Source organism: Macaca nemestrina, chromosome X (genome assembly GCF_043159975.1).
Source record: "Macaca nemestrina isolate mMacNem1 chromosome X, mMacNem.hap1, whole genome shotgun sequence".
Lineage (NCBI taxonomy): Eukaryota > Metazoa > Chordata > Mammalia > Primates > Cercopithecidae > Macaca > Macaca nemestrina.
Genome location: NC_092145.1, coordinates 55,159,677 through 55,303,855, shown reverse-complemented (window position 1 = coordinate 55,303,855; position 144,179 = coordinate 55,159,677). Strand labels below are relative to the sequence as shown.

The 144,179-nt window shown below is 36.9% G+C and overlaps 1 non-coding gene across 1 annotated transcript; it reads right to left on the bottom strand.

Moving 5' to 3' along the window:
* Positions 1–108,014: 108,014 nt before the first annotated feature.
* Positions 108,015–108,142, bottom strand: LOC112423173 (small nucleolar RNA SNORA40). The gene has a single exon (XR_003013645.1). It is a non-coding gene; the product is annotated as a small nucleolar RNA SNORA40 (small nucleolar RNA).
* Positions 108,143–144,179: the final 36,037 nt, after the last annotated feature.

Sequence of the window (144,179 nt, the reverse complement as noted above, 5' to 3'; positions counted from 1 at the left end):
TCTATAAATATCTGTTAAGTCCATTTGTTCTAGGGTATAGTTTAAGCCCATTGTTTCTTTGTTGACTTTCTGTCTTGATGACCTGTCTAGTGCTGTCGGTGGACTACTGGAGTACCCCACCATTATTATGTTGCCGTCTATCTCATTTCGTAGGTCTAGTAGTAATAGTTTAATGAATTTGGGAGCTCCCGAGTTAGGTGCATATATATTTAGGATGGTGATATTTTCCTGTTGGGCTAATCCTTTTATCATTATACAATGTCTTTCTTTGTCCTTTTTTACTGTTGTTGCTTTAAAGTCTTTTTTTTTTTTTTTTTTTTTTTTTTTTTTTTTTTTTTTGATATAAGAATAGCTACTCCTGCATGTTTTGGTTTTCATTTGGGTGGAATATCTTTTTCCACTCCATTACCTTAAGTTTATGTGAGTCCTCATGTGTTAGCACATGAGGTGAAGCTAGCAGATACTTGCTGGGTGGACTTTTATCCATTCTGCCAGTCTGTGTCTTTAAAATGGTGTGTTTCATATGTTTATTGTGGCACTATTCACAATAGCAAAAACTTGGAATCAACCCAAATGTCCATCAGTGACAGACTGGATTAAGAAAATGTGGCACATATACACCATGGAATACTATGCAGCCATAAAAAAGAATGAGTTCGTGTCCTTTGTGGGGACATGGATGCAGCTGGAAACCATCATTCTCAGCAAACTATGGCGAGAACAGAAAACCAAACACCGCATGTTCTCACTCATAGGTGGGAATTGAACAATGAGATCACTTGGACACAGGAAGGGGATCATCACACACCAGGTCCTATTGCGGGGAGGGGTGGGGGGAGGGATAGCATTAGGAGATATACCTAATGTAAATGACGAGTTGATGGGTGCAGCACACCAACATGGCACATGTATACATATGTAACAAACCTGCACATTGTGCACATGTACCCTACAATTTAAAGTATACTAAAAAAAAAAAAAAAAAAACATAAAATGGTGTGTTTAGATCATGTACATTCAATGTTAGTATTGAGATGTGAGGCACTGTTCTATTCATCATGTTAGATGTTGCCTAAACACCTTGTTTTTTTTTCATTGTGTTATTGTTTTATAGGCCCTGTGAGATTTATGCTTTAAGGAGGTTCTATTTTGGTGTATTTTGAGGTTTTGCTTCAAGATTTAGAAGTCTTTTTAGCATTTTCTTGTAGTGCCAGTTTGGTAGTCCATTTGTAGCTACTCGGATGGAGTTGGAGACAATTATTCTAAGTGAAGTAACTCAGGAATGGAAAGTCAAATATCTTATGTTCTCACTTATAAGTGAGAAGTAAACTATGAGAATGCAAAGACATAAGAATGATACAATGGACTTTGGGGACTCAGGCACAAGGATGGGAGTGGGGTGAGGGACAAAAGCCTATACCTTGGGCACAGTGTACACTGCTTGGTTGATGGCATCACCAAAATCTCAGAAATCAATGCTACAGAACTTCTCCATGTAACCAAAACCACCTGTTCCCTAAAAGCTATTGAATTAATTTTTTTAAAAAAGGAAGGGTGTAAAACAAAGACGCAAGTGACCAGAATAAATTTTTAAAGTCTGCTGTTAGCCATTGCTTCAAAACATGCAGAACATAGTATATTTGATTGTATATTGCAAACTATACATATATTTCTACAAATATACAGTTTCATAAAATTTGTCATACTATTTATATTTGAGCATAATACTTTTCATTCACGTACATCTTCATATATAATATATTCAATTAGATTTGCAGTTGATGTTTTACAAGTTTAATTGTCTGTGTCTATACTTGATGGTGCATCTTTGTGTTCTGTCATAATTTCAAATGATTGGGGACCGATCAAAGAGTAAGATATGACCACAGGTACAATAAAATAAACATTGGGTGACATTTACACAGGGTTGCAAGAGGGAGGAAGTCCCTCATAGCAGGAATCTGTCTACAGACTGTGGTGAAGGGGGCTCTCTCATCAGAAGGGGAGAAGAAGAAGGGAACTCCCAGGGGAGAAAGGGATCAGGGAGTGGGCTTATGTGTTTAGGTTATATTACTCAGAAACATGGTGGGGAGTTACTGGGTCAGAGACTCCTAAGGACCCACCGTAGCTTGAAGTTTTATAACCAGAAGGCTCTATCTTATCACTGGTGAGCACATGTAGGGTAGGGTTTCATAGGGTATGCAAATCAGGCGGGCTCCAAATTGCTAAAAATCTGCTTTTGGAGATTATTTTTAAAATAGTTGGATATATAAAAATTTGAATTTGGTGTTGGTGGGCTTATGAGCTAATAAGTTTTATCCTTCAGTGAAGAAATACCATAGGGGCCAATATACAGAGGCCATCTTTGGCTCATTCTGTTTTTAAAATAATGGCAAAATCTTTGTGTATATTCGTAGTTGCTACTTACAAGTTTTCATGGTTTCAATATCCCTACATGTACACATATGTGAATATTTAGAGAATACAGTCAGATAGTCACATTCTCAAAGTCTTCATACCTAAATACAAAATAAGTAAGTCATTCAAACTAAAGGACATCTTTAATATAGCAAAAATTTCTGGTGATTTGAAAAACATAATTGTATTATTTAGGATATAAGCAGTCATGTAAGTTCAGTTTCAAAGACAATGGTTTTGACATGAACCATATATACACACATATATTTAAAGTACAGTTGACTTTTGAACAACATGAGCTTGAACTTCAGGGGTCCACTCATATATTGATTTTCTGCATCTGTCACCCCTGAGACAGTAAGACAAAGTTCTTCTCTTCCTCTTCCTCCTCAGCCTACTCAAGATGAGCAGGATGAAGATCTTTATGATAATCTACTTCCACTTAATTAATAGTAAATATATTTTCTTTTCTTTATGATTTCCTTGATAACATTTTCTTTCCCCTAGCTTCCTTTATTGCAATAAAACAGTATATAATACATACAACACACAAAATATGTGTCAATCAACTGTCCATGTTATCAGTAAGGTCATTGGTCAAAAATAGGCTATTAGTAGTTAAGATTTTGGGGAGTTGAAAGTCATATCTGGATTTCTGACTGTGCAGGAAAGGTCAGCGCCTCTAACCCCCACATGGTTCAAGGGTCAACTATACATTTATATTTAAATATATAAATGTGAGGTGTGTGTGTGTGTGTGTTTGTGGTTTGTGGGTGTGTGTGTATGTGTGTATCACCATCTGGAAATATTGAAGAAAAATCCCAAATAGAAGAATCAGGAAACAACAGGTGCTGGAGAAGATGTGGAGAAATAGGAACACTTTTACACTGTTGGTAGGATTGTAAACCAGTTCAACCATTATGGAAAATAGTATGGCAATTCCTCAAGGATCTAGAACTAGAAGTACCATATGACCCAGCCATCCCATTACTGGGGATATACCCAAAGGATTATAAATCATGCTGCTATAAAGACACATGTACACGTATGTTCATTGTGGCACTATTCACAATAGCAAACACTTGGAATCAACCCAGATGTCCATCAGTGACAGACTGGGTTAAGAAAATGTGGCACATGTACACCATGGAATACTATGCAGCCATAAAAAAGGATGAGTCTGTGTCCTTTGTAGGGACATGGATGCAGCTGGAAACCATCATTCTCAGCAAACTATTGCAAGAACAGAAAACCAAACGCCGCATGTTCTCACTCACAGGTGGGAACTGAACAATGAGATCACTTGGACTCGGGAAGGGGGACATCACACACCGGGGCCTATTATGGGGGAGGGGAGGGATTGCATTGGGAGTTATACCTGATGTAAATGACGAGTTGATGGGTGCTGACGAGTTGATGGGTGCAGCACACCAACATGGCACAAGTATACATATGTAACAAACCTGCATGTTATTCACATGTACCCTAGAACTTAAAGTATAACAATAAAAAAAAAAAGAATCAGAATTCTGAGATGCTACTTGCAAACCATAAATATTTTCTCCATCAATTAGGCAGATAATATAAATTTCGATGGTCAAAATTTTCTAAGTAGGGCACAAATTTTTCCCTTAAAAAAGATATGTTTTGCTATGGATTGAATATTTGTCCACTCCAAAACTCATGTTGAAGTTGGAGTTGTAACATAATAAGTAATGTACATTGTAACAGTACTAAGAGGTGCGATTTTTAAGAGGTGATTAGACCAGCAGGTCTCTGCCCTCATGGGTGGAATTTATGCCATTATTAAAGGGTGAATGTGACCCTCTCTTGCTTTCTTTTGCCCTCATGAAAGCTTTCATGAGATGTGAGCCTCCAATCATGGACTTCCCAGCCTTCAGAACTGTGAGCCAATAAATTTCTGTTCATTGTCAATTACCTGGTCTGTGGTATTTTGCTATAGCAGCACAAAGAACCCTAAGACATATTTTAACAGATCAATTTTTAGGGAAATGGAGGAATCAGAGAATAAGGGTGAAATATATAGCTAGACTGGTTGAAATTTGTTTCATCAGTAAAATCATTTTAGTTACATACACATGGTCAAGAGTCTCAGTTTATAGTACTGGCCCCTTGTGCAGTGTGGAATGATGATAACTTGTTTCAAGAAGCCCTACCACCTCGTATTACATACCTTTTACTTTAGGTACTAATCCTCACTTCCCAAAACACCAATACTCTTATTTTCTACCACAAAGCATTCTACTTAGGATACCCAGAATTTTAGTGTTGACTCTTGCTTCTCATCTCTATCAAAACATGCTTTTCACAAATATCATGCCTTTGGGAACCTAAGTGAATAGTTTGTCTAATGAACTCATCCAAGTTTAAGCACTAATGGCTTAAAGTTTATCCCTCTTTAATAACACTGTGTTTTATTTAAGTACTTACATCAAAAAGATAGGCACATGAGGTCCAGAGTTTGAGACCAGCCTGGCCAACATGGAGAAACTCCATCTCTACTAAAAATATAAAAATTAGCCAGGTGCAGTGGCAGGCATCTGTATCCCAGCTACTCAGGAGGCTGAGGCAGGAGAATCACTTGAACCCAGGAGGCAGAGGTTGCAGTGAGCCAAGATCGTGCCACTGCACTCCAGCCTTTGCAACAGAGCCAGACTCTGTGTCAAAAAAAAAAAAAAGATAGGCAATTAAAAGACATTGAAGACAGAGAAACTGTTTGAGGTCAGGGGAAAGGTCTCTCAAAATATACCATTTGACTTATTGTCTGTTTCATCTATGCCTAAAGAAATGCCACCTAATCAAATAGCTAGAGGAGTAAATTCAAGGAATCTCTAAAATAATTTCCTCTCAATTGTATTAAAATATATATTTAAAAATCATATAATCTAATGTATATATAGTGTTGATTTATGGTGCTATAGCGGAAATAAAATAAATGTCCAAATATAGGGTATTGGGAAAATTAATTACCAATCAGTCACACAGTGAGAAACAATGTAGACATTAGAAGTGGTATAAAAGCATATTTATTGATATGAAAGTATGGTCATACGAAATTATAAAAAAGTGACAATTCAGCTTATAAACCAATGCATATATCATATTTTTAGAAACACACACACAGCTAAAAAATAATGATAATATCTCCAGATAGTGGGTTTATAGGCAATTTTTTAATTCTTTTTGCTTGTCTGCATTTTCTAACTTTTTGGATCAAAAGAACATGTATTTCTTTTCATAATAAAAAGTTTTTTTAAAAAATTAGTAATTGATACATCCCTTTAAGTAGATAACCATGAGTGATTTAAGAACAAGGTACTCATTAACATATCTTCAACAACTCGCCTGACACCTAGAACACAGTAGATAATTAAAGTTTTTAATCAAAGGTAAGCCATACAAGCGATTGGGTTTCAGATTAATCAATTCTATAGGACTAGGATTTTAGCAGTGCAGTCAATGTATCCTACTCTCTTATCCATTCCTTTTGAAAAGTTTTAGGTTGGGCTTCAAAATTCCATTCAGAAACCATCATATGGTTATGAAGTAGATTTGATATAAAATATACAACTAATTCGGTGAAGAAAGTCCATGGTAGCTTGATAGGGACAGCATTGAACCTATACAATTGGAGAAGACAGTGTGGCAATTCCTCAAGGATCTAGAACTAGAAATACTATTTGACCCAGCAATCTCATTACTGGGTATATACCCAAAGGATTATAAATCATTCTACTATAAAGACACATGCACACAAATGTTTATTGCAGCACTATTCACAACAGCAAAGACTTGGAACCAACTCAAATGTCCATCAATGATAGACTGGATAAAGAAATTGTGGCGCATATACACCATAGAATACTATGCAGCCATATAAAAGGATGAATTCATGTCCTTTGCTGGGACATGGATGAAGCTGGAAACCATCATTTTCAGCAAACTAACACAGGAACAGAAAACCAAACACCACATGTTCTCACTTAGTTCTCACTAAGTGGGAGTTCAACAATGAGAACACATGGACACAGGGAGAGGAACATCACACACTGGGGCCTGTCCAGGGGTGGGGGACTAGGGGAGGGATACCATTAGGAGAAATACCTAATGTAGATGACAGGTTGATGGGTGCAGCAAACCACCATGGCAAGTGTATACCTTTGTAACAAACCTGCACCTTCTGCACATGTATCCCAGAAATTAAAGTATAATAAATATATATATATATAATTATAAATTTTAGAGGCTACTTCATAACGCCCTAATAACTTAATTTCTTGAAAGGTTTCTTATAGCAAGACTATTTCCTTGGAATTATATTATAAAAATGTTCTCAGCTTAAATAACTTCCATCTCCACTCCACCTTTTTTTTTTTTTTTTTTTTTTTTTGAGACGGAGTCTCGCTCTGTCGCCCAGGCTGGAGTGCAGTGGCGCGATCTCGGCTCACTGCAAGCTCCGCCTCCCAGGTTCACGCCATTCTCCTGCCTCAGTCTCCCGAGTAGCTGGGACTACAGGCGCCCGCCACCACGCCCAGCTAATTTTTTGTATTTTTAGTAGAGACGGGGTTTCACCGAGTTAGCCAGGATGGTCTGGATCTCCTGACCTTGTGATCCATCCGCCTCGGGCTCCCAAAGTACTGGGATTACAGGCGTGAGCCACTGCGCCCGGCCCTCATCTTATACTTAATCATTGCATGGAATTTCCTGGTTGCTCTAACTGTGTTCCTCCTAGTTTTCTTATTGTTTCCTATTATCACGTTTTAATAACTTCTTCAATACCTTATTGGCCTCACTATGCATCAAGGATCCTATTTTCAAATGCTTCAACGAAATTCTTACCAATTCCCTGAACCTCTCAACTCCCTTATCCTTGCATTATACCTACCATGCGGAACCGCAACCCTGAATTAACCCAACCAACCATTTTCTTGAATTTCCTATCCAGTTTATGCAAGTTGCTTCAAGACACATCACCATTCTGATTAGGTACATTAAATATTCATGATATAAAATTTCAACTGAGACCCCACTTTTAATAATTTCTTTTCATTTCTAAATAATTAACTGAATCCACTGCAGCAACTACTATAAAACTCTTCTGTTCTCCTCAGTCTCTGCAAACTGAGTAGTCTACACTTACTGCATACTTTTTGTTTTTCTTCAGCTCCAGTCATTCTGGGTTCAACATCTAGCATACTATGAAAACTTAAACTCACTACAAAGTACCAATTCCAATGATATCTTCCAGTTTATTGTTATAATCTACTTATTTGTATAATTTGTTACTGTTGACAACCCATCATTCCTAAATTTTCTCTTCCAGTGATTTCTGTGATGGTCTCATTATCTTCTCTTCTTTTCTCTTTGAATTCCTCTGTCCTTCTCATGAATTCCTCTTCTAAGCATTTCTTATTTAAGGTATTTCCCAATGTTCTGTTCCTGATCCTCTTCTGCCATTTATTCACTATTAGCAACTGCATCCTTTCCTATAACTTCGACAATAAACTTCCCAACCCCTGATTCTCTTCTGAAGTGCATTACCAAATTTATATCTGCCTGATTAGCATTTATAAATGTTCCAGAAGCATCTCAAACTTAACATGTATAAACCATATCACCTCATCAGACTTCCAACTTTTCTATTCCTTCTGTATTTTTCAGGTACTTAAAGCCAAATCCTCAGCATCCATTTTTACTCCTCCATATTCCTAATTATTCTCTATATTTAAGCATGAATTATATCCTGTTACTTCTATCACTACAATATTTTACCCTCTTTCCAAGAAAATGTGCTTACTATCTTAGCTCAAGCCTCAGTATCTCAGACTTTGACTATTATAACAACTAGTGTTTCTGACTTTAGTCTATTGTTCTGCTCTCCTAAATCATAGGTAGACGGTATTGCATCTTTTCACTATTCAAAGATGTTTATGAGCTCCCACTGCAAACAGAAATAAAGTCGAGTTCATAATTCTGACATGTGTAGTACTCTATATTTCTTCCCCTATCTACTTTACCAGACTCATCTGTCACTCAGTTGACCCCACAAATGCTGAGACACTTTGGCTATGGCCTTTACCTTGATCACACCTCTACCCCGACATCCCAACCCCAATCTCTCAGTACTAGGCTTACTAAACCTTCATTCCTTAATTCAATAACCACTTATATACAAAACACTATAATGGGTAAGTAGGTAAAAGAAAAAAAAAAAGAGTTTCTGTCATCAAATATTTTATAGTCTAATGAAGAGAGAGATGAATGAATCATTATGCTATGATATAGTACCTGTTATAAGAGAGGTGTGTGGGAATAGGAACATTGTAGAAGAAAACCTGCTTGAGCAATCTGGACACAGCTTCACACAGAGCTAACATTTGAGCAGGGTGATCGAGTTGACCTATCTCTCATCTCTCTGTATACTTCAAAATTAATTTATTTCTACCGCTATGGTAACACTCATTACAGTCTTCTTTGTACCATTTCTTCATGGATTCACTAATTCAACAATCTTTATCATCTACTGTGTGCCAGACATTATCTAAACACTAAGCAAGAACAAAACAGACAAAACCTCCAATTTTCTTGGAGATTTGATTCTGGTGTGAAGAGATTTAAAAAGTAAATTATATTGAATATAAGAATGTCATAAATGCTACCAAAAATTAAAGCCAGGTAGCGGGCTAAGGAATACTGGTGTTGGGACACAATCTTAATAGGAATTTTGTATTATTTATGACTCTTATACTAGATTTGGGGTTTCTCAAGAGCTATTTCACAGTGTGGCTATTTCAGTTTTGCATTGTGGTGTCTGATAATTGTTTGCCAAGTTGAATTGGTTGTAACAAATTTTCTTCAAATTTCTATAGACTTTTTTTTATACAAATCTCTAACAAAGGCTACATTGTTTGCATGGCAGGAAGGAAGATGATTCCTAAAATGTTCTATACAAACTCTTTTAATTTGTGTTCTGTCAAAGGATCAATTAGATATCATCATTTAGTTAAATTTCCCACCTTAAATTTAAAATATCAACAACAAATTGTGGGTGTTCATGAAATTTTTTATAATAGAAATTTGTTTGTATGGTGACCCAAAAGCATAATAAAAAATGTAAATAATTTGTGTTTCACAACTAAGTCAATCAATCATATTTAGGTGGCAGAATAACAATAACAGTTTCAAAATTAAAACAGAGTTTTAGCCTTTGAAAGATGTTGAACTTTAATTACGAACTGCAAGTCTGTAAAAAAAAAAAAAATTAATGTTCTCAAGAGTTTCCCTGGATTGTCATTTTTGACATCTACATTCACTATGGAGAATCACTGATACGATTTTTGTAAAATGAGATTTTTATTAGCTTGTACATACCATAACTCAGTAAAGATGTTGTTGAATCTGGGCAGATCTTTAACTATAATCTGTTTTCACAGTGTGTTTGATTAGCTGCCTTTTTTGTTTGAAGATCAGTGAATTTATTTTTTAATGTCTTCAGACTGAATTCAGCTATCTTACTTTGTGATATGAAAAGTGGAGCCAACCTTGAATAATAAGACCCTGTGATTAATTGTTTTCACAGCAATAATCTGCACTGCAATTTTCCCCAGCATTGTTGAAGCCTTAAACCATTCAATACAGGGGGGAAAGACACTATGGAGAAACTGAAGATGAGTTATATAAGCTTTACCACTAATAACAAGATCTTGAAGAAGAGCAATATGTGTCACTTCTAGTAACATAAAGATAAATGTCATAGCATTTCCAACCACAATGATATACAAACAAAAGACCTCGCAATTTTAGAAATATAGAGTATATTCAATACTCTCTAATTCCTTCTCACTATAAATTTGGTTATAATTTGGTAGGTAGAAATTCATAAAGCTCAGATTCATCTTTCAGATAACTTCCCATTTGTCAAATTTTGTATACTAAACTAACTGAAAAATTACTGAGAGCTTCCAGTGCACCAGTTTTTGTTTTCCCTCAATATTAATCATTTTGATTCTCTCTATGTTTTTATAGGACACAATACCCTATTAAGAACTACAGAAGAGATCAAATGCTCCCTCTGCAGTCCCTCCAGGAGAGGGAGATATATTTGTTCCCTTGTTTGTTCTTTCATCCAAGTTAGCCACAGGTTCCCATAAACCCACCCAGAAATTTCCCTCTGACTGTTAATGACAAATTAGCCTTTCATCTAAAATCAGATAATACGGTTGAATATAAATGTTGTCTGGTAATTAGCTTATATTACTAAACATTGGTAATGCCTTACAGAAACAGTTTTGGAAGTCATCTGAATGACCCAGAATAAGAACAGCCAAAGCACTCAGTCAGGCAGGCTGAGCTAAGCCTTCAGGAGCTATGCATATTTAAGCAGATTTGATGAGATCAAAGGGTAAGTTATGTGTAGGTAGTTTTCCTTGCTGAGTCCCTCTGTAGAGAACATGGCTTTTTCTCTTTTTCCTTTCAGATATGGGATTGAATGTTTCCATTCAGTTCATATGTGCACTAGACAACAACAAATATAGTTAATCCAACTGCAAGTTCTTAAGCACACATACAATTCTCTTATTCTCAGAGGTCCAAGAAACATCCCTTCCACTTAATATTATCCATCCCAAAAATTTGTGAAAAGTGTTTGCTATGCACAAAAAAAAAGAAAAAGAAAACAAACAAACAAACAAATAAAAACAAGCTTAGTACAGTCAATGTCTTTCTCCCATTTAGTAGATGTGTGCCAGCAAGGACATTTATTTTTAGAACGTGTTTACTGGAAAAATGCAGTTGTATTTGAATGATTGTTTAGGGAAAAATAAAGTCTTTGGGTGAGTCATAAGTGAAGGGAAAAAAGGTCATTTGAGAAGATTTCAGCCGAAGGAGAAATTGATAAAGAATATGGAAACGAATTCTAATTAGACTGAAAGGTTCCAAGACTGCACCCTGTGGTGAAATTAGTGTCTTCAATAGACAATACGCCTCGTTAACAATAGGAATCTAACTTTTATTACACTTTTCTTGAATTTTTTGCTTCAAGTTGTAACACTTAAAATATGCGTTAATGACCAAATGAATTAATTTATTTGCTGTGGCTATTCTGAGTCTCTTGAATGAGCAAGACATCTAGCCTGAACCTTTGAAAAGAGAACTAGAATAAATTATATGGTGCATAATCTGGTAACAGATAATGATCTGATGAAAGAGTCACCTTTACAGGAAGCGCAAAGAATATTAACAAATGAAAGCTACTACTACTATGCATGTTAAATCATTTAGCATTTTCCAAATGAAGTCAGGGTGTTGTAGAAATTTATTCTGTGTATCTGACTGTGATGTAGTTCAGTCTTGATCAAGAATCCCATGTCAAAATCTAACATGGAAAATCCAAGAGTGGTACTAAAATTATTTACAGGAGGTAAGTAAGTAATTTTAAAGTCTTTGTTTAATAGACAAACCTTCATCACTCTGGGAAAGCTGGGTTTAAATAATTCATTTACCTAATTAAAAGGAAGACAAAGTTAGGTCATGTTTAAAACTTAAATATAATGTGGTACCCATCCTCTTAATTGCATAACAGAGTCCTGCTTTTTGCACTTAATTGTATAATTTTTTAAGACTGGCAAGTTTCAAAAACAATAAGATAATCAACTAGTATTTACAGTCTGTCATTTTGCTATTAGAAATATTTTATTCTAACATCCTGGAAGAAAGGAGAAAAAAGAAATATTAAGTATTGCTTAAAGTTGGCTTAACTGGTTGGGGAGTTGAGGGTGGAGAAAAAACATAAATTTTGATTTGTCGTTTATTTCACTTCATAGGTCATAGCAAATGAAAAAGGAGAATTACAAAGGGGAAACACCCAGGTACAACATGAATTATCTCTTGGACTGCTGAAATGTTTGATTACAGTGTTTCTGATTTCCCAATTGACAAATTTTTAATGTAATAAGGTCCTCAAATCCGGAAAGATTATTCTGATACGAGAAGTAAAGATAATCCTTGAAGAAAGGAAATAAACCAAAGAAATAATTTGCTTTAACTCCTGGTTGTTGTTAACAAATGTACATGCTCAACATAAGACAACTCATTGGGGTATAATGATTTTAAAATTACATCCTTGGAAAATATGAATTGGCCCTCACAGATAATGAGGTAGAAGTGGGAGAGCCTTCTTATACTAAATACAATATTTTGACCTTTAGGGTTGTGACTGAGGGATGAAGCAAAGACAATTACCCCCAAAAGTAAAAGAACACAGTATCCTGCACATAGAGAAATTAAACAGCTATTTGCTTCTAACATATTTTTCTGACAATCAATGAATAAAAGAGATGATGTTATTAGACTACATTACTCTTCATCAGAAAATGAATGGAATAATTGTTTTCTTTTTTAATTATACTTTATAAGTTCTGGAATACATGTGCAGAACACGCAGGGGGTGTTTTTTGTTTGTTTTGCTGTTTGTTTTCATTTGTTCCTTTTTTTTTTTTTTTGAGACGGAGTCTCGCTCTGTCACCAGGCTGGAGTGCTGTGGCGTGATCTCGGCTCACTGCAACCTCCAACTACCTGGTTCAAGTGATTCTCCTGCCTCAGCCTCCCGAGTGGCTGGGATTACAGGCACACACCACCACGCCCAGCTAACTTTTGTATTTTCAGTAGAGATGGGGGTTTCACCATGTATACATGTGCCATGGTGGTTTGCTGCACCTATCAATCTGTCATCTACATCAGGTATTTCTCCTAATGCTGTCCCTCCCCTAGCCGTTCACCCCTCGACAGGCCCTAGTGTGTGACGTTCCTCTCCCTGTGTCCATGTGTTCTCATTGTTCAACTCCCACTTATGAGTGAGAACATGCGGTGTTTGGTTTTCTGTTCCTGGCTTAGTTTGTTGAGAAAGATGGTTTCCAGTTTCATCCATGTCCCTGCAAAGGACATGAACTCATGTTTTTTTTATGGCCGCATAGTATTCCATGGTGTATATATGCCACATTTTCTTTATCTAGTCTATCATTGACGGGCATTTGGGTTGGTTCCAAGTCTTTGCTACTGTGAACAGTGCTGCAGTAAACATACGTGTGCATGTGTCTGTATAGTAGAATGATTTATAATTCTTTGGGAATTTTTTGTTCTTATAAATGTCAGGTTTGGTAGAAAGGAGAAGCTGCATGAAAGGAAAATATCACCTGTACTTCTTGCTGGGTTTTTCATTGTTAAAACCTGATTCCTTATTAATTCATTATGATGTCTTGTACTCCCTGAACATTTTCCATCCAAGCTATTGGAGTCCTAATCTAGAGAGTGAGTTTTGTGTAACATAACTTATAGTACAAGATTGAAAGCATTAAGCAAACTTTTTGCCAGTGATAAAAATGGTACATTGGTGACTTACTTCTTTTATTTCAATTTTGAAGAATGACTTCAGAACTCAAAGAATAATAAAATATAATCTTCCAACATTACTCTAACTTTTTCTCCAATTATATGTGATAGACAGCTAGAAGAAATAATCAAAGCAGAAGTAAGAGTTGAGAAGCAAATCTCAGAATCACAAAAATTATTCTTAAAGGAACATAGGTTGTAGTCTGTAGCCGGCCCAGATGCAGTGCTGGGATACTTTCAACAGTGGAGTGCTTTCTTATTAAGGGGAAAAGGAGATATTTTAGGCTTTTGGAGAAAGGTCAGTCTAAATGTTATAGCTTCTGAACATCTCTATTTCATTTAACACTTTTAACTTGATGACCCCAAATCAATATTTCCATCCCCAAATATTTCCTTCAGTGGCAGATACAAAGATCCAACTAAATAGCAGAACTTTACACTTAAATGTCGCTAATGGCACAAAATTACCAAGTATTTTTCTCCTGTGCTACCTGCCCCAAGTCAATAGCATTCCTTGCTTAAGCCAGAAGCCTGACATCATTGCTTGTAATTCATCAATTTCCCAATTGAGGCAATACAGGAGCCTCCTCCAAACTAAACAAATCAGAAAAACTTCTGCTTCTAAGCCTGTATTTTCTTTTCCAGGAAACACATTCACATCTGCCAGGTGACATCAGCCAGAAACTTGGCAGTGATTACAGATTTCTTCCTCTTCCTACCTCTGATCTCCATTCAGCTCTCTCCTTTCTCTCTCTTTCTCTCTCAGTAAAACCAGAGAATTCTGTTTTCCATAACTCCCAAATCTGTCTACATCATATCCCCATAGCCACGACTCTAGACCAGACCTTTAACATCCCTCCCCCGATGTTAGTTTCCAAACTACACCATTGATATCAGAAATACGTTTTGAAGGCAAAATGTGTTATATTATTCACTCTATCATTAAATGAAAAGAAGGATTAAGAGGACAATCATATTAAGGAGGAAGAAACTGTGGAGCACTCTCTAATTATATTATACTTCTTGAAATGTGAATGTCATCTTTGACTCCTTCCCCTCCTCATGTTCCTCCCACATTTAGCTGCCACATCCTGTTCATTCTAACTCTAGAGTGTCTCTAACGTTCATTTCCATTCCTACTGTCACTAACATAATTCAGGTCCTCATCATTTTTCATACGATTTCCTCTTGTTAAAACAAAACTACTTAGTTTCTTGTTCTGCTTATACAAGTAATGCAAACTCATTGCGCTAAGAATTTTCAGAAAATGCAGAAATATAGTGAAAAATGTAAAAATCGTCTGCTATCTCACTTTTCATAAATAACCATTGTCAACATTTTGGTATAAATCCTTCCTGACGTTTTCTATATAAATTTTCCTCCATCTCTACCTCCCTCTTCTTTACTCCCTCTCTCTTTCCTTCCTTTCTTCCTTTTTTCTTCCTTCTTTTCCTCCTCCCTCCCTCCCTTTCCTTTCTTCCTTCTTTCTTTCCTTCCTTCCTTCCATTCTACCTCTCAAATTTTTATTAAACTCCTATTATGCACCAGACACTGTGCTAACTGCTAATTATACACCTGTAAACAAGAAAATGTATTCTCACCAAACTCACCTTCTAGTGGAAAAATTGGGCAGCAACAAATAATTACAGGTTGCAATGGGTGCCATAAGAGGTATAAATAGCATGCTGTAATGAGGAATGACAGGTTACCTAATATAGACGGGGTTGTCAGGAAAGGTCTCTCTGAGGGAGGTGACATTTAAGCTAAAACCTGAAGGATCAAAAAATATAGGTCAATGTTTGTAAAGTATCTGTCATGGGAAAAACCATTCGAAGCCTTTCTGATTTCTGCTTTTCTTTTTTTAAAACATGCTTAGAAAGGCTTCACCCATGAAAAGTATTTTATAAACATTGACCTCATTATCCTATAGTACGATTTCATTGTTTGCATTTAAATATTTTGTCCATCTGTGATATTTGGATAAGATGTTATATAGAGATCTGAGGCAGAGATAATAGTGATCAATCATCAAACATTTCAACTACTCTCCTTCATTTCCCAAACAGCTTATTGTTAGGAAAGATTATAAAACTAGTTATGGTAGGATGTGGGAAAGGATAAAAAAAATAACTTATGATACCACAGCTATCTTTTCCTTTCTTGTAATGTCTAAAGAGGCCACATGCTCCAGAGAGTGCAAATATAAGATATTGCTACTTCTGTCATCATGGATCCCTGAGTGATTATGTGAAGCAGAGATCCCACTGCCAATCATCAATGGACATGTAGTTTAACTGTGAGATAAGTTTTGGTTTTGATAAGCCACTGAAATTTCATGGGTGATTTGTTACTGCAGCATAATATAGCCTAGTGGTTCTCAAACTTTAGCATGCAGCAGAATCACTTGGAAAGTTTATTAAAACACAAATTGCAGGGTCTCACCACCCAAAGTATCTGATTCAGTGGGTTCTGGAGTGGTGCCTGAAAATTTTCATTGCTAAAATTTCCCACATGATATGGACACTCTTGTCCAGAGGATACATCTAGAAAACCACCACTCAACCTCACCTACAGAAGAGCTAATTTGATTTTAGTTTTTCCAAATAGCAATTTGCTCTGAAAATATTCCTTCATTTTGATATTTTTTTTAAAGTATCCCCTTATTATAAACTAACATGCATTTGGGCCAATTACTAGCACTCCAGTGACTTCCTCACAATGACCTGGTTGCCTAATCAAGCACTAGAATCACACTTTTAATTTTTATAACTACATAATTTAATATTTGTTAGAATAAGTCTCCTCTTGTTGCTCTTACTCCAAAATGCCCATCTATCCTTGCAAGTTTTTTTTTTTTAACTTTTTGGCCTTTCTGAAAAATTTTAGAATCATTTTACTAAGAAATAAATAAAAAGAAAATCCCATTGAAATTTTTACTGGGTTTATGTTAAATTTAAATATTAATTTTGAAAGAATTTTATTTAAGTTGTTCATATCAAGAATATGAAAATTCTCTCTATTCAAATCTGCTTATATGTACCTTAGTAAATTTTATTATCTCTTGCCTGGACTGTTGCAATAATCTTCTATAATTTTCCTACTAATTACAACATGACATAACAACACTCCCAGATCAATTTGCCAAAAGCAGCGTCCCCAACATGAAATTCTACTATTTGAAATTTTTAATGCTATTGCATTGCTAAGAAAATAAGGTAAAACTCCTTAGCCCATGCTTTAGTCTTTAGCTAAAATCTCATGATTAAGGAAAATCTAATGTAATTGGCAGTCAATATATCTAACAGCAAAAGAGAGATTTTAAAACTTTTGAAGTTCAAAGCTGGGTGGGAGGGAATACATTCTGAATTTAATACACAATTTATCACACATGATAAATAAGTTTGTTCAAGTAAAAAGGACTACTCTTCCAAATTAGTCAGAACATACTGAGACTTCAGATTCTTGGGGTATTCTCTACTCTGTGTCATTTTCATCTTGCAAGCCTGTGTAAAGGAGATCAACTGTTGAATTAAGCCAGCTTAAAATTACTTTAAAATAAGTAAAGATATTGAAGGGTTAAGTGGAAAATCAGTATTTTCTTCTTTTATTTTAGATTCACTTATTATTAAGTAACACAGAGGGAAAACTAATGCATTTCCTAATTATATTGAATAATGGAGCATACGAATCACTAAGCAATGAAATCCCAGACAACAGTGAGATGGCTTGTTTGTGAGGACTCCTGTAAAATTTAGTGCCTATATTATTTAGGATAATATTAATAGCTATAACCAAGAAACTCTGAAAGTTCCAATGGCTTAACAAAATAGAAGTTAATTTCTCATTAATGTTAATAGTCAAATGCAGTTTTTTCCTGGTCAGCATGTAGCTTTCTCCCACATGGTGATTCAGGAACCTAGTTTCCTTTTTAAGGCCTTGAAATCCTTTGCATCCAGCTGGCAGACAGAGGAATTAAGTAGCGAAAGCACACCAGATTTATCAAGATAAATTATTGCCAAGGTGACATGCATCATTTCTGCCCACATTTTATTAGTGAAAACTAGTCACATGGTCACAACAGAATGCAAAGGTTACTATAGGGAGATGTCACCATTGGCTGGACAGCTATCTTTAGGTGACAACTCCACACTATGGAAATGGAGGAGTATAAGTATTTCCTAAATGGTAAGCCATCTCTGTCAGTGCCATTAACCATACTTCCAAAGTGATTAAATGTCTGGATGGAGTGGGATATTATAATTAACATTTTATTTTTTCCTTTACCACCTTCCAGCCATGACATACTATAATATTCATCATCTGAAATTCAACTTTAACATTTGACCATCCTGTTTGGTACATGAATTGTTTCATGTGCAGATTTTTTGTCTCCCCAAACAGATTATACATTCATCAGGGACACATAATACGTAGCACAGAATAGGTGCTAAATATTACTAAATTCAATTGGATGATATTGCACTTCTACAAACTCTGTAAGAGCTTCTTATAATCCTCCACATCAGAATTAAGCTCCTTAGCCTTTGCTGTTATTCTTCCAACTACCCAGTCATCTACATCACTTCTCATACTGTCTAAATCAACCTAATTTTCCAAAAATCATTAAAAATATAAAGGCTTTTCAATAGCAGAGAATTAAGCAAGCAAACCTCTCCCTATTCTTTAATTCAAGGTAGAGATTATAAATTATACTAAATTTATGTGCAATAGGTGCATACAGATATAGATAATTCATGGCTGAAAATAAGACTAGATGTCTTGAGAATAATTGAAGAAGGAGTAAGAATATAGAGAATGGTCTTTATTGATTCCTAAGTATTCATCTTAAAAATAGATATGATGGCATTGCTTGTGTATGCCTTAGTCCTTCACATTGTAAGCCACCAAAAATCTGGATAATAACTATAACGTTTGTTGATTCCAAGCCCCAATCCTGAAAATTTTTTTTCATCCACTCCAGAACTATGACATGTCCTGATTTTCCCAGGAAGTCTTAGTTTATGTCTGTAGTAGTAGAATAATTATTAACATGCTCCTTTTCACTCTTAAAAAGTACCCATCTTCAAAGACTTCATGTCTAAAACACCTAAAGCAACGGCAGCAAAAGCCAAAATTGACAAATGGGATCTCATTAAACTAAAGAGCTTCTGCACAGCAAAAGAAACTACCATCAGAGTGAACAGGCAACCTACAGAATGGGAGAAAATTTTTGCAATCTACTCATCTGACAAAGGGCTAATATCCAGAACCTACAAAGAACTCAAACAAATTTACAAGAAAAAAACAAACAACCCCATCAAAAAGTGGGCAAAGGATATGAACAGACATTTCTCAAAAGAAGACATTCATACAGCCAACAGACACATGAAAAAATGCTCATCATCACTGGCCATCAGAGAAATGCAAATCAAAACCACAATGAGATACCATCTCACACCAGTTAGAATGGCGATCATTAAAAAGTCAGGAAACAACAGGTGCTGGAGAGGATGTGGAGAAATAGGAACACTTTTACACTGTTGGTGGGATTGTAAACTAGTTCAACCATTATGGAAAACAGTATGGCGATTCCTCAAGGATCTAGAACTAGATGTACCATATGACCCAGCCATCCCATTACTGGGTATATACCCAAAGGATTATAAATCATGCTGCTATAAAGACACATGCACACGTATGTTTATTGCAGCACTATTCACAATAGCAAACACTTGGAATCAACCCAAATGTCCATCAGTGACAGACTGGATTAAGAAAATGTGGCACATGTACACCATGGAATACTATGCAGCCATAAAAAAGGATGAGTTTGTGTCCTTTGTAGGGACATGGATGCAGCTGGAAACCATCATTCTTAGCAAACTATCACAAGAACAGAAAACCAAACACCGCATGTTCTCACTCATAGGTGGGAACTGAACAATCAGATCACTTGGACTCGGGAAGGGGAACATCACACACCAGGGCCTATCATGGGGAGGGGGGAGGGGGGAGGGGGGAGGGATTGCATTGGGAGTTATACCTGATGTAAATGACGAGTTGATGGGTACTGACGAGTTGATGGGTGTAGCACACCAACATGGCACAAGTATACATATGTAACAAACCTGCACGTTATGCACATGTACCCTAGAACTCAAAGTATAATAATAAAAAAAAAAGGGAAAAAAAAAAGTGCCCATCTTTAGACAATAAATAATATGATCATCCTATCCAAATGCCTCAAGTCTTCTTCCTATTCTGAGTGATGGGTAGATGATAGTGCCTTCGTGATTCCTGAATTTTTTTGCTGTTATTGCTGTTATTCCACACTGCTGCTCTGACAGGTGATTTATTCTGAGGCTATGTTGTCTGCAACTGCCAAAATGACTAACAAAATGTGAGCAGTCCTATTGCTGATTGCACCCTCGTCATATCAAGGCTACTGCTCCAGTCACTGGCTACTCTGTCTCCACTTTCAGTGTCACTCACTCCATTCTCCATTACAATGAAACTTGAAGTTGGGAAAGGGTAACTTTCCAACTAATAAATACAATTAGGCACCTTAAAGTAACTTACCCTTCTGAGTTCTGTACTCTTGAATAGAGTTCGTGTCAAAGATTATTTGGATGGATCACTTGTTGACACATGCAAAAAAGGCCTCTCCCTCCCATCTATAGGCCCATCACAATTGATTATATGTTTTTGATCAGTACTCCTAGAAATTGAGGGTGGCGTTTTCTCCTCCTTTTGTCAGATCTGTAAATTCTAATGTTCTGAAGGACGCAACTTCTAGTCCTCAAAAGTTGCTCCAACATTTCCCTCAAGAGGCAGGAGATACACCTTCAAATAGTATCCCTTGATTGTCTCTTTAGATATCCCACTGTCTATAGAATTGGTATACAGATTAGATCCCCATCCTGAAAAGAGTTTTTTTTAATGATGCCATAATATCACATTAAAAGTTTCTATTTTTAATTAGATTATTGTTAATACTACAATAGCTCTGTACTTCTCAATATGCTCTTTCCCTTGTTCTGCTGCTATTTTCATTGTTGTTTTTGTTTTTGCTGTTTTGTTTTATTTTGTTTTGGCATTTTTTGCAATATGATGTCAAAATAAAAATGTTTGTTTGAGTTTTGGCTGAAGCCCTAAAATGTCAGATGACACATCCCAACAGGTGGAAATCCATCATGCAGAATTGACAAACGTGGTTGAATACTCCTATGAAGATATTAGGATATCTCATTTTCAGCCTATTACAAAGGTTGGAGAGTTTGATTTTTTAAAAAAATGGTGTTTAGGAGGGGATTTTAGGAAAGAGCTGTTGGTATGCCATGAGTAACACTTTCTCAAAGGGTGAATAGTGTGGGATGCTTGCCCCTTATCATAAGTTGAAGAGTCTTCAACAGAATCATATGAAGAGTTTAAAATATGTCTCTGGTAGCTTGATAGATCGTGGATTGATGCATGGCTCACAGCATCTGGATAATTTAAAGGCAATGCTTGTTGGCAAGTTGTTTTGAAAGCAGAGCAAAGGGAAGTTGCTGTATTTGAGGAATGTCCGCAATCCTAAAGTCTGTTGGGACAAAGGATACACGAGTATACCCTGTAGATCATATGACGTCCACAAAAGAAAAAGCCAGCGTGGAGTTCCTTAGAACTTTGCCCAGATAGGCCAAGAGAGAGACTTCCAATAAAGGAATAAATAGCCAGATTCCTACAGGATGAAAAAGAAACTGCAAATAAAAAGCCACAAGAGATGTACTGATAAGCATCAGGAGAATTGCAAGTGATGTCTTTTCAGTGATCACGTGGTTTCTGAAAGCAAATATTGCATTTCATGAAACAAAGAATCAAGCTAAAATCCCTACCAACCCCAGGGAGTATTTTTGCCTTCTCCTGACAGTATAATAAAGTACTTCCTTTCCTGCCCTCCTTTTTCTCCTCTCCTTCTGCCTTTCTAGTACCATGAGGAAGTCACACACACACACACACGCTTAACATAATAGAAGAGGAGGAAGAAAATGTAAGGTAGAGAAAACATGTCCTCTTTCCTGTACAAACTAGTGAGCCTGCAATAGGCCTGAGCTAGGAAAAGAGAGAAGTTTTGAATAAAACCTATAGTTTTGATCATTACACTATTTTAGATATATTGATTACTAAAATGAGACTCTTATTACTTAAAAAGAACCATAAAAGCTATTGAACTTTCCTTGAGTTTACCCAGGGGCAAGGGAAGAAGTCATCTCACAGAATAAGTTTAAAGGACTCATAGAAAATGAAAACGTAGCTGCTTTCTGATTATATCCCACAAGTCATGTTTGATATATGCACCCGTTACATGGTAATCATCTCCAAATTGACTATTTTTCCTCTTATTCTTGAATAAAAAGAAATCTACCAAGATCTAAAATTCTGTAACAGATAGCATATGTAGATTTCTCTTGACTTTGTTCTTTATCCATTTGTCAGTTGGACAAATATTTTTCTCAACTCTTTTAAAATAAGTGTTAGAAATTAATAGTTCAAGAATGACATTAAAATAAGGAACACTAGGATTCATATCCTGGCTTTACCACTTTGTGTGTGACTTTGGGAAGCTATTTGCATTTTCTCATCTGTAAAACTAGGTTGGTATTACTTAGCTTACAAAAGTGTGAGAAGGATGTGAATTGGTGCATATAGCAAGATGCATGGCACACAGATAGTATTATATACTAAACATAAGGTCTTGTGTATAGTTACTAGCCCAATAGCCCAATTCTAAGTATCTAATGGGTTTTCACTTTTTATTTGCTGTATTAAATTAACTGAAAGAAGATCTTTTATTGTCCTCACAAACCCATACTCTAAGATTCTTATTATATGGAGATGGTTTCTAAAATCACGACACAAGCATACATTGCTTAAAGACACCCTACTCTGTCCATCCATGCTACATTAGTTACAACAATATTAGCTTCTGTAACAAATCTAAAGTCTCAATGGCTCATGACAGTATTTCTTGCTGAAACAACTCTTCAGTGAGTATTCAGTGGGTTAACTTCCAGTCTGCTCTGCCATACCCTAGGGCCTTGGAGTCCTTCTTCACCTTCAGCTGGAAAATGGAAAAGGCACCATAGTAAAGAATGCCTGCTTCCTAACCACTTCTACCTGCAAGCAACACAACACTTTTGTTCACCTTCTTTTGGCAGGGAACATCGCCATATATAGATGCAAGAAGGACAAAGAACATAGTTTCTGGAGGGACAGCTGTTACCCTCAAACAATTCTATTCTATGGAAAGAGTATGAGTATTCAGAACATAGCTAGTTGTCTCTGCCATGGTGGTCCACAGTACTTTAAGAAACTATGAACCCCCAAATTAGTGTATTATTGTTAGTTCCTCCCTACATCATGACTGAGACATCGTGGGAGTGGTAGCTTCTAACTATATATAGAAAGTGAAGTACTGATAGAAGTGAAAGAATATGGTGGGAAGGCTAAAAAAGCAGGGCCTATGCAGTGGAAATATTTGCACCCAGTTTTATAGTATGAATTTGCAACTCAGAACCAAAGAATAGATGGAAAAGGTACACCTATTTTTTTCATATTAGCAGGTTTCTTCTACTCATAGGAGTTTAGCAGCATATGTCAGTTACCAGCTGTGTTTCTAGAGTGAGTTCCAATGACCTATCAGTACACACTTTTCTCCATATTTTTGGAAACTGATTGATTAATGTTCCCAGTTTTATTAATGTTGTGAGTTTTTATTTTTATGTGTCTTCAAAAGTGTTTAGTGGGAAGTTGGGAGAGATTGCATCTGGTACAATTAGCCAGATACCAGTCAATCTCAATAAATTGCCTGTATTTTAAGGTATTTCATAATCTGGCCCCAACAGATCTATTCAACTTTATTTCCTGGTATCTACTATGCTCGCTAGTCAGATATTTATTCTCACCATCCTACATATGAGCCAAACTCATTGCCATAGATGTGCTTTCACTTCTATTGTCTTCCCATGACTTAAAATTTCATACTGTATCTTCCCTAGATATCCAAATATTATTCATCCTTCAAACCCAAATCAACAATCATTTCTTCCATAAAATTATTTCTTATAACTCGATTCTCAATAAAAAAAGTTTTCTTTGAAATATTATAGTAGCTATGGTCTATAGAGTTTAGCATCGTAATATGTGATATCTGGCATATAGTGTCTTAAGCTTTCTTTGTTTCTTCTCTATGTTATTGTTCTGTACCTAACACGTTTATATATTATTTGAAGGCAAGAAGTATGCTTTATCTTTCTGTATACTTCCATGGCATCAAAAATACAGTTGACCTTTGAACAACACAGGTTTGAAATGGGTAGGTCCACTTATATGCAGATTTTTTTTCAACCAAAGGCAGATTGAAAATACAGTATTTAAGGCATGTGAAACCTGCCTATATGGAGGACTAAATTTTTGTATATGCAAGTTCCTCAGGGCCAACTTCAGGATTTAAATAGGAACAGATTTTGGTATATGGGGGAGAATGGGGATTGGAGAGGTGAGGGGTGGGGAGGTTTGGGAGGTGAGGGGCCCTGGAACCACTGAAACATACCACTGCAGTACTTGATAAAGAAAAAAAATGGACTTTGCCTTCCAAAAATAAGTTTAAACATACAGATTTTTAAATCTATATAAAATGTATAATGCAGATGTGCCATGGAATTTTTTTGCTTACTTAGAGAGGCTTAGGGAAATGTGTTTTTTAATTTTTTTATTGTGGTAAAATATACATAACAAAAAATGTACCATTTTACTATTTTCAGTGCACAGTTTAGTAGCATTAATTACATTCACATTGTTTTGCAACAGTCACCACCATCTATCCCAGAACTATTTCATCATCCCACATTGAAACTCTGTACCCATTAAACAATAAATCCCTCCTTCCTCACTTTTCCCTAGCCCCTGGCAACCACCATCGAGTTTCTGTATCTATGACTTTGATTAAGCTGGATACTTTATATAAGTGAAATCATACAATATTTACCCTTTGTGTCTGGCTTATTTCCCTTAGCATGATGTCTTCAAGGTTTGTTCACATTGTAGCATGTGTCAAAATTTTATTCATTGTTTAAGGCTGAATAATATTCCATTCTATATATATATCATTTATTTACTCATTCATTCATCCAGGGACATTTGGGTTTTTTCCAACTTTGGGCTGCTGTGAAGAATGTTGCCATAAATACTCAAGTACAAGTATCTGTCCAAGTCTCTGATTTCAATTCTTTTGAGTATATATCCACATAAAGAAATGCTTGATTATATTGTAATTCTGTTTAATTTTTGAGGAATCATCATGCTGCTTTTTACAGAAGCTGTGCAATTTGACATTCTAATGGGAAACATGTTTTTAAGTCCTGTTTACAAGTTAAAAATTCTGCAGTTTGCTAGAGGCTAGTAGGGTTTCCCAGGTATGCAGAAGAAGTGGAAATGGATCAAAGACGAAGCAAGCTATACTGGAAATTACATTTTCTTACATTTTCTCACCAAACTCGGTACACACATCATATTTTTTATCCGGATGACCACTTGATTTTCTATAAAGTCTATTAGTTAGGTAGATGTCATTCTACTTCCCGGAAAAGTGGAACCAACAAGTGATATGTGATTATAGATGAATGCCACAGTCCCTACAAACAGGGAAAACACTTGAAAAAAGTGTAACTTTATTTAGGGGCTTCATTCTACCTTAGGGTACAACTCACTTTTATACATACACACACACACACACACACACACACACAAGGAAAAAAAAAAAAAAACCATGGTATTCAATACCATGGCTCGATCTCGGCTCACTGCAACCTCCGCCTCCTGGACTCAAGCAATTCTCCTGCCTCAGCCTTCCGAGTAGCTGGGATTACAGGCGCCAGTCACCACACCTGGCTAGTTTTTGTATTTTTTAGTAGAGACAGGGTTTTACCATATTGGCCAGGCTGATCTCGAACTCCTGACCGCAAGTCATCTGCCCACCTCAGCCTCCCAAAGTGCTGGGATTACAGGCCCTGAAGTTATCTTAACTCCCCAATTATGTTCCTTGAAAACTGAGACTGTCTTTTGTTTCTAAATCTGTCTTTCTCTTCTGCAACAAGCAATGTACATTTTCACATAGCAGGTGTTCCAACATTACATTAATTAGTAAAACAAGAAGAAAGTTGATGTCTTGTAGTAGCTTACCTTACCCATATAATGTATGCATTTGAAAAACTTCAACTCTTAAGCTAAAGAAATTGAAAAAAAAAAAAAAAACATCTGATACCTTGACTAAGGAAGCTGTTTGAAGCAGAGGAACTTTCAATGTTCCTTAAATCACATCTAGAAAGCTGTTGACTTTACACTGGGTGGGTGAGTACTGTCCACAGTAAGTAGTGATGAAAGTGGAGTCAAGACACTGAAGCACCATATTTCTGCCTAATTGAGAATCAGGTTAAGTTAGACAGGAAGGCTGAAGAATGGATGGAGGAGGCCTTCAAAATACAAAATGAATCACTCTGGATTTTTTTCTTATGTTTTGCAAAATGTCTGCAAGATACAAGGAAGAAAATTTAGACTGGTAATTAAAGAAAGCAAAGTAGGTACGAAAATAAATACTTAGGTACTCACCGTCTCAGCAACTCCTGCTCTACTTAAATCACCCCCAGTCACTTTCTGTTGCTTGTATCTTAGAATTCTGACCGACAACCCTGCCTACCTCTTTTTGGAAGAAGGTAACCCAGCTCAATGTCAATTACAATTTCTTATGTAATCACTCACTAGATAAATTTTCATTTTGGCAAGCATGAGGCTGTGTTTAACAGCCAGTAATGTACCTAAAATGAATCATTTAAGTAAGAACAACATAGCCACTGACACTTGTCTGCCCCTCTAAGTAGATTACTAAGAGGCAATTAATTTAAAAGACTGAAATTTTATTTATTCACAATTGAATGAAAACACCATGGGTCTAGTGCCAAGGAATATTCTTGGATTTGACATTTCAGTTCTCTATATTTAACCAACGAGAATTTTCCCCATTGTTATTCATTTTAACCTTTTAAAAGAAGTATTTCCCTGAGAAATATGCATTTCTTCATAAAAATGCAATATAGTTTGGTAATTCTCAAGATGAACATGATCTTTTTGATACAATGTACCTCTTAAACACCAGGTTTACATGAAACACTTTACATTAAGCATCACAGAATGGAAACATACATGAAAACTGAGAAGATGAAAGACATAATTTTTAATTCAAGTGAATCAAATGCCATATGATACAATTCCTAGAAGTGATACTGCAGTCCTGTCTCCTTTCCCCCAATGTCACAATCAAGAGGCCACAAAAACAGAATAGGCCCAGAACAAAAAAAATATATTTATAAAAAATGACATTTTGACCTTTGATAACAAATGAAAGTTCGGTTTTCAAGGGCCAAAGCAGCATGTTTACTGAAAGAAAATAACCCAGACTTATGAAGAACATGTGTCTTGAATTCTCCAGGACTTTTCTTATTTGATGTAATCTAAGGAAGAAATTTTATCTAATAAAAATGGCCAGATTTTGCAGCCAGATGTATCTGGGTTTAAACTCTGATTCTACTACAAATTAGCCACATAAACTTGGATAAGTTACAAGACGTATACAAGCCTCAATTTCTTTATCTGTAAAATGAGTATAATAATACTTTTCATACAGTGTGTTGTGAGGATTAAATTATGTAACGTTAGGAAAGTACTTGTCATAGAGTAGGCATCCAATAAATAATTAATAATTTAATTTTTGCTCTGTTCCTCTTTTTCTTGAGTCAGAAGCATGACACTAATACAGGAAATATCTCTAATTTATTCTCAGTTTATAAAAGTATTTTGTATAACCCAAAGAGTAAACTATAGATGGGAGAACAGCTCTTTGAATTTATATTTATAACACAACAGTGAACTGCTATGGATAGTATCAGTAGGTTATTTATAACGGTTGTTACTGATGATGTTAAAGACACTGGCAAGACTCCAAAATCACAGATATTGGTTTAATAAAACTAAGATATATCATTTAAAAAACTAAGAGAAAGTTTGATATGGATGAGAAACAATGTGAAGTGCTGGGAAAAATATGTTTCAGAGTTTTGCAGATGTTCTTAGGTCAAATATGATTTCTCTGGAAATATGTAGGATTATTTTGAATTGTTTTAGAAAGCATAAAACCCAGAGTAAAAGTGCCGTGGGTTTTTTTCCTGTTTTGTTTTTAGGAATAAACAATAAAATCTCATCTCACCTAATGTGTGTATATGATAATTTTCATAAGTTTTTAATTCTGCAGATAGAATGGGAATTATTTTGATATTGGTGCTGTTAAAATTCCTGATTGCCTTTTTCAAACTCCAAAACCTGTCAATAATTGTTACGTCTGCTATGGAGAACTGCTACACAATCACCTTCACTGGAAAAACAAATTGATTGTCCATTTAGACTACTGCTCATTTTGAACATGTTTAGATTCCTTTCTTTGCTTTGAAGGAATCTAGCTATGTACACTGAAATAATGGTTTAAAAAACTAGGCACAATATTACATGTGGAATCAATAAAACTATAAGAAGCCCCAAGCATTCATTTTTTGTTAAATAAACTGAAGTATACATACTAAGGATATTAGTGTTCCTCAACAAAGTTCCTTTATTGTATCCCATCCGTAAATGAAAAAGTGGTTGCTGAATATATAATCAGCGAGACATTTGCTTTAAAAAGGCAAAATAAAGAGGCGTGCCAAAGATGGTCGAACAAGAACAGCTCCGGCCTCCAGCTTCAAGAGTGAGCGACACAGAAGACAGGTGATTTTTGCATTTTCAACTGAGGTACCGGGTTCATCTCACTGGGGAGTGTTGGACAGTTGGCCCTGGTCCGCGGGTGCAGCCTGACCAGCGAGAGCTGAAGCAGGGCGAGGCATCGCCTCACCTGGGAAGCGCAAGGGGGAAGGGAATTCCTTTTCCTAGTCAAAGGAAATTGAGACACACAACACCTGGAAAATTGGTAACTCCCACCCTAATACTGCGCTTTATCAAGGGTCTTAGCAAATGGCACACCATGAGATTATATCCCACACCTGGCCCAGAGGATTCCACTCCCACGGAGCCTCCCTCATTGCTAGCATAGCAGTCTGAAATCTAACTGCAAGGTGGCAGCAAGGCTGGGGGAGGGGCACCCACCATTGCTGAGGGTTAAGTAGGTAAACAAAGCCTCCAGGAAGCTCGAATTGGGTGGAGCCAAAACAGCTCAAGGAGGCAGGCCTGCCTCTGTAAACTCCTCCTCTGGGGACAGGGCATAGCTAAACAAAAAGCAGCAGAAACCTTGGCAGAGGTCAATGCCCCTGTCTGACAGCTTTGAAGAGAGCAGTGGATCTCCCAGCATGGAGGCTGAGATCTGAGAACGGACAGACTGCCTGCTCAAGTGGGTCCCTGACCCCTGAGTAGCCTAACTGGGAGACATCCCCCACTAGGTGCAGACCAACACCTCACACCTCACACCGCGGGGTACACCCCTGAGATGAAGCTTCCAGAGCAAGAATCAGACAGCAACACTCACTGTTCAGCAATATTCTATCTTCTGCAGCCTCTGCTGCTGATACCCAGGCAAACAGGGTCTGGAGTGGACCTCAAGCAAACTCCAACAGACCTACAGCTGAGGGTCCTGAATGTTAGAAGGAAAACTAACAAACAGAAAGGACACCCACACCAAAACCCCACCAGTACATCACCAGCATCAAAGACCAAAGGCAGATAAAACCATAAAGATGGGGAAAAAGCAGTGCAGAAAAGATGGAAATTCAAAAAATCAGAGCAATCTCCCCCTCGAAAGGAAAGCAGCTCATCGCCAGCAACAGAACAAAGTTGGACGAAGAATGACTTTGACGAGTTGAGAGAAGGCTCCAGTCGATCAAACTTCTCAGAGCTAAAGGAGGAACTACGTAACCAACGCAAAGAAGCTAAAAACCTTGAAAAAAGAATGAATGAATGGATAACTAGAATAATCAATGAAGAGAAGACCTTAAAAGAACTGAGAGATGAAAACCATAACACGAGAATTACGTGACAAATGCACAAGCTTCAGTAGCCAACTCGATCAACTTGAAGAAAGAGTATCAGCGATTGAAGACCAAATGAATGAAATGAAGTGAGAAGAGAAGTGTTGAGAAAAAAGAATAAAAAGAAATGAACAAAGCCTCCAAGAAATATGGGATTATGTGAAAAGACCAAATCTACATCTGATTGGTGTGCCTGAAAGTGAGGGGGGAAATGGAACCAAGTTGGAAAACACTCTGCAGGATATCATCCAGGGGAACTTCCCCAACCTAGTAAGGCAGGCCAACATTCAAATTCAGGAAATACAGAGAAAGCCACAAAGATACTCCTCGAGAAGAGCAACTCCAAGACACATAATTGTCAGATTCACCAAAGTTGAAATGAAGGAAAAAAAGTTAAGGGCAGCCAGAGAGAAAGGTCAGGTTACACACAAAGGGAAGCCCATCAGACTAACAGCAGATCTCTCAGCAGAAACTCTACAAGCCAGAAGAGAGTGGAAGCCAATATTCAACATTCTTAAAGAATTTTCAACCCAGAATTTCATATCCAGCCAAACTAAGTTTCATAAGTGAAGGAGAAATAAAATCCTTTACAGACAAGCAAATGCTTAGAGATTTTGTCACCACCAGGCCTGCCCTACAAGAGATCCTGAAGGAAGCACTAAACATGGAAAGGAACAACAGGTACCAGCCATTGCAAAATCATGTCAAAATGTAAAGTCCATCGATGCTAGTAAGAAACTGTATCAACTAGCGAGAAAAATAACCAGCTAATATCACAATGACAGGATCAAGTTTACACATAACAATATTAACCTTAAATGTAAATGGACTAATTAAAATGGTCCAATTAAAAGATACAGACTGGCAAATTGGATAAAGAGTCAAGACCCATCAGTTTGCTGTATTTATTCAGGAGACCCATCTCACGTGCAGAGACACACATAGAATCAAAATAAAGGGATGGAGGAAGATCTACCAAGTAAATGGAAAACAAAAAAAAAAGCAGGGGTTGCAATCCTAGTCTCTGACAAAACAGACTTTAAACCATCAAAGATCAAAAGAGACAAAGAAGGCCATTACATAATGGTAAAGGGATCAATTCATCAGGAAGAGCTAACTATCCTAAATATATATGCACCCAATACAGGAGCACCCAGATTCATAAAACAAGTCCTTAGAGACTTACAAAGAGACTTAGACGCCCATACAATAATAATGGGAGACTTTAACACCCCACTGTCAACATTAGACAGATCAACGAGACAGAAAGTTAACGAGGATATCCAGGAATTGAACTCAACTCTGCACCAAGCGGACCTAATAGACATCTATAGAACTCTCCACCCCAAATCAACAGAATATACATTCTTCTCAGCACCACATCGCACTTATTCCAAAATTGACCACATAGTTTGAAGTAAAGGACTCCTCAGCAAATGTACAAGAACAGAAATGATAACAAACTGTCTCTCAGACCACAGTGCAATCAAACTAGAACTCAGGACTAAGAAATTCAATCAAAATCATTCAACTACATGGAAACTGAACAACCTGCTCCTGAATGACTACTGGGTACATAATGAAATGAAGGCAGAAATAAAGATGTTCTTTGAAACCAATGAGAACAAAGATATAACATACCAGAATCTCTGGGACACATTTAAAGCAGTGTGTAGAGGGAAATTTATGGCACTAAATGCCCACAAGACAAAGCTGGAAAAATCTAAAATTGACACTCTAACATCACAATTAAAAGAACTAGAGAAGCAAGAGCAAACACATTCAAAAGCTAGCAGAAGGCAAGAAATAACTAAGATCAGAGCAGAACTGAAGGAGATACAGACACAAAAAATCCTTCAAAAAAATCAATGAATCCAGGAATTGGTTTTTTGAAAAGATCAACAAAATTGATAGACTGCTAGCAAGACTAATAAAGAAGAAAAGAGAGAAGAATCAAATAGATGCAATAAAAAATGATAAAGAGGATATCACCACGAACCCCACAGAAATACAAACTACCATCAGAGAATATTATAAACACCTCTATGCAAATAAACTAGAAAACCTAGAAGAAATGGATAATTTCCTGGACACTTACACTCTTCCAAGACTAAACCAGGAAGAAGTTGAATCCCTGAATAGACCAATACAGGTTCTGAAATTGAGGCAATAATTAATAGCTTACCAACCAAAAAAAGTGCAGGACCAGATGGATTCACAGCCGAATTCTATCAGAGGTACAAGGAGGAGTTGGTACCATTACTTCTGAAACTATTCCAATCAATAGAAAAAGAGGGAATCCTCCCTAACTCATTTTACGAGGCCAACGTCATCCTGATACCAAAGCCTGACAGAGATACAACAAAAAAAGAGAATTTTAGACCAATATCCCTGATGAACATCGATGCAAAAATCCTCAATAAAATACTGGCAAACCGAATCCAGCAGCACATCAAAAAGCTTATCCACCATGATCAAGTGGGCTTCATCCCTGGGATGCAAGGCTGGTTTAACATATGCAAATCAATAAACGTAATCCAGCATATAAACAGAACCAAAGACAAAAACCACATGATTATCTCAACAGATGCAGAAAAGGTCTTTGACAAAATTCAACAGCCCTTCATGCTAAAAACGCTCAATATATTCGGTATTGATGGAACGTACCTCAAAATAATAAGAGCTATTTATGACAAACCCACAGCCAATATCATACTGTATGGGCAAAAACTGGAAGCATTCCCTTTGAAAACTGGCACAAGACAAGGATGCCCTCTCTCACCACTCCTATTCAACATAGTGTTGGAAGTTCTGGCTAGGGCAATCAGGCAAGAAAAATAAATCAAGGGTATTCAGTTAGGAAAAGAAGAAGTCAAATTGTCCCTGTTTGCAGATGACATGATTGTATATTTAGAAAACCCCATTATCTCAGCCCAAAATCTCCTTAAGCTGATAAGAAACTTCAGCAAAGTCTCAGGATACAAAATCAATGTGCAAAAATCACAAGCATTCATATACAACAGTAACAGACAAACAGAGAGCCAAAACATGAATGAACTTCCATTCACAATTGCTTCAAAGACAATAAAATACCTAGGAATCCAACTTACAAGGGATGTCAAGGACCTCTTCAAGGAAAACTACAAACCACTGCTCAGTGAAATAAAAGAGGACACAAACAAATGGAAGAACATACCATGCTGATGGATAGGAAGAATCAATATTGTGAAAATGGCCATACTGCCCAAGGTAATTTATAGATTCAATGCCATCCCCATTAAGCTACCAACGACTTTCTTCACAGAATTGGAAAAATCTGCTTTAAAGTTCATATGGAACCAAAAAACATCCTGCACTGCCAAGACAATCCTAAGCCAAAAGAATAAAGCTGGAGGCATCATGCTATCTGACTTCAAACTATACTACAAGGCTACAGTAACCAAAGCAGCATGGTACTGGTACCAAAACAGAGATATAGACCAATGGAACAGAACAAAGTCCTCAGAAATAATACCACACATCTACAGCCATCTGATCTTTGACAAATCTGACAAAAACAAGAAATGGGGAAAGGATTCCCTATTTAATAAATAGTGCTGGGAATATTGGCTAGCCACAAGTAGAAAGCTGAAAGTGGATCCTTTCCTTACTCCTTATACATAAATTAATTCAAGATGGATTAGAGATTTAAATGTTAGACCTAAAATTATAAAAACCCTAGAAGAAAACCTAGGTAATACCATTCAGGACATAGGCATGGGCAAGGACTTCATGTCTAAATCACCAAAAGCAACGGCAACAGAAGCCAAAATTGACAAATGGGATCTCATTAAACTAAAGAGCTTCTGCACAGCAAAAGAAACTACCATCAGAGTGAACAGGCAACCTACAGAATGGGAGAAAATTTTTGCAATCTACTCATCTGACAAAGGGCTAATATCCAGAACCTACAAAGAACTCAAACAAATTTACAAGAAAAAAAACAAACAACCCCATCAAAAAGTGGGCAAAGGATATGAACAGTCATTTCTCAAAAGAAGACATGCATACAGCCAACAGACACATGAAAAAATGCTTATCATCACTGGTCATCAGGGAAATGCAAATCAAAACCACAATGAGATATCATCTCACACCAGTAAAAATGGCAATCATTAAAAACCAGGAAACAACAGGTGCTGGAGAGGATGTGGAGAAATAGGAACACTTTTACACTGTTGGTGGGACTGTAAACTAGTTCAACCATTGTGGAAAACAGTGTGGCGATTCCTCAAGCATCTAGAACTAGAAATACCATTTGACCCAGCCATCCCATTACTGGGGATATACCCAAAGGATTATAAATCATGCTGCTATAAAGACATATGCTTATTGTGGTACTATTCATGTATGTTTATTGTGGCACTATTCACAATAGCAAAAGATTTTGAATCAACCCAAATGTCCATCAGTGACAGAGTGGATTAAGAAAATGTGGCATATATACACCATGGAATACTATGCAGCCATAAAAAAAATGAGTTTGTGTCCTTTGTAGGGACATGGATGCAGCTGGAAGCCATCACTCTCAGCAAACTATCGCAAGAACAGAAAACCAAATACCGCATGTTCTCACTCATAGGTGGGAATTGAACAATGAGGTCACTTGGACAGAGGAAGGGGAACATCACACACCGGGTCCTATTGTGGGGAGGGGGAGATGGGAGGGATAGCATTAGGAGATATACCTAATGTAAATGACGAGTTAATGGCTGCAGCACACCAACATGGCACATGTATACATATATAACAAACCTGCACGTTGTGCACATGTACCCTAGAACTTAAAGTATAATAATAATTTTTTAAAAACCTATTTGTATATTTTATAAGTAATTACATAAAGTGAAAAAATACAAAAATGCATCTGAACAGTATCTGAGGAACAGAGCCCATTGATAAGATCTGAGTATAATCCACTCTGAATTGCCTTGATGTACCACACGTGATTTCTTTGAGCAGTGTAGTTTTCCTATCCTCACTTTTCTTTTTAGTTTTCTGTAAGATAATGTTAACAACTAAGAAATACCAATGTCTTGAGGGTGAAGAAACGTGTTTATATTTTTTATGGGTATATAATAGCTGTATATATTTATGGGGTGAATATTGGCCTGTAGTTTTATCTTTTTGTTATGTGTCATTGCCTGGTTTTGGTATCTGAATAATACTAGCCTTGTAGAATGAGTTTGGAAGTAGCTCCTCCTCCATTTTTTGGAACAGTTTGAGTACAGTTGGTACGAATTTTTCTTAAAATATTTGGAAGAATTCAGCAGTGAAGCCTTTGAGTCATGGGCGATTCTTTACTTGGAGACTTTATTATGGCTTCAATGTCATTATTTATTTGTTCAGGTTTTGGATTTCTTCATGTTTAAATATTAGTAGGTTCTATGTGTCTAGGAATTTAATTATTTCTTCCCTGTTTCCCAATTTACTGGCATGTAATTGTTCATAGTAGCCTCTAATAATCCTATGAATTTCTGCAGTAGTGTTTATAATATCTCCATTTTAATCTCTAATTTTATTCATTTGGGTCTTCTCTCTTTTGTCGTTAGTTATTCTGGCTAAAGGTTTGTCAATACTGTTTATATTTTCACAAAACCAACTTTTCGTTTCATTGATCTTTTATGTTTTTTTCTGTGTTTCCATTTCATTTATTTCTCCTCTGTACTATTTCTTCTACTAATTTTGTGTTTGGTTTGTTCTTGATTTTCTAGTTCTATAAAATGCATTATTAAGTTGTTTATTTGAGATTTTCCTACTTTTTTGATGTAGGCACTATAAACTTTCCTCTTAGTACTGCATTTGCTGTATCCAGTAAGTTTTAGTACATTATGTTTCTATTATCATTTGTTTCAAAAAATTTAAAACATTCCTTCTTAATTTCTTCATTGACCCACTGGTCATTCAAAAGGCTGTTGTTTAATTAACATGTGTTTGTACAGTTTCCAAAATTCCTCGTTATTGATTTCTAATTTGATTCCATTGTAGTCAGAGAAGATAATTGAGATAATTTCAATTATTTTGAATTTCTTAAGGCTTCTTTCGTGACCTATCATATGGTCTATCCTTGAGAATGACCTATGTGCTTAGCAAAACAATGTGTATTCTGCAGCCATTGGAAGAAATATTCTTTAAATATTTTTTAGATCCATTTGGTCTATAGTACAGATTAAGACTGATGTTTCTTTGTTGATTTTCTGACTGGAAGACCTGTCTAATGCTGAACCTGAGGTGTTGAAGTCTCCAGCTATCATTGTATTGGAATCTGTCTCTCTCTTTAGCTCTAATAATATTTGCTTTATATATCTGAGTGTTCCAGTGTTGGGTACATATATATTTAAAATTGTTATATTCTCTTGCTGCATTGAACTCTTTATCATTATACAGTGAACTGCTTTTTCTTGTCTTATTGTTTTTGTCTCAAAATCTATTTTGCCTGATATATGTATAGCTACTCCTGCTCTTTTTTGTGTGTTTCCTTTGGCATAAAATATCTTTTTTCATCCCTTTGTTTTTAGTCTATGTGTGCTTTTATAGGTGAAGTATGTTTTTTGTAGGAAGCAAATTAATGGGTCTTATTTATTCCTCTATTCAGCCACTCTTTGTCTTTTGATTGGAGAGTTTAGTTCACTTACATTCAATGTTTTTATTGATAAGTAAGGATTTACCCCTGCCATTTTGTCATTTGTTATCTGGTTATTTTGTGGTCTTCTCATCCTTCTTTCTTTCCTTCCTATCTTCCTTTAGTAAAGGTTATTTCCTCTGGTCATATGATTTAGTTTCTTAATTTTTATTTTCTGTGTATACATTGTATGATTTTTTGTTTGAGGTTACCATGAGACTTGCAAATACTATCTTATAACCCATTATTATTAAATAACATAACACCGTTTGCATAAACAAACAAACAAGCAAAGAAGACTACCTCTAGGTATTTAATAATTAAACTTTAACATCTCTTGTAGGGCAGGTCTGGTGTTGATGAAAAAGAAAAATGATAAAAACTCTATGCCTAAACTTTATTCCTCCACTTTTTACATTTTGTTGTTCCTTTGTATATCTCATTGTACTGTCTATTTCTTGAAAAACTGATGTAGGTGTTATTTTTGCTTGGCTCATCATTCTCTTCTTATAATAAGAGTAGTTTGCACACCACAGTTACAGTGTTATAATCTGTGTTTTTCTGTGTACTTACTATTTACCAGTGAGTTTTGTCCATTCAGATGATTACTTATTGCTCATTAATGTCCTTTTCTTTATGATTAAAGTATTTCCTTTATCATTTCTTGTAACAGGTCTGGTGTTGATAAAATCCCTCAACTTTTGTTTTCTGGGAAAGCTTTTATTTCTCCTTCATGTTTGAAGGATATTTTCACCAAGTATACTATTCTAGGGTGAAATGATTTTTTTTTTTACCTTCAGCACTTTAAATATGTCATGCCTCTCTCTCTCCTGGCCTTTAAGGTTTCCACTGAGAAGTCTGCTGCCAGACATATTGGAGCTACGTTGTACGTTATTTGTTTATTTTCTCCTGCTGCTTCTCGGATACTTTCTTCATTCTGGACATTTGGAAGTTTGATTATTAAATGTTTTGAGATAGTGTTAGTTGGGTTAAATCTACTTGGTGTTCTATAATTTTCTTGTATTTGGATATTGATATCTTTCTCTCAGTTCAGGAAATTCTGTTATTATCTATTGAATAAGCTTTCCATCCCTCTCTCTCTCTCTCTCTACTTCCTCTTTAAGTTTAATAACTCTTAAATGTGCCCATTTGAGGTTACTTTCCAGATCTTCTAAGTGTTCTTCATTCTTTTTCTTTGTTCTTTTGTATCCTCTGACTGTATTTTTAAATAGCTTGTCTTCATGCTTACTAATTATTTCTTCTGCTTGATCAATTTGGCTGTTAAGAGACTCTGATGCATTCCTCAGTATGTCAATTGCATTTTTCAACTCCAGAATTTCTGCTTGATTCTTTTTAATTATTTCAATCTTTTGGTTAAATTTATATGATAAGATTCTTAATTCCTTCTCTGTGTTATCTTAAATTTTTTAGTTTCCTCAAAACAGCTAATTTGAATACTCTCTCTGAAAGGTTATAAATCATTTTTTCTCCAGCATTATTTAGTCTATGTTGCCTTATTTAGTTCATTTGGTGAGGTTATGCTATACTGTATGGTCTTGATGCTTGTGGATGTTCATTCGTGTCTGGGTATTGAAGAGTTGGGTATTTATTGTGGTCTTTGTATTCTGGACTTGCTTGTGTCCATCCATTTTGGGAAAAGCTTCCAGGTAGTTGAATGGACTTGGGGGTTGTGATCTAAGATTTTGGTCACTGCAGTTGTATCTGCATTAAATGAGGGCACCCCAAACTCAAGAATGCTGTGGCTCTTGGTGGTCTTGAATAAGAACCAGAAGAACTCTCTGGATTACAAGGCAGACACTCTTGTTCTCTTCCCTAAACTTCTCCTAAACAAACATCAGTCTCTCTCCCTCTCCCTCCCTCCCTTCCTCCTTTCCTCCCTCTGTCTGTCTTGAGCTGCCTGGAACTGTGGGAGGGGTGACACAAGTGTCCCTGTGGCCACCAATCTTGGGACTGTGCTGGGTCAGACTTGAAGCCAGCATAGTAGTGGGTTGTGCTCAAGACCTACGATAACTACGGCCTGGCTTCTGCGTATGTTCACTTAAGGCCCTAAGGCTCTATAATCAGTAAGTGATGAAACCAGACAGACTTCTGTCCTTCCATTTAGGACAGCACGTTTTCTCTTGTCCCAGGCGGGTCCAGGGATGCTGTCAGAGAGCCAGGGCCTAGAGTCAGAAACTTTAAGAATCTACTTAGTGCTCTATTCTACTGTGGCTGAGTTGGCACCCAAGCCACAAGACAAAGTCCTTCCCACTCTTACTTCTCCTTTACACAAGTGGAGGAGTTTCTCCCCATGGCCTTCACCAACTCAAGCCCATGGTAAGTACTGCCTGGCCACCACTGATGCTTATTGAAGGCCCAAGGGCTCCTCAGTCAGATTGTGGTGAATGCTGCCAGACCTGAGACTCCCCTTCAGGGTAGTGGGCTCTCCTCTGGCCAAGGGCAAGTCCGGAAATGTTGTTCAAGGGCCAAAGCCTGTAATCAGGGACAGCAAGAACCTGTTTGGTGCTCTACCCTACTGTGGCCAAGCTGGTAAAGCTGCAAGACAAAACCCTCCTTATTCTTACCTTCTCCTTTTGTCAAGCAAAAGGAGTGCCTCCCCATAGCTACCATAGCTGGGAATGTGCTGGGTCATACCTGAAGTGTCACCCAAGGCCCATGGCGAGTACTTCATGGGTACCACTGCTGATTATGCAGGGCCCAAGGGCTCTTTAGTCTGCAGGTGATGAATCCTTCCAAGACTGGGTCTTTCCCTTCAAGGCAGCGGGTTCCCTTCTGGCCCAGGATGTATCTAGAACTGTCCAGAAGCAAGGTTCTGGAATGGCGACCTCAATACTCTGATGCCCTATCCTACTGTGGCTGAGCTGATATCCAGGTTCCAAGACAAAGTCCTCTTAACTTTTACTTATCCTCTCCTGAAGCAGAAGAAATAAGTCTTTCCTGGATCTGCACTGCCTGGGGTCAGGGGAGGGGAGGCAAAAGCACTCCTTTGGTGGCCCCCGCTGGTGTCTCACTATGTTGCATGTCCCACTAGCCCACTGGCTCTGAGCCCAGCACAGCCCTAGGACTTACCAGGAGTTGCAGTCCTTGTGGCCTAGACTGTCTTTCAAGTTTATATATAGGACCTCAAAGTACTTTAGCTCACAGAGGCAAGGCTTGATAGAACTCAGATTCTGACCACTGGGAATAGGGGATTCCCCTCTGGCTAGGGCTGGTGTAGATGTTTCCTTCCTGGGCACTGGCTGACTTTTGCCTGTGTTACTTTCTGCTGTAACATGGCAGCACAGAGTTCCAATGCAAATCCCCACAATAATTCTGCTCTCCCTCCCCCAAGAACACAGAATCTCTCTCCATGCTGCATTGCCACTGCTGTGGGGATGGGGTAGGGGTGGCATCAGTGATTCAAGATTGTCTTTCCTACCCTCTTCAGTGCCTCTTTCAGTGATGTGAATTTAAAACCTGGATTTTTGGTTCTTATGATGGTACATTTTTGGGTGGATAGTTGTACAGTTTGGTGCTCCTGCAGGAAGGATGTTTGGTGGAGGCTCTATTTGGCCATCTTGCCATCAAGGATTCTTCTCTAAGATTCATGAGACTTAAAAAGCAATGTTTCACAAATGGTCACATTGGGTCTCGGCTCAAATCTCCCTTGACAACTTTGTAAAATATCACCACCACTGGTTCTTCCTAACACTCTTACTAAGCTTTATTTTTCTCTATAGCACCTAAGACCTGATGCAGCATATATTTAATTGTATTTTTATTCATTATCTGCTTCTTATTAGAATGTAAACTCCATGAGAGCATGCACTATGGCAGTTTTCTTCACTCCTCTATCCTCTCAGTGCATAGCAGAGTGGACAATCGTTATTTTTAAAAATTATTTGTTGAATCAATAAATATAATAGGCAACCAGTAAATGTCATTTTCATTCTCTTCCCCTTCTTTTATGTTAGATGAGAAGTTTTATTATCTTTAAATTATTTGAAATAGCCTTATCAAGAGAAAATTCAGTTGTTATCTATGAACACTTAAACTGGTCAGTTAACTGAAATAACTAATAAGTTGTACGAAACAACTGTTCAATTCATAAAATTCAATTTCATATCTTCATCCCTTTGTTTTTATGAATTGTGCCCAAATGATTTTGATCATTGCTGTGGACCAACAACTGCTGGGTGGTTCCAATTCTCCCTTTTCTAAGTGGGGATTTTTGTGGCAAATATCCTGTTTCTCCTCTACAGTTGTATACCAGGTGGGTGAATGAGAGGGCAGATAACTTGTCTGTTAGTTTATAGGTGACCACAACACAATGAATTATATCTGAATGTGATAAAAGGGTACAGCATCAGGTATCTTGAACTTTGAGATGAACACAGTAACCTAGATAGGACTATGGGTCCTCTCTCTTGGAAATAAGAGAAATGTGGTCTATGCATAGAAAGAAGAATGAGCATTGTTATTTGGGCAGTCAGTAAGGCAGAGTGTCTCAGAAGTTACAATTTGTTTTCTGATCTAGTACCTACTTTTTTCATAATAACAAACTTTTCAGCTGTGGTAAATATTACATTCTGAACTGTCCTTAAAGCTAGATGTAGCTAGGGGTCACAGTTATACACAATGTAACATAAGCAGAAATATCCTATAGCAGCTTCCAGGAGTCTTCCACCATTAACAACTTTCCATTCTCTATTTCAAATCTTCCTCCATCCTTCTGCTTGGAATAGAGATGCCACGATCTTGCAACATAAAATCAAGGAGGACGTAGTTGATATGACATAATGATAGATTAGAAGGAACTTGGGTCTCAAATGCATATCATGAACCAGAGGTGGCATGCCAATTCTACACTGCTTATAACTGAAACGTTTATATGAAAGATAAATAAACTTCTATTTCCATAAAGCCACTTCCATTTTAGGTTCTATGTTCCTCACAACTGAACCTAATGCTAACTGATAGATATTATAAATATCTGGTTATGGCAACTGTATTAGTTTGCTAGGGCTGCCATAAGCAAAACACTACAGACAAGTTGGCTTAAAGAGAAATTTGTTTTCCCACAGTTATAGAGGCTGGAAGTTCAAGATCAAGGTGTCAGCAGGTTTGGTTTCTTCTGAGGCCTCTTTCCTTGGCCTTGGTCATCTTCTCAGTGTATCCTCACATGGTCTTTTCTCTATGCCTATGCATCCCTGGTGTCTCTTTGTGTGCGCAAATTTCTTCTACTTCTAAGGATGCCAATCAGATTGGATTAGGGCCCACTTTAACAGCTTCATTTTAATTTAATCACCTCTTAAAAGCTCAATCTCCAAGTATGTTCACATTCTGAGGTACTGAGTGTTAGGACTTCACCATGTGAATTTTGAGAGGACACAATTCAGCCCATAACAGTAACTGTCTTGTGTGCAAGATGATGACTTCTGTGAAGGCAGGAGTTGCATTTTCTGCACTCATATTGGCATGTGGTTAGCACAAAGCCAGGCAGAGAATAGGTACTTGCTGGATATCAACTGCTTTTGAGAATTGAATCAATTTTCCTGAATGTTTAGAGTGAAATGACTGGCTAGTTTAACTAAATGGCCACATTCAGTGTAAACAAAGACACAGGCTTAAAATTCCATTTCTAAAACAATAGATTGGGATATTTCAGAATATCTGAACCAACATAAAATAATGGAAGGCAACATTGAAAGAAGCCAAACCCTAGGGAATTAATAATTAAGCATTTGCAGAAACTTAAAATATAGATTGTATTTACTAAAGAGAATATAATGTGAGATATTCAATATAAAGTACTGCTATCATGGTGGAATAAGATGTTGAGTATATCTCAGCTGAGCCTCCTATGAAGCCATCCCTTTCTGCTTCAATCATCCCACACAACCTATTCCAGAAGCCATGTGCATTGTAGCCACAGTGAATGGTGTGTTGGAGCTGCCCACGACTAGGCCACAAGAGCTGATTGTTATATTTTCAAGTATTTTTCAAGCTAACAGTGAAAGCACTGGTAGCTGAAAATCAGCCATGGTGGGAATGTTTCTACCATGGAAATTGGCAAATGTTACAAATCAGGATTTGTGGTCAGGGAGGCCGTTTTTAAACATTTATCAGCATATCATTGCCCACAGTCCAGATGAGCTCATTCAATGCAAAGCTTCTTTACATTGCAAACAGTTGTAGAGCAAACCCGTTGAATGAGACAGATAAATAGGAATGGTGAGAGGAGTGGTGATTCAGGAGGAGGCTTCTCCCAGTCTCAGCCTTCACTCCCAGAAAGTTTAGGACAAGCTGCCTTAGCTCAGCAAAGGGTACTTAAGTTTATTTTTATTGAATCTCATTAAACTATTTTCAAACTCTCCTCCCTCAAATCTCTATCACCACATGTTCTATCTAAGAAAATGATCGTGCTATTCTGAAAATTTGCCTGGTCTATTTTCTTTGACTCTAGGGGTGGAAACATATACCATTTATTGTCATTAATATTGACTTTATAGTATTATCTGTCCAACACTTATTGTTGAACAAGATGAAGTATATTCTTGCATACTTTCTCACTAAGTAGTTCTATAACATGTTCATACTTTCAAAGTGTCACCAAACCACGATTTTGATTAATTTTATAACAGTTACAGGAATTGGGGAGTAAGGAAATGGCATTATGTTGTTACAAAACACCCAGCTCCAGAAAGTTCAGATGTTTTCTTTAACTCAGGCACTAATCTGGGAGCTTATAGTGGATCACAGAATCTCTAAATCAATCTTTGTAGCGTATTAGTACTAGTGCCCCCTCTTTACTTTCTATGTGCCTCTCTGATGCTGGCTCCTATAATGCAAGTTCTTGTTCTTACCTCCCTCTCACCCCCCAACAGGATTTGAAAGGATCAAAGTTTATTATTAGCCAAAACAACTGCACCTGTTTCTATGTATTAGGCACCATTTAAGGTAATGTCACAGATAATTTTCAGTGACCCACATAGGTAGGCACAATTATGCCTACTTTTCAGATGAGGAAACCAGTAAGTTATGTTAAATAACTTACTGAAGTAAGTGGTAAAGCCTAAAAAACAATAATTTAAAAGAATTTTAAAAGTGGCTGAATTTAGATTTCATGGTTAATATAAAATGTAGTTGTCTGTCCGTGAACTCACATATATATTATCTCATTTAATATTCACCGTAGAATATGAGGCTATTACTACCCTCTTTTTAGGGTTGTGGAATCAAGGTTCAAGAAATTTCAGTCATCTGCTTGGGGTCATACAAACAGTAAGTAACGGAGCTCAGATCCAAGCCAAGATCTCCTGATTTCCCAACCAGGGTCCTTCTCACTCTAACACTAACACAGAGACCTGGTAAATTACCAGCTTGTTACCTGCTGTTTTTCTTTCTACTACACAGACTGCTTAATGACTACATTTTTCTCTCTCTCTCTTTTTGTTTTTTACTTCACCCTTTCTTGTTCCTATCCAGTGTTAGGTACCATCTTTGCATCATTTGTGTTGGAGGCATTGATTTACTGATCATGTATGGTACTTGGCTTCTCTGAGTATTACATGTTAATAAAACAAACAGAAAAAATGGGATACATATGTTTCACAGACCCAGTGGAACAGTGACATAGTACATTAAGAATTAAAAGAACTTTTGTTAATTTTATTGAAATTTATTAGGCTCCAACTATGTATCAAGCAATGTTTTGAGTATACGAATACAATAGTGAACATGTCTGGCACAAGCCCTGCCTCATAAAGCTTACATACTGGTGGAAGTGAGAGGGAGGACAAATAAAGTACATAGAAAATGAATAAAGTTATTTAAAATTGTGATAAGGGCCTCGAAATAAGCAAACAAGGATAACATATAAAGAACGGCAAAAGGAATGGGACTCACTTTATACTGATCAGTAAAGAACTCTCTAAGAATGATTTAAGCACATCCTACTGTTAAGAAACATATATGTGAGTTGTCCACATACATATGTCATGAGGAACAACGATATTCTCTTCAGAAGCTTGAAGTGTTAAACACTGGAAACTATGCTTAACAGAAAACAACAAAAAACAATTTTTACTTTTATCAAGATGTGATACATAAAATAATATTTAATAAGAATGTGTATATGAAATACATATGTGGTACATATACATGTACACATATATGGTTTTTCTCTTCTAAATATACAATAGTTAAACCTGCAGTAACAGTAATTAAGCCATATCTTAGAAACATCAAGATATTATACATTTAGGAAAAACAATAATACAATTAGAGCATGGTAGGCTTTTTGTGATACTTATTCAGAAACTGTGATTTTCAATTAATTTCAACAATGTCCAAATTAATTCATTTTTCTTTAAGTATTACCCAGGATATGTTATTCAAATATAAGAAAACAGAAAGATGTTGCTCATCAAATTCAAACAAATTTGAGTTGATTTTTAAATGTTAAAATGTTATTTTGTTTCTATAATTTTTTACCAAAAGAAATTGGGAAAGACTGTAATTATTTCTACTCCTAAAAAACACATCCCCAAATCTGAAGATAGTCATTTTCTAGTTTGTTTTTTAGAAGTCAAAATTGGGCTATGGATTGCTCAGAGTCATCTTTAGTTTTTTCTCTCTCTCTTACAATGAAATGTAGTGGTGGCATTTATTATTAGAAATGTTTTATTGGACATGGAATCAACTCAGGTGTCCATCAATGGTAGACTGGATAAATAAAACATTGTACATATATACCATGGATCAGTACATAACAATAAAAAGAATGAAATCATGTCCTTTGCAGCAACATAGATGGAGGTGGAGACCATCATCCTAAGCAAATTAATGCAGGAACACAAAAACAAATACCTCATGTTCTCAATTATGGTAGGAGCTAAGCTTTGAGCATGTATGGATGGATATACATATGGAAACAATAGACACTGTGGACTACTAGAAGGTGAGTGGAGGGGTAGGCTAAAAAAACCACCTATTGTATACTATGCTTACTACCAGGGTTACAGGATCCATACTCCAAACCCAGCATCACACAATATTCCCATGTACCCCCGTATGTAAAATAAAAATGGAAAAAAAAAGAGAAATATCTTATTGGAATCAGGGCTCAGTGGCTAGTTCAAGTTAACCAGGAGACAGAGATTAGGATGGCTGCTGCCACTTTTTATTCTTTCCCCATTCTGGTTGTTTTTCAGAGATAATTAAAAAAAAAGATGGGCCGACAGCGAAGCTGTCCCTTCTTGGGATGGGAGGCTACGTTGGTCCTTCTCTAATATTTCAAGGCTGCTGTGTCATGCACATAAAAGCAGGAACAGAATGATAATTGAACAATTAATAATACCCATGATAAAACAATGTCCTTAAAATAAAATGCATAATTAAAACAACTGAACCACAAAAAAGTGCAACTATATACAGAAAATGTGCATGTACATGCAAACAGGAGCAGAACACTCCCATAAACAACACCACTAACCAAAAATGATAAACATGCCAGATAAAGGAAGAATAGAAACACTCTAGGTATCTTAGGCCCATAAATGCAATCTGAGATCATTCTGTAATATAGGAGGAAGAGGTCAATTCACTTTGGGAATTTCTTAGCCAAGGAATTCTCTATTGGTGTATTGGTACTGATATATGTCTGCTGTGCTGTCTTTCATTACTCTTATACCTAGCTCATACTTTTGATGATTATAAGGCTAAATTTGGTACTAATATATGTCTGCTGTGCTGTCTTTCATTACTCTTATACCTAGCTCATACTTCTTATGATTATAAGGCTAAATTTGGCGGCTTAATACTCAAGGTGGAATAATAAGGGAAGAGTACATGGCATTTGTTCTATTACCAATAAAGTGATCTTACTTATAAAGACCACTTATTGAAGCCCCAAAATGTTAAAGAACAAACAGAGAAGGCTGGGCACAGTGGCTCACGCCTGTAATCCCACCACTTTGGGAGGCCGAGGCGGGTGGATCACGAGGTCAGGAGATAGAGACCATCCTGCCTTACCCAGTGAAACCCCGTCTCTACTAAAAATACAAAAACTTAGCTGGGCATGGTGGTAGGCACCTGTAGTCCCAGCTACTTGGGAGGCTGAGGCAGGAGAATGGTGTGAACCCAGGAGGCAGAGCTTGCAGTGAGCCAAGATCGTGCCACTGCACTCCAGCCTGGGCGACAGACTGAGACTCCCTCTCTAAATAAATAGAATAGAATAGAATAGAATAGAATAGAATAGAATAGAATAGAATAGAATAGAATAGAATAGAGAAGCAGTTGCCAGAGGCCCTCAAAATTCTAACAAGTGACCCAGAATCAAGTATACTCGCCCAGACTGCTATCTGGAAAGTTCACCTCAGGCACTTCTGTAATCTCATGGGATCTCCATTGAAGCCATTTAGGCAACTTCAAAATATCAGCTCCCCAGTTCATGTTTCCCCAGTAAGGGCAGGAAATGTAAGGGTGCCTGTCAGGAACTTCCTGACTTAACTGAAGTTCGGTATATTTCCTAGAAATTAAGAGACTCGGTAGTCAATAACCTGAGTAAACTATTTAAACCTCGTGTTACTGTCTTTTATTTTTTATTTTATTTTAATTTATTTTGAGACAGGTTCTCACTCTGTTGCCCAGGCTGTTACCAGTCCACAAGGAAATAAGTATAGCCACTGAGTTTAGAAACTTCTAAAGCCACATGGACATAACCACAGTGTCTAAGAAAGTGCCTTTGTCATTGAACTCAGATGTTGTTGAACTCACATGATGATTCATATTTGATGAAAGCTGTGTCATAGATATATGTGTCGTAGAACCACATTACAACATTAAATATTTTAAGATTAGTTCATGAACTAAACCCAAATGTTTAAATAAAATCTAAAAATCTAAAATCCATTTCCTTCAACAAAAGATAATTTTACTATAACTTTACAGGGAAATTTTTAGAAATGATTATCAGTGAACAGTTGAAGATGAATTTTGAAACTATAGCATCATTTGTTTTATTTTGAATGAAAGTTAAAAATAATACCTTGAGCTTGCTGAAATGCTTGGAAATGTCTTTTATTCCTGTCAACATATTTATGAAGTGCATTTCTCTCCTCTAAATGTTATTAAAACAAAACATAGGAGTTATATGTACATTATTGCTTGTGAGTAGCATTGTCATCAATCCAGCCTAGATTATGTAAATTCATTAGCTAGCAGCAGGCTCATTTGTCACATTGGAAACTTTAAATTGTGATATACACAGTGTCTTTTAGAATGTTCATATAGGCATCTAGTATGAGGAATCAGCATTTCACTCATATGATCGTAAATTGCATATACTTATACTTTCAATGACTAACATAGAGTTTTGGTAAGTAAATAATTTTTTTCCTATGATGTTTGTTCTCATTATATTTATTAAAATGTAATTTGGGGTCTGTTTGATCTAATAAAAGTGTAGGCTTTTATTTCATCTTACCCCAACCAAACTATGCCACCCTATGAGGGTTTCCTTTGGGTGAATGCATTCCTCATCCTACTCAAGCTCCTCCATGGAGATGCCCTCTTCACCCTGTTCATGCTGTAACATCCCATACAGCCCTGCTATGCAGATGCCCTCTTTACCTCCTCTAGGCTCTCACACCTCTGCACCACCACAGCTCCCTATCCAATCCGGCTCAGATATTTATATTTCTGTGCCCTACTTAGTGGACTGAAGACTGAATTCTTCAGGAAGAAAGGAAGGAAAGAAAATGAAATGGAAGAAATGCAAGGGATGGGTAGAGGAAGGGAAGGGAAAATAAAAAGGAAAGTTATGATTTTTTTTTTTTAAAGAATCAGAACAGAGTGATAAAATTCTTTTTGAACTATCATAAGCACATATGCTTTCATCACCACTTTCTTGCACATTACACCAATAATGCTCTGTCATGGGAAGATATTTTCTAGGTGGAAAGACAGTCCTATCTGAAAGCTCCTTCACTTTTTCAATCTTCTAATCACTACACTCCATCACAATGCCACACATGAACACATCTCCAAAAACCTGCTCACAGCTGCAACATGGTGAATGGGGGATTGCTTGTCTCCAAGTCCCTCCTTGGAGAATGGAAATTGTTAAAGAGATAAAGTTATAAAAAGAGGCATAGGCCGGGCACGGTGGCTCACGCCTGTAATCCCAGCACGGTGGGAGGCCAAGGCGGACAGATCATGAGGTCACGAGATCGAGACCATCCTGGCCAAAATGATGAAACTCCGTCTCTACTAAAAATACAAAACTTAGCTGGGCATGGTGGTGCGTGCCTGTAATCTCAGCTACTCGGGAGGTTGAGGCAGGAGAATCGCTTGAACCAGGGAGTCGGAGGTTGCAGTGAGCCGAGATTGCACCACTGCACTCTAGCCTGGCAACAGAGCAAGACTCCGTCTCAAAAATAAACTAAAATAAAAACTAAAGAGATAGGCATAATACAAATATCAGAATGTATTCTTTTCTGTAGTTCAAAGATGGTTAAATGGTTTTGATAAGAAATAAGTTTCATTCTCACAGACTTCAAAATCCATTGGTGGCAGTCTACTGCAGAATGATGCATATCTATGTATCAGGTTTGACAAGAATTTGCTCTTTATTCATTTAAATAGAAATAGTCAGCTGCGGCGGATGGATACTGTGCATCAGCCACTTCAAGAATAGGATATATTTCAAACACAATCATCTTTACCCAAGCCTACCATTTCTATAATTTTGTAAAAATTTTTGCCCCTTGTCTCTTCTGCTCAAATTTTCTGATCACCACCCTGTCTACTACCTCCAAGGCAAACCTCTTTTCACAATCCCAGACCTCTCACACTAACTGGTGTAAACTATGAATATAAGGATCTTCCATTCTGGAGTGAACCACAATTGTAGATGGAGGTCTGGAAACCTGGACCCAATCCTGGTTCTGCCACTTGTTAGTTGTGTTACTTTAGCAACCATAATTTCTCTGTCTTTACCTAAGGAGCAAGATAGAAGCAATCATTATGACTCTCTGAGGTCCCTCTCCAGTTTTAAAGTTTTTGAAAGTATAATAAAGTGACCACAATGAAAAAGAAAAATCACTGGCTCAGAAATCACCTTTTTAAAACATACATCTGGTCACGTTCCCTGACCCTGACTACATTCCTCTCTCTTATTCCTCATATCCAATTCATCCCTAAGACGTAACAGTTTTACTTCCTAAATTTCTTTCAAATATGTGCACTTCTCTCCTCTAGCCTGCTCTAAACTATCATCATTTTTGTCCAGACAAATACGACTGCTTCCTCAGTAATGTACATGAACCTACCAATATTCCATATTTTCTCAATACTACAGTCAAGGGAATCTTTGTGAAAGGCAAATGTAATCATGTTACCTCACTCCATCTATGCTTATACTCTCCATTGGATTTCCATTGTAAAAGGATACAGACTCATTAATGTAACCAGTCTAAGCTCTTTATGGTTCAACCTGAAACTACCTCTCCAGCTTATTCTAAGACCACCTTCTCTATATGAAGGTGTCCTCTACCCCCACTTTTAATGCCAACTCAACCTATGAATTCAACTTGAGCATCACTAGCTAAGGGAAGCCTTCCTTAATCACCTAGAATTAGTTAGATTTCCATATTATAAAATCTCATTGATCATTTGCCTCTCCTTTATACCACTGCCACATCAGTAATTTCACAACTATTTGTTAGGTTATTTGATAAATATATGTCTTCCACACTAGTCAGTGAGCTTGAAGAGAAGAGGAAACTTGTTTTAGCTGCTCACTACTGCATCCCCAGCATCTAACATTGCGTTTGGCGCATAATGAGTTCTTGAGTGAGGTGGCCTAGATTAGTCTTAGCTAGTATCTATTTTTGCTATGTGATCCTTGACTTTTCAAGGAACATAACCTCTCTATGCTTCAATATTCTCACCTGTAATAGAAAAGTAATAATCCCTCTATCACGGGATTGTTTTTAACAGGCAAATAGCATGTGGTGATAGACAACATGCAATTATTCATTTTTGAAATTTCAATATGTATCTTAGTGCCAGGCATGCATGTGATGTGACTAAATAAAACTCATAAAGCTAGTATTAGTTTAAAAAAAAAACAAACTAGGTATATATTGATATGACACTGTATATGTTATAGTTACAGTAATACTTCCAAAAAGGTGTAGATGGAAAACATACTAACTTCGTATCTCTGATTAAATACATTATTTATTTACTAAGAGTTTGTGGCTATACCTTCTAATAGAAAGAAATTAGCCTCTGTCAATGATCCTAAAACCATTTTCCTGTAGCCAATACATCACCCACAGCCTTCTTCTCTCTTGTTCTTGTTAAATAATGGTCGCTTTCTAGTAAGAACTTTTAGGGTTGGTGAATTAGCCCTGGGAACTGATATTTTCAGAGATGGGATACACAACTAGGAATGGCCACTGATTAGCTCATCCTGTCATGGGAAAAGTAACAGACACGTGGACTATGTTGTTAAGGAGCCAGAGTAAGACCAAGAGATAAGAGACTTTAAGTTTAAAACTTCCACGTTTTCCTTTTACAAGGGATTTAGCTTCTGCCCCAAAAAGATATTGACTGTAATTAAGGTTTAAACCCAGAAGCAATTGGGTCAGGAAGAAAGGAGAATGAGGGCATTTGTTGACCACTAGATTCTTGGTGTCTAACACAATGCCAGCATGAAATGAGCTCTCAGTCAGCACTTATTATAGCAATAAACGACATGAATAAATGAAAAATATAAATGAATTAATGAGGCAACATTTGCAAATGAAACTAGAAGCACTGAACAAATACATTACTAGTTATCAGCAACCACTTATTCCAACCCAGAGGGTAATTTGGGCTTTCAGCCTTCACTTAATCCTTAACTATGTGCTCAAGGCCTAAAAGTACTTTAATATCAGTTATCTTCAAATTTTTCTGTGCATGAGGTCAAAAGATCCCGTCAGTAATAAATGTAGGTGAAGCCAGTGAATTTTCAGTGAAAATTAGTGCCAAATTTTAGCTTGCCCTCAAACTCCATTTCAAAGTGTATTTGCACTTGCTTCTTCTTTGTCCCCCAGAGTGTCATACAACCTATCAATGAGCCACATCTATTAAACATTTCCTGACTCTGTTTTGATGACCTGACAACTGATAACTGAGGTAGAATGTAAATCTGAAGAATTTTCACAGGACCTTTAACTTGTTTTGATGAATCCAGAATAAAAGGATTTGAAAAATATACACTTGATCAGTGTAGTTGAAGAGAAGGTCACAAATTTCATTTGACCCTCACGGGGCTGATTATAATATAACCATTATTGCTCAATGTTTTCTCCATTAAACAAAAAATAAAGTTTCAAAGTGTTTTTAAGTGGGCTGCCATATATTTTAGGGTATGCTGCCCTCAGATATGATACAAGTAATTTGTATGTATACACACATATTTGATATATATATATGTGTGTGTGTATTTACATGATATACATAACCATATATATACTGTAAGTGTATGGTTAGGGCCATTCTTTTACTTGGAAAGTAATAGAAGGAAAGATAATACTAGCCAAACAATAAATATACTTAATGTGTTTTTTGATCTTTTGGTGGGGCTTGTTTATTTGCTTAAAACTCTTGACTAGCTTCCCTTAGAAAAAAAGGTCTGGTTAAATATGCAGTTTAGTTCTTCACACAGAGACATGAAGGTCTGATGTACTTTGAAATTAAAGTAATGAAAAGGGGGAAAATGTTTGTCAAACAGGAGAATGACCAAGCACAACTACACAGTCTGAGTATCAAACAGTTTCTCCTTTAAGAGTCACAAAGCTGTTAAGAGCAGAGAAAGAAAGAAAATCTATGTTTTTTTTTTTTCATACTGCATCATGAAGGGCAACATTCAGCTCTGTCTTTAATGCCACGCAGTCAAACTACAAAGAGGAGCATTATTTTAGAGTCCTTGAAATGACTTACAAAAAGCCTTTCAAAAGATTTAGATGCTAGTGGTGCTATGCAAATGTGTCACTTGAAATTGAAATTCTTAAAAATAAATGTTTATTTTGCTTTCCATTAAGGGAAAAAAAAAATGCAATGCCTCCTCACATAACCAGAGAGCTATTTAACCACCTGCTGAATGGCTAAATGGTTCAGCTGTCTTTCTCTTATCCTAGACTGTATAAATGATAGTAATATACCTTTACAATGGAATTATCTTGCACTCCATTTCCTTATTGATAGCATTCTTAATTTTTGTCCTCCTTCTATTGCCTCCTTCAGTTCATCAACCACAAACCTAAGGATCTATGCACCCCTACTGTATAAATTATAAATCTAGGAACTCATCTAGCCTAGTATGTTACATATACTTTATAATATATGTTTCTGGCCATAATACCTCTTCATACAGAATATCTCAAAATGCTAGATAAAATATCTTTAGATATCTATTTTAAAGCATGGCTGCACTGGTAAAATAAGAGCATTGATGGGGCCAGAAATGACAAGCAAATGTAATAACTGAGGCTCACAGAAATGGGCCTCTGACAATCATGTATGTACCACCACACTCACGCCACTGGTTTTTGGCAAGTGACAGACACATGAGCCAAACTGAGATGATCAAATTTTCTCCTCTGGAGATTTATATACATGATTCAGAAATGGCAAGTCAATCTTTATAATGTGGTTCTAAATTCGAGAGTAGTAGGGCAACCATATTTTGCCACATGGGCATGGAAACAAAGAAAACTGTCTTCAGTATAGGACAAAAGTGAAGCAGAGAAAGGAAAACAAGCAACCAACAGTATTCCCTGGGTTTATGGCAGCTTTGTATTTTCTTATTTTAGTGGATCTTTGAGACCCAGATGCTTTTCTGCCTGTATTAGTTTGCTAGGGCTGCCATAACAATCTCCTACGACTGGGTGGCCTAAACAACAGGAACTTATTTTTTCACATTTCTAGAGGATAGAAGTTTGAGATCAAGGTGTCATAAATGTTGGTATTTTTCTGAGACCTCTGCCCGAGGCTTGTAGATGACCGTCTTTTCCCTGTGCCTTCATGTGGTCTCCCCTCTCTATGTGTCCCTGTCATATTTCCTTTTCTTATGAGAACACCCATCATATTGGATTAGGGCCTGCCCTAGTGAGCTCATTTAACCTTAATTACCTCTTTAACGACTTCCATATACTGTCACATTCTTAAGTACTGGAGGTTAGGACTTCAATATATGAATTTTAGGGGGAACACAATTCAGCCCATAACACTGTCCTTGGATTCCTTAAGACAAATCTGTACTGTTACATAACCTATATAAAGCTAAGCCACCATGTAATTCAGTCTCAACTCAGTGCTGCATACAAAGATATGCAAAAACAAAATAGAAAAAAATAATTGAAAACTATTAACATATTTACTGAAATATCTTGGGAAATGCCACGAAGAGGTTCCAAAGTTGACATATCACAAAAGTTCTTTAAAATTGTCCTCATCCACTCATCTCTTCAAAATCCTAGTCATCATAACATAGTAGCTAATCCCGATCTTTACTCTAAGTCATATCTAACCCTCCCTCCTCTCATTCCTGATCTATTATTTCCTTATTCTCTAACTAACTTTTTGCATTTTCCAATACAAATTATAAAGCCAGGCTTGGATCTTTTCATTTCCACCCATCAGCAACCACACTCATTTGCCACAATTCTATACAAGAAAGGCCTACTAACCTAGCTCAAAGTGCTCAAGTTATATTCTATTAATTATCACAACTGAAAAAATATTAACTATTACAAAATGTTAACAAAATATTTGTTTTACTATATCTCCTCACTAATGTGCATTTCTCCTTCTTCCCTGCATCTGTTCAATCTGATATTAAGCCTATCCGTATTTCTTAAATTTTGAAGACAGGATTTTTTAAAAACCTTTCTTCTTCTAGGATTGGAATGGCTTGGCAGCACTGTAGAGCTATGACCATAGCCATTGTCCTCTGAAGGACCAAGCCAAGACTTCTCCTGCTGTTCTACCAGGCTAGCTCAATATTGTGCGTACACATATTTTTATAGTCAGATCTGCTCTAAGTGTAAATAGTATGTAAAGCCACTAGATAACTTGAAGACGTCAGATGATAGGTGCTGAAAATATTCTCTACCTCCTTCCAAAATAATAATAATAATAAATTTCTCTTCTACTGACCCCGGTTTAATTCCTAAAATTTCAACTGTTTCTCCATTGGTTTTAGTAACTGAAGGACACAGACAAAATGTAAATGTATGCTCTAGGAAGGGAAATGAATTAGTTTGCTTAATAAAGATAATGGCCTCAAGCAAATATGACAGTGGATTGCTAAGTTTTGATGAGTGGAGGAGGTTAGGGTAGACAAGAATGTTTTGGAGTTTGGAAGGCTACCCAGGGTGATCAATGAGGTAAAGGGCTGAATAAGCACAATGAGTACATGGGACAGGAAATAGGGTAATCAAGGACAGAAGGGTACTGAACACTAATGTTGTTCACATATCTTTAACTCTCTTACAGTATAAACATCACAGCTGAAATGAACCATTATTGTAAATGCATGAATCTTGGGCACTGAGGAAGACATGTATCCTGCCCTTTAGGAAGTCAAATGTCAGCTCATAAATAAAACTTTCAAATTGTTTTTCAATGTGACTGAAGTCACTTGAGCCTCTTTATTTTCTCTCACATCTACTCCATGTCTTCCATGTCAACCACTAACTACACTATTATTTAAATAGAGATCCCTGAAGCTATAGCATTTAGCCAGTGCTTGGCACATTATGCTTAGAAATAATACAAATTGGTGTTTCCCTGTGTGTTCAAAATATGCCCTTTGAAAAATCTCATTTGCCTCATCCTGCACTATAATCCAGTTTGTTTCTTTGTGTCTCAGGATGGCTGACTGCTTGGCTATTGGTTGCCTCCCTTGACATTTCCCTCTGACTTTGTATATTGCTTTTTAGAACTCAAAATTTGGTTTGCTTCTCTCCAAGGAGATTTCCCAAATTTGTATATATGATAAACACTGCACAATGCTGGATTGGAGAAACAGAGTCTTGAGGCACTTTTAGAGATCCGTTGCAACCAATTAGCATGACTTATTTATTTTCCACATGTTTTCATTCTCTGTGATGTCTTTCATCCAAGGAGCTCAGAGAGTTTTGCAAAATATTAACTAACCCTCACAGCACTCCCAGAGGTATGAAGAGCAGAAAAGGGATGGAAAGGAATTCCATCCATACAGTATTCAGAAGACAAAAATCCTCTGTCCAATACATTAAAGACAGACCAGTCTTGGGACTAGTTCGTTCAAAAAACAGCCTTGAAAATGCAACCTGGGAGTAATGCACTCCACCAGAACCAAGAAGGAGTGTAGGCATTCAAAAGTTATAAATAAATTGCTTTGTATTTCACTCTCAGAGAAAATCTCTGGAGACAAGAACTATAGAAGATAGCTTCCCTGAGGTGATAAGGTTTTAAATGCTCAGATGTGATTGTCAATGGCAACTTTTCCCTTGGTAGGGGAAGATAAAGAGAATGACCTTGAAGAGGAATGGGTTATGGCAATGGATCAATTTTTGCAATTGGCAAGTCTCCACCATAAGGTATCTGAAGATAGTGTCAGGAATGTGGATATCTACGTGGGTTAGAGAAGAGCAGTCAAGACTGAAGGCAGTAGGTTTAGGACAAATGAAAAGGAAGAGACTGAATTTATCTATTTATAATGATGACTAAGCCAGCTCTACTTTCCCCTCAAAGACTCAGGCTTAGGGAAAGAGTAGAAGATAGTGAGGCAGAAGTCTAGACTACCTCTTTCCAGCCATGCTGAAGTTTCTCCTTCTTATCCTATTTCCCTTGGGTAAACAAAGAAGATAGAGAGGAAGAAAGAGAGGTGCCTGGTTTACAATGAGAATGTTAAAAGTACAAGTAATGTATATACCACAATTATGTTATACAGTGAAGGGAGATAATGATAATAAGTAGCACTTACTGGGTGACTACAATATCCCAAGCACTGAAAAATTTGACATGCATAATTTCATTTAGTTATTATGATGACTTTCACAAGGTAGGCACTGTTAGTCTACTTAGGTAACAGATGGAGAAATGGACATTCAGAAAGGTTAAATAACTTGTCAAGATTACAAGGTTAGCAAGTTGCAGAGCCAAGATGCTAACTCAGACCTGTCTGACTCCAAAGCCCTTACTATCAATCCCTGTATCACATTGTCTCCATGTTTGAGAGACTAAAAAGGGATCTGGTGACCCTGACTATGTAACTGTAAATACACTCCAGGTTGGAGTGAAGTGGCATGATCTTAGCTCACTGCAACCTCTGCCCCCCAGGTTCAAGCGATTCTCCTGCCTCACCCTCCCGAGTAGCTGGGATTATAGGTGCTCGCCACCATGCCTGGCTGATTTTTGTATTTTTAGTAGAGACTGCGTTTCACCATGTTGGCCAGGCTGGTCTTGAACTCCTGACCTCAGGTGATACACCCGCCTTGGCCTCCCAAAGTGCTAGGATTACAAGGCGTGAGCCACTGCACCTGGCCTCCATTTTCCTTTTAACCTTCATGTGTTTTCATTCATTACTTTTTACTTTTTGCTTCCAAGGGAACTAGAGGCGATACAAACCAAGGGGGATAACATGCCTATTCAATCTATATTTTTTCAAATAATGAAGAAGGCTTTTAGACATGTCAAGTGGAAAAGAACAAAACATCTTTGTTAGAATGTTTAGGGGCCACAAAAAAAATAATTTTTAAGTGAATAATTTTTTGGCATCTCTGTTTCTAGCTGGTTTGATTTTTTTCCCCTATCATCCATTTACCAAACTCACTCCAAATTCTACTCTGGCATTTTACTCCCCTGCTTAAAAACTTTCCATGGCTTCATGTGGCCATAAGTTAAATCCAAACTCCTCGATATGACATGCATGGTCTTACATGACCTTGTTCCTATATATATATCCCTGCTCTATCTCTCAACACAACATACTTGGCACTCAAATCTCCAGCTCTACTGGACTTCTTTCAGCTCCACAAATTACTATAGGCTTTCTTATCCTGACCTTTCAGATACATCTGCTTCTTTCCAGTAAATACTCTAGTTTAAACTCACACCATCTCTATCCTGGATTTTTTCAATGGCCTCCCACTTGATCCTTACCTCTACTTTTTCCCACTCTGATTCATTCTCTAGCTTACAGTCACAGTCATGCCCATTCGAACTGGTTTACTGTTATCTCTCTTAAAGCATTCTCTGCAAAATAGAAATTCGATTATATCACATTCTTCTTTAAATTTTGGGGGGAGCTTACCATTTCATTGAGGATAAAAATTAAAACTCCTTACCATCAAATATGGTCATCCGTGACAAAAGAACCTACCTGCCTTTTCAGCCACATATCTTCTCATCTCTTCACCTGCCATCTGTGTTTGAATAATATAGAAGTACCTACGGATCCCTCCAAATGTTGAGGTTTCCCCCAAAAGAAACCTAATTCATAGAAAAACTAGATGGTCACCACTGAGATGTGCTTTCAGAAGCTCCATAAAGACTCCCCGCACAAAATGTTTTATTCTTTATATATCACTCACTCCCATACCCACTATTTAGGTACCCAAATATCCATCAATAGAGGTTCATTTATTTGATTTTGTAATGTATTATGCACCTGATAAGGTAAATTCAACTATTATTAATGTGCTTTAGTGCACCTTCATTTATCTGATTGCTATTCTCTATGAAAAACTAGCTTTAAGTAATACAATAAAAAGCAGGGGCTTTATTAATATTAATAAAACAATCCTATGTATCTGTGTAGAGTATAATAGTACATAGTAAACTTTCCACCATCTCATTTAATTCTTGATTCTATGTGGTAGATATTTCATAAATGGACAAGCTGAGCTTTATGAAAGATTAAGTGAAGAAGGAATAACGGGGGGGGAGGTAGTAAAGAAAAAAGAGATGAAAGTTTGCCAAAATATTTCTATTTAAACGTTTTGTCTAGAAGCAGTGAGGTTCCTCTTTGTTGGCTACTTCACTGGCATTCTCTCCATTACACCAAACATTTGGATAAGTGGAACATCAATATGCTTGGAATTTTGTAAAAGAAACATCTAGTAATTGAATTTTTAAATGCTCTGGATATGCCAGTGTTCTGAAGATATGTCAATAAGGCAAAAATTTCATAGAAAATGCAAAACTTTTTCTTAGAACCCAATGACTGAAGGGCAACATCAGGAGTACAGATTATACCTGTGATATCAAATGTATTATTATGAGTGCACGTTATTATGTGTTCAGCAATGAAAAATGGAGGCAAGTGACAAGTTTGTGACTAGATTCATAATACAGAATGCTTTTATGAATTTTAATTCTCAAATGAAATAATTTGTTGATTCAACAAATGTTAATCAGTGTAGACAAAACGATTGTTGAGCTATAATGAACACAAAGAAAATATGAAATAAATAGATTTTAAAAAGGATAGAGAGAAAGATAAAAGAAAAGGGCTCTCAGAAAATGTATGTTTTATAAAACATTCTGCTTAAAAATATTAGACAAATAGATTATGAATGTAAACAGTTTTTTTAACTCTGGGGAAGATAACAAGGTCAAGTTTTTATTCAGGCATGCCCAGATTAACCTTTATATATGTTTCACCACAAATGGAATTTCAAGAACTCACAGATTTAAAAAAATAAGTGGTTGTACTGTACTATAAAATATATCAATGTTTTGTTAAAACTGTAATTGAAACAAAGCATAGAAACAAGACCCATAGATATCAACAATTAAACATACATAAAAAACAAAATTCCATTAAGAACCTGTTCTAAAAAGATATCTGTTATTGTGAAAGTTGATAGTTATGAAGGATTTACACAAAGAAACACTAAGTTATTTTAATCATATGCACACATACCTAACAGCAACCTTCCCACCTTCAATTTATTCCTTTAATAAATATGTATTAAGTCCTTACTACTAGGAGTCCATTATAATTTTAGGTGATAGACACAAGAGTGAGAAAAATGCAGTGCCTATTTTTAAAGAACTTGCAGTCAAATAAGATAAATTGTATTACATCAATAATTGTCACAAAATGGAAAGAGAAATAATGCAGTCTAATATAGAGAGCACTAGGGAGGGGCAGATTTGTGGGAGGGCTCACAAAAGAGTGAGGCTACTAATAAGAATTACAAAGAAAATACACTTGGAAATTTTTAAACTCATTGCAGTGCTATGCCCAAAACATGATCATATAAGTCATTACTGCCTTGAAGAGTACGAAATTAAAAGGAGGTGCATAGAGCAAATATTTGGTGGTGGAGTTGAGGGGGAGGGTTAGAGGTTTAGATTACAGGGAATGGAGATGAAATACTGGACTGCCACCTGATTCTCTTCTTTCATTAATAAGATAATTATTTTATTACCTGTAGCCAAGAAATAAAGAGAAAACTGACTATCTAATGACTGTCAGGCATTTTGAGTTCTAAGAGAACCAATGGACATTAAGTGAAAGACAGTGAGGAGCTATATTTCTGCTTAAATGTTTTTTTAATAAAAAATCTGTCTTAGCTTTGTCACTAAGTTTACTCAATACTGGTAAAATCGTTAAAAGGCTTTAAAAATGAGGTATATCTACAGATTAAATTTGTGTCTCCCCCCAACCCAGAATAGCTTCTCTATGGGAGTTTGAACCTGACTGTTTAATCATAAGTAAGCAGGGTTGATGATAAAAATTAAAGAAGTTAAGAATCTCACAGCTAAGTATAATCATTACTGTGTTATTTTGATCCACCTTAAGTGATGGCAGAAAGAATTGTTGAGTATTAAAAATAATTGGAAAAAAAAGAGGACCTCATAAGACCTTAGCATTGAACAATGAACAATGACATACAATAAGTGATTTTCATCAGGTTTTGGTCTAAGGTGAGAAGTGTGTTCTTCTACCTCAGCCTAATCTCACAACTCCTGGTGTGCCTAGAAACACACATGTATCTAGAGGAATTTTCCTCTATAGGATCTCCTCAATCGTTTCACTTCTACCCAGAATAATATCAGAGAAGGTTTATAAAGCCATCTCTGTGTCTTACAAACTGTGTGACCTTAGACTAATTATTTAACTTTCCTAAGCCCTAGTGCTTTTGATTCTACATAGCTAACAGGCTTGAATACCTTATATATTTGTGGACAGCATTAAATGAGATAAGCAGTATTAATGCACTTTGAAAATTCTAATATGCTATGCAGAACAAAGGGTACCGGATTATTATCATGAAGGATGTTGGCTATAGTGTCTGAGAGGTTCAGCTGTGTCCAGCAGAGCCACACAGGATAAGCAAGACAGAACGTGAAATACATATGGAACATATGTAAAGACACACACACACACACACACACATTCATAAACACAGGTTCACCCTAAATTTATTATAATTATAGTAAATTACATTTTATCTGATGGATCATTCTTTCCTAGTAATAACTTGGAGATACATTAGCTGTCTGGGGCTGAATAGAAATTCAGTTTGGTATACTGTGACAATAGTAACAGAACCTGGTAACTATTAGTGCTCATTTAATATATGTTAATAACAATGCACTAAATAATACCTTTAAACTTCTCCTCAGAGCTGTAAGATACCTTCTCCCTCCCTTGTCATTGATTCAACAATCACTACTCTTCTGAATCAGAGCTGAGGATTAAAAGAGCTAAGGCTTCAAGACCTCTCCCCATCTCTATTTTTACAAATGATCATATCATACATGATACTATTACATGACTTTAAGGTGGGTGAGTTTTCAGATATTAATTCTCACAAGAATTTTAAACCAGTTCTGACTGAAGTTTAAAAGCCAAATAACACTTATTTTCACCATGTCCTTCAACGCTATATCATTTTTGAAGCCAGAGAAGTAACTCTTACGTGGAAACATTACGGGTCACAGTACAAAGGCAAGCAGTTGTTTGACCCCAGAACACTCTTACTTTAGTACCTTTCATATGACATCATTTGGTGATCAGGCACTGCACAGTCATATTTAGAACTGGTCCTGAGTTGAATTTGTTCACCTTACCAGGCACCAGTCATATGGACAATGGATATCAACCTATTCAAATAAAAATTGAGACTGACTACTCAGCATCAAAAACCAAGATCCAGAATTGGAAAGAGAGTCTACTTGACTAAAAACATCTTCTCTTGAAAATTTTACCCAATATTATCTGGCCTATGCTGTATTTAGCCAGGTTATAAGAAAAGCCACTTAAAGATATGAGGATAGTGCCTTTATGCCTAGAGTTGGGGAGGTATTGATGTAATCACTGAGAATTACTTTAGCAGTCAATGAACACAGTATGTGTGCTATTGTAGTATAACAGCAGATAAGGCATCAAAGCCCAAAGAGTAGAAATTATCCTACAGTGTATATACATCTTCAGAGTCCTGCACATAAATGGATCAGAATCAAGACTTTTAAAAACAACTTCCATATGTGGATCCTAACCTATTTGTGTCACCCACTGTGCTATAGCCTTCAGTGTTATCCAGCTAAAGTAGCAATTATTGCTGCTTTACCTGCTATTTCCCAATCACTAGAGTAGTACAAAGGGACAGAGGTGAGGTTCCCATGGGAACCATACGCTGGCATTTCTTGGCTTTCATAAAATAAAACACCATCAGAATTGCATCATCAGCACTTAGCTATTCATCCATACAAGTGTAGGTGGATACCAATGTGATAGGAAAACAATAAAACTGACCCAACAGCAATTGGACATGAACTCTGTCGGGTTTTTTTTAGTTGAAGAGAGGAGACAAATTGAGTTATCCCTACTCTCTCAATCAGGCTATTTAGTTACCAAGGAATCTATCTCTTTTATAAAGAGACTGGCCAGGTGAAGAGCAGAAAATAATTGGGTCCTCCAAACATTTTATTGTCTAAATCTTGCCTTGAGCAAATGCAAAGTAAAACATGCAAATGAGGGTAATTCTGTATTTATGACCTAGCACTGAAAAAAACAGATGTCAAATTCAAATGTAATTAGGAAGAAAATTGGTAAGTTTGTGGATGATTGGTTAAAAACATAATAGCAAACAGAAATTGCTTTGTGTAACAATAATATCTAAAAGAGTTAAAAACTTGCATAGTTTATGTTAACCCACATGCCTAGGCATTTGTCTCTATCACAGATCTCCTGCTTCACTGAGCAAAACTGACTGATGGCCCTAGCTGCTGCCCCTATGTATTCATCACCATGTTTGCAAGATGATAACTCTTCCAATGGGCTGGTCCCAGCCAATGACTTAGCATGGCAAAGGGACCCATTACTGTAAGATGTGGGACTCCTCCAGTGGGTAAGTTTAGCTCAATAACTGTTTTGAGAGCCCCGAGCTACATCGGAGTTCCAGTACCAGAGCAGCTACCAAGACTGCCCTAACTGAAAACGAAGGGGAGCTAGACATGGGTATTTAAAGTGTGTTTTCACTGGATATGCCTTTTACCTGCCATATGGTCTAATGCCTACTTGTTTGACCCATGGACGGGGAGTCTTTCACACAATAACTTGTTATATGACTGACAGACTTGTGGCTTTTGTCTTACTCCTGTCCAGTTTATGCCTGCCTGACCTCCTCTCTGGCTCTAGGAACGTGACCTTGTGTTCTCCCCAGCATCCTGGGGAAAACCCTACTTGGGGCTGTTCCTAATGGAAGGCACAAATTCAATACACTACCAAAATAGGGAAAAAAGCTCAAAGGTTTTTTTTCTTACAGATCCTGGGCAAGGAAGGTGTAATGAGTTGGCAGGGCAGTCCTTTGTTCGCAGGTCATGTGAGGCAGGAATGAAAATTCAGGCAGAGAGGGTGTGGCAGCTAACCACATTTTCTTTATCCATTCATCCACCTGATGAACTCTTAGCTTGATTTCATATCTTGTCTGTTTTGAGTAATGCTGCATTAACACAGAAGTACAGCTATCTTTTTGACATACTGATTTCATTTTCTTTGGGTATGTACCCAGCAGTGGCATTGCTGGGTCATATGGTAGTTCTACTTTTAATTTTTTGAGGAACTTTCATACTGTTCTTCGCGATGGTTGCACCATTTTACATTCCCAACAAACGTGTACAAAAGTTTCCTTTTCTCCACTTCCTTGCCAATACTTATTATCTTATGACTCTTTAATAATAGCTGTTCTAATTGAGTGAAGTTATCATGCAGAAGACCAATTCAGGCTCATGTACCCAATGTGTAGCTGATGCCACTGAAACACAAGTGCTTGAAGATTTAAAAAGGTTTATTTGATTTGGCCAAAGCAAGAATGCAGGAGGGCAAGATATCTCAATCCCGCCTTAGCAAAAAGAAGAAGCAGGGAGATTTTATGCAGTTATAGAGTAAGGGAGGAGGATTTTCAGGGAATCCAGGGGAAAAGTCTATGTTCCTTCAGTCTCAGATAACAACCAGACTACTGGGTGTCAGCAGCTGAACACAATGTCTTTCAAAGCATTCACTCCTTCTGCAGGTTTCTTCGAGATCCTGATGATATCTCCTCCTACTTGACAAACAGTACAGCAGCAGTTTATAATTATATTGTGGGAACAAGGATTATTGGGCAAAAAGTGAGTGGTTAACATGTGCAAGCAAGCAAGGGCCTCATCAGAATTTTCATCATTGTCACTAAAAATTCTGGGGTGCTGAAATCTCAAGGGGTCCAGTTACAATCTTTCACTGTAGTTTTGATTTGCATTTTCCTGATTATTACTGATGTTGAGCACCTTTTTATACACCTGTTGTAGAGCAGCCTTATTTCTGTACTTTGCATGTACCAAGGGTCTTCTTGCCTCAGGGACAAGTTTTGCAACCTGGCATCTAGGATGTTTGTTGAGAACTCAGATGTCAAGAGTAATATTTGCTCCTGTGGAAGTAACATGTCTTGTCTTTTCTCTGGCTGCTTTTACTTAATCCATTTGTTTTCATTTTTTTCCACAGGTTTTACTAATATATGCCTATGTATAATTTTCTTTGTATTTATACTTCTTTCAGTTAGATTCTCAGATCTGTCAGTCTTTTATCAGCTTTAGACAATTTTCAGCCAAATATTGCTTTCTATCTGACTCTTCCTATCTTCTCTTTCTGAGCCTCCAGTTACATACCTGTTGTAGATTTGCACTGGCAAATCCAGAATCGATTTTTGTCTCCCCAGTCTGTGAGCTCACCAAAATTATCTGTTGGCATCTCTGCCTCTTAGCTATTGCCTTCAGCTTCTCACACTTTCTTATCCTTTAAGAAAAATTGGCAAATGCCCTCGCAGGGAAAGCAGTGTATAGAGAGTTGGCCTCATGTCAGTGAGCCTTTATTCTCTCTGGGATCTTGACTTCCTAGTTCCTGGTTGACTGGGAAGTAACCTATGCCTTCAAACAATTTTTGTTTAGGTATTTTATCTTGTTTTTATAGTTTTCTTGGCATATATGTTGGTTGGTAAAATGTTACTCATAGAATTCATAGCTGGAAACAGAATTATATTATTATTTTAAGTAGAAGTTTGAAATTAATTATTGCTAGCATAATATATGAGCTTATGTACATTTTGAGTAGGTAGCCACCTTCATGCCACCAGATTGAAGGATTCCCAAAGTTTTACTGCCTTAACACATTTTCTCTGTGTAATAATATCACAATTGTACTTGAAATCTCCCCTTTTGGAGAATTCCATTAGAAAAAGCCACTATGCCTCCAGTTTCCAACAATGTTATCTGAATGAGTTTTGCATTTTCCACAGTGTACTTCCTTAGAACATCTCCCTCAAGAAGATACACAGAAAAGATATTGGTGGTCTCAGGCTTATTCATATGGTGCCAGGTGCCAGTGGCTAGGTAACTAAGCGTGGAAGAAGAAATCTGCTAAGCCTCTTGAAACTCATGCTCAGAATTATCAAAATACCACTGCTCCTAAAATATCTTGTAAGTCACAAAGCTAGGCCAGATTCAAGCAGCGCAGAAGGAGTCTCCATCTCTTGATGGAAGAAGTTGCAAAGAATCATGGTCATTTTTGTCATTTTCTGGCAACAGGTTAGACATAAGCTAGTTCTGTGCAGTTTTTGAGAAGTATGTTAGTCCAGTCCCTTCAGAAACAGATACCAAGGCAGGTTAATATGTGCAAGGATTTAACGAAGGAAATGCCTGAAAACAAAGGTGAGGGATCCAGAGAAGTCATAAAGAAGACATTGCTTGTGTTACCACATTGCAGACCTGATACCTATGAAGAAGAAAGAAAAGGAAAGACTAAATAGGAAGAGCCTTACATTGAAGCAAAATTCCTAAAAACAGTCTGAAAACTGAGCGAAAAATCATGACTTATTGGAGAAACCTCCCTCAGCCTCTTGGTCCTATACTCTTGTCTTTTTCAGCTTGTAAATATTGATAAATGCCTTAGTTGTCTGTCCATTTATGTTGCTCATAAAGACACCATGTTCCAACCATTTTCATAATTTCCTGTGGGTAAAGCCCTCTTGACTGGCTCTCTGATGGTATTGGTTCTTATCATAATTGTGGCCTCCTGGCTTCTGGCAGTTAAGCCTTACCCCTTGTCTTCTGTTACTGCAGGGCCCTGTCATCCCCATGAATACTAACGAGCCCATGTCTGTGACTCCCTCTCCTACTATCATTCCTGGTCTTTACAGGACACCCACTACTGAACTTCCTAGTGGTGCTGTTACCCCTCTCAGGAGTGAATTCCTGATGACCCTGTTTAGAGTAAACAGTTGGTTTCTCTGTGCCCTCCTGTGAAGCACTGTCCTTGGTTGAGTTTTCCGGCCTCCCATAATATAGTCATTCTGGCCTGCCCACTTCCCTGAGACTTTGTATTTCTTCCTCTAATGGATGCAGGGCACCTCCTGCTCCCTTCACTTAGCAAGAGCTTCTCCAGGCTTCTAAGAACCACACTAGCAGTGAATTTGCCCTGTCCTCTGGGGTTATTGCTAGAGGGTAAAATCCTATGTTCCCACAAGTTCCACTAAGTCAATAAATTCTTGTTTATCCAGTCTTATATTCTGATAACCTTGATCAAACACCTTCAAAGCCTGATCCCAGGTAGACTTTTCTGATTCCTGTAGGTACATGCTAGCTAATTCTTGCAACTCCTTCATTACATAATTTCTTTTATTCCTTATTAGGCCCAACATATTCTGACAGGTTATCCTAGAATTTAACCCTGGTTATATATCTTTAGCCAGGAGGGCAGATAGGAGCAGCTCTTGGGGGATGGGGGGTGAAAAGATAAATGCTATAATCTTGCAGGAGAGAGGCCTTTGCTGCATCTCCCAGCACAGTGGTAGTGCCAGCTCTTACAGAAAAAGATGGGATAGCTCTGCAAGATCTAAGGGCTTGGGAGTCTGCAAAGTAAATGTTCTCAAGGGAATCCATCCAGATGCCCCCCACTACATTTCAACATCCTAGGTTTTCTCACTTAGGACCCTAACTTTACCATAATAAGTTTGCCTTGGCTGAACCTTTAAATGTCTCTGGAACTCTGTGATTCTTACTAAAAGATCCTGTGTCTGTTCTCAGCTGTTTGATCTTCCACTGCAGAAGATAAGGACCTCTATTAATCTACCAAAGAGTTTATGTGGTTGTAGCCCTTATCCTTTAACTGTTTATTAACAGTCTTCAATTTTTCATTAGCTCTTTTTAGGTCATCCTTACAACTTAGCAATAAACAGTCTACTCCTTTGTTCTTATAAGAATACTCTTCCCATACCTGTTAAATGTCTGAGCTATTGTTTCTGCAAAGGCTTTCCCGTTTTGGTTTCTGGGACACATTTCCTCAGGTCACTACCAGTGAAATTATCATTTAGGTTGCCACTTTGTATCAGGATAGTATACCCTGTCCACTAGGTGGTGAGTAAGCCAGTCTTCAAACCCCGTATTACTGCCTACTTTATACTGGCTACCATTAGCACGATTCATATTAGGATCCTCTGAGAAGAAACCAAGATGAGGTTAGATTTGCAATAGATTTATCGAGGGAAATGCTTTTGAAGGATCAAGGGGAAAAAGTTGGATAAGTCTGAGAGAGCTATCAGATTTTGGTGTAGATCAGACACCTGTGAAGAAGAGAGGACAGTAAAGAGGACTGGGTAGAAAGATCGCAGTACAGTTCAAGCAAGAGAGTTTTGTCCAGGGCGATAGGAATTCTTGTAGTAAATTCTTTCAATTTTATGTTGCCTCAACATCCATTTTGAAATACTAATTTAACTTTCTCATACCAGAAGCATGACTCAGTCATCCTTGACATAGTTTCCAGTTCCACACCTCACCCAAATGGCTTAAGCCAGTGGCCAGAGATAAGAACTTAGAGACATCCCTCCTATGAGCAGACCGGGCTCCCTACTTTCCCACCACTTCCTTTAAAAGTAGCATTCAGACATTTGTCTGTAAACTTAAAGTGACCCACATGTTATTCTGTTATTCTAGGTACCTCATTTTATTGCACTTCACTTTATTGTGCTTCTTATAAATTGAAGTTTTGTGGTAATTATGGGTTAAGCAAGTATATCATCACCATTTTTCCAATAGCATATATTAATTTCATGTCTCTGCATCACATTTTGGCAATTCTCATAAAATTTCTAACTTGTTCATTATTATACCTGCTATGATGATCTGTGATTGGAGATCTCTGATATTACTATTGTAATTGTTTTGGGGTACCATGAATCATTCCTTTATAAGATAGCAAACTTAATAGATAAATGTTGTGTGTGTTCCTACTGCTCCACTGACCAGCTTTTCCTTATCTCTCTCCCTCTTCTCGGGCCTCCCTATTCCCTGAGCCACAATTATATTGAAATTGGGCCAATTAACTACTTTACAATGGCCTGTAATTGTTCAAGTGAAAGAAAGAGTTGTATGTCCCTCACTTTAAATCAAAAGCTAGAAATGATTATGCTTGGTGACGAAGGCATGCTGAAAGCCAAGATAGGCTGAAAATTAGGCATCTTGTGCCAAAAAGCCAGATTGTGAATGCAAAGTAAAAGTTTTTTAAAGGAAATTAAAGTGCTACTCCAGTGAACACATGAATGATAACAAATAGTCTTAGTGCTGATATGGAGAACGTTTTAGCGGTCTAGATAGAAGATCAAAGCAGAAACATTCTCCTAAGCCAAAGTCTAGTTCAGAGCAAGGCTCTTTTTTTTTTTTTTTTTCAATTTTCTGAAGGCTGAGAGAGGTAAGGAAGCTGCAGAAGAATAGCTAGAAGCTAACAGAGGTTGATTCAGGAGACTGAAGGAAATAAACCATCTCCATAATGTAAAAGTTCAAGGTGAAGCAGCAAGTGATGATGTAGAAGCTGCAGCAAGTTATGCAGAAGATCTAGCTAAGATAACTGAGGGAGGTGTCTACACAAAACAGTAGATTTTCAATGTAGATGAAACAGCCTTCTTATGGAAGATGATGCCATCTAGGACTTTCCCAGATAGAGAGGAGGAGTCAATGCCTGACATCAAAGTTTTAAAGGACACACTGGCTCTTGTTAGTGGCTAATGCAGCTGGTAATTTTTAGTTGAAGCCAATAATCACTGACTATTTCTGAAAATCCCAGGGCCCTTAGGAGTTATGCTAAATCTATTCTGCCTGCCCTCCATAAATGGAAAAACAAAGCCTAGATGACAGCAAGTCTGTTTACAGCATGGTTTACCGAATATGTTTAAGCCCACTATTGAGACCTACTACTCAGAAAGAAACAGATTTCTTTCAAAATATTGCTGCACATTAACAATGCACCTGGACACCCAAGAGCTGTGATGAAGATGCACAAGGATATTAATGTTGTTTTCATGCCTACTAGCCCAACATCTATTCTGCCGTCCATGAATCAAGGAGTAATTTCAACTTTCAAGTCTTATTACTCAAGAAATACATTTCATAAAGCTATTTTGCTGCCTTATAAGGTAATTCCTCTGATGAATCTGGGCAAAGTAAATTGAAAGCCCTCTGGAAAAGATTCACCATTCTAGATGTTATTAAGAACATCTAGCTGGGTGCAGTGGCTCATGCCTGTAATCATAGCACTTTGGGAGGCCAAGGCAGGTGAATCACCTGATGTCAGGTTCGAGACCAGCCTAGCCAACATGGCAAAACTCCATCTCTACTAAAAATACAAAAATTAGCCAGGCTTGGTGGTGGGCACCTGTAATCCCAGCTACTCAGGAGGCTGAGGCAGGAGAATCACTTGAACCCGGGAGGCAGAGGTTTCAGTGAGCTGAGGCCTGGGCAACGAGAGTGAAACTCCATCTTAAAAAAAAAATTGTGCTTCTTGGGAGGAGGTCGAAATATCAACAATAACAGAAGTTTGGAAGAATTTGATTCTGACTCTCATGGATGACTTTAAGACTTTCAAAACTTCAGTGGAGGAAGCAATGCAGATGTGGTGGAAATAGCAAGAGAACTACAATTAGAAGTGGAGCCTGAAGATGGAACTGAATCGCTACAATCTCATGATGAAACTTGAATGGATGAGGAGTTGCTTCTTACAGATGAGGAAAGAACGCAATTTATTGAGATGGAATCTACTCCTGTAAAGATGCTGTGAACATTGCTTTAAATAACAAGAAAGGATTTATAATATGACATAAATTTACTTGATAAAGCAGCAGCAGGATTTGAGAGAATTGACTCCAATTTGAAAAGAAGCTTTACTGTGGATAAAACGCTATCAAACAGCACTGCACGCTACAGAGAAATCTTTTATGAAAGGAAGAGTCAGTTGATATGTCAAACTTCACTGTTGCCTTATTTTAAGAAATTTCCATAGCCACCCCAACCTTCAGCAACCACCACCCTGATTGTCAGCAGCCATTAACATTGAAGCAAGATCCCCCAATACCAGCAAAAAAATAATGTCTCACTGAAGGCTCAGAGGATTGTGACCATTTTTTCGCAATAAAGTATTTTTTGAAGTGTGTACTTCATTTAGACATAATGCTATAGGACATGTAATAGAGTACAGAACAGTATAAACATAACTTTTATATATACTGGGAAGCCAAAAATTCATGTGACTTGCTTTATTGTGATATTCACTTTATTGTGATGTTCTGGAATGGAATTCACAATATCTCTAAGGTATGACTGGTATAAATACAATGGAATACTATTCAGCCATAAAAAGTAGAAAATCCTGTCATTTGTGACAACATGGATGAACCTAGAGAACATATCTCAAGTGAAATAAGCCAGACGCAGAAAGACAAACACTGCATGAGATCTCACCTGTGTGTGAAATCTAAAATTGTCAAATTCACAGAAGTAGACAGTAGAAGGGTGGTCTTTAGGTGCTGGGCTGGGTCTCTAGTGGGGGAAATGGGGAGATAATGGTCAAAGGATACAACGTTTCAGTTATGCAAGATGAATAACTTCTGGAGACCTACTGTAAAACATGTTGACTATAGTTGACTGTAGTTAACAATATTATATTGTATACTTGAAATTCCTAAGAGGGTTTCACCTCAAGTGTTCCTACCACAAAAAAAGAAAAAGAAAAAAAAAAAAACTATGTGAGATGATACATACATTAAGTAACTTGATTATGGTTATCATTTCATGAAGTATGTATAAGTGTATATCAAAACATCACATTGTACACCACAAATATATACAATTTTTATTTGTCAAGTATATGTCAAGGCTGGGAAATAAACAAAAAAGGAAAACCACATAGAATACATATTCTTCAGCCTACGCTTGTCTTCAAAATCACCTTATTATATAGTATTAAAACATCCAATACATGCTTAGATGCCAATATTTAATTACTTTGCTCTTCATTAACTACTGAACGAACATATTTCTAAAGAAAAAAAGAAATAACACTACTGTGACTGAAGAATAAGAGAGAGTGATGGGGAAAGAGAGAAGTTGTGAAGCTGTAAATGTAGACAAGAACTAGATCATGCAAATATTGGTTTGTATTCCATTTTATTTTTATTTTATTATAAGTCAGCTGTGCAGAGAATGGATGGAGGGTGTAGCAGTGAATGGCCAAATAAAAACAGGTAGGACTGTGGAGCAGAATGCCTTGCCAGAAATACAATTTCCTATCTTCCTCACTTTAAAGCACCTTAGGCTATAGTGAGAGTTTAGTCTCTATCTAAATGAAATAAGAAACCAAGAGTTTAAACAAGATGAATTATTCTTGTTATGGCCCAACAGTTCCTCTCATGTGTAATTTTCAAACCCATCCTCATTACAGTCCTCCTCCTCTGAATACTTCTTGGTTGACCTATATTCCACATAAAATGTGATACCCAGAACAGACTATTACACTAAATATATAAGCGGACCAATTGCAGAGTAGAGTGGGACCATGGATTTCTTTAAACTACACACTATATTTTCATCAACACAAACTAAGTTTTGATTTGTTTTGTTCAGCAGCCTCTAAAAATTATTTTTTCTTTCATTTACAATGTCTTGATTTGAATTTAAAAATACCAAACAGAATAGAAGAAGCCAAAGTACATCAAACTCAAATATCACATAGATTTTGCAATAGTTCCCTAAATGCTATCCCCCTGTTTTTCTCCATTCTGACCCTCTACTCAGCCCCTGCTGTTTCCCTAAGGTTGAGATTTTGAATTTAGACTTTGGTTACAGAAACTCCAACAGGCCGACCTTGATTCATATGCAGATTCTGTTCCAAGGTTAGAGCTCTGTAAGCAGGATGGTTGCAAAAGCCTCCCTGGAATAAGATTTTTAGGCATGTTTAATTTAAAACACTAAATATTTCATCTATAAAATGTGGAAGAGCTCATATCTGAGCTTTTAGCTTCTTTTTCTTTTCCAGATAGTTAAGAGTTGTGAATTTTAAGACCTCCAAGAAGTTGGCAGAGGACGTGACATGGGAAATTTCTGCAGTGTTGATTCCTCCTGTGGGGCTAGGGACTAGTAAGGAAATTCATATTCCAAAGATGTCAGTAGGAAGAGTTCTACTGTCCATCCCACTGCCTCACATACTGGACAAAATGAAACACTGAGTGTATCAGTCAAAGTTTTTAAAAAACTCAACCCAATGCACGTTAGCTATGTACTATGAGGCAAGCACTGTGCTTGGTTCTGGAAATGTAATGGTATAGCCGTGAATGTAATGGTAAAGCAGTGAATAGGACACTGTCCTAGCCCTTAGAGGTCTCTTAAATGATCAGTACTCATATCTTATTTTTTTATTCCATTGAAAACAAATCTTTCTCCCTTTCCCCACCCCCGCACACACGTGTGAGCACAAACACGGGTTCCCTTTGTTTTTCTCAACAGCCACAGCCTCACAAAGACCTGCTGAAAATACCTTATTACCTTAGTGTGAACAGGAAGTCTCATTTGTGCGTGCTCCCAAAATACTCCAGTTCCAACAGCATCTTAACACACTAGTGTGAACACTCAACTACATTTGTGCTCTAATAATCACCTTTTAGGGATGACAGTTTTACTGCTGATAAGTAGTATACCATGATGGATTAGTAGATACAGCTACCCATCACTGCTTTTTGCAGTGTTTTAATCGATTGTTAGGGGCTTTGCTTTCATGTTTCTTTTCTTTACTTTTTCTTTGTGAACACAAATTTTAAGACCAGAAACACAAAATGCTTCAAGAGTTTAAAATTAATAATAAGGAGTGAAAAACATGATTGAGTTGACGTGCACAACCTATAGTCACACAGTTCTATAAAACTCATTTATTTTATACAGCACTATTCCTGGAATTTTTAACTGTGTTTATCACAGGACATTCAAGTTTATGTTAACCAGTTGCTCACTGGTGACCACAAATTCTAACCATGTAATTGAGCTCCTCAATATGCTTCTGGAGATGTATGCTTTTCAAGATATTTGAAGTTGGTCTGTGGATTTCTGTGCCTCATTTCTTCATGTTTGTGTGCCCAGGACATGGGCATCTATCCTACTGAGGAGCCATAATACCCCATCTACGATATGCCCATTTGTGCAAATTTTGATCAACTCTATATGCTGAATGCCTTACTCTTTCCCAGTTCTCCAGGAAGGAAAAATGCCTGCTTTTATCTTCCATGTGATAGAATTAATACTAAGTATTCTCTCTGGGGTCAGTTTGAAGGTATAATAAAGATAATGGCTACCAATTAATGAGTACTCATTAAGGATTAGGCACCATTCTAGGTTTTTTATATGGGCATCCCAATGTTAACCACAACAGCTCTATAAAGTAACTAGTCTCAAAGATATATTTATTTTCCCATATTTTACAGCCATCAATTGCAAAAATTAGATTCGAGCCCACAACTACTACCCACTACCTATATGAAAACTAGTCTATTTTCAGAGATTCACTAAAATAAAGAAATTATTAACCCAATGACAACTTGAATATCAACATCTGTTAAACTGGTCTACTAATGATGAAAACTTGGAGTTATCAGGAATAATGAACAAAGCCATTAAACACTTTCAATGGTACCCGAGTAAACTAAGATTTGAGAACTTTTCCTAAGTTAATTAGAAAAGCCAAAAACAGTAGATGATTTTCCTTTAAGTAAGGGAAATCATCTTGTTTGGCCCATTTATCCGAAGTTAGAACCAACTGTGCTGATAGCTTTAAATGGTCCTTGATATTTCATCACATTAGAATGTGGCCTACTGCTTCATTTGCAGATTAGACATATCTATCTTCGAGTAGGCTAGTTTTTGAATACAGACAAAAAAATTTACATATATATATTAACATGTACCTAAAGCCAGATATATAAGAATAATTATCTGGACTGAACCAAAGAATATTAAGTTGAACATTGTACATGAAAGATTGTTGAGCCTTATGATACAATTTAAAATTCACAGAAAGAAAACTCCACAATTTTTGTTACCCCAATGTTACCCTTAGAAAGCTCATTAACACCATAAAACAACCAGGTCATACAATAGCTCTGAGGATGTGTTGATTTTTAGAGGAAATTATCTTCTAAATGACGTTCATTCACATAAAACTACCAACTTGATTTGAAACACTTATTATTCTTCAGTACTTGACTGTGGCTTGAGGGAATACAGGTTACAGTTTATAAGGAACAGAGAGGTTGCCACCTTGATAATTATGTAGACGTACACTAAAAGTCATTGCTTCTTTATGAAAAAAAAAAGGAAATATCTTATATCTCCTTTTAGAATGAGCTAATAGTAATCTCCTTTTTCATCACTAGATATCCTGAGTAAAAAACTGCCTTATTAAAAGAAAAACATTTTTCAGGGAGTGAGAAAGAAAGAGGGATAATTTTCAAAGTTCTAAGCAGCTCTCACTTTTAGAAAACATATCACTCATATATGTGCCTCTCAAAGCTTACAGGGTAGACATAAGTTGTAAGGCAGTAGAAATTAGGTAAATTGGTCAAGCTCTCTGATTTTGAAAGAGAAATCATGAGAAAATTGTTGTCAATAGACAAAAAGTAAGAACATAAGTACTTAACCTCTAATAAAACTTGAGTAATTCTGTCACTGAGCTGGACATTATCACATAGCCTTACTTATTTTAAAGTAACCAGAATTTTAAAATGGCATCAATGCTCTTGGACATTAAGTCTTTGACTTTCTGAAAGAGAGAGGAGTAAGAATTTACTATTTTCCAGTATGCTAATTTTCTTTTCCCCACTTCCTGTGAACAATAGAGGAAAAGTAAAATGATTTCCTTTCAAAGTAAAAGATCTAACATTACCTAATATTTATTGAATTGTATGTAATGCTATGCCAAACACTACCAGATTTAATCTTCACAATAATGCTGTAAAGCAGATACTGTTACTCTCTGTGTTTTATGGATAAGGACATACAGACAAGAAAGACAGGGAAGAAAAATAAGATTAAGTGACTTTCCCAACATTATGTAGCTGATAAATATAAGAACTAGCATTTGAACTCATATTCAGACAATACCACATCTCAAAATAAGGAAAAGAAAGGACTAAACATGTATAGAAAAAAGAAAGCAGCTGAATTTAACATTCTTAGGTCAATTTAAGTGCCTGGAATATAACAATTTCTCAAAAAATATTTGCCAAAAAATACCTGATTGCATAAGTAAATTAATAAATGCCATAGTGATTTTCATAAACTGATATGTGGGGTCTTACAGGGACAGATTTCAAACTTTTGCTCACAGTTTTGAGCAGAATAATTGAAATAGAAACACCAATGGGATTTACAGGAGTCTGTGGGTAGGCTATGCAAGTTCTTAAGACCCTTAGTCAATATGTCAAAGATAAATACTGAAAACTGACTATTAAACTCATTCATTTGAGATGCAGACCTGGAGCTGCTAGATGAGCCTGCGGCCTTCTTTACCAGATTTTATTTCTGTGCTGAACAGCTGATTCCAGCTTTAGTTTAGAGATGAGCTGCCCTTCCTAACTCTAACTATTGATTATCATATTAAGAACAAACCGTTATGTTCAGTTGAAGATGGCATCATTATTTCATAAAGCTTCCTTTTTTTTTTCTTTTTGAAGTGAGAAAAACAGCATAAACTGAACATTTACTGCAGGGAGAGTTTCTCCTCATTATTCAAGTATAAAATGTGACTAGGATGACGGGGTCAGCTATTCTCTAGCAACACAAAGCAATATCTTTAAGTAGATAAAAACAGGCAGAAGGTATTCTGCAGTCTTTGGTAGGCATGTAGTCACATTCCTGGTTGAAGACACTGTTTGAATATATGTAGCACTGCCCCAACTCCCATTTCCTTTTGATCAATCAATAGGTGACAAAGATAACTCAGCAAGTTAAAATCAGTCTCTTTTCAATCCCATACGATATGGATCCCAAATTGACTGCCATGAATACAACCTACAGAAACAAAAAAAACTGTCCCTTTCAAATCAACTGGCCCTGAATGCCTGCTTCCTTTCTGGAGGTGCTGAGTGCCCCCACCCCAGAAAAAAAAAAGGTTGCCCCACTGCTTTCCCCAACCAGCTGAAGTAAAAAGGAGATAAATTTATTTGGGCATAAATTGCTGGAAAAAAAGAATCATCTGAAAGCCTCTGTGCAATTAACAGAAAAGCTGCAGCTTTTAAGGCCAAAGCTGAACCCATTAAACATGCTGAAGGTGTAGGAGGCTGTCATTAAACACATTGGTAGACACACATACTAGGACATTTAAGTCTGACCTCCCTGAGCAAAACCACTTTGTGTTTAGCTAATTTTGTCCAATTTTATGATCTCTTCTAAAACAGAAATTATGCAAATAGAGTTTTATTTGGAGTAGTTTTCTGTTAATGCACAAAACATCACACTATGGCTGTTATTGTCTAAAGTAATTCACAGGGGCCACCTTCTCAACAACTCAACACCTCCCAATGCCTAGGAATGGCACCCAAGCTTCTAAGTAGAAAAAAAAAAATTCCCAAATGAATCCATTGAAGTGCGAAGTTCAAACACATCTAGCAAGTAACTGCCATTGTCCCACCAGCACAAAAAGCCTCTCAAAGATTTATCCCTTTTCATGTTAACAGTTTTTCTATTTCCAGTGGACACATTGTCACCGCAGCTCCCCCTACCCTAGCCTGCACATTTAGCTTATTATTATCCTAAGTGCCTAAATTCCTCTTCCAGTACAGATCTTTTCCTACTGTGGAGAAATTAGCTGGTAGGAAAAAGTCAATGTTTTCTCCTTCTTAAGGTTGGCACATGAATGGATCTTCTAATTGTGAATTAGAGAGTGCTCATAACATTAACATGGATTACTATGCTCTAAGGATCCAACCAACCAAATACGATACATAAACATGAACATGGGTATTAACGCATGTCACAAATCAGCACAGTCTCTTTGTACATTGAGAGTCCAAACATCCCCTTGGCATAGCCAATTCTACACTCACCCTTGCACTACAAATACTCTCGCTTCTCCATTTGAATACCATATGATTGCTGCTAAGTTGATATTTATCAAAACAATTATATTTCCTCCAAAATCATTTCCCCTCATCTTATTCTTTTCCCTATTCACTCAGTCCTATCCCTCATTTTCTTCCCTCTATAACCATTCTCCAAGATGCAGCAATTCTTTCATTTTGATATCTTTTCGCCTATGGCTTCCTTTCCAATCTAACCACACTACCCTGGAACAGATCACTTTCACCTTCTGCCTAAAGTAACAATTATTCTGTCTCCATTTTTCCTCCTCTCCAAACCACATTCTAAATGATGAAGACATTCATTATCATGAAATGGCACTGTACATATGTTATTTCCTCCTTCATAAACTTTAATGGCTCCCCATGGACTAAAGAATAAGGCCTACCACAACTATATCTCTCACAATCCTCCTATACCTACCTCTATTCCAACTAAAACAAGTAAAAATGGAACTGTCATTTAATCAGTGCCTACATGTACCAAACACTGTGTGAGGCAATTTACACATATTTAACATAATCCTCACACCAACACTATAAAGGAAATCCTATTATCAGTGTTCTGATGAAGTAGATATTGAGGATCAGATAAAAGAAATGATTTGTCCAAGGCCATACTATACTTGTTTGACTGATACAGGATTTTTAACACATATCTGCCCTATTCTTATATCAGTACTCTCTTCACAGCACCTTTCACTTAGTGTTTTCATATTTTTCAAAACAAGTCATGAACCTTTCACCTCTGCCTTTTTATTCATACTGATTTGCTTGTCAGAAATGCCCTCTTCACCTCCTCTCAACACTTACTCCAAAAACTGACTCACCCCATGTGTATTGGAGCGTTCTTTTGAAGCCGAGCACGCACATGATCACACGTGTTCAACTCAGTTTTTTTTCCCAGTATATTCTACCTAAGATTATTACTGATTCTTTTATGAAACCATTATTTTTTCTGAATGAATTATAAGCTTTTATCTTCTTTTTTTGAGATGGGGCCTCAGTCCATCACCCAGGCTGGAGTGCAGTGGCACCATCAAGGCTCACTGGAACCTCTGCCTCCCAGGCTCAAGTGGTCCTCCCACCTCAGCTCCCCCAGTGGCTGGGACTACAGGTGCATGCCACCATGCCACAGTAATTTTTGTAGTTTTTTGTAGAGATGGTTTTTCACCACGTTCCCCAGGCTGGCCTCAAACATTCGGGCTGAAGTGATTCACCTGCCTTATCCTCCCAATGTGCTGGAATTACAGGTATGAGCCAGTGCACCCGGCCATAAACTTCTTATAAGCATGAATTTGTCCCACTTATTTATGCCCTATACATACTAAGCATCTAGTAAATGTTTGTAGTTGTCAGTGTTGATGGAGGTAATGATTATGCTTAATTTTGTAAGTTCCTTCATCTGGCTTTCCTGATTCAATTTAATCCTAAATTGAATCTTGGTGACTTTCCAATAACATCAAAATCCAAAGTCAATCCTTATAATGAAAAAGAAGAACCTCATAAAAAGTTAGCAAGGAATATTGCATTCCCAAGAGTTCCAAGCACCGTAGCAGGCACATAGAAGATGTACATAAAATACCTGCCAAATTATTGATTTGTGTCAGAAATGTCAGGCGTGTGCACACACACGCATACTCACACACACACAACAGAGCTCAGGACACTGGCATTTTAAAATCTAGAGCATGTCTGAAAGCTGAGACCATGTTGTCTCTGTACAACTGAAACAAATAAAAACAAAATAACTAAAATTATCAAGCTGGAAAGTCACAAAGCTTAAAAACTGACAGGTAGTCTAACCATACATCACAATCATTATGGCACTTAAAAGAGTTTAAAGCAGAAATGATGATAAGATTAATTAGAATTTGACATATTCTTTCAAGAAGAGGGGAAAGCTTGCTAGCATGCCCACGTGGTTTTATTATAGATAAACTCAATTGTTTTATTTCTACATATTTTATATTTTTTATCTTCAATCATAAATGCATGTGAAAAGATATATAAAAACAAACATATTCAGTATTTAAATTAAATATAATCATTTCACCATGAGTATCTACATCTAATTAAATGGGCCTTTCAATGGTTTGCTGTAATAGCAAAAGCACTTAACTAGGAATCAGGAATCTGGATTCCAGGGCCAATTCTAGCTGTGTGATTTGAGGCAAATAATTTCAGCATTGCAGAAATTAATTTATGAACATTCCATAAAATAATATCTGAAATACTAGCTGTGACATTCTGTAAGTCTTATTCCATTATACCAATACTCTCTGATGGCATTTAAAAAGGGACCAAAAAAAAGAAAAATATGAGAATTAAAATAGTTGAAATGCCACTTGCATAAATGCATACATACATAATACATGTAAAGCAATAGCTACAGAGAAATAGATACAAACTTTTTTAGGTGTACAAATTTACTCCATGTGTGGAGTATGCCATTTTACCAGATTATGTCCTTGTCTAAGTTACCTCTGCTCAAGACTCATTTCGTCTACCACACGAGTCCAGACTAACTCCTCCTGGCATCAGTTACTCTTATCACTCCAGCACCCTGTCAGCGTTTTAGCTTAAGAAGTTGGTAATATAAAGGTCATAGAATGGATTGCTACATTAGTGTTTGTCTTATGTTCCATATACCCCAAGTATAGGAATGGTTGTCCTTCTCTTGGGAATGAAATATAGCATAACTGAGAGAGCATAGCCTTTCAATAACATAAGTATCAAACAATAGATAAAAATACTGCAGAAAAATAAAAGCAAATATTTATTTGGCCTAAGATAGAAAAGCACTCTGTATAAAAGCAGTGAAAAAAATGCAGAAAAAGATGGGTTGATTTGACACAAGAAATTTAGAAGGTAAATAAAGTGGGACAGATAATTTGCAGAAGCAAAATACAAATGACTACTCATCATATAACAAAAAACATCAAGCATCTCTACTAATTAAAGAAATACAATTAAAATGAGGTATGAGTACTGTCTATATTATTTACAACTATTTTATGATCATTAACGCTAGCAAGGAGACAAGAAAACAGACATTAATAGACTGACATGAGTGTAAATTGGTAAAGCTTTTTTGATAATTGAGCATATGTTATTAAAAACCTTAAAACTGCTTAGATGCTTTGCCTGAGTAATCTAATTCTCAGAAACGTATCCTATAAAATAATCATAGTCTTAATAAAACAAAGATTTATATCCGAAAGATGTCCATTAAAGCATTATTTATAATAGTGAAAAATTAGATGTCTAAAATATCCAGCTTAACAAACAATGGTGCAGCTATTGGAAGAAGCATTAGTCACTAACATAGTATTGTTATAAAAAATAGTTAATAAAATGGTAATGTGTTCTCGATATGATGTTAAGGAACAATAATCAAGATACAATTATATATGGCAGTGCGATACCCATTATGCTTTTGTGTGTGTGTGTACATTTTAATGCACATTAACATATTAATAGTAGTTGTCTCTATATAATAGTAATTTGGGGTGACATTTCTACAATTTGTCTTTTACATTTTGCAATTCTCTACTGTAAGCTTGTATTGCTTTTACAAAAAGAAAAAACTCAAGAGGCTTTGGATTCATACACACTTGAGTTCGAATCATAGTTCTGCCATTTCTTAGCTGTGTGACACTGGTAAATTAGTTAAAACCTTCAAATTTTACTTTTTTAACTTATACATAGAATTAGTACCATCTGACCCCCATAACTGGCTCTTGGTTAAATGAAATAGTCAGGAAACAACAGGTGCTGGAGAGGATGTGGAAAAATAGGAACACTTTTACACTGTTGGTGGGACTGTAAACTAGTTCAACCATTATGGAAAACAGTATGGCGATTCCTCAAGGATCTAGAACTAGATGTACCATATGACCCAGCCATCCCATTACTGGGTATATACCCAAAGGATTATAAATCATGCTGCTATAAAGACACATGCACACGTATGTTTGTTGCGGCACTATTCACAATAGCAAAGACTTGGAATCAACCCAAATGTCCATCAGTGACAGACTGGATTAAGAAAATGTGGCACATATACACCATGGAATACTATGCAGTCATAAAAAAGGATGAGTTTGTGTCCTTTGTAGGGACATGGATGCAGCTGGAAACCATCATTCTTAGCAAACTATCACAAGAACAGAAAACCAAACACCGCATGTTCTCACTCATAGGTGGGAACTGAACAATGAGATCACTTGGACTCGGGAAGGGGAACATCACACACCGGGGCCTATCATGGGGGGGGGGGGAGGGGGGAGGGATTGCATTGGGAGTTATACCTGATGTAAATGACGAGTTGATGGGTGCTGACGAGTTGATGGGTGCAGCACAGCAACATGGCACAAGTATACATATGTAACAAACCTGCACGTTATGCACATGTACCCTAGAACTTAAAGTATAATAATAAAAAATAATTTAAAAAAATAGTAATATGTATTGCACAGAGTTTTTACTTTTTGTCTTTTCTTTTCTCTATATTCTCCCCATAACATCTAGGGCATTTAATCAATGATCCTACATAATAAACAGAATTTTACAAGTGGAAATAAAAAAGCTATACAAAAGATAGAAACTCATTCATTCACTATAGAGGAAAAGACTAAATCTGAAGTCACAAATTTAAGGCATTTAGACAGCAAGAGTTTCATGGGCACCCATTCCCCTTCATATACACACACTTTGATATGATTTTTAAGTTGTCAATATTCAGAACTCAAAAGAGTACACAAAATAATCTGGATTCCCTGAAAATCTAGCAAAAACGAGTGCAAGTTCTCATTTAGCAATCACTAGAGCTGAGAAATAGTGACTCTGTTTAGATAGACACATGCTTTGGGGGCTCACCACAATCTTCACCAGTCTCTCTTATTTCCCTAATACCAGGTCCACAGTACTCATGTGTATTACCTTTCTGATTTCTGTGTTTGATACTCTCCAGTTCAACTCATCTACCACAAAACAACCAAGGGAGAAAGATCTTTCTTCCTCACTCAGAAATTGAAGTAAAATTTTAGGTTTAGTACTACTACTTGTTCACATTTATGTTTTATTTTCTTACTAATACAATAGAAATATATTAAAGTGTTTAAATGAAAATGACTTACAAGCCAGTATAAACATCACAATGTTAACGGAATTCTCTTTCCTATCTGGAACCTTTAATGGAATTTTAACACTAAAAATAATCTCTAATATTTGTTAAAATAAAGCTCTTCAAATATATAGTTTGATAGAAGAAATAAGACCTCGTGTTTGATAGATCAGCAGGATGAATATAGATTACAATAATCTACTGTATACATCAAATTAACTCGAAGAGAATAATTCAAATGTTTCTAGAAGAAAAGATAAATATTTAAGGTAATGTTTATCCCAATTATACTGATTTGACCTTTACAAATTATATGAATGCACTCAATTATCATATGTGCCTCCAAAATACGTGCATCTATTATGTATGAACAAAAAAAAATCAAAAATTTTTAAAAGAGAAAACAAAAATAAAATAAAGCTCTTGTAGCATTACTGACAAGAAAGTTGAATTATTTTTCTTTTCTATGGGGCCCTACATTAATTTACACCAGAATTCAGTACCATCCAGTATCCTTCACATGGCATGGGTGAGGAATTAAACCAATGTCAGCCACTGTAATGTCAGCCACATTATACATCCATGTATATATCCACAATATATACATCCATCCATCCATATATATCCATCCATATAGCCATCCATCCATACATACATACACAGACAACAACCAACAGAAGGTCAATGGCTGACACAGTTATGGTTTACCCAGCCCTATTTAGTAATTATAATGTTGATGTGGATTTTATTTGTTGACATAGAAATATATCTATTCCACAACATAGTACTGAGTGGAAAAAGAAGTTTACAGCAACATACATAAGATGATGTCATTTCACTTTAGTTCCAGCAGTCATTTTTCAGTCTGTCTTAGTTTTCCAAATTTTTGTGAGCTTCCATTAGTTTGTTTTTCTATTAGCATTTTAGTAGGAACCAGGAGAGGTATCTTAAGTGATGCTTAGCCAGGTGCCATTTTAAACTCAAAGTCCCCATAGCAATCATTAGAATATTTCTTTTTCTATGAGTCAGAGGACAGAATAATTGTGGGTATGTTAATAGAAAAGGAATATTATTACTTGTTTAAATTAAGCTGGGCGGGGAGGGCAAGGATGTGTCAGCTGCAATTACACTGCCCTTTACCAAACCAGGAGGCATTTCCTATTATAAGCTGCTTGTTTCACTCAAACAGCAGTTCTGTGCCTTAGGGTGGTAATCTGCTTTAGGAGAGAGAAAGGGCAAAGACAGTGCCCCTATCTCCCTGGTCAGTCTTACCTAGGAGATAGGCCTCTTAAAAGTTTATCCCAAAATCAGGTTGATCTTTATAGATCACTTAGCTAAACACCTAGGCACACATAATCTGACTCCAAGATATAGGATTGATATGGTTTGGCTGTGTCCCCACCCAAATTTCATCTTGAATTGTAACTCCCACAATTCCCACATGTCATGAAAGGGACCCACTGGGAGGTAACTGAAACATGGGGGCAGGTGTTTCTCATGCTGTTCTCTCAATAGTGAAAAAGTCTCGCCGGGCGCGGTGGCTCAAGCCTGTAATCCCAGCACTTTGGGAGGCCGAGGCGGGCGGATCACAAGGTCAGGAGATCGAGACCACAGTGAAACCCCGTCTCTACTAAAAATACAAAAAATTAGCCGGGTGCGGTGGCGGGCGCCTGTAGTCCTAGCTACTCAGGAGGCTGAGGCAGGAGAATGGCGTGAACCCAGGAGGCGGAGCTTGCAGTGAGCCGAGATCGCGCCACTGCACTCCAGCCTGGGCAACAGCGTGAGACTCCGTCTCAAAAAAAAAAAAAAAAAAAAAAAGAAAAAGTCTCATGAGATCTGATGGTTTTAAAAACAGGAGTTTCCCTGCACAAGCTCTCTCTCTTTGCCTGCTGCCATCCATGTAAGACGTGATTTGCTCAACCTTGCCTTCTACCATGATTGTGAGGTCTCTGCAGTCATGTGGAACTGTAAGCCTATTAAACCTCTTTTGTTTGTAAATTGCCCAATCTTGGGTATATCTGTATCAGCAGTGTGAAAACAGACTAATACAGTAAATTGGTACCAGTAGAATGGGGTGTTGCTGAAAAGATACCCAAGAATGTGGAAGCAACTTTGGAACTGGGTAACAGGCAGAGGTTGGAACAGTTTGGAGGGCTGAGGAGAAGACAGGAAAATGTGGGAAAGTTTGGAACTCCCTAGAGACTTGTTGAGTGGCTTTGACTAAAATCCTGATAATAACATGGACAATGAAATCCAGGCTGAGGTGGTCTCAGATCGAGATGAGGAACTTGTTGGGAAATGGAGCAAAGGTGACTCTTGATATGTTTTAGCAAAGAGAATGCTGGCATTTTGTCCCTGCCCTACAGATTTGTGGAACTTTGAACTTGAGAGAGACAATGTAATGTATGTGGCAGAAGAAATTTCTAAGCAGCAAAGCATTCAAGACGTGACTTGGATGCTGTTAAAGGAATTCAGTTTTATAAGGGAAGCAGAGCATAAAAGTTTGGGAAATTTGCAGCCTGACAATGCATTAAAAAGGAAAATTCCATTTTCTGAGGAGAAACTCAAGCCCTTTGTCAGAGGCCTCCATGGTAGCCTCTCTCATGACAGGCCCAGAGCCCTAGGAAGAAAAAATGGTTTCGTAAGCTGGGCCCAGGGTCCCCATGCTGTGTGCAGCCTAGGGATTTGGTTCCCTGCATCCCAGCCATGACTAAAAGGGGCCGAGGTGCAGCTCAGGCTATGATTTCAGCAGGTGTAAGCCTCAAGCCTTGGCAGCTTCCATGTGGTGTTAAGCCTGTGGGTGTACAGAAGTCAAGAATTGAGGTTTGGGAACCTCCACCTATATTTCATTGGACATGTGGAAATTCCTGGATGTCCCGGCAGAAGTTTGCTGCCATGGTGGGCTTCTCATGGAGAACCTCTGCTAGGGGAGTGCAGAAGGAAAATGTGGGATCAGAGTCCCCACCCTACTGGGGCACTCCCTAGATTAGCTGTGAGACAAGGGCCACTGTCCTCCAGACCCCAGAATGGTAGATGCACCTACAGCTTACATAGTCCACCTGGAAAAGCCACAGACACTCAATGCTAACCTGTGAAAGCAGCCAGGAGGGAGGCTGTACCCTGCAAAGCCACAGGGGTGGAGCTGCCCAGGACAATGGGGACCCAATGGGAACCCAACCCTTGCATCAGCATGACCTGTATGTGAGACATGGAGTCAAAGGAGATCATTTTACAGCTTAATTTAAGATTTGAGTGCCCCACTGGATTTCAGACTTGCATGGGCCCTGTAGCCCATTTGTTTGGGCCAATTTCTCCCATTTGGAGTGGCTGTTTTTACCCAATGCCTATACCCCTATTGTATCTAAGGAGTGGCCAATTTCTCCCATTTGGGATGGTTGTATTTACCCAGTGCCTATACCCCCATTGTAACTAAGAGGTAACCAACTTCCTCTTGATTTTACAGGCTTATAGGCAGAAGGGACTTGCTTTGTCTCACATGAGACATTGGACTTGGACTTTTGAGTTAATATTGGAATGAGTTAAGGCTTTGGGGGACTGTTGTAAAGGCATGATTGGTTTTGAAATGTGAAGACATAAGATTTGGGAGGGGCTGGAGGTGGATGGATATGATTTGGCTGTGTCCCCACCCAAACCTCATCTTGAATTGTAACTCCTACAATCCTCATGTATCATGCAAGGGACCCAGTGGGAGGTAACTGAATCATGGGAGTAAGTCTTTCTCATGCTGTTCTCTCAATAGTGAATAAGTCTCATGAGATCTGATGGTTTTAAAAATGGGAGTTTCCCTGCACAAGCACTCTCCCTTTGTCCCTTTGCCTGCTGCCATCCATGTAAGATGTGACTTGCTCCTTCTTGCCTTCTACCAGGATTGTGAGGCCTCCCCAGCCATGTGGAACTGTAATGCTATCAAACATCTTTCTTTTGTAAATTGCCCAGTCACAGGTATGTCTTTATCAGCAGTGTGAAAATGGACTAATACAGGACAACAATTAGACCAAAAAAAAAAAAAATACATGTTATTGTAGCCGTAGCTTAAAATGTTACAGCCAACCCATTCCCAGCTCTCCAACCTGACTAATTACAGCAGTCTAACATCTTGCACCTGAATATAATTAGGCCACACTAAAATGAAATCAATCAGGGCAAGGAAAATGCTATCAAAAAACAAAAAAAATAGAAAAAGACCATTCTAAAGAGATTGTTAAGGGAGAGAAGATGTAAAAATTCCTTGGACTGGCAAAGAATGTTGTCAGGGGAAAAGATTTCCTAAAATAATATATAATATTAGTTCATCATATAGTTTACTAATGAAACTTTAAAAACTCAGTAATTTTGTTTTTCCCTTAGTACTGAGGCCACATTAGTGTACTTTTCAAAGATATACTACACGCAGCATTAATTCACTAGTACAAAAGAGTCACATCACAAATATTAAAACCATCAGTTTTTACCATGTCCTCTACCCTGTATCCCTCAAGATGAATTTACTATGTTGTGTGCTGTTTGAGTGAGGAGAGGGGATAAACTCTTTTGACTTAACCAAAATAATTAATATAACTACTATATTAAATGTTATAGAAATTTTATAATAAAATTAAAGTATTACCAAAACATGACTCAACTTTCTTAAACAACAACAACAACAAAAAAGGAATCAAATACAAAACTCAGGAAAACAGCCAAGACTTTGAAACACAATTACAGATATCATGACTGTTTTATAGCAGGATGCCCCTTGGGACAGTAACCAAATTCTAAAGGATGCAATAATTTTTCCTGAAGGGATAGGATGCTACAGAGAGCAATAATAGGGTACTGGGTGCCAACAAAGGAAAAGAAAAAAAGAAATAGGCCTGGATCCAAGAATATCTAGATAAGATCCTTATCCAGGGCTTTTGTCACAGTAGAAGACTTGTGATCTGTTTCGTTTTAAAAAATAAATTTGATTTGTATTTTCTGAAGATTCTCAGAACACATCTCTTCTATGTGAAATTCAGAGAAAATCTCACCTAACTTGCCATTTAATGAAATAATTGGCAAAACCCCAGAGCCCTCAACCCACTGTGAATCACACACAAAAAAGTCAAAGTTAACTTGCCCTCATTTGTGGTAACAGAAGTTTGAGGAAAAAAATAATTTTGAAAGCTTCTCCTACTAATCTGCTAACAAGCTATTGAATTATCTGAGTTTATTTTAGCTCCTCTGGGATAAATATTAAAGGTAATCAAAATAACAAAAATGAATAATAAACTCTGATCACATAAACCACATTTTAATACACTGGAGGAAAAGTGTGTGTGTGTGCGTGTGTGTTTGTGCAAAACACTTATAGAAACAAAGAAAGTCTTCCAAGTAGACTCAAATGTTGACTTCTCAGCAAGGCAATGTGAGAGGCAGTAGACCAATATCCACTCATACATGCCCCTCAAAATTCCATAATACCAGGCCTGTACAATGAATACCAGATTTATTTGACTTCTACTTATAAACTAAAAACTGCATACTGGGATGCCAGAGTTTGAGGAATGATGAGCAAAGGCACTATTATCATTCTGTCTTGTAACTTTGACCCTAGTAATATTTGCAATTCACTACCCCCTTACATGCTTTTAGTGACTCATAGCATATGAAGTACCCTGTTCCTTTTAGCACTATCACCATTAAGCATAAAATGCAATAAGCTTCTCCATGCAAAATACAGTTTTCCACTAACAGTTCATACTTCAGTAGCACATTCCCTCCATCAAGAAATTTGTTCTGAGACTAATGTTATTTACTATTTAAATCTGTAACTTGGAGTATAGGAAAAAAAAAAAAAAAAAAAAAAAAAAAAAAAAAAAACACTTACTTGTACTTTCTGTCACCCAAATGTGTACATGTAAAAAATACTAATCTCTTCTGAACTATACATTACCTCAAACATCTTGAGACTGATCAGAGACCTGAAAATAAAAGGCTCACAAGGGAAAAGTTCTCAGGGTGGCATACTAAAAGAGACAAACTGAGTTGACCAAAATAACCTTCTTCCCTTTCCCCGATCATCCGTTTTCCCTCAGATTTTCCATTTCTGTTTGCTTGTCTACTTTGCCCATTTTCAATTTTATTGTAGATTTGTAATGTTCGATAGCCCATGTATTTAAGTCCTCTGTACAGTGCCTTAAGCTTTTAGGGAGGAAAACACTATATAAATCTAACAATAAATAAATAATAAATAACAGAAATAACTGGCTATGTGTGAGTGGTTCTAAAAAAGATCTATGGGGTGTGGTGATGAATAGAGGCTGAAAATAAGTCCACAATGCAGTATCAGTGTTTGTAAAGCTGGGAGGTACAAATAAAAATGTAGTTGCAATGCAACAACTAAGTCCTAAAGGTACCTTGCAAATAAGTCTGTAGCTAAAAGGTGACAGCTAATGGGGTGGTATCTACTGACTGAGCACCCTAACACCATTACTACATATTTTTGGGGACAAATAAACTGGGAAACTCCAATGTGAAGCACAGGAACAAACTAAGATTGAAATCATTGAGTTTGCAGTTAAGCAGAAAGGTGATCAGCAAATTTAACAAGCATTGAACACCTGCTTTACTAGAAGTTTTACATACATTATTTCACATAATTTTTACAACAATCTTATGAAGTATGTATTATCATCCCCATTGAATAAATGGGAAAATTGTGATTCTGGGAGGATAAATCACTTACTCAAGATCACATAACTAGCAAGCAAGTGAGCTAGGATTCAATCTACTGTGCATCTAATTGCAAAACCTATGAGTTTTTTACTCACCATGGCACCTTAATATAATAATTTATTTGACTTCTAGGAACAGAACTTACCATTTCTGAAGAAACTCTTCTAAAGTAAAATCTCCTGAAAATCACTATCCTATAAAAGCCTGAGAATACCTGCAAAAGTTTTCAACTTTTTAAGAACAATGGAAATTATCATTTGCAACAATTCTAGAAATGTTTATTCAAGAAAAATGACTTAATGTTAGTAAGAACAGTGAGTTTTATGGCATTTCAACTTGCTCTATTCCCATCTATCGCTCTCTAGTTCTCTACTAACCTGAAAAATAACAGCCTCACAATTGCTGTATCTGTGCATACCAACAGCCCAGCAGGCACTGGAGGTGTCAAAATGGGTTTGGAATTCCTTAAAAGCCTTATTCTAAATTGTCACATTTTAATCCATCAGGCAACCACCTAAACAGCTACATTCTTAAGACTTGTCTTTATTTGACCTGACTCAGAGCTCATTCTGTGCAAACAGCTCTATCCCTAGGGTGTTTGTCCAAAACAATCATCAGCAATTGTTTAATATTGTAGCTGCCTGCAGTAGAAATTCCAGTTAGGGGTAATAACAAGATGACAAAAACAACGTAAAAGGAAAACTGGAAAACAATATGTCACAGGGAGTTTTCAAAACTTCCAACACATGCCTATGAATCTAGAAAGCCACATGCATATTTAGGGCTGTGCCCATCACCAGACATGAGAAGGCCTTAATTTATCCATCTGATTGATGTTGATTCTATGTGTAAGCAGATAACACGCCCCCCAAAACATACAAAGCCTTTGCAAAGGTAGGGGGACATATTGTTTCAAGACACCTAACATAATCTCTAGCCAATCATTAGCTGACAACTAAGATAACTAAGTATAGATATCAGTGATCACACGTGACAAAAAATACTTATTTTACAGATTTAATTCAGAAAACTAAACTAACAAAGAGCAGTAACAACAAACAGAAACAACAAAAAAATTCGGGGGATGGGAATTCAGTTAATCCAGTTTCTGGAGTTACCACATTATATTTTCTAAATACTTAGTTTCCAACAAAAATCACAAAGAAACAGGAAAGTGTGATGCATACGCAAGAATAAAAGCAGTCAATGAAACAATCCCTGAGAAAATCAAGACATGGGCTATACTTAACAATGACTTTAAATCAGCTAGCTGCCTTTCATATACTGAAAGCTAAAGGAAACTATGTGCAGAGAATTAAAGGAAACTAAGAAAAAAATCTCTCACCAAATAAAGGATATTAATAAGAGATAAAAACTAAAAAGAAACACCAAATAGGAACTTTAGAATTAAAATGTGCAATAACTAAAATAAAAAATATGCTACAGGATTCAACAGCAGATTTGAAGTCAACAGAACACTCTACCCAACAACAAAAGAATACACATTCTTCTCAAGTGTATGTGTAACATTCTCTATGATAAACTATACATAAGGCCATAAAGCAGTTCTTAATAAATTTAACATAACTGAAATTATAAAAAGCATGTTCTTCAACTACAATAAAATTGAATCATAAATCTATAAAAGCAGAAAATTTAGGAAATTCACAAATATAGGGAATTAAACAACACTCTACTAAATAGCCAATAGAGGAAAGAGGAAATCACAAGGAAATTATAAAATACTTTGAGATTCATGAAAATAAAAATACAACATACCCAAACAAATGGCATGCAGCTAAGCAGTGATTATGGGGAAATTTATAATTACATCTTAAAAGCCTCTTTTAATTTTAAAAATTAGGTATCAAATCAATAACCAACATTTTTACCATAAGAAACTGAGAAAATAAGAGAACACTAAAATCAAAGGCAGCAGAAAGAAGTAAATGTTTAATAAACATTAAAGTGGAAATAAGTGAAATATGAATAATAAACGTCTTCGCCAGAGCAATCTGACAAGAGAAAGAAATAAAGAGCATCCAAACTGGTAAAGAGAAAGTCAAACTGTCACTGTTAACTGATGATATAATCATATACCTAGAAAACCCTAAATACTCATCCAAAAAGCCCCTAGATCTGATAAATTCAGTAAAGTTTCCAGATACAAAATCAATGTACACAAATCAGTAGCATTGCTATATACCAACAGCAACCAATCTGAGAATCAATTCAAGAACTCAACCTCTTTTACAACAGCTGCAAATAAAACAAACAAAACAAAACAAAATACTTTGGAACATACCTAACCAAGGAGGTGAAAGATCTCTACAAGGAAAACTAGGAAACACTGCTGAAAGAAATCACAGATGACAAAATCAATTGAAAACATGTCTCATGCTCATGGATGGGTAGAATCAATATTGTGGAAAAAAAAAACTATGTTTATCATACAAGAAAAAGAACAAAATACTTAGAAAATAACTTAATAAAATTAGTATAAGACTTATACAGTGAAAACTACAAGAATTATTGAAAGAAGGTAAAGATGTAAGTAGATAAAAGGGCATCCTGTGTTGATGGGTTGGAGGCCTTAATTTTGTTAAGATAATAACACTCTTCAAATTGACCTACAGATTCAATGCGACCCATATCAAAATCCCAGCTAGATTATTGCAGAAATCTACAAGCTAATCTTAAAATTAGTATGCAAATGCAAGGGGCTTCAAATAGTCAAAACAATTTTGAAAAAGAATAAAGTTGAAGGACATACACTCCTTAATTTCTTTTCTTTTCTTTTCTTTTTTTTTTTTTTTTTTTTGAGATGGAGTCTTTCTCTGTTGTCCAGGCTGGAGTGCAGTGGCATGATCTCAGCTAACTGCAAGCCTGCAAGCTCTGCCTCCCAGGTTCACGTCATTCTCCTGCCTCAGTCTCCCCAAGTAGCTGGGACTACAGGTGCCTGCCACCACAGCTGGCTAATTTTTTGTATTTTTTAGTAAAGACGGGGTTTCACCATGTTAGCCAGGATGGTCTCGATCTCCTGACCTCGTGATCTGCCCACCTCAGCCTCCCAAAGTGCTGGGATTACAGGTGTCAGCCAACGTATCCAGCCACACTCATTAATTTCAAATTTTACTACATAACTACAGTTATCATGGCAGTATGATACTGCCATTAGGATAGGAATATAGATTAATAGAATAAAATTGAGAATCCAGAAACAAATTCTTACATTTATGGTCAACTGCTTTGGACAAGGGTACCAAGACAAGTCAACGGGTAAAGCATAGTCCTTTCAACAACAACAACAAAAATGCTGTGGCAGCATAATATCAACATGCAAAAGAATGAAGGTGGACCCCCACCTCACACCATATACAAAACTTAAAATGTATCAAAGACCTAAATGTAAGAGCTAAAACTATAAAATTCTTAGAAGAAAACATAAGAGAAAGTCTTCACATGACCTTGGATTAAACAATAGTTTCATAGATAAAGCACTGCAAGCATAAGCAACAAAAGAAAAATAGATAAAATGAGGTTAATCAAAATTTTTAAATTTGTGCTTCAAAGGACACCATGAATGAAATAAAAAGACAACCAACAGAATGAAAGAAAATATTTACAAATCATATATATAATTGACTAGTATCCATGATATGTAAAGAATACTTAAAACTCAATTATCAAAAGAAAAGCCAATTTAAAAATGGTCAAAGAATCTAAATAGAGTTTTATCCTAAGAAGAAACACAAATGGCCAATAACCATGTGAAATGATGCTCAATATCATAAGCCACCAGAGATATGCGAACCAAAACCAAAACAAGATGCAACTTCACAACAATTAGGATAGCTATAATGCTATAATTAGAAAGACGGACAATAACAAGTGTTAGTGAGGATGTGAAGAAATTGAAATCACTATACTCTGCTGGTAGAAATGTAGAAATATGAATCCATTGCAGAAAATACATTAGCAGTTCCTCAGAAAAGTAAATATACAATTACCATATAACCTAGCAATTCCACCATAGTAATATACCCAAAAGAACTAAAAATATATGTTCATACTAAAACTTGTATGCAGAAAGGGTGAAACGAGATGGTGGAATAGAAACCTACACTTTTTGTACCTGCACAGGGTACCAAATTTTAACAACTATCTGCACACAGAAAAGCACCATCACAAAAAACAAAAATCAGGTGAACAATCACAGTACTTGGTTTTGACTTTATGTCATTGAAAGAGCCATTGAGAAGGGTCAAAGAGACAATCCTGAATCACCAATGTCATCCTTCCCCTATCCCCTGGAGTCTGCGGATTTGAGGGAGTGAGAGCTCAGTGATTGGGATCACTAGATTGAACTCAGTGCTGCCCTGTCATAGCAGAGGGTAAAACCATGCTGAGCTCAGCCAGTGCCCATGTACAGAGGGAGCATTTGGACAAGACCTAGCCAGAGGGGAACTGCCCATTCCACTAGCTAGAACTTTAGTTTCTTAGCAAGCCTCTCCACTGGGGGTCAAAGTGCTCTGGGGTCCTAGGTAAACTTGAAAGGCAATCTAAAACACAAGGACTGAAACTCCTAGGCAACTCTCAGTGCTGGGCTGGCCTCAGAGCCAGAGGACTATGCTGGCACATGACTTAGGGAGACACCAGCTAGGGCAGCTAAAGTAGAGCTTGCATCACCCTTTCCCCAACCCCAGGCAGCTCCATTCACAGCAACGAAAGTGTCTCCTTCCTTCTCCTTAAGAGGTGGAGAGAGAAGAGTAAAGAGAACTTTGCTTGCATGTTGAATACCAGCTCAGCCACAGTAGGATAGGGCACCAGGCAGACATGAGGACCCCATTCCGGGCCCTAGGTCCCAGATGACATTTCTAGACATGCCCTGGGCCAAAAGGTAACTTGCTGCCTTAAAGGAAGGATGCAGTCCTGGCAGGATTCATCATTGGCTGACTAAAGAGTCTTTTGGGCCCTGAATAACCAGCAGCAATGTACAAATATAACGCTGTGAACCCTGAGCTCTGAGACATGCTGACTACACATGTGACCCAGCACATTCCCAGTTGTGATGGCCACAATGAAAGACTCCCTCTGTTTAAGAAAAGCAGAGGAAAAAGTAAAGGAGATTTTGTCTTGCGCCTTAGGTACTAACTCTGCCACAGTGGGACAAGCAACAAGCAGGCCTTGGGGTCCCTAAGTTTAGGCCTAGGCTTTTGGACAGCATTTCCAGACCTGCCTTGGGCAAGAGGGAAGCCCCCTGCTCTGAGGGGTGAGTCCCAGGCCTGGCAGCATTCACCAAAAGCTGACTAAAGAGCTTCTGGACTTTAAATGAATACTGGTGATCACCTGGCAAAACACTTCATTTGCCAGTGGTGGTAGTGGCCACAGGGAGACACTCTCTTGCCTGTGGAAAGAGGAGGGGTGAGAAGGACTTTACATTGTGGTTTGAGTGACAGCTTAGCTGCAGTAGAATAGAACATCAGGCAAATTTCTAAAGGTTTTTACTACAATCCCTTGCTTCCAGAAAGCATCCCCAGACCCACCAGGGGCCTGGGAGAACTTGTCACCCTGAAGGGAAGTACACAAACATGGCTAACTTTGCCACCTGCTGATTTTACAGCCCTAGGGCCTTCAGTGAATGTAAGTGGTAGCCAGGTAGTGGTAGCTAGGTAGTGGTTAGAAAGGGCATTGGGCAAGACCCAGTGCTGTGCAGGCTTCAGGTCTGATCCAGCGTGGGCATACTGGTGGTGCCCATAGGAGTGCTAGCATCACCACACTTCTAGTTCCAGGTCACTCAGCACAGAAAGAGAGGTCATTTGGGAGAAGGAAACAAAAAACACAATGGTTTCTGCCTGATAATCCAGAGAATTTTGAGTGGTCTTATCCCAGACCACCAAGGCAGTATATGTATCTACACAAAGCACAGAAATATTGGGCTTGGGGCCAAAGACCCTTCTAATACCTGGAATGCCTTCTCAAGAAGTACAGACACAAACAAGCCCAGAGTGTGAAGAATATAATAAATACCCAACTTTTTAATGCCCAGACACTGACAAACACCTACCAGCATCAAGATCATTCAGGAAAATGTGACCTCACCAAAAGAAACTACATAAGGCATCAGGGAACAATCCTGGAAAAACAGAGACATGTGACTTTTCAGACAGATAATTCAAAATAGTTATATTGAGAAAACTCAACAAAATTCAAGACAACACAGAGAAGAAATTCAGAATTCTAGCACATAAATTTAACAAAGAGATTGAAATAATTTAAAATCAAGAAAAAGTTACAGAATTGAAACATGTAATTGACATACTGAGGAATTCATTAGAGTCTCTTTGTACCAGAATTGAGCAAGGAAAAAATAGTGAGTTTGAAGACAGGCTACTTGAAAATACACAGTCAGAGGAGATAAAAGAAAAAAGAATATAAAACAACCAAGCATGCCTTCAAACATGAATGAGAAATAGAGACATTCCCAGACAAACAAAAACTGAGAGATTTCATCAACACCAGACCTGTCCTACAAGAAATGCTAAAGGTAGTTCTTCAATTTGAAAGAAGAGGTTGTTGATGGGCAGGAAGAAATAATCTGAATGTACAAAACTCACTGGTAATAATATATTCTCAGAGAAACACAGTATTTAATACTGTAATTGTGTTGTGTAAACTACTCTTAAGTAGAAAGACTAAATGATGAACCAATGAAAAATAATAACTACAACATTTCAATACATAGACAATACAATTAAAACAAAAAGAAACAAAAAAGGTAAAAAGTGGTGGGGATGAAGTTAAACTTCAGAGCTTTTATTAGTTTTTTTGTGCTATCAGTGTTAAATTGACACCAGTTTAAAATAATGAGTTGCAAAATAATATTTGCAAGCCTCATGGTAACCTCAAATTGGAAAATATACAATTGATATGCAAAAAAGAAAAAGTAGGTAATTAAATCACACCACCTGAGAAAATCACCACCACTAAAAGGAAGAGAGGAAAGAAAAAAGAAGGGAAAGACCACAAAACAATCAGAAAACAAATAATAAAATGGCAGGAGTAAGTCCCTACTTATCAATAATAACACAAGGGACTAAACTCTCCAATCAAAAGACATACAGTGGCTGAAAGGATTTACAAACAAGACCCCATGATATGTAACCTACAAGAAGCACTCTTCATCTATAAAGATACACATAGTCTGAAAATAAAGGGATGGAAAAAGATATTCCATAACAACGGAAACCAAAAAATGTAGGAGTAGCTATGCTTATACGAGACAAAACAGATTTCAAGACGGCAACTGTAAGAAGAGACAAAGTCATTATATAATGATAAAGAAATGAATTCAGCAACAGGATAAAATGACTGTAAATATAAATGCACCCAACATTGGAGTATCCAGATATATGAAGCAAATATTATTAGAGACAAAGAGAGAGACAGATCCCATACATTAATAGCTAGAGACTTCAACACCTCCACTTTCAGCATTGGACAGATCTCCCAGACAGAAAGACAACAAAGAAACATTAAATTTATTCTGCACTATAAAACAAATGAATTTAATATATATGTACAGAACATTTTATCAAAAAGCTGCAAAATACACATTCTTCTCCTCAGCACATGGATAGTTCTCAAGGATACACCATATGTTATGTCACAAAACAAGTCTTAAAACAATCTAATCATGAAAATAACATCAAGCATCTTCTCTGGCCACAATGCAATATGACTAGAAATCAACAAGAGGAATTTTGAAAACTACATAAACACGTGGAAATTAAATCATATTCTCCTGAATTACTGGTGGGTCAGTGAAGAAATTAAGAAGGAAATCACATACTTTGTGATTCCATTTATTTGAAATGTCCAGACAATAAATCGATAGAGATAGAAAGGAGACTGGTGGTTGTCAGAGTTTGGCAAAAAGAGAGAATAGGGAGTAATTGCTAATGGGTAAGAGGTTTTTCAGGGGGCTAATGAAAATATTTTAAAATTAGGTAGTGACAATGGTTGCACAACTCTGTGAATATGATTTAAAAATCACTTAATTGTGCAATTTAAATGAGTGAATTTTATGGTATGTGAATTATATCTTAATACAGCTTTTATAAATTAAAAGAATTTACCCTTCCTGGTTTTAACCTTAACATTTAGAGTCAAAAACATAAGTACCAAGTGTAGGAGTGAGAAGCCAGGACAAGGACAGTTGAGCTCATGCAGAGAACACAGAATATAAAATAGGCACTAGAGTGCACTGAATGAAAGTCATCAGAAGCACATGTTCAAGATGGAGTAAAGAGTCTGTACCCAAGTATGAATTCAGAATAATGCCATTTATTATATCTGAATAGCCAAGCTGGAGTAAGGGTGTAACGCCAAGGTTTTCTTTGACCTTTTGTCAAGCTTTTTACTCAGAAGGTGAAAGAAGTAAAGAGAGGATTTGTTAGTCCAAATCCAATTCCACTAGAAAGGATCAGTGAAATGGAAATGAATCTTGGGAATGGGAAGTAAGTGATCCTATCATTTCAGGGTTTTGTGACAGCCAAAGAAGTAATGGGTGGGCAAATTTCAATAACTGTGTATAATTCTGTGACAGGAAATTCGAAGAGGGTCTTTGGCTCAAAGTTTGTGAGAAGTGAAATCAACAGTACAATCAATAAATAACAAGGTCAAGGACGGTGGTTCATGCCTGTAATCCCAACACTTCGGGAGACTGAGTGGGGAGAATGACTTCAGCCCAGGAGTTTGAGACCAGTCTGAGCAATATTAAGACTCCATATCTACAAAATGTGTGTGTGTGTGTGTGTGTGTGTGTGTGTGTGTGTATATACACACACACATATATATATATACACACACACACATATAAATATATATATATATATATAGGGAGAGAGATTATCTATCTATCTATCTATCTATCTATCTATCTATCTATCTATCTATCTACTAGTCATAGTGGAGCGCAACTGCAGTACTAGCTACTTAGGACACTGAGGTGGGATGACACCTTGAGGTCAGGAGTTGGAGGCTGCGGTGAGCTATGATTGTTATCACTGTATTGCAGCCTGGGCAAAAGAGGAAGCCTCTGTCAAAAAGGAGTGGAAGGAGAGGGGAGGGGAGGGGAGGGGAGGGGAGGGGAAAGGAACAAGAACGGAAGGGAAGGGAAGGGAAGGGAAGGGAAGGGAAGGGAAGGGAAGGGAAGGGAAGGGAGGAAGGAAGGAAGGAAGGAAGGAAGGAAGGAAGGAAGGAAGGAAGGAAGGAAGGAAGGAAGGAAGGAAGGAAGGAAGGAGAAAGAAAGAAAGAAAGAAAAAGAAAGAAAGAGAAAGAAAGAAAAAAGGAAGAGAGAGAAGAAAGCGAGAAAGAAAAGAAAGAAAGAAAAAGAAAGAGAAAGAAAGAGAAAGAAAGAAAGAAAGAGAGAGAGAGGGGAAGGAAGGAAGGAAGGAAGGAAGGAAGGAAGGAAGGAAGGAAGGAAGGAAGGAAGGAAAATAATTAATTGCCTGAATAATATTGTGTAGCTTATTAGGTTTTAAATAACATAAAAAAAGAGAAAGGAAGATGAAACAACCAAGAACAATTCCTTATGGGTGCATAGCATTTTACAAGACCAGTGCTCTAACCCTTGAGCTATGGAGCCAAGTGCATAGTATTTTACAGTTGGTATTATCATTCATTCATTAATTGATTTATTCATCCATTCAGCAAACATTGGTATGTATGGAGCACTAGACTGGAGTTACAAAAATGAATCAAATTTGTCTCAAGGAGCCAAAGCCCAGCCTGAGGTTTGGAGTTTAGAGAGGGATGACAGGCATGGACATAAACAATTATAACACAATGAATTAATGTTGTCAGTTATGAGGTTTTTTTTTTTAAGCATTCAAAATATGTGTCAAGTAACAGGAGCACAGAGGAAAGCAAAAATATAACTGCTCCTTTAAGGAAGTTAGAGGATTAAATGCATGCAAATGTTTGGGGAAGTTTCAGAGAGATGGCACTTACCTGAATGATAATTAGGAATCAATGAGACTGACAAGATGAAGCAGGTCAGCAAATCATTTCATGAAAAGAATACTGCATGTGCGCTAACACAACATTTACAAAGCATTTACTTATCTATTATCTGATTTGATCATTATAATATACCTGAAAAACAAGTAAGGAAATTTTTATGATCTACGTTTTACAGCCAAGGAAACTGAAGCTCAGATTAGGAGTGAAAGCAATTTCCTTACAAATGGCAGAAGTAACGTCTCATCCAGATTTTCTTTATACTTTTTCAATAGGAAAAAGGAAAAATGAAATGTTATCTGGACTCATAAGAGCAGTCAGAAAGGTAAAAGATGAGAGTGAATTTTGAATAAGAAAATGGATTTTGAGTTCTTTTTGTATTTTTCCCCCTTCGGAACAAGATGAAGAATTGAGATAGACCCCTGTCTGGATTAGATTAGAAAGAACTTCCCCACTCCTGTTTTATCCATCAAAGATAATGATTTTCCAACAGAAACTGGTAGAATAAACGTCCTTAAGATAAAATGTTTTAAGTCCTTAATAAGTAAAAACACCTGTAGCTCTAAAGGGATTTAAAGCTCCTGGCCCAAGGGAGTTACACCTAAGGATTCTGAGTGACCATGTAACTTCCATATAATCACCAAATACTACTGTTAACTTCGAGAAATTATGAAAATCTGGATAGATACATTCTAGAAGTCTAGAGACAGGCAACTATTCTAATTTTCAGTATATACAAGAATATATAATTCAAATATTAAAAACAATGAGCTTGATGTTTATTCCTGGCAATATTCTAAAATAGAATATTAAATAAACAGTTTGTGGGCACTTAGAAAAGGAAGCTGTGATTTATTCAGAGCCAACATGGATTCACCAAGACCATGTCATGCCAAGTCTACATAAATTACCCATAATTTGCCCCTTACTCCAACTGGTATATTTAGGATCTTTTTAATTACCTATTATTTTTACATAGTTGATATGTTATAAATTCGCAGCTTAATGTCTTTCTTTTTATTTAACATTATTTCTCTCAGTATTCATCCAATAAATATGTACCTAATTTCTACTACCTGCCAAACACTGTGTTGTGCTCTGAGCATAGAATGCTGAATTATAGGCTATTTCCCCACTTATTAAAATTTATTCATATTCAAATTTAATATTTAAATATTTGAAATTTAATATTTGGCTGATAGTCTATTATGCATATGTGTCACTATTTATTCTCCCAATTATGATTTTTAAAATTATTTTATATTTTTTCACTATTATAAGCAATGTTATATTAAATACACTGGCAACAAAGCTATTTTTGTGTTTTGAATTTTTCCTTGGGATGTATTTCTTAGAAATGTGATTACAAAGTCAAGGGATATGAGCATTTTAATACCCTTACTATATATTTCCAAATTGCTTCCTATAAAGGTATTACCAATTTCTACTCCCATCACTATAAGTGGATGTCCATCTCACTGAACACTTGCCAATACACAGCATTTATTTCTCAGACAGATTGGTTAAAACAAATAATATGTTAATTTCAAAATTTGCGATTGTCTGAATAGCAGTGAGATTATACTTCTTTTTTATATTTATTACATTTAATCCCTCTTCTTTGATGTGTGTGATCATGCTTGTTGACAGTTTTCATTGGGCGTTAATGTTTTCTTAATGATTTGCACAAGCTCATATAATATACACAAAAATAACAGTTTTCCAGTCATATTTTTTTGTAAATGTTTTGTAAATGTTTTGTAAAAATTTACATTTTGTAAATGTTTCCCAAATTTGTCTTTTTATGTTGTTCTCATATTTATATTTTTGCCATATGGAAGTTTTAAAAATCTATGGTCAAATCTATTGGTCTTCTCATTGATTTTTTTCCATTGCCTTTATACTTTAAAAGTCCTTTCCCATTCAAAGATCAGAAAAAAAAAAAAAACACTCTATGTCTTTTTGTTATTTCATATTTTTACACTTCATTTCCCTTTTAAATAGAGTTATTAGGCTGGAAGCTCATAGATGCACTTTAGACACAGTTTACCTGGATTTCCAGAAGACATTTGTGAAAATCTTCAATATCTGCCATTGCACTGGCTATTTTCCTATGCTTACAATGATGTTCAATTCATCCCTGTTCTGAATGCAAAAACATTTAAAAAAAAAAAAAAACTTTCTTAAAATGCTCTTCTTACTTGACTTTCATGGTAAAATTATCCTCTCTGGATTCTCCTGATTCCTCTTTTGACCATTCCTTCTGTTTTTATTTTACCACTTTTTTGGCACCTTAAAGGCTAGTGTTACCTTAAATTCTGCCTTTAGTTCACTACACAGTCTCCCTGGGTGATTTCATCCACTACCATACCTTCAACTATCATCTACATGTGGATGTTCACAGCTCAAATTTCTTCCATGAGTTCTACATCTTTATATATAAGTGTCTTCTGGACATACCCATCTGGTTCTCCTACTTGGGAACACGATGGATAATCTTTCACAAGCTGCCATCAACTTTTATTTACATAATTATCACCTTCAATTTGTCACTCAGTCCACCTTATAGAATGTATTCACTTTACATTTCTGTCATATTTAATTGTCAACATTTGCTAAATATGCCTAGCCTTGTTCGTAACACCGCACCTTTTGGATGCTGTTCTCCTTGCCTGAGACATCCTTTATACAAACTCCTACTCATATCTTCAAGACCCAGCATAAATGCTAGTTCCTCAATTATGTCTTACTTATTTTTGTCATATGTGATTATTCCAGTTTCTGTATTCCCAAAACACTTTGTTTTTATTTCTTACCAAGTTATATTTTAATTTATCCAATTAAATTTTGGTTTTCTTTGACAGAATATGAGCTTCTAAAGAGTAGGGTACATTTGTATCATTCTTATTGGCCCAGTATCTAGGATTTTCATATATAATTTGGCTCAATTAATATCTATTGAACTAATGATATATTTGTGGACAAGATAGAGAAATGTGAGCTGGATATTATTCATTAAATAATTGGTTCTCAACCAATTGGATACTCAGAATTACTTATGGAATTTAAGAAACATACTTCAGTCCTATTATCCAAAGATTTTTATTCAGTAAATTTAGCAAAGTCTCTCCAGGTATATGTATGTTTTAAAATGCCATATGTCATTTTGATGTACCACCAGTGTTAAGCACCTCTGAGATAGAGTCACGAATGTACTCACAGGCACTCTTTGATAATTGATGTCAACCGGGAGGAAATATCTTTTGGGATGTGAAAATGTGCATGTGTCCTGAAAAGGATGTATGCTGAACTGCTGACAGTGGTCTCCTGTGTGACATGGTTCTAGAAGTGAGGAAAAGAGAATGTTTTCAATTCATATACAATAAAAAAGAATAAAGGATTAATTATAGGTGATTGTTAATTTTGTGTATGTGTTTTGTATGTTTCAGTTTCTTATATATTTCAAAGTGTTTATACCATATAAGCCAGCAATTTAGTTCCTCAGAACTGATCTTCAAAGGAAGAAAAAGCTGTATCACAAAGTTACCCATAATAGTCATATTTATAAAAGCAAAATTCTATAAACAACCTAAAAGCTTCATAATAATGTAATAGGGAGACGAATTAGGGCACATCAACATAATGGACTATTTTTATAAATTAAAAATACCAATTAAGACCACAATGTAGCATCATAAAAATTATTCACAAAACAATGCTTACTAAAAATAGAAAAAATAAATTTCACATATATATCCTAATCAAGACTATATAGAACACAAACGTGAATGAAACTTAGAAGGGATAAAATATAATATACTATATAAGAGTATGGGTTCTTGATTCAAATTATTTAGGTTCAAAACCAAGCTTTGCCAATTGTGTATCTTAGACAAGTCACTTAACTTCTTTGTGACTCAGCTTCCTAATCTATAAATTGAGGATTATACTAACCGAGTGCAATTGTTTAAGGATTTAATGAGAATATACATACAAAAGGACTTAGAATCATGTCTGGCACATAACGATACTACTCATAGTGTGTCTATTGTTGGCTGTGCATTTTCTATGGGTTTTATATATATCAACATGTTTATGCCTTAAAATAACCCTATGAGGTATTTAATGTGTTGAGTCAGTTCTGTTGAATCACCGTCTTCAACCCTCTGTTGTAACATTCTAGGGAACACTCCACAATTATTTTACTCATTCTGAATTATTTTGCTTTAAACTCCCACATTTAAATCTACCATCCTATTGGATTCTATGTAGTAGGAACCATGGGATCACTTTATTATTTTAAAAAGTCATTCTATCACAGAGACACATGCACACATATGTTCATTGCAGCCCTATTCACAATAGCAAAGACATGAAATCAACCTAAATGCTCATAAATGGTAGACTGAGTAAGGAAAATGTATGTATACACCATGGAATACTACGCAACCATGGAAAACAATGCAATCATGTCTCTTATAGAAACATAGATGGAGCTGAAGGCCATTAACTAATGCAGGAACAGAAAACCAAATACCATATTTTCTCATTTACAAGTGAGAGCTAAATGATGAGAACACATGAACACACAGAGGGAAAGAAGAGACACTGGGGCCTACCATAGGGTGGAGGGGCCACGGTGGGAGAAGGGAGAGGATCAGGAAAAATAATCGGTACTAGGCGTAATACCTGGGTGATGAAATAATCTGTACAGCAAATCCCCATGACACAAGTTCACCTATATAGCAGATGTGCACATGTACCCCTGAACTTAAAATAAAAGTTAAATTTAAAAACTACATCCCCCAAAGTGCTTCATCACCTATCAACACTATCAATTAAGAAAGAAAAAGAAGTCATCACAAAATCCTCTGCCAGGCAATACTACTTAAGTCATGGTCTTCAGACCTGTGTACCAGGGTTTACTTTCTTCCTTTTTCCCTCCAGCCTGAAAACCTGAGGCAAGTGGCTTTTACATTTTTCTCAGTTTTTTTTTTTTCTTTTTAAGCTAAGCAGCAATTTGCCTAAATATCTGCTGCTTGCATTCTGATCCTCCAGTTCCTGGAGGGAACCTGCATTATTCCATACAACTACCATCTTGTCTCTACCCTTCCCTACCTGACCCCCATCTTTCTCCCGACAAATCTAATCGCTTTTGGAGGCAAGTATAGTGACATTATGGGGGTTAGTAAGAATCCATTGCTCTTCCTTTACATCTCAACTCAGGTGTTCTTTTCTCAGGAAAGTTTTCCCCTCTCTCCCTGACAGGTCAGTTCCCATGCTCTCATGACACTTACACCTCTCCTTTACAGCATTTTTATTCTTGTGATCATACATGCACTTGTATGATTCTCTAATGTCTTCTTCTCCTACTAGACTGAAAGCTCCATGAGAGAAGGTCTAGTGTGTGTTTTTGTTTGCCATTGAATACCAGCACAGAACATAGAGCCTAGAACACAGCACATGCTTAAAAGTATTTTTTGAATAAATGGTGAATAAATCAGTGAATGAATAACCCTTTACTTCCATATATAGATTCAGAGAAACAGAGTCCATACTCTCACATCTGTAGAATGCCAGCGGATCCCAGTAGCAGGCTTACATCAAAATTTTCCAAGACTGGATTCAAGCTCAAGCAACGAGGTGGCCATACTATTTAAGCCATCATAGGGATGCAGTGACCACAGTACCATACACATAGTTTGGAGTTTAATAAATTATTGTTCATTGACTGACTTAGCAGACAATGAAGAGTGATTTCACTATTGTGCCAAATGAGACAAATTAAGAAAATATGTGAAGAAATTCTTTTCTAAAGGAGTATTAAAAATGAAAATGGAAAAAATGGCCCATATCCACACTAGAACTTGAGGAGGACCAAAGCAAGTACTAGTGGCAGAAACTGCCTTTTTCTCTATATAATTTGATTTCAGAAGTTTGAGGTTCATCAAAGAGTAAAAGTGCTTTGGGGAATTGAGATTTTGAGATGTGATTCCTTTGCACCCATATATTAATCTTAGGATACTGTGTCCAGTGTTGGAATACACAATTTTTTAAAGGCATAAAAAGCTTGAATAGTATCTGGAAAAGAGTGACAAATGTGACTAAAATATATTCAAATAAGGTCTAGGGAAAAGTTGAAACTTCAGTCCAGAGAAGAGTAGGCTAAGAATGGTGGTTTCATAATTGTTTTCAGGGTTTTTGCTCTCTTTTATCTTGTTTATCACAGAAAAGTAACAATTTTCCATATCTACTAAGGGTGGATTAAAAGAAGCTGCTCTTAACAGCAACTTAACAAGTTTGTTTAACATAAAGAAGAATTCCCCAAAAGTAAGAATTGCTAGTTACATAAATTAGTGACCGATGGGTGTCAGGAATCTCCTTTAAGAAGATCTTTAAGAAAACAGATCAATTCCTCCTAATTTGAAAGGCTTTCTGGAGCTACTTAAAGTCAGGGACAGGGCTGGTGCGGCTGCTATGAGGACTATATGACCTTTTAAGTCCCTTCCAGCCCTGGATAGGTATAAATGATGAAAAGTGAACTACAGTATACAGTGCATTAAAAGCTTTAACAAACATGGCCCTCCAGACAAAATTAGCGTGCTGATTTTATGAAATGCCTAGATATTACTTCCCAGCAGAAGTCAGTAGAAGCAAATATTTATTGCATCCTGATAGGGGATAAAAGTCACACTTAACTATAAATTGCTATGAAATGTAGAGGTATTGTACTCAAGCATTAAATAAATTGTATTGAACTTATATAAGCTCAACAGGTCGAGCCTAAGAAATGTGAGCTGTTTCTACAACTCAGTCATGGGGCAAACATGAAAGATAATATGTGGTATTATTTCTGCCAAACACATAACATGCATCAAGGTGAGATAATTGGATTAATACACCTCAGAAGAGTTAAATGACCATAGGGCTGCTGTAGAACAATGAGGTTCAACAGAAACTCAATGGCTGCTTGTACAAACCATCATCAAAGAAAAGAAAAAAAAAGAAAACAAAATTCCAAATGCTTTCCCTAATATAGCATTGATAGTTTTTCATTCCACCCTTGATTGACATGCACAACTTGTTTCAGTATACACTGAGGTTTTGCCCATGTAGACTTAGACCGCATATAGTCCTTAATATTCATACTTTAATATAGTTGAAATGTCACATTATATTAACTACATTATATAAAAACTTGCAAAAGTTCTGAGTTAAATTACAAAAGCAAGTTTATTATAGCACAGAAATGATAAGAGGTGTGAGTATATATGTATTTATATATATTCACACAAACAAAACAGATGCCTTAACTTTTTTCATAGTTTTACACACTGCAAGGTAACAATATGTGTAATCAGAGAGAATGGTTGAATGAATCAATCTGAAGGTATTCATGAAAGGTTGGCAAACTAGAAGCATCAGCTCCAGGGGACCCAAACAGCTAATCAGCTTTAACTTTAGGGTGTTTTCCCACTCACACTTTTATTTGAAGAGTCACATAAAAAATCTTTGTAATCCTGTATTTGGAGACTTTCCATTTGCTTATTTTTGGTCATTTGACTCTGAAACACCTTATCTTGATAAAGCCAAAGAAATCAGACTGGTGAGTGAAAAGCGAAAAAAAGTTTTTAAAAGCTCTAAGTCTTTTTTTTTTTTTTTTTTAACCTTTTATTTTAAGTTCAAGGGTACATATGCAGGTTTGCTACACAGGTAAACATGCGTCATGTGGGTTTGTTGTGCCGATTATTTCATCACCCAGGTATTAAGCCTGGTACACATTATTTATTTTTCCTGATCCTCTCCGTTCTCTGACCCTCTGCCCTCTGATAGGGCCAGTTTATGTTGTCTCTGTCTATGTGTTCATGTGTTCTCATCATTTAGCTTCCACTTATAAGTGAGAACATGCAGTATTTGTTTTTCTGTCCCTGAATCACTTTGCTTAGGATAATGGCCTCTGGCTCCATCCATGTCCCTGCAAAGGACATGATCTATTTCTTTTTTTTTTAAGTCAATAAATTTTTATTCAAGGAATTCCATGTTGTGATTTTTTCCACTGTCCATCAAGGTCACTTTAGATACTCTAAAGAGCTGGAGTCAAAAGATTTCTCTTCAAGTTAGCCCTTTTTAATGAAACTGATCCAGTTGTCCTGTCAGCCCATAATTGCTTTGGCTTCTGTCATCTCCTTTTAATATGGGTATACTGATGAAGTCTTCAAAATTCACCAAGAATCTTTGGGACCTGAGTTCTTCAACCAATTTACTTCAGGGTCCTTTTTAGTGTAGGTGGTGGGGATCTGCCTGGTTGTCAATTTGATACCCTCTCTTAACATGAATGAGTTCAAATCACGTTCATTCCTAAGCGATCACTCAAGAATAGTACAGATGTGTAGAATACCTTTAATTCCAGACATCATGTTCTCAAGATAAAAGTTTTCTTGCACAGGCTGGTCTTGAACTCCTGGTTTCAAGCAATACTCCCACCTTGGTGTGGGGATTGCAGGCTTGAGCCATTGCACCCGGCCTGGAACCAATCTTTATGGTTATCAATACTCCCATCAATTAACTGTCTCAGGTATAATAATATCCCTTCTTATATGTATCAAAACTCATATTGAACAATGAGTTCTGGGTTGCAAAAGAGGATTTATTTTTTGTACTTATCCATAAGTCTTTGTCCATAAGTTAAACAAAAACATACATAAGTGCAGTGATCTATTTCTTTTTTATGGCTGCACAGTATTCCATGGTGTATATGTACCAAATTTTCTTAATTCAGTCTATCATTGATAGTATTAAACTCTGTTAGTATGCATTTATAGTACAAAACTCCCTTCAAAAGACAGTATTCCTCAGAAACATGTGCATGTATCTTATTGGCTCATGACTTTTAGATAACTAATTTCAAAAGGGAATTTTCAATAATGATGGTCTGTAATCATAATTACATGGGAAGTTTAGAGATAAAGAGTAAATTTTATGGATTTTAGATTTGCTTTTTCTGTGGCAAAAACAACTACTCCCATCTACCCCCGACTTCTTAATCTGGTGATTTACTATTTAATAAGAATTTCCACAACTCCATTAAAAATTTATATTCAATGTCTCAACAACCTGGATCCCTCCAGAAGCTCTATCTGTAGCCAGTTAAGCCCAAGCCAAAGAGCCACTGAACCATGGGAATGAACCACTGACCATCCCTCACCAGAATAACGCTAAGGCAGGTCTGTGGTAATCTAAAACTCTGGGGCCTTCCCCATGGATAAAAAGCAGCACTGTGAAGCTTTTTCCTTGGTGTATATAGTCTTCTGAAGACCTGAAAGCATTAATATTGTTTCCAACATCATTTATCCTCCACACATTGAGTAATTAACACACTAACAGAAACCACTAAAAATATAAAAGCAAGCAATGTAAACCTATACAACTGTCTCATCTATAGTTTTGGAGAGATTATTTTAAACAAAGAGAGACACAAAAGTTAGCTTAATTTAAATACTATTGTTTTCAGTCTCTGCTATCCATTGTTGGCAGCAGAGAAACCCATATCAAAACCAAGATTTCTTCCTCCTTATAAAAGAGACATATATACATGATTCTTGCAAAGAAAAATTTGTCTTGTCATATATCATATTTTGGAAATGGAGCTCAGTATATCAAAGACAAATTGCTCTAGTGAGCTAGTCTTATAGATCAAAATATATGAAAGAGAGGGAAAAAGAGGGGAGGATGTCAGGTTACTAAATTTATAAATGTATAACTCAATGAGATTTTCCCAATTCTCACTAGATGTTCTAAGTTAGTATTGAATAGACCTGGTGGCTCTGATTGCCTTTGCACAGATTGTGTTCCAGCTGTCTTCTGATATTTGAACACTCAGGTCTTGGTCCCACGCTGTGCAAACAGTCAGCCTCCCATGTATTCTGTATACCAGGAGTAATTTATTAATCCATCTATAAAGGCAATCACAGTGCATGCAAGAAAGGGTTATATAAAGCTGTAAAATTGAAAGAAGTAGCTCCAGTAAACTTGGTACCAGTTCCAAACATCACTATTATGTTTAAGCTGATTTATAAATCCTATGGATCTTTGTCTGGTAATCCATCACTTTTGCGAAGTTGGAAGAGGGAACAAAAGTCTGGATGACACAGTCTCTGCATAAATCTCAAGCTGCTGCAATTTCTTTTCCTTGTTGCTTCGTATTCACTAAATAACCTTGCAATTTGGGATCTAAGACAAGTGGAAGGAAAGACGGGCACTGTGACATTCAGCCAGTGCCAACCAGGTGAGGACAAGACGAAACCTTCAAAATGCTTTTGTAATTTGTTATCAATTGTACATCTGACGGAATTTCTTCAAGAGTGGCCCTAATGGCCCATTAAAATAAAAATGGTTGCAATTTTAAGAAGAAACATAAAAGGCTACACATTGGGCACAGTGTACACTGCTCAGGTGATGGGTACACCAAAATATTAGATATCATCACTAAAGAACTTATTCTTCTAACCAAACACTACCTGCTCCCTAAAAACTTATTGAAATAAAAAATAAATCAAAAGAAAGTTTTTAAAGCAAAGAAACAAACCAAAAAGCAAAAACCCAGCTAGTTGCATTAGAATTCTCTTTTTGAATATTAAAAAAAAAAAAAGAAACATCCATGTAATGGCTCAGAATGTTCTTTGAAGATTGTGGCCAGGCTTTCTTTATCTGGGCCTTTCCTCACCTAGCTCCATCTTCATACACCTGCCACCAATGACACATTAGCTCATTCCTCCCATCCATGATTCTGCTTTGACAAGGAAAGATTTCAACTTAAGTTCCTGCAGCTCTCTTTTTTTAGCCTCTCTTTGCATCTTTTTCTCTCGTCTTCTCTTCCAGTTCCACTTGAAGATCTTTCTACTATCACCACCAATTAGTCTCTCATTGTAATACTTCCTTCTTCCACTCATATTCTGAATACACAATGCACTCCACTAGTACTTAAACAAAGTTCCTGTGTTTGCTCTGATTATACAATTTGCAAGACCAATACTCTGTGAATTATTTCCAACATGCTCATGATTGTCAATTATGATTATGATTTAGGATTATGATTTCACCTACTCATGATTGGTGAAAATTGTCATCAATTCAGATATGCTATCTCCAACTGCAGTACCTTGACTGGGAATTTGGCCTGAATAACCAAGACCTCCATGAACGAGAAAAGAAGATACAATGTTCTTTGCTATTCAATTATCTTTTTCACAACAGAAAAAATATAACTCTTTGTAGAAATAGTGTAACACAAAAAACATAAACTGTTTTGAAAAGTATTCCTTATAACATCATAGACAATTCAGAGTAAGCTACTGAACTTACCAATTCGTATTCTCAGCCACTACACAATTGTCGAGAAACATCACACTGAGTGTGTGAAATTGGAGTTAGCTCTACTCTGGGCTTAATCATGGTTCTGGTACGAGTCAATGAAGCATCAGAAGTTGAGGTACACTGCTGTCGTCTTTGATAACATTTGGATAAAACATTGTTGCATCACACATTACTTTGCTTCCCACTATGGTTGCTTGTTTGTTTGTGTGTTTGCTTGTTTGGTGCTGTTGGACAATTTTTGCACTTACCTGTATTCTTTCTGGCAAAAGTAATACAAAGTGTTATCCTTAAATTCGGCTGTTTCCCAAATGTGAAAACTGGCTATTCAGCATGTTTGTTCTTGTCAATCATGCTACATGTAAACTGTTGATTATTTTCTTAATTCCAACTCCCAGAGAAGAAATTTAGCACCCTCTATTCTCGCTTATGCTTTTACTCCCTAATCCAAATGCTCTGGCAGTATATTTTTTCCAATATCATCTCAATCACAAGTTTTCCTAATGTCACTGCTCCCACTGCTAAATAAAGCAGAGAGATCTATTTCAGAGATTTTCAACATAATGTTCCAATAATTTTCTCTCTCCCTCTTAAATCACCACAGATCTAAATATGTCTCCATCTCCTCGAGACCTAGTAACTAGATGACAACATACACCTTGAGATCATTCCAAAGATGTCAATCAGTTCAAATTTGGTAAATATGGAATCACTTGCTTAAATGTCTGATATAGCAGAAGAAGAAATTTTGCTTGGTTGGCTTCCCATTGTAGCTTTTAAACAATCATATTATTTTTTCCTAGGGACTGACACCATTCACTCTTCCCCTTTCTCCTCCATTCAGTCTGGAAAGAAATGGAAGTGTCATCAGCTTTCTCCTATACCCCACCTGCATATGTACCTTTTAAATTTTTATTCCTTTTCTCCAAATTTCCTCCCTTCACCAACTGGCCCCAACTTTAGCTACCTCTGTCTCCTATTTGATTGCAAACTTACCACAATGGCAAAATTATTCCTGTGGGGGCACTATTCTCATCTTCCCTCTGCTTCCCTTCCTCTTTGTTTGTCTCCAACAGATCCTATCCTTGAATTTGAACCTACAAATAGTCATCTAGTTATACAGAGCCTCATTCTACTTAACACTCTTCTCATACCACATGCTACAAGTACTTGGAAATACACACCACCTTTTCAACAATTCTGACATCCATTATTTAGGAATTTCACCATTCTCTCTAGGAACTGGCCTGAGGACACGTGTAATATGAGATTAATAAATCTCATAGACAAACACAACAACTAAGGTGTGAATAAAGTGACAATTTGAACATGTGCACAGTTTTTGTCCCATGGTCTATTCATTTTGGAAAAGGTTACTACGGTTCAGTTTTTAAACAAATTTTTATATATGCAATAATTTTAAATTTAGAGAAAAATTACAAAGGCATTACAGAAAGTTCCCATTTACTCCTCACCTAGTCTTCCCTACTATTAGCATCTACATAACCATGATGCATTTGTCACAACTAAGGAAATAACTTTGGTACATTACTACTAACCAAATTCAAGACTTTATTCAGGCCAGGTGCCATGGCTCACACCTGTAATCCTAATACTTTGAGAGGCCAAGGCAGGAGGATCATGTGAGGCCAGGAGTTTGAGACCAGCTTGGAAAACATAATCAAACCCTCATCTCTTAAAAAAAAAAAAAAAAAAAAAAAATGTATTAAGTTAGGCCTGGTGGCACGTGCCTGTAGTCCAAACTACTTGAGAGGCTGAGGCCAGAGGATTTCTTGAGCCCAGGAGCTCAATGCTGCAGTGAGCTAGGATAATGCCACTGCACTTCATTCTGGGAAATAGAGTAAAACCCTGGCTGAAGGAAAAAAAGCCACTTTATTCAGATTTTATTAGTTTTTCATTATTGTCTTTTATCTGTTTGAAGATCCCATATTTTACTTAGTAATCGTGTACGTCACCTTAGCTTTCACTGACCTATGACAGTTTATCAGTCTGCTTGTTTTGCTTGATGAACCTCCCAGTTTTTAGAACTGTCCGGTATGGGTTTTGGGGAGAAAGAGTACAGAGCCATAGTGCCATTTTCACCCCATCATATAGACAGGTACATGTCTTATCATTGATGATGTTAGCCTTAACCACCTGATGTGTGTCAGCTTTCTCTTCTAGAAAATCACTTTTCCCTGACTCTTTTCATACACAAGTATTCTTTGCTAGTGACTGTATTAGTCCATTCTGACATTGCTACAAACATATACCTGAGACTGGGTCATTTATAAAGAAAAGAGATTTAATTGGCTTATTGTTCCAGAAACTGTACAAAAAGCATGGCTGGGGAAGCCTGAGGAAACGTATAATTATGGCAGAAGGCAAAGGAGCAGCAGGCACATCCTACAAAGCTGGAGCAGGAGGAAAAGAGACTAAAAGGGGAAGTGCTATACACTTTTAAACAACGAGATCTCATGATTACTCACTCACTATCACAAAAACAGCAAGTGAGAAATCCACTCCCATGTTCCAATCACCCCCCACCAGGTCTCTCCCCAAACACTGACAATTACAATTCAACATGAGATTTGGTGGAGGGGGGGACATAGAGCCAAACCATATCATTCCACCCAAGCTCTTCCTAAATCTCATGTCCTTCTCACATTTCAAAACACAATCATGCCTTCTCAACAGTACCCCAAAGTCTTAACTCATTCCAGCATTAACTCAAAAGTCCAAGTCCAAAGTCTCATTGAAGACAAGACAAGCCCCTTCTGCCTATGAGCCTATAAAATCAAAAACCAAGTTAGTTTCTTCCAAGATACAATAAGGGTACAGGCATTGGATAAATGCTCCCATTCCAAAAGGGAGAATCCGGCCAAAACAACAGGGATACAGGTCCCATGTAAGTCTGAAACCCAGCAGGGCAGGCAGACATTAAATCATAAAGCTCCAAAATAATCTCCTTTGACTCCATGTCTCACATTCAGGCCACATTGATGTAGTGAGTGGGCTTGCAAGGCCTTGGGAAGCTCTGCCCCTATAGCTCTGCAGGACTCAGCTTCCCTGGCTGCTCTCAAGGGCTGGTGTTGAGTGCCTGCAGCTTTTCCAGGTGCATGGTACAAGCTGTTGATGGACTTAGCATTCTGGGGTCTGGAGGATGGTGGCCTTTTTCTCACAGCTCCAATAGGCAGTGCCCCAGTTGGGCTCTTGGTCTGGCCCATGAAACCACTTTTCCCCCCCAGGTTTCCAGGCCTGTGATGGGACAGGCTGCCAAAATGGTCTCTGAAATGCCTTGGAAGCACTTTCCCCATTGTCTTGACTATTAACATTGGGCTCCTCTTTACTTGTGAAAATTTCTGCAGCAGGTTTGAATTTCTCCACAGAAAATGGTTTTTTCTTTTCTACCTCATAGTCAGGCTGCAAATATTTTAAACTTTTATGCTCTGCTTCCCTTTTAAATGTAAGTTCCAGTTTCAAGTCATTTCTTTGTTTGTGCAAATGAGCATAGGCTTTTAGAAGTAACCAGGCCACATCTTGAACACTCTGCTGCTTAGAAATTTCTTCCATGAGATACACTAAATCATCTCTCTCAAGTTCAAAGCTCAACAGATCCCAAGAACAGGGGTACAATGCTGCCAGTCTCTTTGCTAAAGCATAGCAAGAGTAACTTTTACTCTAGTTCTCAATAAGTTCCTCATGTCCATCTGAGACCACCTCAGCCCAGACTTCACTGTCCACATCACTCTCAGCATTTTGGCCACAGCCATTCAACAATTCTCCAGCAAATTCTAAACTTTGCTTCATCTTTTTTGTCTTCTTCTGAGCCTTCCAAACTGTTCTAGCCTCTGCCTGGTACCCAGTTCCAAAGTCACTTCCACATTTGCAGGTATCTTTATAGCAATACTCTACTTTTCTGGTACCAATTTTGCAAGTTACTAACTCAAGAGGATAGAATTAATTCCACCTTTTGGAAAAGAAGTTATCTACATAAACTATTCATTAGAGACTTATCTGTACTCCTTTATTTATTTGTTCACGAACATAACTATTTATTCAATAATTTATATCCTTTTGGTCTGTGTATATTTACTTAATCCTATGATTATAATTTAATACTGTTATTTATTGTGTTGAACAAATTCTTTCAGCTTTGGCCATTGTGAGCCTTTTCAGATTGGCTCTTATGTCCTTTGACATCCTCATCATTCTGTTTTTGAATACTTCCTTAACTTACGACTCTGTAAGAAATGACAGGCTCATCTTATACATCCTGTGCCCCAGCCTTAGGATTCACCATTTCTCCAGGAAGCCCTGGTTTCTTTGATTACAGAATAGTATTGAAAATAACAAGCTTGTTCACCATCACTTTGCTCCTTCTTCGGATACCTCCTGGCGCAGAACTGTCCAACTCTGCATAAACCCAGAACTTCATGTTGCTTCTGCCTTAGCCCCATCTCCATTAACTTTCTTGGAAAGTGTGCCACTCCCAGCCTTAGCCTAACATTCTTATAATCAGTTGGAGCATTCTTTTGCCTACCAGCAGTAACAAAAATCCCTGAAAAAAAAGTAAGAAAGTGGAAAGGTAAAATGCCCCTGTGCTAAAGCACAATTTATAACCAAAGAAAAGGAATGGAAGTAAATTAAATAAACATTCTTTATGGAAGAGTTTTGATTACTTCATGAGACATCATCTTTCACAAAACAAGTAAAACAGAAACAAGTTAAGCCTGAAAAGTGAACTAACACAGACTCATGTCAGATAAGGTATTCAAATAATATAGGTATAAAAACTGATAAGCAGAAAATTTTTTGACTTTTACATATTGGCAGAAATATTTTCAGAATATCCTTGTCAAACCTATTTTTTTTAACCTCCAAAGAATATGATTATTTTTGAGAGACCAGATGGCCAATAATTTGTAATTTTAAAAAGGCATAAATTAGGAGTCACTGCCATGAATACTGAGTCGCATATTAACGGTTATGGTCAGCTACTTCAAGAGGTGTGTCTACTGAACAAGCCTATCAAGAGATAACCACCAAATATTTGATAGAAGAGAACCAAAAATTCATCAGAATCCTTCCTTAAAAGTTTCTCTCATATGCAAAGACTATTTTGACTGTGAAAGTCACATCTCTTTATCGAATATTCAAGCTTTCTTTGTGCAATTCAACATCTTTGGCTTTGAAACAAAGGAAGACTCTTTGGGTGAGGAAAAAGATCTCCTTTGAAAGTAGTATACATAGACAATTACTGTCTAGGTGTTAACAAATATTCACTAATTTATACCTTGTATGAAAGCTAAAATTAATTTTGATTTGTGTCAAGTACCTCAATAAATTCCATAAATTTATTTTTACTTCTCTTAATCATAAAAAGTAAAAACATAAAGGAAGTCACACCTGTTCTTAGCTCAGTCCAGACTGGCTCAATCATTATTTCTTGGTTAAAGAAACCATGAGACATGTTGTATTTATTTAGAAAAAATAGACTTCTTCAATCTTCCTGTAGATGAAGTAGACTCCAATCAAAAAGAGACTTTTACCTAAAAACTGTGTTCCAGGCCAATAAAGCTGACAAGGTATCTAACTGCTCAAAACTAGAGAGGAAACTACAGACTTTTTAAGGATAAAAAGGGGAAGTTTTGAAAAATCTTATCTGTCTCTGTTATGCCCTTTTCTTAAGCTAAATAACATTAGGTTAAAGAGGAGTTTCTCATTTCTTGTTTGAAACTATATGATGAACAACAGATGCATAAAACACGGCATGTGTTTCAAATGCTATGCTGTAAACTTATCCAAGCTGGAAGAATTGAGACAAAAAGAATAATCATGCTTTCACTGAAACCTTCCTTCTGAAAGACTGACTAAAATCATGAAGAGTGTTTTTCTATTGTGGGAAAATCGATTTTCAGACCTTGGTACTAATAGTGACTAACTGAAATTGTAAAAGAAGGTGAAACATGTAGAAAACAGCCATGTTGGAGTGGGGAAACAAACTGAACTCAGGTAAGAAAGCAATCAACGAGGTAGGAACCAACTGAATCTCAGAAAGGGTATATCATCTGTCACCAGATGAAGAATGAACCCAGAGAAATGATAGCTTCAGGAATCAAGGAAAATGACAGTGAAAGAGAATTTCCATTGCAATTGGGTGTATGCACACTGGGAGATAAACTGGGAAGAAGACCCAAGAGATAATAACATTGTCTATATTTAATTTGACAGCATGAGAACGAGGTAGACATCTTGTTAAGGCTGTTAAAACTGAAGAGAAAACTTGGCAGCTTTAAAGATAAAACTAATGTCTATACATAATTGCTTACATTATGCATGTTCTGATAAATACTCAGTAATTTATTACACATTATAAATTCCACAAGTATTAATAGTCCACTTTCATACCTATTTTTTATTTTGGTGTCATTTACAGTTCTTAATATAGCACCCCAAGAAAGTTCTTTTTAAACTAAGCCTTAGAGACAAAAAAATAAGTGTAGACAGAACATATCACATTTCCAGAATTAACATCCAAAAACACATATTCTAAAGCCTCCCAATGAGAATGGAAAAACTATCAATTAAATAAGACATTATACTCATGAAGTGTCAGCATAGGCAATGGTTATTTCAGGAATACCACATAAATGTCTTAGTTTTCTTCTACTGCCTTTTAAAATTTTCTCCCTTACAAGTAACAAGTGTTTGAGAATTATTTCTTTCTACCATGAATCCAAGGTTTCCTTCTCTAAATGCTAATTTTGAAAGACAAAAATTACACACACACACACACACACACACACACACACACACACATCTTTCATTAGCCAGGGTTATCCAGAGAAACAGAATAGGAGGATGGATGGATACATACATAGGTAGGTAGGTAGGTAGGTAGGTAGGTAGGTAGGTAGGTAGGTAGATAGATAGATAGATAGATAGATAGATAGATAGATAGATAGATAGATAGATAGATAGATAGATAGATAGACAGACAGACAGACAGACAGACAGACAGACAGACAGACAGACAGATAGATAGATAGATAGATAGATAGATAGATAGATAGATTTTAAAGAAATGGTACACACAATTGTGGAGGCAGAGGAATCCCCAATCTTCTACCTGCCAGCTGGAGGCCCAGGAAAGCTAGTTGTGTAGTTCCAGTCCAAGACCAAAGGCCGAGAACCAGGAGAACCAATTATGTAAGTTCTAGCCCAGGTTTGAATACCTAAGAACCAGTAGAGCCAGTGGTGTAAGTACTACTCCAAAGACAAAAGACCAATGTTCCATCTAAAGCAGTCAGGAAAAGAGAGTAAATTCTACCTTCCTCTGTCTTTACGTTCTATTAAGGCCCTCAATGGATTGGATGATGCTCACCCACACTGGGGAGGGCTATCTGTCTTACTCAGTCTACAGCTTCAAATGCTAATCTCATCCAGAATCACCCTCACAGACATACCCAGAAATAATGTTTAACCCAGTATCTGGGCACTCCATGACTCAGTCAAGTTGACACATAAAATAATTTATATTACATCCCATTTACAAAGATGTGTTCATTTTCAGACACATACACTGATATGGTTTGGCTCTATGACCCCACCCAAATCTCATGTCATATTGTAAACTTCAGTGTTGGAGAAGGGGCTTGATGAGAGGTGACTGAATCATGGGGGCAGACTTCCCCTTTGCTATTCTCATGATAGAGTTCTCATAAGATCTGGTTGTTTAAAAGTGTGTAGTACTTCTTGCATCACTCTCTATCTCTCATGCTGGCCATGTGAAGATTTGTTTGCTTCCCTTTCACCTTCTGCCATGATTATAAGTTTCCTGAGACCTCCCCAGAAGCAGAATCCCATACAGCCTACAGAACTGTGAGTGGATTAAACATCTTTTCTTTATAAATTAACCAGTCTTAGGTATGTCTTCATAGCAGTGTGAGACCTGACTAATACTGAAAATTGGTACTGGAAGTGGAACATTGCTATAAAGATACTATAAATGTGGAAGGAGCTTTGAAACTGGGTAACAGATAGAGGATGGAACAGTTTGGAGGGGTCAGAAGAAGAGAGGAAGATAAGGGAAAGTTTGGAACTTGCTAGAGACTAGTTAAATGGTTGTGACCAAAATGCTGATACAGATATAGACAATGAAGTGTAGGCTGAGGTAGTCTCAGATGGAGATGAGGAACATACTGAGAACTGTAGTAAAGGTCACTGTTGGTATGCTTTAGCAAAGAGATTGGTGCCATTGTACCCTGATTTAGGGTATCTGATGGAAGAAATTTCTAACCAGCAAAGTGTTCAAGGTTGCTTCTAAAAGCCTATGCTTATTTGCATAAGCAAAGAAACGACTGAAACTAGAACTTATATTTAAAAGGGAAGAAGAGCATAAAAGTTTGGGAAATTTGTAGCTTATGTGGTAGAAAAGAAAAACCCATTTTCTGTAGAGGAATTCCAGCCTGTTGCAGAAATTTGCATAAGTAAAGAGGAGCCGAATGTTAATAGCCAAAACAATGGAGAAAGTGCCTCCAAGGCATTTCAGAGACGTTTGTGGCAGCCCCTCCCATCATAGCCCTGGAGACTTAGGAGAGAAAAGTGGTTTCAAGGGCCAGATGAGAGAAAAGTGATTTCGTGGGCCAAACCCAGGTCTCCACTGCTCTGTGCAGCCATGGGACATGGCACCCTGTGTCCCAGCCACTCCAGCTGCAGTCATGGCTAAAAGGGGCTAAGGTATAGCTCTGGCCATTGCTTCAGAGGGTGCAACCCCCAGGCCTTGGTGGCTTCCACATGGTGTTGAGCTTGCAGGTGAACAGAAGGAAGAAGGTGAGGCTTAGGAGTCTCCACCTAGATTTCAGAGGATGTATGGAAACACCTGAATGTCCCTGCAGAAGTGTGCTGAGGGGGCAGAGCCCTCATGGAGAACCTCTACTAGGGAAGTGCAGAGGGGAAACATGGGTTAGGAGCCCTCACACAAGAGTCCCCACTGGGGCACTGCCTACTGGGGCTGTGAGAAGAGGGCTACCGTCCTCCAGACCCCAGAATGGTAGATCCATCAACAGCTTGCCCCATGCACCCAAAAACATTGCAGACACTCAACACCATCCCTTGAGAGCAGCCAGGGGAGCTGAGCCCTGCAGAGCCACAGGGGCAGAGCTGCCCACGGCCTTGTGAGCCCACTCATTGCATCAATGTGTCCTGGATGTGAGACATGGAGTCAAAGGAGATTATTTTGGAGCTTTATGATTTAATGTCTGCCCTCCTGGGTTTCAAACTTACATGAGGTCTGTAGTCCCTTTGTTTGGGCCAAATTCTCCCTTTTGGAATGGGAGCATTTACCCAATGCCTGTACCCCCATTATATCTTGGAAGTAACTAACTGTTTTTTTTATTTTACAGGCTCATACGCAGAAGATACTTGCCTTGTCTCAGATGAGACTTTGGACTCGGACTTTTGAGTTAATGCTGGAATGAATTAACACTTTGCAGTACTATTGGGAAGGCATGATTGTGTTTTGAAATGTGAGAAGGACATGAGATTTGGGAGGAGCTAAGGTGGAATGATTTGGTTTGGTTCGGTGTCCCCACTGAAATCTCATGTCAAATTGTAATCTTCAGTGTTGGGGGAAGGACCTGGTGGGAGGTGATTGAATCATGGGGGCAGACTTTCCCCTTACTTTTCTGGTGATACAGCTTTCACGAGATCTGATTGTTTAAAAGCTTATAGAACCTCTCTCTTCACCCTCTCTCTTATGCTGGCAATGTAAAGATGTCCTTGCGTCCCCTTCATATTCTGCCATAATTGTAAGTTTCATGAGGTCACCCCAGAAGCAAAAGCCTATACAACCCACAAAACTGTAAACCAATTCAACCTCTTTTCTTCATAAATTACCCAGTCTTAGCTATGTCTGTATAGCAGTGTGAGAACAGACTAATACACACACCCATCTGCAAATAACTTAAATAAATCCAAACTAGATCCTTCCAATTCTGTGGAATCACTTTTCTATATGAGAACAGGTTGAATTTCGTTAAAAATCTTTATTTTGACAAAATCTTTAAAAATGTTTATTTTAAATCGAGGGGCACTTATTTGTAAGTCAGAACTTCTCAAATTTTCAATAATATTTATAAGCTTATCTGTATAATGAATATATTTAAAGATGTAAGTATATTGCAGCTAATGCTCAATGATTGGGAAATGGCTAATGTTAGCAAAAAAAAAGGTTAATGTTTAATATAATCTGAAACTCATGAAATAATTCTTTCTCTTTGATGTAAAAATCAGTCCAATTTATTGGATCAGTTATGAAAAGTACAACCATAAAAATACTTCATGGAGGTTCTTCTGTTGGTTCAGTTTCTGTTAAATGTAAGAGAGTCGGCTGGGCGCAGTGGCTCACACTTATAATCTCAGCACTTTGGGAGGCCAAGATGGGCAGATTGCTTGAGGTCAGGAATTCAAGACCAGCCTGGCCAACATGGCAAAACCCGGTCTCCAATAAAAATATAAAAATTAGCCAGACACGCTGGTGCATGTCTATAATCCCAGCTACTGGGGAGGCTGAGGCAGGAGAATTGCTTGAGCCTGGGAGGTGGAGATTTCAGTGAGCTGAGATCACCCCACTGTACTCCAGCTTGGGAGACAAAGTGAGACGCTCTCAAAAAAAAAAAAAAAAAAGAAATGAAAAAAGAAAAATAGAAAAGAGTTATCTAGCTATTGAACTCAGCCGAATATTAGCCATGGTATTTGCTGTATGAAATAGTGTATTTGCATGTATATCTGCATATCTCTTGGTACACATACAGGCATAGAGAATAGGATGGTGTAATTTTAAAAGTCACTCAAATAAAAGAAAAAATATTATTTCTCTGCTTACTCCATTACATCTATGACCCCAGATAAGTCATTGAACCTTTCTGAGACTCAGATTTTTTACGTGTAAAATGAGAAGGCTGGACTAGTTAATTTCTCTAAAGTTCCTTCTTGTTTTAATGTTTCTGTTATTCTCTGATTTTATATGCATATGTTATTATTAATAATTAACTTTGTTTATTAGGTGAGTTGTAAATCCAGGAGGGACTTAGATGTAAATAAAGAGCTCCAATTAACAAACTGATATAGGAATCTGTGAGATAGCAAGGGAAAAGTTAGCTTAGTGGCAGAAGTATCTCAATACAACATATCCAAAATGGATAAATAAAATGAAGCAAGGAGTGAAGCCAAATGCACATTGTGAAGCAAATTATACTTGCTAGAAGGAAACAAATTTAGTTTCTAAGAAAATAGCAGCGAACATGAAAGGGAAACAAGCCTGTCTACGCAATTTTCATTGTCCTTGACATTACTTTAAGCTATTCAGAGAAAGTACCACTTTTCCTGTTATCAAGAGAAGAATTCATCTATGGGTCCTCTTTATGATGCTGTGAAATGTAGTAAAGAATACTTAACAGCAACCTTCCATGAAATACAACAACTACTTTCAAGGGGTAGTTTATTACAACATTCCTTATATATAAGGACTTCAAGCCTATACATTTTTTTTTTTTTTTTTTTGGCCCACCCTGCCCAAGCCTATACTTTCTGATGATTAGCTGAATAGAGCTATGGAGCTATTCTATCACGCTCATTTAAGTGTAGAGGTACATGCTATGTATTGTCCAAGGACACCCACCTTAATAGAAGAAAACTATAACTCTGCCTGGGGACATGCCAAGAAAGTATTACAGGCAAGTCAAATGTTCTGTCTCATTAAAACATTTGGCTTTACCCTAGGAAACAAATGGAAGATCAAAGCTACAATACTTTTAATCTGTAAAAAATAATGGAAGTACATATGTGTAACCAAATACCCACCTAAGTATAAAGCCAACCTTGTTATACAGCAGATGTGTTTACCAAATCTCATTTCCTGGGCATATGGCCCTCTTTCAATGGTAAACAAAAACCTCTCCCCAGCCCCCTTGATGTTGGGCAAGGCAATCTAATTGTCACTCATCGATGAAATGTGATTGGAAGTGATATGTGTCATTTATGGCTTGAGGCAATGAAAAGTCCCTGGATAACTCTCCAATCTTCCATCTTATCCTATTAGGATAATACTGGAGAAGACCTCAGGTTGAGGTCACAGAATAACAAGATCCTTAGATTGCCAAGTAACTTCCTGAAAGATCTACATTCCTGGGGAATCACCCCAGGACATCCAGCAGACTTCAAAAAAGTAAAAATAAATTTCTGTTACGTTAATCACTGAAGAACTGTTACTGTAGCAGTTTAGACTATCGTAACTAACACAGCATCCATATAAAGTATAGTTCTCTGATGAATACCCAGATAAACTGGTTGCAAAACATACTTCTAAATAACTGAAGGAATGCACTCCATAGGCTCGCTATTTATGTCAGATAAATGTTAGGTAATATCTACGAAATAAACAAAAACAAAGAAAGTTGGTTTTTGGGAATTCTGTGAATTCTTTCTTTCTGGCAGTAATTAAATAAGCCAGTGTCCAGTAAAGCCACTGTCTCAGACAGGGTCCTGGCAGTAAAAAGGCAGTATATTCAAATGGAATAATTGAGGACAATTTAATAAAGGGATACTTAAAAATTGTTGACAGGGTTAAAATAAAATAATATGGTAAGAAAAACCAAGTTCTCATTAATACTCTAGACTAGCAAAGGTACAGATGCATCACCACCCTAAAGCTAAAGGGATAATGAGAAAAAAATGGTTCCAGGTATCCAAATAAAGCTGAGACTCTAGTCTTTGGGGAAAAAAATGAACCCACAGTCAACTTGTAACCTGATCTCTCTTTTCTCCAGCCTTCTGATCTTCTGTGAGTGCATGGGCTATAACCAACGAGAAGTGAGAGCAGAGTGGAGACTGTTGGTACAGTCCAAAGAAGCCCACCATCCAAGGCACAAAGGAGGGTGGAGAAGGCTGGAAGATGAATCTGCAGGGAGAAATCCAAGATAGTCAACTAAAGCCGTGCTATCTGCATAGTGGATAATTTTTATCTTTCTGTTACCTATAGAGGAAGAGGAAGACTATCACAATACCTCAGAAAAAAACATTCTGAGGTCCTGAGAAAGGATAGAAAGGAAGTGGAAAATAGGGACAGATAAAAGAGACATTCTGCAGGTTGAATGTATAGACTTGTGGTAATTAATTGTGAAGAATGAAGGCATTAAAAAAGAAGGTAAGGAAATGCTTCTAATTTGTTTGAGAGAATGAGTCAAGAAAACTAGTGATTCTGGCTTGGCATCCTGTAGCCAATTTGAATAAGGTCAATGTTGGAGGACTCAGGTTATTCAGAACGACAGACTTGCCAACCGTTGGAACATCAATGTAGTTGGATTAGGAAACAGAACCAAGCCCTCTTTTACTACCTATCCCTCAACTTTCTCGTGACAAGGAATTTACCCTCTGCTCAAAGATGTGTAATTTGCTCCTTACTTAGACTTATCTGCTCCTTACTTAGAGTCTTTTCATATGTGCTCCCATGACCTAGAGCAGAAAATGATACTTCAGGGTACATTCACAGACAAGAGACTTGACTGCTTTTGCCTACAATTATTAATCATTTACACGCAACATTATCTTTGCAAAGCATTTGGCAACCATTAATTAAATCTCATAACACCCCTGTAGGTAGCTTTCTAATAAAAAGAAACATTCACAGAAGCCCAGCCCTCATCAAAACTGAGAAACTGGCACATAATTTCTTCAATGTACCCTTCCTCTTCCAGGCACCAAGGACCTACAAGCTACTCCCATATAGCCCATGTCTTCCTGCCACAAAGGCCCTACTGGACCTAGAAGGTGGCCATCCTATGCTCTCAAATTCCCTTTTCCCGACTCCCAAAATCTAACCCCCCAGGGTAGTAGCATTCATTTACTGAAATAAACTTAACTCTGTCTAATTGTTACCAGATACCACAGTATCTTAATCCCAAAGAGATGTGATAAATGGCCGATTTCATAAACTGTGACAAAAGAGGGTACCAAAATATTTTTTGATAAGGGAAAAAAAGTTTGGTTGATTTTTTTCCCAAGTCTACATTATTGAAGATTAGTCTTCGGTATACTTGCTTCAAATATATAGTATGATTGTGAAAATCAAGAATACAAGTGCAGGGCTCTGGACAATATTGATAATGCTATCCAGATTGAACAATTTGGACAGAACTCCCTAACAGGAAAAGAGCCAGAGAACGGACTTACCTGGGCCTACCAACTGTGGCCATTACAAATTACTCATCCTTTGAACAGGAAGGGAAAAGTCTGTCTTCCTTCCCTACATTCTAAACCTACTACTTCACCTATAATTTGAATCTCACTTAATAGCTTCACCATTTACAGTTTCCAAAACCAGAATCCTTGGATTTGTCCTCAACACTTTCTTCATCATACTACATATACAAAACAATCACCAGTCAAGTCCTGTTGATTCTATCTACAAAATTAAAAACGAAAGTTGCCAACTCTCCTCCATTTTCCTTCTATTCCCTTACTTCACATTATTGTCATCTCTTTTCTGGAAGATTAAACATTTTCTGATCTTGGCCTCATGCAATTTCTTCTCTGTTACCAGGGTAACTTTTAAAATATGAATCTGGAAAACACTATTTATGATAGTTCAGACTTCACTCCTTCTATGAAATCTACCACAATGCCCGAGGCATAGTCTTCTCCTTCTGTGTCCATTTCTCCATTGTAGCAATTAATATATCACACTGTTATGCATCTACTTATATATCTATTTCTTCATTACATTTGGAGTATAGGGACTACATCTTCCTCATCTCTTTATATCCAGAATTGTGCCAAGACACACATTTTTTGCTACACATTTGTTAAAATATTTGCCATTATAATTGCTTCATAAAGTTAACACTTGGAAGGTCTCAATTGAAATGCAAATATTACTTAATGGGTAATTACCCACTCAGCTATTAATGCATTACTTAGGCCATCCCAGTCACCCCATCACAGAGCAAGACCCCAAAAGGGTGGATCCCAAGGTGTTTAGGTGATGAAAAGTGATCTGGAAAGGTCTGGAGCATTGAAATGATGTGAGCTGAAGAAGATCAGCATACATAGCTTTTAGGGAGCCACAGTCTTTCCCAAGGATAAGTGTATATAAAAAGGAAAAAATATAAAAATTATGCATAAAAGTGGCCAAAGGGGAATTCAAGTCAAATGGTGCTACATTTTCTATCATGCTCAGGATTGGTCTTGAATACAGTTAGGTGCTACTTTACTTTACCCAAAAAAAGGATCCAATTAGTATATATTACTCATCTCCTTTAATGCTAAATGGACCCCACATTCTATATTATTCTATCATGCTAGGATTGGATGAAAGATTTGTCATCATCAATCATTCATTCATTTATTCACTCATTTATTATTTCACTTCTAAGGTCATCTATTTCTAGAACAAAAGGCTAAGCAAACCCCCTCCAGACACTCAAGCAAGTAGAAGTAGACTTGTGGGATTAGAGGAATTAGACCTTCTGGTTTGCATTATACCTTAAAGCTATCCCCTAATCTGTTCTCAAATTGCTCCAAGCTATGATTTGACTGATAAAACACCAAGGGCACAATGTTGAATGGTTGGATTTATCCTATGGCATATAAAATTCATAACAATATGAGGAAAATTAAATGATAGACAGCTTTCATTTATTTATATATATATATATACACATATCATAAACCTTAGTATGGGAGCCGCAGATCTATTAGGCATGGCACTCCAATGTGGTAAGACCTAATTACATTTTTCTGATAAATGAGCCTTGGGATTTTTAACATCTTGAGGATATATGTGAATGTGCAGGAAATGATCACTAGGACAGTATCAAATGTTGGTAGTTTGAATCCACTCCGAAAATTAAAAAAATGCATCAATTAGTTAATGAAGTGACTAACAACTACTGTTGGATCACCTGTTCCTTTTAAACTATGGATGACAAATTTGCTTCTTTGGTGGTGCTGATTCTTTATTGATGTGCTTTTGACCATGACTCTGGCAAAATGAGTGCATGGACTCATTTCTGATTTCCCTGCACAGCACCACAAGAGCCGTCCAGAGATACAGCAACCTCTGTGACATAGGAGGCAAGATCTTAGATTTATAGTGAATGATGCTTAAACTTGAACCTCAGCTGTATACATAAAGTTATCATTAAAATGACCATGACCCATGCAGCTCTTTTTACAATTGTCACAACTTTTTGCAATTGTAACAACAAAGCAAATGATGCTGTAAGAAGATGAAAGAGATGGAGAAGGAAGCAGAGAAGCAGAAGCAGTGGTGGAACAGGCAAAAACAAATCTGCCTGCATGCAATAGTCCCATATTTGCAATACTTAGCAACTTTTCAGGTATGTAAACTTTCAGACAGAAATATAAACAAGCAAAAATAGCCAAGTATTCATTCTTTAAATATCTTGTTTAGGTCTTAGCACAGAAAATCATCCCATTGCATTAGGTTTGTTTCCAGCTCAAGATATGAATGAACAACACTGTTCCCTTGATGTTTCTCAATTATATGCCAAGAAAAGCAATGTATTGATGCTCTCATGTTAATGTACTATCATTTTTTACATTTCATATACCGAATTATATTTTCTCCTGATAGTGATGTAAGGCTTCAGTACTAAGGATTGAAAAGGCAGCTCTAGTATTTATATATTTAAATTTTTTTAAAAAAATACATTACAAAGACAGTTTTCTGTTGTGGGCTTACCTTGTAAATGTGCTTTCCAAACAAATTCATTAATTCAAACTCTGCTTCCTATGCAAGATTTTCAAAAGTATGACTGATTGACACTTTTAAAAATGAACACGAAGGCTATATTAACCAAAATAATATATCCAACTAATAAAAAAAGGTCATCTGTATTTATTAACTTAAATGTCTGGCCATCACTGTGACCTACAAAGTATATTGGACAGTGGCACATTGAGTGCTTATTTATTGAGCCCTACATTCAGGCACTGTGTACAGTAGGAAGGGAGTGAAAATTAGACAAAGTTCTTTCTTTCAAGAAGTTCACAGTGCAATACAGGAGATACATGCAAATATTTATCATACGGTAATACAATGAAGCTATGTAAATGATTCAGTGATATCACGAAGAGGATAATTAACTCTGTCCAAGTGATCAGAAGTCTTCATCTAAAGGCTTCATCATCTTGAAGCACAAACGTTTGCTAGGTAGACAAAGGAAAAGAGATCACTACATGGAATAATATGTGCAAAATCACAGAGGCAATGAGAGCCTGAACTAAAGCAGTGACATTGAGGATGGAGTGAACGGGATGTGAACACAGTAAAAGAAAGTCAGGAGAAAGAGTGTCTAGCATCTTCCATCCTAGGGAGAATATGAAGAGATGAGATGAACAGAACTGACTTCACAGTGACTACTTTAGAGCAGGGGTCCTCAACCCCCAGGCCATGGATCAGTAGGAGTCCGTGGTTTGTTAGTAACCGGGCCACACAGCAGGAGGTGAGCAGTGAGTGAGCCAGTGAAGCTTCATTTGTATTTACAGCCACTCCTCATCATTTGCATTACCACCTGAGCTCTGCCTCGTCAGATCAGCAGTGGCATTAGATTCTTATAGAAGCATAAACCCTACTGTGAACTGCACATGCGAGGGACCTAGGTTAGGCACTGCTTATGAGAATCTAATGCCTGATCATCTGTCATTGTCTCCCATTAATCCTAGATAGGACTGTCTAGTTGCAGGAAAACAAGCTCAGGGCTCCCACTGATTCCACACTATGATGAGCTGTATAATTATTTCATTATATATTGCAAAGTAATAATAGAAATAAGGTGCACAATAAATGTAATGCACTTGAATCATCTTAAAACCATCCCCCACCTCTGGTCCATGGAAAAACTGTCTTCCACAAAACCAGTCCTTGATGCCGAAAAGGTTGGGGACCTCTGCTTTAGAGTAATTAAAGTTTGAAATTGAAAGGTGAGATGTGACAGAATAAACTTTAGGAGTCCAAAAACCTGGCTTTCAATCCCATTTCTGCTGCTAACAAGCTCCGTGACTTTGGAGGAGTCATTTCTCCCTCTGGATCCTAATTGCTCATCTGCAAAATATATTGAGTTGCTCTATGACCTGTGACATCCCTTCTATCTCTGTCATTCTATGGCTATAAATAAAGGTTTTGAGACAAGAAGGCAGGCAGTTCTTAACTTATGTGACTCTGTAGTTCCCAAGGACAGAAAACCAAATTCCTGGAGTAGCAGGTGGGATGGAAGACACAAATGTCACTTGAGAAGAATCATACGTAAACATAAGTGTAGTCACCTCTCATTATCGAGGCACTGATTATTCATTTTCCAGATTATCTGTGACCTCCGCTTCTCCTCCTCCTGACTGCCTGGCTTTTAGGAAAGTCTTTGTTCATTAAGATCTCCAATGCAAGGTGAGAAGGGAAGGAGGAAAGCACAAGCACCACAGTTGGCTGCTTATTAGCAGATCTGTCTTTATTTAAAGTGGATTTAGGAAGAAGATTGAAGGCAGAAGCTAAAAACAAGTCTTTATGATGATCAATGGATTTCAATTATACAGTTTAGCCTTATTTCCACAGAAAACTGACAGTTTAATATCATAAGTTACTTGTGAAGAATAAAAACAAATAGTAGAAAAGTGAACTTTAAAATTGTAGCAGATGGGAAGCAAAATAAAAGCTCATTTAAAGATCAATTTTACTTCTTGGTGTGAAAACAATGTTGCACCACTGTTCCCCCCAGGACCTTCTCCAGAGACTGGTTTTGCTTAGCCTAAAATTATTTGGACAATAAAAGCCTTCATGACTTCTTTTGGAAAACTGTCCGGGCTCAAACTAAGTCCTCTATCAGGATCCTGGAACAAGCAAGTGAAGTTTTTTTTATTTATTCTAGAGAAGAAAATCACAGGGTCTTGTAATTTATTGAAACACCGAAATGGGCACCAAATCTACATTATGGAGAGGAAAGGGGTACACTAGAGCTAATAATGCTCCAGTGGAAATATTTAGCTCTCCTGCAGAGGAGCAGGTAGGTAAATGCAGTGAGAGGTTCTGTGCTCCTCAGGAAACTAAATACTTTCCCTCTGGAAAGCCCAAATGAACTTACTAAAACAAACAAACAAACAAAAAACCAGAATGCCTATTTACCATTCACCCATACAATATATTCAATAAATATAAACCAGAAACAGGCAGACTGGCCTGGCACTACAGGGAAAGCAAACAAAAGAAACTATGTAGTGAATCTGGACTTTGGAGGACTAAACCACCACATAAGTATCTAAACATCTAGTTAAGAGGGCAGTTTTGTGATGTGTGAGGCTTTAACATATACAAATATATTATATATTGCACTTCTGTTAATACCATATAGCAAAGTATGCTTATATCTTTCTTGATCTCTTACCTTTACCAATCATATGGAAATTGTTATCACCACTCAAGGGCAGTTTGAGTACTAGAGGAACACTCAAGTGTTTTAATAAACAAGAATTAAGCACCAAGGTGATTTAGATACTCCAGAGAGTGTAAGATCAATGCAACAATTCTCCAGACTTTAAAATATCAACTGTTTGAATAAAAATTATATGCGATATTTTACAGTTTGCAAGCATTTTCTTACACATTATCTCATTTAACCTGTTTTTTTAATTTCTTTTTGAGACAGAGTCTCACTCCATCACCCAGGCTGGAGAGCAGTGGCACAATCTTGGCTCACTGCAACTTTTGCCTCCCACGCTCAAGTGATTCTCATATATCAGCCCCCTGAGTAGCTGGGATTACAGGCACGCACCACCACGTCCAGCTAATTTTTGTATTTCAGTAGAGAGAGGGTTTCGCCATGTTGGCCAGGGTAGTCTCGAACTCTGGACTTCAAGTGATCCTCCTGCCTCAGCCTCCCAAAGTGCTGGGATTACAGGCGTGAGCCATCATGCCCAGCTTCATTTAACCTTTATAGCAGCCTTGTACCTTAAGTATGTCGTCCCTATTTTACAGATGAGAAAACTGAAACATTGAGAAATTGATTAGGTCACATAGCTGATTAATATCAAAATTTGAATTTGAGCTTCAGTCTTCAGATGCCAGGTCCAGTTTCTATATTTCAGTTATTATGTTGATTATAAGATTTTATTCAGAAGAAGGGAACAACAGACACCAGCACCTACTTGAGGCTGGAAGGTGGGAGGAGGATGAGTATCAAAATGCTGTTATGCTTATTACCTGGTACTATGCTTATCACCTGGGTGACTAAATCTGTACACCAAACCCCCATGACACACAATTTACCTATATAACAAACCTGAACATGTGCTAGTGAACCTAAAATAAAAATTAAAAATAACCTATAAAAGCACCGAAAATGGTAGTACTGGACAAAAATAAATTTCTTTTCAGGAAGAATAAATATTCATCTAAGCTAACCTGGATTGAACCAGTGAGACTTCTGGATTTGAGGAAGTTTGATAAGCCAAAATGCTCAGGGAACAGGGCTTCTGGTTATTGAAATCCTTTTTTGCTTCAATGTTTTTTGTTGTTGTTGTTGTCCATAATTATAATGTGTCTTCATTCATTTTTGTGACATAGGACATAAAGCATATAAAAAAATCCTTAGTGACTTGAGTAGTAAACTAAACAAATATATGTTGATTGATAAACTGCAGGGCCTCTTAAAGCAGCATTCTGGCCATTCATTATTATTATTTAGGGGTATAAGTAAACATATAGAGTTCCAAACCAAATTTATACTGACTTCAAGACACTCCAAGGAAGTTGTTAGAATCAATCACTGATGAAAGTTTATTATCTTATTTGTTTCTTTCTTCCTGGAGTCAAGGTCAAAAAAAAATCTGTTAGTGATTTTGATGAATTTAATCTTTACTGCAATATATAAATATATTTCAGTGAAAGCTGATCTCCTTTTCAGCACATGGAGACACAAAGCCAAGAGTCACCATACTAAGCAAAATGTAAATGAACTGAGAACCATGGGTCAAGTGAAAACTCTTCCATTTTTCTGAGTCTTCTATCAGGATCCTGGAATAAGCAGGTGAAGTTTTTTATTTATTCTCGAGAAGAAAATTACAGGGTCTTGTTACTTATTGAAATACTGAAATGGGTATCAAATCTACATTATGGAGAGGAAAGGGGTACGTACTGGAAGACAACACTAGAGCCATCCTGGTGTGCTGAGGCATAAATCAAATGGCTGCTCTATGAAGTAGAATCAAGGTGCCTAGGGAACTCAAGATGGATCTACATTAAGTATATTACAGCTCATTCACAATGACAACTTCAACAAACAATACTGGAATCTGTATGCAGAAGGAAGTTTATTTGAATGTATTCTTTCCTCCAGTGAAGGAGATTTAGAATACTGGAACTTTAACAATTTTGATTAACATCTTTCTAAGGTCTTTTTAGCATTCTCTTCTGTCAAAGGTATGAAGAACAAATCTTCAAACCCCTCCCTGCTGGGATTTTGCTTGAAACCAAAGACATTCTCAAACAATTATTTTCTCATTAACACAAGGGAGAAGCAGGACTGCCACCACCTCTTCTTTGCCTGTGGCCCCTAATAACCCTACACAATATTTCAGAAGCTACCTTCCTCATTATTTATTATTTTCCGGCGAAATATTTTATCTTACAAAGATCAAGTGTGTCTTGCATTAATTCATATTATAAGCTAAATTTTGACATGCTCTGATCTATGTGTATTATATACAATAGTGATCTGAATGCAATATACTAAAGCTTATAATCTATGTGCATTGCAATACTCAGTAAAAAAGCTAACAAAATTTCCTCAATTAGCATAGGAATTGACCTTCATTTTTATCTAGTATGCTAAATCAACTGAATAATTACTCTGAAGACTAGACTAAATGATACCTACTTAGTTTCCCAATTTCTGACTATAAGCTAAGTAATTTGTAAATTACTTACACCCCTAAATATAATATGAATTGATGAACTTTTGGACAGCCCCATGCTATACCTAAACTCAATGATTCATTCTAAATTTTTTTCAATTACCTCCATAAAAACAAACTGTATTTTGGAAGATAGGTTAAACACAAGCAATCTTCAATGAACAATAATTACTTTTAAATTTTTACATTTTACATTTTACATTTCACGGAAACTAGAAAACATTTCAAACTGATTTATTTTAATTCTTCAACCAGCAAATTAAAACTGAGTAGCTAAATCTTATCCCATTTGATTTTGTATTTTATTATACATTTATAAGAGGATTTAATTGAGTTGTATTAACAGTCACATCCCAAGGACTACTGTTGTCCAAGTAGTTTGAAAGTAAAAGTGACATTAATAAACCCTGGGTGGCTGGGAAACAGAAACCATCTATGAACAACCTAATTCTAGCCATAGAAGCAACACTGTAACTGTGCATCCAGGGCCCATAAGAAGTCAGAATAAAAATTCAAGTTGCAAAATGATTTAGCATGTTCCACCTTCTTTCATAGCCTCTTATTAGGTATCTGTGGACTTCTGAGCAGAACTAGCATTTCTATTGAGCAAAGGCAAAGGGATTGTGACTTTTCACTAAGTCTCCAGTACTAAGAAAGTAAGAGTATGTTAATCAAATTTATTTATATATATATATTTTTATATATATATATAATTTTTTTTTTTTTTTGAGACAGAGTCTCGCTCTGCCACCCAGGCTTGAGTTCAGTGGTGCGATCTCTGCTCACTGCAACTTCTGCTTCCTGGGTTCAAGCAATTCTCCTGCATTAGCCTCCTGAGTAGCTAGGATTACAGGTGCATGCCACCATGCCTGACTAATTTTTGTATTTTTAGTAGAGATGGGGTTTCACCATGTTGGTCAGGCTGGTCTTGTACTCCTGACCTCATGATCTACCTGCCTTGGCCTCCCAAAGTGCTGGGATTACAGGAGTGAGCCACCATGCCCAGCCTTTATACGATCTTAAAACTGGCAGTGTTATAGATACAGAAATAACATACAAATTGGCACTGATAAACTGGTAAAATGGTCCTACAAAGGGGAATAATGCCAACAGGAGAAAACATAAAGCATTAGGAACAAGCTTGGACTTAAAGATCAAAAAGTGATAACCACAGATACAGTATGGAAGAGCCCCCATTAAAAATTAGTATAGCTTGAGAGACCTGGAATTCATAACTGATTATAAGCTAAGCATGAACCAGCATTGCAATACTATCACAAAGATGCCCCAGGAATGTACTGAAAAATAATACACTGAACAAGTAACTAACATTTATTGGGCTTTTTCTGAGTGCCATGCAGTTTATTAAATGTTTTATACATACATCTCATTCAATGCTTCCAATATCTTATCACATAAAGTAATATATCTAGCATATAGATAGCATCTATATAGGTTTTATATATTTATGTACACAAATTCATTTATATATGTTTAGCACTATCTTACATGTGAGAAAACTGAGGTCCCAGACTTAACTCTTTCTTAGAATTCCTGTGAATATTGAGAAAATGGCTACTATGGTATTGCAGAGTAAGGTGTTGTAACACTGGAATCTAAATTAAGTATTTTTCTTCTCCCTTGTATAATCTTTTTTTCTCAATAAAAGTGCACAAATGGCTATACAGGACAAATGATTTTGCCTTGTGATCTACTTTGATTTGTTAGTAAAACTACAATGATGAATCATATTTAATTATGATCATTAAGAGTGATAAAACATACAAATTGCCTGTTCATCACAAAGATCATGAAAAATGTGCATTTTTGAATTCTGATGCTGAGAGAAGTAACCAAGTTTTCTGCCTGATCCAAAAGAGCTTTCATTCCCTATTGAAACTTCAGAGAATGTCGAGAATCTGAGCGTTAGATGAACCTTAGAGGGTCCATCTTCCAGCCTTCAGGCAGCTGGATAGGAAACATTCCAGGACTAGTTATCAAGTCTCTTGAAGTCAATCAGCAAAATATTTTACTTCTAATAATAACAATCTTTCACGTGTTTTTCATTCTCTCCATGTTTACACAGTACCTAAAACAGCTGTGTTAGATTATTTTGTGAATTGAACAGCCTCCTGTAGCCAGCTCTGAAGCAAGTTTTTAAACCAGGAACAGGTTCATCAAAAGTCTTTGGTTGCCCATAGTGAGTTTTCTACACCTTGATAACCATAAAGGTTTTCATTATGCTCAATAGAAATTTCCACTGCTTCCGTTGTAAGCAATTTTCCATTTTTAAATCTCTGAATAAAAAAGCTATTAAATATCTCTCCCCATAACAACCACTAAAGATGAGATTCCAATTACCTCTTGCCTTTAAAGTGAAATCCCTATCCCAGTAGCATGTTCTCATATGAAGAGAAAAACCCACTCTAACCTGTTTTACTGCTCTTCTCTGATGTTTTCAGTTTTGCATCTCTATTTTAAAAGTATGTTGCCATATAGTAAGTGAAGTTGCCACATAGTAAGCACCAATATATGATAGCTATTATTACTATTATTATACCAGATGAAAAAGGAAGATACACTAGACCGATTATCAGAACATGACTGTTGAGCATAGTCCAAATCAACAGTTTCAATCTGTAAATTGGGGTACTCAGGAAGGAAAAGCTGGAACTCGAGTCAATATAGAAGAACAGTTGTCAACATTAGAATACTGTATCATAGGTCCTATAGGCCACTAGTCTGTATAGTACAGACAAATACAAAGCGACTTAAGAACACTATAGAAGCCCAGAGATCAGTGCTAGGCAATCGTGTCCTGAGAAGACCAGCAGGGAGAATAACAATCATAAGCCTTAAAGAGGGATTGGTTTGGGAACTGAAACAAAGCTGATACTACAGGGGGGTAATTCACTACTCCACACTGGGGGAATCCCAGAAGGTAGAAGCAGAAAAAAATGAGATTCCTTTGGTAAGAACTAAGATAAAAGTGCGTTCTTTGGTAAGAGAAAATGCTTTACGCATAGCAATAGACACACACTATTCTGCTGTTTACTGTGAGTCAAGTACCATTATAGATACTTTCTTTTGACAATAAGAAAACATTAGAATCCCAAGAGTCATGTGTACCTTTATATAAATTATCCAAGTTATACTCTGCAAGGGTGAAATTAAGGAATTAAACTGCCCAACAAACTACATGTTTTTTTTATCATGCCAACAGAGAAATGCTGAAAAAACGATTATTCTAACAACATGGAAATCTAATCCACTAGAGAGTTCTCCATGTTTTATAGAACCTCAGTGCTAAAAGGAACCTGAAAGACCATCGAGGTCAATCTCCTGCTAAATTCATGAAAGAACTGTACCACCACCCAGACCTCCGGTCATTTAGCATTTATTTTAACACTTCTACAGCGCTGAGGCACACATTAAATTTTCAAATTATTTCAAGTTTTATATTTGAACCAAACTCTGCCCCCTGATACTTACTCATCTTTACGAGTTTGGATAGATGTGGATCCAAACAGTCACTAAAGAGAAATCTAAATCTAATCCTTCCTCCATCTGAAAATCCTTGTCAGTAAAGGGCACTGACATTTCCTTGCCAACTGGTAAAAGACTTTAGCCTCCTACATCAAAGTTTTCTTTTCTTTTTTTAAAATTTTTTATTATACTTTAAGTTCTAGGGTACATGTGCACAACGTGCAGGTTTATTACATATGTATACATGTGCCATGTTGGTGTGCTGCACCCATTAACTCATCATTTACATTAGGTATATCTCCTAATGCTATCCCTCCACCTTCCCCCAACCCCACGACAGGCCCTGGTGTGTGATGTTCCCCTTCCTGTGTCCAAGTGATGTCATTGTTCAATTCCCACCTATGAGTGAGAACATGCAGTGTTTGGTTTTCTGTTCTTGTGATAGTTTGCTGAGAATGATGGTTTCCAACTGCATCCATGTCAATACAAAGGACATGAACTCATCCTTTTTTATGGCTGCATAGTATTCCATGGTGTATATGTGCCACATTTTCTTAATCCAGTCTGTCATCATACATCAAAACTTTTCTTGATCATTCATATATTGTATACGTGGTAAACATGGTCAAGTCCACATGAAAACCAACTTCTGCTACTGAAGTGGTACAGTTATTAGATTTAGAACTCTCTTCAGGGAAATATTATGTCTAATTCATTACCGTGTCCTGAATATCACCAGACTCTGGAATATATGAGATGATGAACACCTATTTTTGATTGAGGTAATGCAGTTTCAACAGAAGCAAAAAAATATATAATCAAAGGTCAAAACATGTTTTGACAACAATGCAAGGTAAACTAAGCTAAGATCCTAGAAGACAGGTCGTCCTATTATTTCCAAACTATTCCTGACTCATTAAGGGCAATATTTTAATTTATAATATCAGGCTTATACATGCTGTTTACTTTCTGTGTATGTTTACACATTGCCTAAAAATCATTAAATTGTTTTACAGAATTGTACAAATGTGTAGACACACAAAATACGAAAAATAAACTTGTAAGCACCTTTTAAATCTAAAGGGAAATAATATGATTCCTTTACAAATCAGATGTGATGTTTACTATAAAAGAAAAATGATGGTGGTGATGATGATGATGATGATGATGATGATGATGATGATGATAGCAGCTAACATTTATTGAGCAGTTGCTACATGCCAGATACTGCACTCTTACATAATTTCATTTAAGCCTCATGAGTTATATGTTATCATCTCTGTTTTAAAGACAGAAGATAATACAGTGTGGAGAGTTTATGTGACTTACCTAAAGTCACAGAGCAAGTTTGGATCTGGAATCAAACTCAGGTCTATCTACTCTTAACATGTGTTAATTATATCTTTGAAGACAAACCATAGCAAGAATCCTTAGGAACATGACTGGTGACTAGATCCACTTCCATCCTTGTTCTCATGTTCAATCCTTTAATGGTTTCACCTTATTTAAAGCTAGATTGTCTCCATGAATTTTCCTCTACTTAGGCTCTGTCAAAATTATATACAGTAACCTTGGAAGCCAAAAGAGGTACCACTTACCTAAAAATTGCTCCATTTAGGATAGGAAAGCAAATAATTACCAGACTATATGCCACTTTCTAGAGTTGCTCTCCTTTCTCTTGCTGCAGTAGAATGATAGATAGAAACTGGCCAAGAGAAAAATCACTGGTGATGAATTGTAGTCACAAGCCACATGAAACATGTTTAAAAGTGTCTAGAAATAAAGTTGAGTTTTTTCCAGGTAGAAACACAGACACACCCCCAAAACATCTGCACCAAACAATTCTATCACAGAATTACCTATCCCAGAGACTGAGTTCCGTCCAGAGGTTTTGAAAGCAGTGAAAATGTCATCCAAGGAAGTGAGGTCAACTCCACAAAATATGTCATCACATTTGCTCCTTTAATATGTACCTATGCTTTTTCCTTTGGAGAAAGGAAACAAACAGCCAGAGAAGTATTGCAGCATTATATTTTCCTGTTATTGTATCTAATCAATACAGAAGTAACATGATGAGTGGTGTCAGCACAGGATTGGGAATTGGACAGGCATGGATTAAACTTTCTAGTTCTGCCATGGCCACTTACTATAACTTATATGGTGAGTCAGCCTTAGCTCTCTGATCCTCATCTGTAAAATGTATGTATTACATATAAATATTTATTATATAATTATATGTGTATGCATATATACTTGTTATATTTATATACACACATACACATATACACATCCTTCATAGGTTATAAACATTAATAATATATAATAATAAAGTGCCTACATTATAATAGGTTCTCGATAGCAAATTTAGTGGGTATAAATATTTCTCCACACACTTGTGCATATTAGAAACATCAATTTTTGTTTAAATTTAACCAGATTTTACTCTGAGCCCTCATTCTATTGGACCTGCAGTAAATTAAATGGCCTTCATTACTGTACATCCAACAGTCTCCCACAGAGCAGAACATTGGGGAAGGTCACTGATTATAGGTTTACACCAGGCACCACTTATAAATTCTCATTGGTCTTTTACAATTGGACCACCCAATAGCTTCTGCACAATCCTGGACATAGGAATCTTTGTGAAGAATAGGCCTCAGATTTAGCATCCTTATGTATACCACACAGCCTTCTAGACACACACACACACACACACACACACACACACACACACACACACAGCCCAAGCACTCCAGTTTTCTTGATAATCCAATCCACAATGCCGTAACTAGTTTCAAAGTCTCTTCCTTCACTATCCTACTGCTTCTTCCAACCCACTTTCAAAGGCCTCACTTCTGGACCTCTCCTTCCAGTTAAGCTCACTGGAAAGCCTCTTGAGTTGAGGCTTTCCGAAAGCCAGTCATCGTATTCATAAATTTGACAACATAAACTACATGCCACCCCTATGCAAAGCCACAAAATGGTCTATCTCCTAGAAATACAAAAGAAAACACAACAAAAAAAATAACTTTTTTTGTTTCTTCTAGAAAATAAGAAAAATAAATAACCCACACTATTTTCAATGATCTTGCCCCACTGTTGTCATAGCATATCATCACCAGACAAAATGGCAAAGTAGGAGAAATGGGTCCTTCATTCTGATGTCTTCTCTGCTTCTCCTTTAGAGTCCTTCATTCCTAGCCAGGTACCCAAAGCCCTTATAGGTCTTGATGCCATATCCATGCCTATAGATACCAACTCATCTTGGTTTGCCCAGGACTGTTAAAACTGAAAGTCCTGTATCCCAGGAAACTCCCCAATCTTAGGTAAACTGGGAAGATTAGTCACTCTAGGCATAACTTCCTTCCATAGGTATCACTCCATCTAATGATCTTTGGTTCCACTGTTAAAATCCATGCTCTCTTTGCTAGCTAATCTGATAAATAAATTCAAAGTAAGGTATTAACGTATCACCTCTCCCCAAAAAAAATCTTCAATTTAGCCAGGATATACAAATCATAACATAGCTATATTAGGTGGTATGGCAGGGCTGATGCCAGAAAAATACCAAGGGACCAAACATATTTTCAGAGCACTTGAAATCTCACCATTTGGGTGCCACCTATTTGGCCTATGGGTGGAGCTAATACACGGGTCTAATTGAATTATTAGACTCTCAAAATCTTGCTTTAACAAACAACTGAGGAACTTTAAAAAATAAAGTCAAATACCTCATGTTCTCACTTATAAGTGAGATCTCAAGAACAATGTGGAATGATAAACACTGGAGAATTGGAAGGGGGAGTGTGGAAGTGAGGTAGATGATGACAAATTACTTAATGAGTACAATGTACCTTATTCGGGTGATGAATACACTAAAAGCCAAGACTTCACCACTTCCCAATATATTCATGTAACAAAAACATACTTGTACCCCTTAAATTTGTTATTTACCTGGATCTCATCCCAGAGCCATCAAGTCAAAATTCCTAGGGTGGGGAGTGACCTAGGACTCAGGCACTGGATTTTGTTTTTAAAGTTCCCTAGGTGATTTTAATGTGCAGTCAAGGTTGAGGGCCATTGTCTTAGAGCCTTTGAGAGTTTAGGCAAGTAGACATCATCTCATATACTTTTCCCAATGAATAAAGTAAAAATGGGAAACTAAGGGCTGCCTTTATTAGATTTTTTGCAAAGATTGATCAATTCCTCCTTGCCAATTGCATTCCATCCCACAATGAAAACACTGTAATAGATGCTTACTTATTGATTGAGAACAAGAGTCCTCTGGTGTCTTCACCTTTATCTTTTGGACACCATATTATACCTTATTTATAGACATCCAATCCTCAATCACACCTGCACTAGAGATGTTCATTCAGTATATGCTTCAGTGTCCACCCCATGACCCTGGAACCTGGACAATAATAATTAGCAACCTGGTGACAAGGCAAGTTACAAGGCATTCCTGGCACCTGCTGAATCTGGAAATGTCCATAATATTACCCATTTGACCTGCTGGTTGTGCTGCCTTTGCTGGGTCTTGATGAGCTATGTTGAAAAGTCTCTGTTTGATACTTTCTTGCAAATTCAAACAGATGCTTCCCACCTTATGACTCAATGATGCATAATGCAAACCTAAAGCAGTAAAATTGAGGGCACTTAAGTTTTTAATCAAATTAGAAGTCCATGACTTGACTTCTGCAGCACTAGCACTAAAGGTGGCAAATAGAACCTTGGCTCAGAGGATTTTAATCTCAGTCTTGACAGAGAGGAGCCTACCTGTTTTCCTTGAGAAGCATTTTGCCTTCATTGCCTCTTTAATTCTTTTGAGATCATAAATGTGATTGCTCAGTGGTGATGTGTTGTGCTGATAGATGCACTTGCCCATTAAGTTTGACCCTAGACTATCATCAAATTTCCCATAGTGCATCTAGCAAGTTTCATTACTGACTTGGGTCAGATTGAAATTATCAGGCTAAAGCTAAAGTCCCTTGACCCAGTTCATTCCTCCTTGCTGTCATTCTGTAAGGGATTTCATTTTTGTCCTTACAGAATTTTGCTGCAGAATCTAAGAAGGTTAGGAAAACAGGATATTCAGATGAAAGGAAGATAATGATAATCGGATCTCTACCCCACCCCATCTCACCCCCAAACTAATCGATTTTTTATATTGTCAATTGTGTCAATTCTTATATTTATAATAAATTTTCAGAAACACAAAATGGTTGCATGATCTTCCGTGAAACTAGTACTAAGTGGGTGATACTTTCTTAACAGATGCATAAGCCTCTGACAGAATGATTCTGTGAGGACCACAGACAACAACTGGCACCCCTTCACTGCCAGCAGATGGCTCAAGTGAAAAAAGAGTTACACCCAAAAGGCCAGGCTGTGTGTGGTGCAACCAGCAAAGTCCCTAATCACTACCCATTATGACTTAAGAAGTAAAAGTATTATATAACTGAGGACATCCAGTTAATCCACATTTCTTTATTACCTACTATGTACAAGTCATGGAATATCCATGCAATCTATGTCCTAGGTATATTAAAGTACAAGAAGAAATAACCTTGTCATTATTCAAATTTATCTAAAAGTAAAATTTCCCACAGTTTTCTTATTCTTTACCAAAAACAAAATATGGAAAGAGTTTTGCTATAATCATCACTATCTGAGTCGGCCTTATCCCAGCATCTATGTGCTGTTGATAGTAGCAGTCCACTGCCACATAGATGCTGAAGACATCCACAAGGATTTGAATTCCATGTGAGGAATAAATAATGAAGAACCTAATGGAGCATACATTCATTTCTAATTAAATGATCTCTTTACTCATTATATTAGTCAGAGTTCTCCAGAGAAACAGAACCAATAGTATGTGTGTATATGTGTATCTGTGTATATGTGTGTGTGTGTGTATATATATATTAAATATTTTATATCTGTGTATATGTGTATATAACATATACTCATATGCACATATACACACACATGCAGATATAAAATATTTAATATATGTACATAAATATATTAATATAGAATATTTAATATATGTATATAGAAAATATATTTAAAATATTTAATATACATATATATCCTTAAAGAAATGTATAACAAGGATTGTCTCATAAAATTATGGAGGCTATAAAATATTATAGATATAAAATAATAAATATTAAAACATTTCTAAAATATCTAATATATAAGATATTTAATATGTGTGTATATATATCCATAAAGAAATTTATTACGAGGATTGGATCATAAAATTATGGAAGCTGAGAAGACCCAAGATCTGCAGTTAGACCCAGGAGAGCCTGTGGTGCACTTCTAGTCTGAAAGTTGCCAGGCTCAAGACCCAGGAAGAGCCAATGTTAAAGTTCAAGTCTAAAGGCAGAAAAAGACCAGTGTTCCAGGTCAAAATAAGTCAGGCATGAGAAGTGCCTTCTTATTCATGGGAGGTTCAGCCTTTTTGCTCTACTCCGACCTTCAACTGATTGGATGATGCCCACCCACACTAGGGAGGGCAATCTGCTTTACTCAGTCTACCAGTTCAAATGTTCACCTCATCTAAAAACACCCTCACAAACACACCCAGAAGAGTATCTGACCAACTATATTGGCACTCTGTTCTAGGTCAAGTTGACACACAAAATTAACCATCACACTAATGAAAGACTTTGGTCAGAAGTATTTTTTGAGTCTCTGACTCAAAACTGGAAGTCTAGGTGTGGAAAAATCTAATAATTTTATATCGATTATTATAAAAGCTACATGAAATATTACTTGAAGAAGAAAATGAGAATCACCAAGAAGAGTAATTTTTCCAATCACTGTTAAGGATTCTATTAATTCACATGCTACAGAATTTCAGGAGTGTCAATAAAATAGTAAATCAAAGTAATTAGAGCTGTCACTAGGTATATGACTCTTGATCTCATTTCCATGAGCTTACACATGAGCTGGCACAGTCGATTGTTGTCTTCTTGACCTACTTTCTTCTCAAAAAGTAGATGTTTCTCTTGGTAGGTATTATAATTAGTAAATATTGAGTAAAATACTAGTAGGAGTAGGGATGGGTGTACTAAATAAATGAGTGGGTGAAATCAACATCCAAAACACTATCTGTCCCACGTGAAAGTAAGGAAGAGAACAAAGACCCCAATATATTACTAGTATTAGCAATTTTTCAAAAACTTGAAACCGTGGTTAGCCACAGAAATAGAGAAGGAAGCCCCATACCCCAGTATTTTCCCACTGGATGCTATCAGAAGTGGGGCATGAAAACAAGCTAACTTTCTTTTTTCTTTCCCTCTTTCAGTGAAATAATCTGAAAAAAAAATCCAGGAACCACAGTTGTGCCAGTGCAAGCCAGAGAATGCCAAACTAGAGAGAGCTCCTGTTTCTTACTATTTCCACCAAGCAATATGCTTGCCATTTATGGAAAAATCACAAAGCAACTAAACAGAACTCACACCTTAGTGATATATTGTTCTGTATAATTGGTTCTTGAAGATTTTTGCAAGTTTTATCCAAGAGGTTAGGAAATGCTGTTATGCCTTATTGCCTATTATCCAACTCAGTTTTATGATGACATACTCTTCCCTTCTGAATACTTTGCCTTTCCAACTGGTGAAACAATAAAAAAGAGGCTTTCTGTTAAAAAATATTTTCCTTGCCACTATGCTGATTCCTCATTCAGCATCATTACTTCACAAATCAAACAATCATATTCCACAGTATATCAGATAAAGGAATACAAACAGGTGAAAACTGCTAACTTATTTCTCTCTCTAATGATGCTACAGAGGCAAATATAGCTGTTTTCCTACAGATGATGACAGTGGAATAAATAGATAAATATGTGCAATAGACACAAATTGCAAATATTACATGTTTATCAGGAC